Genomic DNA, 144,179 nt, shown 5'->3' on the forward strand with positions numbered 1-144,179 from the left:
TTGTCAAGGTTTCGGAAAAATTATATTCCGCTTATGATGGGCTATCCTGCAAATTCCCATTCAATTAATCTGCTGGCCCCTTGCACATGCGATGGAAAATCCACAGAGTCAACTTTACATATTTCGTTTTTTTGTTCCCTGTACAGTGAGCTGGGAAAAATGTATGGTACCCTTACTACGCAAATATAATTTTAAACATTATTTGCCAGCTTTAGTTTTTTTCCAACATTTGGAACATCCTTTTGCATGCTACAAGCTTGCATCTTTTGTATGGGCATCATTGAAAATTCAACATAACCGCGAAACAGCATAAAAAGGGAAGGGGCCAAGGGCCGTATAAAGAGAAGGAAAGTGTGAAGGGAAATTATTATACCCCCTCAAAAGCATTGGTTCCCTTTAGTTCCTTGGTTTGCAGGACATATATAGTGAGCATCTATGGATGCATGGTCTGGAATATTGCTCATATAGCATGAGATGTAACGTTACAATAAACTGTACAGGGGGCTTAGTTTTGGAAGTGTGTAAGGTAACTAGAGGTATAGAGTGGCTACAAATGGGCATCTTAGATTTATCTAATTATAAACTTTAAATATTAATGAATGTTTATCATTCTCTTTTCTGTTGCCTTTCTCTTAACTTACTATTACTTTTTTATGTGCCTAGTTTTCTCTGCCTTGCCTGATTAATATATCATAATTTGGGCTTGATTTTCATTGCACTTTATAGCTGATTTTCATAACATGATGATCTTCCGGCAGGAAACAAAATTGTAAATAAAATTGTTTGATTTGTAATGTTTTAATGTGTATAGTCATGTTTTTGCAATTTAGTATGCCTATTTATTTATTATGGTTTGATTTGTAATGTTCAGATTTATATATATACGTTGTGTTTCTTTCTCGATGGGTTATATTTGTGTTCATATATGCAAATAAGTTATCTCGATGTCTTTTGTGCTGTTCTGTGGATGTTATGGAATTCTTGTTTGGTTTATATATTTATATATAAATGTTGTATGTTGTTTTTATATGTTGGTCTTACTATAAAGTGTGATTTAGTGTGGTTTAATTTATGTGTTCTTTCAGCCCTGACAAAGTTCTATTCGGAACGAAACGCGTTGGCTGATGTCCAATTTTAACTACCACTACAATAAAGAATATTTTCTGGATACACTTGGAGCTCACTAATTCTGTTCTGGTGCACCTTCCTTCTCTTTACACATTTATCTATCTGGTTTCCCGTGGAGTGGAAGTGCGGTGATCTCAGGAAGTTGTTGCACAGACTTTCTAATCTTTTTTTCTAATCTCGGAACTGAGGTGGTAAACCATGGTCAGCCGCATTTGTTTATTCATTAACTTTTAACTATTGATGAATTACAGTAATAGAATGATGACAGTATATGGTTTTATTTATTTGATTTTAGGCATCTATATCTAGTAGGTGCTTGCAAAAAAATCTTAATGATGAGCTTTAAGATTGATGAATTACATGTTATTTGTAAGGGGCTAATGTGAGGGATATTGTACAGATGATGAGTCAAAGTTAGGGATTTTAGTTATGTTTATGCATTATTCTTAGCTCTATAAAACTTGCATGAAATGTTTTTCTTTGTTTGCTTTTATGTACTTTTATAAATTTTAATTGATGCGAAATAACGTTTTGTGACTGACTGAATAGACATGAATAAGTTCTAAAGTCATCTAATCAAGGTTTTAGGTTTAGAATAGGGATGGTTCGTAGAATAGGTTCTGAAGGAAATTTGGAAATGCAGAAAGGTGTCAGTGTACTGTAGACTCCAGTAGAAGTCTTTCAGATTTGGAATAAGTGTTTAGCACGTAGCTTGACACTTGCATGAATAAAGAAAGCAGAAAGGTGTGTACCCCTCAAAGTCTAAGGGAATCTGCTGGCTTCTAACGGTGTGAACACTAATAAAAAACAATAAAACCTCAACAACAATCACACCTCTTCCCACCCGAACATGAACCAATCCTTTCACTTCTTGTGGTATGCGTTTGCAGCATCCCTTGAATTTCTAATAACACAGAACTGGGACAGTTACTGCAACCTTGAGCATTCCCTGTTCCTGATATGTGATAAACAGGATGCTTCATCTGCTCATTAGGTCTTCCTGTTTCTTGCCAAGATTTCTCTTCTCAGGCCTTACTATCAATAAACTAAAAAATACAACAATACTACTTTACTCTTGCTAATGAAATCATTAGAAACAAGATGCACAAATGGTTCTGTCGGGTGCGTATTATCTCTTCAAATTTTTATGATTATTCAGCCAATTATTCATTGGCAAACCAATCTTATCAAGGATAAATTACAAGAAATGCAAAACCAAACCGACTAGGGTATGATACGAGATTTTTATATAAATTGCTTCATTTATAAATACCCTTTTTCCAATATATACATGGTACCAACAATACATGGTGGTGCATCATTTGTGAAAGAATTGTGACATTCGGTGCTCAGTGATATTCGTGAAAGTGGACTATATACAGTAATAAGGGAAGGGGAAGAATGGGGAATCGGCCAGTAGTACAAAGTTCTTCAGATAGTTCTGCGGACCACGCGTGTTAGTCTCAGCGCAGATAGTTCTAAAATCAACGTTTCAACCCTGGGAAAAAACTCTTAAAGTGTCATTGCGGGTCTTCATCAGGACTAGGTAAGGTGGGGGGGTTTTCAGACAGCCTCAGGGGGTGGGGCCAGCTGAGTTCCCCTGGGGCTGGCTCTAACAAGGCCACTTGTAATTCTGTGGTAGGCTAAGGGTAATCGCTCCCTTAGTTCGGTAATTCTCCAATGTCAATAGCGCTTTAATAATGCAATCCACTTGTGTGTTAAATCATCAAGGTGGAAAAAGACAGATAATCCATGGCCCATAAGTAATCTCGAAGATCCACGTTTTCTGTTACAAAATCGCTGGGGTGCCGTAATTACTCGCTGCCCCGTCCACGATCTTTGGAAATCCTGTCTGAAAACACCCCCCTTACCTAGTCCTGATGAAGACCCGCAATGACATTTTAAGAGTGCTTTCCCAGGGTTGAAACATCGACTTTAGAAATATCTGGACCAGTTTTTGGATTCTGCGCTGAGACTAACACTTGTGGTCCGCAGAACTATCTAAAGAACTTTGTACTACTGGCCGATTCCCCATTCTTCCGCTTCCCTTATCACTGTATATAGTACACTTTCACGAATATCACTGCGTACCGAATGTCACAATTCTTTCACAAATGATGCGCCACCATGTATTGTTGACAGCCATGTATATTTTGGAAAAAGGAGATTTATATAAATATCTCTTGTCATACCCTAGTTGGTTTAGTTTTGCATTTCTTGTAATTTATGCTTTGATAAAATTGGTTTGGAAATGAATAATTGGCTGAATAATCCGAAAAATTTGAAGAGATAATACGTACCCGACAGAACCATTTGTGTATCTTGTTACTACTGCCCAGCTTCTGAGGGATACTGGGTTACCCCATTGTGTCTTACCAAATGAAATCATTAGAACACACGTGTAAAACAAAGAACAGGCTAACCAAGCAAAACACATGAAAAAACATAAGGCCTTTAGTCAGGCGAAGTTTAACTAAAGATTCAACCATGCACTTCAAATACATGATTATACTTGTGCATATTTAACTCAAGAACAAATGCAAATGTAAGTAAAACCATGCATGATTACACTTCCGAATATGACTTTCAAGGTATATGCAAATGTGAATTAAATTATGAGCAAAAAGTGCATACAGAATACAGCTTCATGCTTAAACTGAACTTAATTTCATATGTTTATAAAGCTTCAGTTTCTCAATAGTTACATTTCAAACGTTCACACACATAAATCAATCAATCAATCAATCACGTCATTTGTATAGCGCACTACTCACCCGGAAGGGTCTCAAGGCGTTGGGGGAGGGGAAAGTTACTGCTCGAACAGCTAGGTCTTGAGCTGCTTCCTGAAGGCGAGATGGTCTTGGGTTCGCCGAAGGTGGGTGGGGAGGGAGTTCCACATCTTGGCTGCCAGGTAGGAGAAGGATATTCCTCCGGCGGTGGCTCTGCGGATGCGTGGTACGGTGGCGAGTGCGTGGCCGGTCGATCATAGCTGGCAGGTGGGCGTGTAGAAGGTCATGCGGTCGTTGAGGTACTTGGGGCCCAGGTCGTGGAGAGCCTTGTGTGCGTGGGTGAGGAGTCTGAACGTGATTCTCTTGCTGACGGGGAGCCAGTGCAGGTCTCTCAGGTGTCCGGTGATGTGGCTGTGTCGGAGGATGTCGAGGATGAGTCGGGCGGAGGCGTTCTGGATGCGTTGGAGTCTTTTTTGAAGTTTTGCTGTGGTTCCGGCGTAGAGGGTGTTCCCGTAGTCCAGTCGACTGGTGACGAGTGCCTGGGTGACGGTCTTCCTGGTTTCCGTGGGGATCCATCTGAAGATCTTGCGGAGCATGCGCAGGGTGTTGTAGCATGAGGATGAGACGGCGTTGACTTGTCTGGTCATTGACAGGGAGGAGTCCAGGATGAAGCCCAGGTTGCGTGCGTGGTCCGTCGGTTTGGGAGCGGTGCCCAGGGCCGGGGGCCACCAGGAGTCGTCCCAGGCGGAGGTGATGATCCCAGGATGAGGACTTTCGTCTTGTCCGAGTTCAGTTTAAGGCGGCTGTTCCTCATCCAGTCGGCGACGTTTTTCATCCCTTCGTGTAGGTTGGCTCTGGCGGTGGTGGGGTCGCTGGTGAGGGAGAGGATGAGCTGGGTGTCGTTGGCGTAGGAGATGATGTTGAGGTTGTGCTGGCGTGCGATGGCTGCGAGGGAGCTCATGTAGACGTTGAAGAGGGTTGGGCTGAGTGAAGATCCTTGTGGTACGCCGCAGATGACTTTGGTGGCCTCGGATCTGAACGGAGGGAGGCGGACTCTCTGGGTTCTTCCGGTGAGGAACGAGATGATCCATTCCAGCGCTTTTTCTCGAATTCCGATGTTGCTGAGGCGCTTCACTAGAGTTCGGTGGCAGACGGTGTCGAATGCTGCAGAGAGGTCCAGGAGGATGAGAGCCGCTGTTTCCCTGTTGTCGATCAGGGTTCTGATGTCGTCGGTGGCTGCGATCAGGGCGGTCTCGGTGCTGTGGTTGGCCCGAAACCCGGACTGCGAGGGGTCGAGGGATCCGTTCGTCTCGAGGAAGGCGGCCAGCTGTCTGTTGACGGTCTTCTCGATGACTTTGGCCGGAAAAGGAAGGAGCGAGATGGGACGGTAGTTCTTGAGGTCGGTGGGGTCCGCCGTTGGTTTCTTCAGGAGGGCGGTCAGCTCGGCGTGCTTCCAGCTCTCCGGGAAGGTGGCTGTGTGGAAGGAGGAGTTGATGGTGTCTCGGAGATGGGGTGCGATGGTGGCGTCAGCTTTGTTGAAGACGTGGTGTGGGCACGGGTCGGTTGGTGATCCGGAGTGGATGGAGTTCATCGTGCGGGTGGTGTCTTCGGTGCTGATCGGGGTCCAGTTGCAGAGGGTGGTGGTGGCGGGCGTTGGTTCGGTGGTAGGGTGCGTGGTCTGTGCGTCTAAGCTGTTGTGTATGTCAGCGATCTTGCGGTGGAAGAACGAGGCGAGTGAGTTGCAGAGGTCTTGCGAGGGAGTGATGAGGTTGTTTCCGGCGCTGGGGTTGGAGAACTCTTTGATGATGCTAAAGAGTTCCTTGCTGTCGTGGGTGTTGTTGTCCAGTCGTTCTTTGAGTGCCTTCTTCTTGGTGGCGCAGATCAGCTGATGGTGTTTACGGATGGCGTGCTTGAGGGCGGTCCTGTTGTCTGTGGTGTGGTCGAGCCGCCAGGCTTTCTCAAGGGTGCGGCAGTTCTTCTTGGATTCCTTGAGTTCGTCGGTGAACCACGGGGTTTTCTTGCTGCCGTGTCTGCTGGGAGGGTTCTTTAGTGGTGCGAGGTCATCGGCGCAGGCGGTCAGCCACTTGGTGAAGTTGCTGGCTGCTTCGTTGGGGTCCGTTGTGCTGGTGGGAGTGTTCTGGCTGAGGGAGGCGGTGAGCTGCTTGGCGGTGATCTTGCTCCAGCATCGGCGGGGGACCTGTTGCGGGTGGTGGTGGGTCGTGGTTTTTTTGAAGCTGAAGTGGACGCAGCTGTTGTCGGTCCAGTGGAGTCCGGTGGCGTGGCTGAAGGAGATGTGCTTGCTGGATGTGAAGACTGGGTTGAGCGTGTGGCTGGCGTAGTGGGTGGGGGTGTTCACTAGTTGCTTGAGTCCGAGGTTGTCCAGCAGGACGGTGGTGTTTCTGTCGTTGTTGTTCTCCAGGTGAAAGTTGAGGTCTCCTAGGAGGATGTAGTTGGCGGAGGGAAGGGCGTGTGGGCTGATGAAGTCTGTGATGTCTTCGCTGAATTGTGTGCGTGGTCCCGGTGGTCTGTAGATGAGGGTGCCGCGGAGGGTGGTCTTGGGGTCAGTGTATATCTGGAAGTGCATGTGTTCAGCGGCGGTGAAGGTATCGTCGGAGTTAGTTGAGATGCGGATGGTGTTCTTGTGTACGATGGCGATGCCTCCTCCCCTCTGGTTGACGCGGTCCTTCTGGGTGATCTTGTATCCGTCCGGGATGGCTATGGCGATGTCGGGCGCTGAGGAGGCGTTAATCCAGGTTTCGGTGAGGAAGGCGACGTCCGGTGCTGTTGTGTCGAGCAGGTCCCAGAGTTCCATGGCGTGCCTGTGGATGGAGGGGGTGTTGAGCAGGATGCACTTCAGGTGGTTTCTGCTGGTGCAGGGCTTGGCGGGGGCCGTGCAGTTCCGATAGCAGGAGAAACGGCAGGCTTGGCAGGCGAAGGGTCCGTGGGTGCGTCTCGGGGTGGCTCGGTAGCAGGCAGGGTTCCGGCCAGTGTTGAGTGCGTTGAGTGTTGCGGCGTCGTAGGTCCGTCGGGTCGTCTTGCTTCGGCGGGGGCCAGGGGTCCTGGCACTGGGCGCGGTCCAGGCGTGGACGGGCGCAGACGGGCTTACCTTTGGTGCACCTTCGGCGCTCATTCGCTGCTCCCGCTGCACGCGTCCGCTGCGCGGTCGCTCAGGGGGCGTCATAAGTAAGGAGCCGGGAGGGAGGAGCAGCTGGGTGGCGGGAGCGGGGTGGCGAATGGAGTCGCAGGGGGGCGGGGCAGCAGGGAGGCAGCGGCGGAAAATCCAAGGGTCTGCGGGCAGCGGGGATCCCAGGAGCTGCGGGCGGCGCTCGAGGGAAACTGCAGGCAGGAGGCGGCAAGGCAGGCAGGAGCGGCAGCAGAGGGTGGAGCGACCAAGCCCTCAGGAGAGATGAGCGGTCACTAAAGTTAAAGCATAAGTAAATATAGTATCACATGAAGGTACATAAGGGCATTTCTATGGCAGGTTAGGGTGGAGTCTAAATTGTGCTACTCCAATCCCCATTCTGATGGCGACGTTAGCAATCACAATATCACACATATAAATCCTTAACAGGTGAAATAAAATTGAAGCCTTGAAGTTCTCAACCACTTTTGTCTAGTGTTTTGTAGATGTTTCATGTCATCATAAAATCTACATTGAATCTCCTCAATTTCATAATCCCTTCTAGTTCTTTTCAATCCCTTTTTATGTTGTCCTTGCTTCTTTGCTTTTTTACTCTTGTATAATCTGAAGATAATGAACAGACATATCGCACAGATGGTGATGTTAATAGGAGGTCTGAATATCGAACCCACTATTCCACTTCCTAGGTTTCCAAACCATCTGACGATTGCAGAAAGTCCATTTCCAATTGCTTCTCAAGCACTTGTAGCTTCTAGTTCTCACTCTTGTCAAGGAATATAGGTACAGAATTTCTGGACCTTTAACATCTTACGGGCACTTTATTATTTTGCCAAAAAGGATGTCTAACGCAAGGCAGTTTCGCAAAACTATGGATCTCATAGCTACTATTTCAGCATCAACAGTCAATTAGGTACTTGCTACATTTGTGGCCAGTTTTTCCACTATGATGGACAAGGACAACTGTCTAATCTTGAGATAATTCAAGAATATAGCTATGAATAGAATCATTGGACCAAAAACGCCTCCCACAATTTCTGCACTACTACTACCTCGTTTCGTTCTAGTTTTCGTCTCACACACAGGATCATTCAAAAATGTTCTACATGATAAATCTTTGGGAAAACTATATCTAAATAACATGTACCATACCATCCCTTGGACAATTTGAAGTAGGCAGGAATAACAGGAACAAGATCAGAAGCCAAACTGCTAAATACTCCAAAATATGGTCTCAATCACTTCTACCCATGAATTTAGTGCTATGGGGCGATTGTTATCTACTCAAACATAATTTCCCTTTGTGTTGCCAAACTAGAAGTAGTGCTGACATAACTTGTGAGTCTCAATAGTTTGCTTCTGCTTATCCCACTATCCTTTATATCTTTCATTCCATCTTGATTTCTCCCTTACATCTTTTGATCTAGTCCTGTCTTCTGTGAAATCCAAAAATGTCTTCTCAAACTTAGGTAATGAACAGGCAAATTGTTTCTGTGAGCATACGCTACGCCCAGTTCAGTTTTTGTTGTAAGAAAACTGTTAACTGTATCCATTGTCTTAGCATAAAAATGTCTATTCCAATTCTTGAGCAAAGGAACTTCAGGAGGTACCAAATCACAGTTTGAGTAGTAATATTGAATCTAACTTAACAGAATGCTATCATAACACTATATGTAAGAGGAATATGGTTATAGGTAATTCCCTCTGCTGCTGACGCATGTAACTGTGTACAGACATAACAGTCCTTTCAATCCATAGTGTCAACGTATTCATGGAGTATTTTAAAATAGGCATTTAAAGAATAATCTCCTGTAGATTAATCTACATGCAAAGCTTTACGTTCTAGAGTTTGCAAACTATTATCTGTAGGACTCAGGGTCTTAAGGGTAACACTACGCTTTAGATCGGGTGTGGAAAATGTGGATGAAAATAATCCTTCAAGAGAACAATCAATACTACAGCAGTTTCAAACAACACTCTTACTGATATATATCTTCAGCTATTTGTGTTATCAGTTTCCGTGACTTGACTAGGATCAGACCGTTAAGCAAGGTTTACAGCAAATTAATTTTTCCTGTGCGCTGCTACGTATGAAGATGGCAAACAAAGTCTGTAAATCATGTGATGAAGTTATTTACAGTCTCCATAAATCTTCCTTATCACTTCTCTGTGTTCTTCTGAGTGTCACCCTTCCACTCCTTCAGCAGTCTCTAGCCTAGGTAAACTTCCTAATTTTTTAAAACTTGGTTCAATCAAAAATCTCCAATAAAACCAAAGTTCAAAGTTAAATTCAGAGATCATGCCAATGACAACTAAGGTCAGTCTATTCAGTGGTAGAGCAAATTCAAAACATAGTTCATCTAGGAATGCTGATTTATGAAGGTTCGCCTGTAATCTCATTGTTGTCTTTCAAATTACATACTTCCACTCATAGTTATTTGTTGCAAAGTATGTCCATTCAGGGGATGAGCACCATCAACATGACACTTTAGCTCTTTTAGATCTCCTGTGTACAGGTTCTTTACTTTTACTGTCACTCAGGACAGAATCCTAGGTATCCTCTGGGACAGTACTCAGTCCTTGTTCTGTAGATAATATTAATCTCTCTCTTTCTAGCTTTCTCGGCCAACAGTTTTCATCTGTACTCCGCATGACACAGCACTAGGCTCTTCCTCAGGATCTGTATCTAGTTCAGGTAGCAGTTCAGGCCAAAACCTCTCAAGTGTTAGTTCATCAAGACCCCCTTAGGCAGAGGATGTGCTGTCACGGAGGCTTACCCAGTCTCAGTACTCTGTACACACTCTTCTTGCCATCTCTCAGTGATGTTGTACTTAAGAGGTACTGTCACGTCATCAAGAGGACACTCCACTCAATGAGTGTTGGCTACATAAATAAAGTTGGGAAGACTGCACACTTAACAGTGTATTCATCACTAGGATGACCTGGTACGATCCAGCAACAAAGGCTTCAGACAAAATTTCCCAGAGTGTTTCTTAGTCAAGACCCAGTCACTAGGACTAAGGACATTTCACTGCTCCAGACATGGAGAGAAGGCAACAGATTCAACCTGGCGGGACAAAGAATGGACCACATCAGCTAGTCCCTTGCAATAGTCAAGCACCATGTCATCTGAAAAGTTCACAATTGCATTTGTAGGCACTGCAGGCAGTCTCATGTCTCTCCCCATGGCTATCTCATTTAGGGATAATCCTGTTTCTCTGTCAGGAACACTGCGAAGACTCATCAGCACAAGAGGAAAAGCGTCTGGCCACATCAGAGATGTCAATGCACACACTCTGGCACTCAATTCCAGAAGCCTCTGGCCAATAACTGCAATGTAATCTCTGTTTCACTTATAGCACTGCACACAACTTGTTTAGGACCCCATTATCGAAATGAGTCCCTCGGTCTGCCTCCAGCAAAGTTGTGAAACCAATCCATGGTATCAACTCTGTCAAAAACAACTTGGCTCTTGTGAGATTGCCATTTCTCCTATTCAGGTAGGACTCCACCCAACGTGAGAAGATGCTCACAATTACTAGGATATATCTCAGCCCATTGCACACAAACATTTTGATAAAGTCCATCTGCATTCAGTTCAATAGCCCTTCTCACCTTTCTGTATGACTCAATGCCACTGGAGTTCTTTTTTCTACATTCTTCTGTTGAGACACAATACATCTGTGGCACAATTCTTCAGTCCCCAATCTAAATTGTGGGTTAACCCATTGCTGCTTGAACAATCGTACCATGTCATCCCTCCCAATATGCACCGGTCCATGAAAATGCCTTGGGGATAGCATGCTGTTTGGCAGCGCTGGTCTGCCATCTACAGAACCCCAGATATCATCATCTCTCCTCACATATCCTGCTCTGATCCAAACATGCTGTTCTGCCTCTGACACTTCCTGCTGCAAACTCTTCACTTCCTCCCAAGTATCAGTTGTTGACAACAAAAGGTTATAGATGGTCTCACCTTCAGATTCATTCATTAATTTATTTGAATGTTCGTGATCCATGAGCACAGTATCATGAAATGTCATCAGCGCAATGCTTGCCCACTGTCACATAATCATCACCACTGCAGTGAGCGGAACACTTCACAACTGCAATTTAGGAAGATAGCGGTAATGCTTCTAGCAATCTCAGGACATGCTCTCCGTTGAGTATAGGTTATCCTGAAGATGCTGTAAATCCCTTCTGTGACCATAACTTTCCGAAGTCATGAACAACAACAAAGACATTCGGACTATTGGTAAGTATTGTCACTCTCAGCTGTTCAGAGACACAGCAAGCTCTAGTAAAAGCTATCAGTTAAGCCACTTCTGCAGAGAACACCACTCAAAGCCAAGAGGCTTGACTACCCTTGAGACTGTGCAGACTGGGTATGCAGCTCTCACATTTCCTTCATTGTCTCCTAAACATGACCCATCCTCAAACAAAATGTATTCATTTTCTACTAGTGGCTCATTTTGAATGTCTGGTCATGACTTGGTGCATAATTCAGTGACATCAAGACAATCATGCGCCCCCTCAACATTTTCATTCTCCGGGACAGGCATTAAGGTGGCAGGATTCAAAGTAGCACATCTCTTAAGGGTTACATTTCTGCATCCCATATAATCTGGTCATACCTTGTTTTTTTTTTTGTTTTTTTTATTCAAGTTTTATTTATTTATGATAACGGAACTCTCACGAGATCCACATAAAAAACATAGAAATATATTCAAATAAAATCATATAAAAGAAAACATACTAACTAGTACATAAAATAAAGATACACAGAGATCAGGGCATCTGAATTACCACTTAGTACAAATCCAGAAAACATTTGAAAAATTTGTATCGTTAAAAACAGAACATTTCATTGGGGGGATTGATCATAGCTGCATTAAAAGCAGAAGCGGACAAAATATTCAATTGAAAGCAAATGGGTCTTAGCCATTTCCGCCTATAAGGCATCAGTGCTGGGCAAACATAAATAACATGAAACAAATCCTGCTCCTTCATATGACATAAATCACAGACAGCTGAAGAGCCATACCATTTGGATAAGAGCAATTTCAAAGGCATTAAATCCTGTCTTATTAGAAATAGTAGACGTCTAACCAAGTGAGGAATGTTCCATAGAACATATGGTTGAGCTTTCCTCACAAGACAGGAATCGATAACTGGAGTAATACCCTTTTTCAGAATGCGAAGCTCTCTATCCAGTCTAAACCCTAGTTGCCATGAGGAAGACTTCAAGAGAGTTTTTAACTGATATGGTGACAAAAAAAATAAAACATCTTTATCTAGTTGTAAGTGACTCACAGCATATCTAATTTTTTTTATAATTAATGAATAGTCATTAAAATTCCCCAACAACTCAGTTTTTATAAGATGTCTTAGCGTGCCCGGCTCGCCCCTTGCTAGGCTGAGAACCCAGCGCACGATCCCCGCCAAACCTTGGACCCAGCTACTGCGTAAGCCGAATTCCTGTCTCAAGACAGCCGTTGAACTCGCTGTATTGACAGATACAAGGCTACGTAAATTTTTTCCTTCCGAGGAATGTAAAAAGCTCCAATTTTTTATATCAATTAGCTCTATTCCGTAGAGTAAGGAGGCAGGGACTTTTTCTCTAAATACGTCTAACAGTATTGAAAAGTGTCTCCTACCTGTAGCCTTATACAAGGATACCAAACTCTTTCCCTGGACAATAGCTTTCAGGGAATTATTAGCTATATGAGCTTTTTCGCTTAAATTACTCATAACAATTTTACCACGAAGGTATACGATTTCACTGTTTCCAATTTTTGGCCCCCTACAGTCCATGGAAAATTCGCATATTTAGTTTTCTTCCTACCCGACATACACATCACTTTGCTTTTTGCGATATTTATCAACAAAAAATGTTTTCCTGCATACTTATGTAAGGCATGCAGGCGATTATTCAATCCCTTGGGTGTTAGGTCAAGAATCAAAATATCATCAGCATACATGAGACATACAATTGGGGAACCCCCCAGGATCGGAGCTATGCCAGAGCATGCAGAGAGAGCCAGAGGTAAATCAACTATATAAAGAGAAAACAGCAGAGGAGCCAATAGGCAACCCTGCTTTAACCCATTAGACGTGTGAATAGTTCTAGATAAACCTCTTTCCCCGCCTAGCAACACTCTGCACCAAGTGTCCGAATACAGGGCACGGACTAATTTAATAAGAAAAGATGGCATTCCTAAATCGAATAGCTTTCCCCACAGCAATGTCCTATCCACTTTATCGAAAGTTGTGGAGAAATCGATGAAGGCGCCATACACATGTCCACCACGAACTTTGACATATTTCTCCGTTATAACCTGGAGTGCAGTCAAATTATCTAACGTACCGTGCTTTTGCCTAAAGCCAGTTTGTTCAAAGGGCAAAATTTCGGCCTTAGATACCCAATCGTTAATTAAAGCAAGAAGACATTTTGCGAAGACCTTGCCAATGGCATCAAGCAAAGCGATTTGACGATAGTTTGGGGGTAGGTCTCTAGCCCCTTTTTTATATAAAGGGACTAAAATGCTCCCTTTCCAGGATGGAGGGACTGTTCCGCTAATAAAGCAGGATTTAAACACAGGATAAAGAATTTTGCTCCATAATTCACTTTGTTGTTTTAAAACCGAAATAGGGACCTCGTCGGGACCCATTGCACCAGAAGAGCGCATGCTTTTGATGGCAAGTTCAATTTCCTTTTCGGACGGTGAATCATATAAACGAGAGTCTACAATGGGAGCATCATCGTCCCGTTGGGGACCATTGTTGCTGTATAAGTTCTCGATGTAATGAGCCCAAATCTGCTCATCAATGGCAATAGGCATAGGACAGGATCTAGTGCCGCAACCCTTGCCAATTAATGACCAGAATATCCTGGCATGTCCCTTATATGAGGCTTCCCGGAGTTGAATCCATAAGGAGTCCTCATTTTCTTTTTGTAATCTGGCCTTTAACCTCGATCTCCTTCTTTTTAATAGTGCTAGTTTATGATGGCCTTCCTGATTAAATGATAAGTATTGACCCCGTATCAATTTATTTATTTCAATATTTAATTGCCGAAGCGATTCGGGGAATACTAAGGATTTTTTAAAAGAGGGAATTTTCTTAGCTATTGAGGTTACTCGTTCTAAAAACTCAGCAAAACCTAATAATTCCCTTCCATCCCATTGAAACAAATTCTCAACAGTAGAAGTTAAGAGGGGCAGCAAACACACAAAAGAACGGTGAATACAATAACATTTCTCAGAACTTGCGCCAAAATTCACCGAATCAATGTCGATGTGCCAAGAATCCGCCAGAGAAGGCCTGAGAGAAACTATAAGAGTCAGCACCTTATGGTTGCTAAGTTCGGAATCCACAACTGAGAGATCCTTCATATAGGAAAAGAAGGAACAATCTGCGACTACATAATCAATAATTGAATCTCCATTTTTTGATTTATGTTTAAAAGCTGCTGGAGAATCAGAAGGGAATCTACCATTTATTATTAGGCAATCCACCTTGGAGAGACCTTCCAGAACTAGTTAACTCTTTTGTTAGATTTAATATTCGTTGGAAACAAAGCCTGAGGTATATGAAGAGATTCTTCCCTAAATTTATTTCTGAACACATCAAGGCCACAATTAGAGATATTACAATTAAAATCCCCAAGTAACAATATATAAGGAGGAGGAGAGGAATCCATGAGTTTAGTTATAAAGGAAAAAAGTGATTTTAAACCATCATTAAAACAAGAATTTGGGGGAATATAAGTATTTATTAAAACAAGCAATTTATTTGGGCAATCCTTAAACATATTTTTTAAAGTTATTGCCTGAAACAGTTTATCTGGATCAAGATGGTGGGAATAATTCCAATTAATTCTATTGGACAGTAAACATGCTATTCCGCCCTTCGCATGACCTCTCCTAGAGGGCACTGCACTACCCTCCAGAACAAAGTACCCTTTTTCCGACTTTAATTTTCCTTCCACCCACGTTTCTTGAAGACAAATTACGTCTGCTTCTAAAGAGTACAAGAAACATAATTTTTCCTGACTATCTTTGAAACCCGCAATATTCCATGAGATTATCTTCAGATCACTGTTAAAAATTTAGATGAGGTTTAGGACGAGAAGTGGATTTACTAGAGAGAACACCGGGCAACCAATTCCATTTTGCAGTATCATCCATCAAAACTTGTTTGGGAGGGGGAGGATTTTTATAAAGAACTTGCCTTTCATTTTGAGAAACACATATTTGTAATTCCTCCGATCTAACTGAGGACCAATCTGTAGTGTTCGAGTTTGTATCAGAGATTGTTGGTAAGTTAGTGGATAATTTATTCCTCCGTTCCTCTACAAAATATGGGGTAACATCAATCCCTCTGATTTGTAATTCCTCTGCCCACTGTAAAATGTGATTCAAAACCAATTTAGAATGAAATTTAACCCTTGCTGTTTTCCCTAGAGTAACATTAGGAAGAAATACCACATCCAAGTCCGAAGTTAGAATTAGTTTTAAGTTATCAATCTCATGAAAACATTTAAGAAGAACCGATCTATTTAAAATGAGATCAGTATCGAATAAAGGAAAAAAGTCTAAAAAAAGGGTATCTACATTTGTTTTATCCCTAGTTGGCACAGAGGGAGTAGGCACAATTATAGGAGAATCATGAAAAGGCCAAGCCAGAGGGTTAAGAGTAGAGGGTAAAAGATTTACAGGTAATAAAGGAACAATAGGGTGAGGGCAATTCGAGGGACATACCTTGTTAAACAGTTGTTAGTGAAGTTCTGTCTCCGGGTATGTGTCAACAAGATCTCATATGCAAAACATATGCCACTGGAGGCAAGCTATCCTGGCTGATGAGGGGTGAAACCCCGAAACCGGTCCTAGGATGCTTGTTTCCAGTACAGGGAGGACCTAGCCTGGCAGTTCGGGACGGACTGTTCCCATTGGGTGTAGGGTCAAGACTGATTTGCATATGGCTGAGCTCAAACTGGAATGTCATGGTGAGCAATAAAACAATGGATTTTGGCCCGGATCTCTGTACTGGGGTGAATGTATGACATTGTTCTGCATTCTGTCCATCAATTGATTTTTTGCATTTTTCAACCAGCTCTCAACCACATGTGGCACAGGAACACTTAGGGGATGCCCCATCACAGTACTTTCACACCCTTCTATGCTGACACCAACTGTAGCCATGGCTTTAAGGCACCCAGGCAATACTGCGGCCACAGGATCAAAAGTAGCAGAAAGGTAAGCCACAGGTAATCTCTCATTTTTGTACATTTGTGTAAGCACTGAAAGAGCGCAGCCCTCCCTTTCAGTGCAGAAAAGTGTAAAAGCTTTATTATAATCAGGCTTTCCCAGTGCAGGGGCACAACATAGACTTTCTTTCAGCTCTAGGAAGGCAATCAATCAGTCTGTATCCCATGGCATCGGATCAGAGGCATCCTTGTGTGGCAGCCTCTGTAAAAAGGCTTGGCCATTAGGGAAATGTTGAGGGGCCATTGGCAACAGCAGCTCACCCTTCCCAAAAACATCCTAACTGCTCTCTGCGTGGTTGGCGGATTCATTTTAATAATCGCTCAGAGTCTTTCCTGTGACACCTTCTTTGCTCCTTTCTCAAAATCATGTCCAAGATACACAACTTCCTTCTGACAATACGGCAACTTACTCAAGGACACTTTATGTCCATTATCAGCTAAGTGGTTCAGCAATTCAATGGTATCTTGTTTACAAGCTTCCTGTGTATCTGATGCAATCAGTAGGTTGTCTATGTACTGCAAAGGACATGAAGAGGGCCTCAAGATTCTTCTTGAGGATCTGGTTAAAGGTTAAGGGTTTCTCTGTATACCCTTGTGGGACTCGACAGAATACCAAACACAGTCCTTGACCCGAATGTGAAGCCGTACTGGTGGTCCTTTTGCAAGGGTATAGAGAAGAAGGCCTGATACAAATTGATGTCAGTGAACCACTCAGCCTCAGATGGAATTTAAAAGAAAATCACAGCTGGTTTCGCTACCATGGGAAAGAAATGATCAAGAATACACTTCGTTTTTCTCAGGTCCTATACTATGCAGTATTTACCAGTAGGTATCTGCAAGCCCATAATTGATGAAATACATGGACTCCCCATTATCGCCTTCAAAATGCCTTGTTGCATCATTGACTCAATCACTGGAGTAATCCCAGCAATTGTATCAGGGGTCAGATCATACTGTGGGATTCTTGGGTACTCAACATTAAATTTTACTTTTATGCGAACACGCGCAACACCATTGATGAGACCAATATATTTCACTGATAAGTCCCAGGCCTCAGCTTCAATGTATCCTTTATGTCCAGTGGTAAGTCTTCAGATGTCATTATGGGATAGAAATCAACATTTGGCCCTTGGCTGATCAGTTTAAAGCCTACATCTTCATCATGGGTCTGGATTTCTACTCCCTTCGAGGTGCAATAGATACTGCAATTTAACCTGCACAATAAATCATGTCCTAATAAGCTCACATGACTCAAATCACACACCACAAACTGGTCATACTCCTCAAAGGACTGTATTTTAACAGGTACAACAGGATTTGTCATTTGCTTATTTGCAACTCCTACAACTTGGGTTCTTTTTCCTGAGAAGGGGAGGTGTGGAACTTCCTCTGTTCTAAGAGTTGGTAGCACCAGTATTGACATTCTACAAATGGAGCACTCTGATCTCCCTCAGTCCGTACTCTTCCTCCCGCCTCTGGAACTGTTGCTGTGACTGATCAGAGCCCTAGCCCTCAAGAATATCAAACATAGGAAATTGCTGAAATTGGTTCTAGATTTAGAAGGAATTCTGATTTAAATGTGGGACTTGTTTTTAATTAAATCTGGGACCATTAACATTTTCCTGCAGCATTAAGGCTTGTGGAACCTGCATCACTGGAACTTGAGGCAGATTAGAATTTTGTATTCTCAGTCTCATTACATTCTGTGACTGTAAGGGATTATTACTCTGGGGCTGTGTAAACCATAAATTCTAAACCTGGTACTCATTCATCACTCTTATTGGATTAAAATGGCATTACCCATTCCAGTGCCCTAACTTATTGCAACAAGGACACAGATTCTATGTCTTCAGAGTTGCCACACCAATCCCAGTACTTGTATCAATTGGAATACCCCAGCCTCTACCTTTTTGTGGGAACCGATTTCCACCATGTATTAAAGGAACTCCCTGCAGATACACACCTTGCACAGCATCAAAATTCCCAACATACTGTTGACTCTGACTTCCTCTCTGCGCGGCTTTCATCCGTGCCATCATCAGTTTCTCCTTCAACCACTTCTGCTTCATTTCCAATTCATCAATACAATACTTTGCATATCTTAAAATCTCGTCAACCAATTTATTCTGCCAGTAGTTCAAATGCTGTTGAATCATCAAACTAATCTTGGGTCTCAATGCTGTTACAAACCGAGACAAAAAATATCCTGTGTATTTAGCTACAAGAGTCTCCATTCTACTGTGCTGCTTAAACACCTGCAACAATCTCTCATAACAGGCATGTACTGACTCTTTAGGCTCTTGGGTCGTCCGGTCAATCTTAATCAAATCAATGACTTTAGTTGGTATTCTCCCTTTCAAAAAGATCATCACATCCATATTTTTTTTTGATCACTAACAGTGATGAGGCACATGATATCAGATTTCTTTGATGTTCCTTTTCCGGCCACTCTACAGCCACTTCACCTTCTGCTCACAAATCTTTCGGTACCACAATATCAAACAATGTATTCAAATCCACCCATAAGACTTTTGACATGTTCACAAATCGCTCAACCTGCTTATACCATTCAACTGGCATTTCTCTTAACTTTGGGAAATCATTGGTGAATGACACGATCACTCCTTCTCCAAGGCATGTGGGCATAAACTCCACCAGGCACTTCCCTCAATGGAAAATTTGAAGCATTCTCTCCATCTATTAAAGATAGAGGGGGCTCTCTCTTTGCTTTCATTTGATCTCACTTTTTTGCCCATCTAACCCTCTTATCTAGCTCACTCTATTTCTGGATGCAACTAACTATTTCCTTAATTTGCGTTTTCATTTTCTGTCTTCCCATGCTTCAAATGTCAATCCCATCAAAATGAAACAATAGCTTGTCTGCAGGTACTTGGTTCAAGTTAAATCTCAATCATGTTTTTTGAGCCAATTAAGACATTTTATCATGAGCCTGTCCTGCATGTTTGGTAATATCTTCACACATGAATACAAGTTTGTTCTCTTGGTAGGTATCTAATTGGGAAAGATCAGGGGTTCCTAATATCATCTCATCCAATTCTAACTTTAGTTTGGCCACAACCATTGCTTATTCCCTCACCGGGGACTGAATTATCTCACTGCCTAATCCTGAACCTTCACTTTCTCTTGTGGAACCATTGAAAAATGTAATCCAAATATCTGGTTCTCTGGAACTAAAACCATTATGTACTCTAGAGTTATTAGATGCTATCCTTTCTCTGGTATTACTGCTGATAACACTCCGCGGTGAATTTCAAATAGACATGTCCAAATTTGGTGATCTTTGAGAGGACTCTCCTACAGTAGTAAATCCTGGGTGATTCATTGATGATGCTATGGTGGAAACATAAGGGGTATTCACCTGCATCGGGACTAAAGGATTTCTTCCCATTTTTTGGGCAACAGGAGCATTAGTTAATAATCTACTCCAGGAGGAACTGTCAAAGTACATGTTGTGCTTCCTGTTGACTCAAGTTTATACAAAGGAACTGTGGGACCGATAGTGACTGGAGTAGCAATTGCATCTGGGGCCTTGGGAACAGTGGAATTAACAGGGGCACCAATCCCTAAACTGTCTCCCATCAGGTTCTGACTTGTATTTACTCCCCTATTTACTGGTGAGGTTGCTATTCCAGAGTTTCCATTGGCAACTGCAGCATTAATTTGCTCAGTTAGGACTAGGGGTGGGCGTAAGTTGCGTAAGGGACTTACGTGGAGAGGCACGGAGATTGAACTAATCTCCGCACTCTCCGCATAGTCCGTTACGCAACGCCCGCCTCCTGCCCACAGTATTAAATAACATTAAAAAGCCTTAAATTACATTTAAAATAAATTTACCTTATCGGCAGACCATCCGTCTCCATCGCGCATTCTTATGGGAACTGTGCATGCACGGGTTATGCCCTGTGTGTGCGGAGATTTGCCTAGTTTCTCCACATACATTGCGAAAGGCGGATGGGGCAAATCTCCGCACATTCCATGGGTGGATCGGAGATGTCCGCCCACTCCTAGTTTGGACCACATTATATGGAGCTGGATGCATTGATAACAACACCTCTAAGAAATCTGCACTAGAATATCTATTATTGCCTTTGCCTATCCTCTCTGGGTTTATTGTCTTCTTCCCTTTCTTTCTTTTCTCTTTCTCAGGTTCTTTACTTGTCAATACAGGGTACAGTCTAGTTCCCTCTACAATATTAGTTCTCCACCGCTGTTGTTCTTCATCTCCTATAGCAGCATCACCTCACAGCACTGCCTTTCACACTCTTCCCTGATACTTTTTCTCTTACCTAACATGGGCTGCATACTCCCAAGTATTAACCCCTAGATTCATCAAAGTCCCGATTTGCGAGTCCTTAATAGCGATTATTAAGGAATCGCTATTAAGGAATTGCAAAACGGGATTCATGTAGGAATCGGTAAATAAATTGCGATTCCTACACAGTCCTTATTTGCGATTAGCAAATTGCTAATCGCAAATAAGGAATAACTCCCCATTCATTCCTATGGCCCTAAAGGCCCGAAATTGCGATTTCGCAATTTAAATATGGTTAATGAATTGCATTTAAGGAATCTCAAATAGAGATTCCTTAAATGTAATTCCTCGCAATTTAGCGAATTCGCAATTACCGATTTTTGCATTTGGGATGATGAATCCCAAATGCAAAAATTGCGCTCGCAAAGAGCCAGATTCTCAGAATCTGGCCCTTCGTGAGCCGATTTTTCAACGATGAATCTACCTATAAGTGCTTTAAACTGTGGGACCTAGGATGCAGGTTCATTTCGTACAATACCCTTCTCAAGTTTTCAATGACTCTCAAATTTAAATATGTCATACTGTGGAAACATCAATGCACCTTCTATTTATGTGATCTTATGCCATTGATTTAAACAAATACATGTGTAAAGGCCGACTGTTATGGTCGTTGTAATGACCAGGGTTGCCTCTTCCCTCTCTCGGACAGGTATCCTCCCATCTCCCCTAATCAGATTTTGTATAGCCTTAAAGTATTTAATTTTTCAACAATCTTGTCAAAAATCACAAGTAGAATTTCATTTCAAACCAGGACATAATTATTTACCCACAATTCTCGTTCAGTGTCAGCAACCAATAACAACCTGGCACTTTATGACATATTCAACCAAGAACAGCATAGCACTAACACCAACCATCCAAACTCTGCATGGCACACTATCACGTCCTTTTCAATCCTCACAACAGCTCACCCTCCTTTACAATTCCCCCATGAATGTTGCAACACAAGCACAACAACAATGACAAGCAAAATTCACTTACTCGTTTGTTTGTTCAACAGAGGATCTTGGAACCACCAGAGAGGCTTAGCAGCGCACCAGCCCACTACTCGCCGCACCCGCTTCGCGGGTGCCGCTTCGCTTGTGGGTGACGGGGCCACATCAACGAGGAGCATTGTTTGATTGAGGCGGTAAGGCGGCACCGGGCGTGAGGCATCAGCGGGGCTGCGAGCGTGCGGGGACTTCAATACCCAGAAGTCCCTGCAAGACCGACGGCTAGCTTTCGGTCCGCTCTCCCTGCTGGCCCGCCCCCCGCCCTCCTGAGGCTTCTTATCAGTGTTTCTGAGCCTTAACGTGTGGGACACTCACTTACTCGTTTGTTTGTTCAACAGAGGATCTTGGAACCACCAGAGAGGCTTAGCAGCGCACCAGCCCACTACTCGCCGCACCCGCTTCGCGGGTGCCGCTTCGCTTGTGGGTGACGGGGCCACATCAACGAGGAGCATTGTTTGATTGAGGCGGTAAGGCGGCACCGGGCGTGAGGCATCAGCGGGGCTGCAAGCGTGCGGGGACTTCAATACCCAGAAGTCCCTGCAAGACCGACGGCTAGCTTCCGGTCCGCTCTCCCTGCTGGCCCGCCCCCCGCCCTCCTGAGGCTTCTTATTCAGTGTTCCTGAGCCTTAACATGTGGGACACTCACTTACTCGTTTGTTTGTTCAACAGAGGATCTTGGAACCACCAGAGAGGCTTAGCAGCGCACCAGCCCACTACTCGCCGCACCCGCTTCGCGGGTGCCGCTTCGCTTGTGGGTGACGGGGCCACATCAACGAGGAGCATTGTTTGATTGAGGCGGTAAGCCGGCACCGGGCGTGAGGCATCAGCGGGGCTGCGAGCGTGCGGGGACTTCAATACCCAGAAGTCCCTGCAAGACCGACGGCTAGCTTCCGGTCCGCTCTCCCTGCTGGCCCGCCCCCCGCCCTCCTGAGGCTTCTTATCAGTGTTCCTGAGCCTTAACGTGTGGGACACTCACTTACTCGTTTGTTTGTTCAACAGAGGATCTTTGAACCACCAGAGAGGCTTAGCAGCGCACCAGCCCACTACTCGCCGCACCCGCTTCGCGGGTGCCGCTTCGCTTGTGGGTGACAGGGCCACATCAACGAGGAGCATTGTTTGATTGAGGCGGTAAGGCGGCACCGGGCGTGAGGCATCAGCGGGGCTGCGAGCGCGCGGGGACTTCAATACCCTGAAGTCCCTGCAAGACCGACGGCTAGCTTCCGGTCCGCTCTCCCTGCTGGCCCGCCCCCCGCCTATTACGCCCCTTATATCATAAGCTCAAACTCCCGCAGCGCGGGACGCAGCTCGGGGCGAAGACTGGGCAAAGACTGGGCCGTTTCAGGCCGTTCCAGACCGAACAAGACCGGACCGGGCCATTTCCCTTGGCTGTAGTTCCCACGACTCCCTAAATTACTAGTATTTGCCTAATTCTTCATCCACTTTTTTAATCATGTCTGTTCGTGAAACACGTAGTAAGACCACTAAATCTGGGAAAAAGGCTACAGGGACCCTGGACGATTTTATTACAAGGACTAGCTTATCTATTGATAATGAGATTACTAAACTACAGCATAGAGTCTCTCTGGAGTTAGAGTCCGCAAGAAGACTGCCAACTGAACTAGCACTAAGAAAGAAATCCTCACTAGGTAGTATTGCAACCTCGAAAACTCCTGAGCGCACCTCTGGCCCCGTACCAATTATCACCCTGATCGAGGTGCATCCTATTCCTGAGGACTTAGCTTCCTTCGTCAACCACGAAGTAGATCCTCCAGGGTTACCCGTGAGTGTTGCATCTGAAAATATTCCATCTTCAGATCCACTGATCGTGATCATTGAGGGGGAAAAGGGGTCAGGGGAAGCGGCCTTGAACAGAACTCAGGAGGCCACTAAGACAATTCCCAAACAAAAGCGCAAACGTAAAAATCCATCTGTGTACGCTAGAAAAAAGGCTAAGGTAGCCTCAAGCCAATGTTTTACAGGGGGGGGCTCCCAACAACCTATTCTTATTGCTACTAATGGGCCTGATCAGATGCCCCCTAATGCACAAAGTAGTATTGTCAATACAGAGGCACTTAACCCGGACTTAATGGTAGACCACTCTGCAGAGGAGGGCGAGAAAACGTCCATATCTATGGAGGCCTTACAAGGGGACAGGGAAGAGTTTTTGAAATTAGTATGGGTAACACTTAAAACACTTCTCAGGCCGTTAGAAGTCAGGCTAACGGGCATTGAAAATCAATTACTAGAGGTGGAAAAGAGTGTCATAACGTTAGCAAGCTTAAGCCTTAATGGTAGTGATATCCCCACACATGCTTTGATTATGGCCCCTGTGGCACCCTCGAACTCCAACCCATCTAGTGTACAGCATCAAAAAGAGGGAGGAGTAAAAAACATAGGCACAAATCTGACAGTAAACACTCAAATAAAACCTATTGTCACACCCTGAAACCCGCCCTTGGTTAACACTACTACTAAACCCTTGTCGAGGGGTCCTGTCCAAAGTAAAAAATCTCAGTTAGCAAATGTTGCTGTTACCCATTCTTCTGCCCTTAAGACTCCCGGCTTGCAGAAGTTCGCATCATCCACTATACCTCCTAATAACCACACCACCCTGGGCCCTAACAAACCTTTGGCTGATAGATCTTTTGCCAATAGAACCAACCTACATAATAATCAACCAGCCCATGCTTATAACAACTTCAAGGGAGGGTATATTGATCTGCCCCCTGACGCCAGTCCTTTTGTAATCGTTCTTACCGGGGTACCTGAATTGGAAAACCAGTATGAAGAGAATTTTTCATCCTTAAAAAATAAGGTGATTTACTGGTTAAATTCAAACAAACCAATTCCAAACCACATGAAAAGTAAAATTCTTATGGTTCGTAGGGTACCATGGGTCGGTCCTATAGCAAAGTCAACTCCGGGTGACTGTATAGTTGTTTCATTTGAAGAACCCCATAGTGCTGACCAGATTTGCGCATGGAAATCATATGGAGATACATCACCCATTGTAGCCAGACCCCTATCGTTTTTTTATCCCCCACCCAGGCCATTAAATTATGGGCCCAGCTGGAATACTCTTAACCAACACTACGGCTATGCGCCAAATTTGGCCAGACAGACTGACCGAAACATGTGGACTGGAATTCCCACCTTTAATAGGTTCAGCTGCCTAGATGCAGTTGACTGACTTGAGACTATGCCAAACTGTATCTCAAAGTTATGTGACACCTATTGTACATCGGGTGTTGGGCGTATTTATTCTAGTCCAGGAAATAGCATTCAGAACATGGAAAGTTATCCAGTTGTGAACCTAGCATGCCACGACATAGACGAGGGTTGCATTGTTGAAAAAACTAGTACTGCAGTAGGGGCTTTGATCACTGGTGAAGGGAACCAAATAGCCGATCCTCAGCAAGACAGAGTAGTTCTTCTGTCGCCATTAGTGTCGCCCATTGTTGATTGTGATTTTTCTGGTAGTGGGCCAACCCCAAAGTTGCTTTTCCTGTCATGGAACATTGCTGGGTTGGGCAAAAATCTGAATCCTGAATGAGCAGATTATGTCGACTCCAGTGATCTCTGCCTACTGCAGGAAACATGGGCAATGGATATCCCACACAGGATGGGATATAAAACCTTTGGCATTGAGGCAGTCCAGTCTGATAGGGGAAGGCCATCCGGGGGATTGATCATATGGCTCAAAATTACTCTAGCTATAAGGGTTGAACCCATAGATACAGGAACCCCTGATATTTTGGCTCTAAAAATTGTAGCTGCAAAAGGGGGTGAATACTATATTGTTAACGTCTACAACAGACCCATAGGTCATATCAAGGTTTCGCCCACTTTGGAAATCCTGGACTCTTTTCTGAAAAGGGTGGTTGGCGACGTCCCTGTGATATTGGGAGGTGATTTGAACTGTAACTTTGAACCGATCCTTGGGATTACCGATGTCTTTGAGGATGAAGACCAAGCTTATAATATTCCTCAGCTAGAAACTTTGAATTATGTTCAATGTACTACTTTGGCGGTCCAACTACTGAGGCTAACAGCTGACCACGGTCTCAGAGCATGTAATGGCCGCCTTCCATCCGACCTAACCAAACAACCAACGTTTGCGAAATCAAAAAGTAGGCTAGATTTAATTTTTGTCTCATTAAATATTTGGCACTATATGATTGATTTTAAAGTAGCAATAAGGGATGAGAGTGATCATTATCCTCTGGAACTTTATATTGATGCACACATGCTTAGAGACATCCCTATATCGAGTGAGATAGTTACTGATGATCTATGCGAACATGTACACATTATTAATAATAATAGATGTACTCTAAAATGGCCGCATCTTTTCACTGAAGGCAAGACCTTAGCATCAGTCTACTCACTTTTTGGTAAGATTTTCGCACCTTTAGTTGGACAACCCTTCTTAACTGACAGTTATGATCACTTTGTTGAGCTACACAAGGCTTTTTTCAAAGAACTAAGAACTTACATGTCCAAAATGCCAAGGAAGAAACAACAAAATGTACGAGCAGGTTGCCACGGGAAACTCTGGTATGATCACTCATGTAGGATGGCCAAGAGGAAGCTCCTAAATGCTATCAAAAATAAATCAAAAGAAGATGTCAGACTTGCTAGGGACGAGTACAAGCATGTCCAAAAAGTCTCGAAAAAAACATGGGAAGAGTTGATCTGGGCTGATATGTTGATTGCTGCAAAACTAAATGATAATGTTGGTTTCTGGAGGTTGGTTGCGAACGGGGGGCATGCAGGGAGAGTTGTGAAGGACACGTTCCTAGATGAATTGACATGGGTGACACATTTTACTTCTCTGTATAAACAATATGATAGTGGTGTTGAAGAGATTCCATGTTTACTTCCTCCACCTACATGTCTTGATTTCACCCTGGACGAAACAAAAAGGGCAATTAATGAATTAAAAAATAGTAAAGCTCCCGGCCCTGATAAAATACCGGGTGACCTCTATAAGCATGAAATTGAAGTCTGGGCTCCGTATATCAATCGTTTGTTTAATGCTTTGTCCAAAAACTGTAAATTCCCTGATAGCTGGCGTGCAGCAGAAGTTGTTTTAATCTTCAAAAAGGGGAATAGATCTGCTCCCTCAAACTACAGACCTATTAGCTTAATGGATACCCTGCAAAAACTCTATGCCAAACACCTGTTATTCAGGATAAATGATTGGCTGGAGGAGTCAGTAATACTTTCCAAATTTCAGGCAGGCTTTAGGTCTAAGACCAGCACCATAGATCAGGTCTTCAGATTTTGTTGTATATATTGGAAGTATGTCCACATCAGGAAAGGTCATCTGTATGTAGCTTTCCTTGACCTGAGAGCGGCATTTGATCTTGTCCCTCGCAACTTGCTCTGGAGATCCCTAAACAAAGCCGGCCTGCCAGGGAGTCTTTTGGTACAAATAATTGAATTGCACGCTAGAAATCATGCCAACATTAGATGGGGTCCAAATGGTGAACTGACGCGTGATATTCCAATTGAGCGTGGTGTCCGGCAAGGATGCATCTTGGCCCCCACCTTATTTTCTATATTTGTCAATGATGTTCCTGATCACCTGAATGCTTGTAGCAATGATTCACCTCAGCTCAACGGAGAGAGGGTGCCTGCGTTGCTCTTCGCGGATGATACCATCTTAATATCCCAAACTAAGAAGGGCCTCCAGGCACTCCTAAACTCCTTTAGCAGCTACTGTGTGATCAAAGGGCTAGAAATAAACGTTGATAAAACTAAATGCATGGCACTGAATCCTAGTAGGCCGGACAGAGGGAATTTAATCTTGAACGGTCAAACTTTAGGAACTGTGGAGAATTTTTCTTATCTGGGGGTAGTACTGGACTCAAAGTTAACATGGAAGGCCCAAATTGAAAAAAGCAAGGTGTCATATGCTCACAATGTCAAACCAATAATTAGTAAACTGAATGCTAGCACAAGTAAAAGTGTAACACCTGTACTTGAACTTTTTAAATTCAAAATCCAATCTGCCGCCCTATATGGGGCTGAGATATGGGGACCATGGGCCAGGGAGAGCTTTCAAGGCCTGGATAATAAATTCATGAGAACAATTGTAAGGGTTCCAACTAGTACACCATTAATTCCCCTCCAGCTTGATCTGAATTTTAAACGAACTGATCATCTGACCATCATAAGACCGTTAATGTTCTGGATAAGGATTTGGTCCACCCCAGAATTGCTAGATTACAGGAATGGCCTCTGCGAAGTATTGAATCTAGACTCTCTTAATTCCATTCAATGGTTTAGGCATAATAAAAAATGGCTCATAATGCTGGGCTTGTATCCATTTTGGGAAAATCCAGAGAATCTACCACCTTTTGCTAAATCCATGTTAAAGAGAGCCTACTGGTCTTATATGAATAATAGGTGTGCTCATGAAAGCAGAATTGGTACCTTAACTCAAGGTTTCTTATCCTTCAAAGATGAACCCTGTTTTGAATCCTTTTTGGACGAAATAGAGCCCCCTGTTGCTAAGACTCTCTACCTGAAATTCAGGTACGGGAATCTTATGTTGAACTCCAACATAGAACGTTGGTCAAAGAAAAAACCGGAATGTCTGAATAGCAAAAGTGGGAGATGTCCTATGTGCTTAGCTCTGTGTACGGAGAACGAGGTTCACATGTTGTTTATATGTAAAGCGTATCTGAAAGCCCGGGAAAGATGGCTAAAACCCATGTGTGTACTCCTAGGAACTAGATCTTGCCTCACAGCATATAGGATCTTAAAAACTAATACTGCCCAGTTTATTGTATTCAGTGTCAGTAGGTTCCTCTATTCAGCGTACATTGTTTGAAGGAAATTGGGTCAGATGCTTTAAGTAGGACTATTTTATAAACTTACCTTTGCTGCCAAATGATTGATGTTTTAAAGTGATTGGCGAAAATTAATTCTGCACTTCATTTTAAAATTTGTTGTTTTAAATGAACTGATATATGTATATTGATATGATCCTCTGTTTTATGCATGTATATATGTGTGTCTTTTATGGCCAATTGGCCGAAATAAAGATTTAAAAAAAAAAAAATAATAATTCATCAAATGTGTCTGCTTCACTACAGAATTAATAGTATTCAATCACTCAAGATATGCTCAAAGTACACTTTCTAGTCTACTCTGACTCACACTCGAGTGAAACCTCGACCAGCGGAGAATTACCCGGATCAGTTAGCTTCACTCCTGAGTAAAAAAGGATCCAGTACACCAACCACACCTCATTCTCACACAAAGATAAATGTCCTTATCTCAACGGTACCTCACGACAAGTACCACAAAACCTAGAGTACAATTACAACACAGTGTTTGCTACACTGATAACTTATCACTCTCCTGGGATGTTACACTATGTCAACCCTGACAACCACTTCGACTTCTTTGCATTCAGCGCTATCCCATCTGCACAACATCATTAACATCACTGCACCACACAAGACAATCTTTGCAAAACGTCGCAAGGTAGACATAAGCAACTGCAATGCGCGACCCTATTGATATTCACTCCTCCGCTGTTAAAACTCTCTTGGAACTCTGCCAATCCTCTGCCTCAAGAGATGGGCATTAAGGCCTTGGACTGAGTTTGCGCAAGACTACAGTAACTCCCTCTATCTCAATAACTAAACCATCTGACAAGCTACAATATGAGAGCATGCAGGTGCATGATTTACAATGTTTCAATCACCTTTTATGTAGATCATTTGGCTGCGCAATAAGGACCAGGATTCAGTAATTGGAGACAAGTAGTTTAATTGCTAATTAATATTCAGTCCAGTATATAAGCATATTGAGAGAATATTAAAGAAATGCAGAGTTACAGTTGGCAAACTAAAATATCACAAGAGGTTGAGTCTCAGTAGAATAAGACATTAAATAATCACGGCCACAGCAATACAAAATCTGAAAATAGGAATATATGTTACTTAAAGGAACTCAGATTTTTTCTCCTAAACATGAATTGTTTCTAAAGTCATCTAATCAAGGTTCTAAAGGGAATATTTACTAGGAAGTGGCGGAGTGCAGCGATAACCTCATTAGCTACATACAAACATAGAACAATACTCCTTTTCTCGAGTTAATGAAATCATAAGAATGCACCTGCAAACAATTAACAGGCTAACCAAGCAAAACACAGATCAAAATTAAGGCATTTAGTCAGGCTTTTAACTAAACATTTAAATGTGCACTTCAAATGCATGACTGTACCTGTGCATGTGTATCTCGAAAACAACTGCAAACTTGAGTAAAAGCTACACGATTATACTTTCAAATATGACTTTCAGAATATATATAGATATGTAACTTAAAGTATAAATGTAACCATGCATATAAAATTAATCTTCATGTTTAAACTGAACATTAGTACACACGTTTAAAAAAGCTTTAATTTCTCAAAATGACAGTGCATTAATGAATTTAAACGTTCATACACTTTTATAAAATTATGACTCAGGAAATATATTGTCACATGTAGGTGCATAAGAGCATTTCTGTGATGTTTATTGGTGGAGTCTAAAGTGCACTACTCCAGTGTCTATTTTATTATGTTAACCCTTTCTAGTTGAGAAAGCATGACACCCAAAACGGCCACTCTTAAAGTCACTCAAGATCAATAACGCATACATATTCATACACATACTTCCTCCTTTTTCCCTCATACCCTAAACCTCTTCAACTTTCTTACCCTTTTCTTTTCCCTCTTGGGTATACTCCTTTCCTCTTTACTCCTAAGGACACTTTTGCAGTGACTTGTGAAATTCTTGCCGCTGCAGCTGCCGCTGGTGGAGAAGCGTGGCTCAGTGGTTAGAGGCGGCAGACCCGAAGCTGAGATCGACCGTGGACCAGGGTTCGATTCCCCGCCTCGGCGGGTCTCGGGCTCAAAATTCCACAGACTCGACAATTCTCGCTCTGGTGCCTACTCAACTCACGGGGTCACACTCGGGCTCAAAATTCCACAGACTCAACAATTCTCAACAATTCTCGCTCTGGTGCCTACTCAACTCACGGGGTCACACTCTGCGACTCTGGGCAATAGCTTGCTTAATCTCCACTACGGCCCCTCGCGGCGGGATGCCTGGCTTTCACCTTGTGGACACCCTGCCGTGGTTTCTCACAGGGGAATATCAGGACGGGTTCCCTAAGCAAGCGCCGGGACGCTTACGGGCAGCTGTGCGCTTTACAAGTCCAGCACATTTACATAAAGGTGACATTCTATGCAAGTGATACAAATTAAGCTACTATTTTATTGGTGCTCTGCGTGAGTGCAGCATGTCTCCACCTCTTTCCATTTTATGGGTTCGACACAGTGCTACGGCTACACATGGGATTACAGTGTTGTAACTAATTTTTATTAAAAAATTTAGCTAGGAGTCCAGATAATATTTTCGCCTGCTGACTTAGATCTGAAAGGGCGCTTTTTACAACAACATAGCCGCTATTATTTCGAATGGGTGTCAGACTTTAGTCTCTCTTCTTTATTAACAGTGCCACATGGCCACTTTCTTATTTGCCATGGGCACTAATGTCAAGAAACCATGACAGAGTGAGATCAACAGACTCAGCCTGCTCACGTTAGGCGTTGTTAGGAGAGAGTATTTTTCACCAAAAACACAGGTACATTTTTCTTCACAGGAGAGACTGGCATGGTTGCTTTTGCAATTGGAAACAGAGAAGAGCCAGCCTTCTTCACCTTTCACTTACTTTATATGATTCTTTACCTCAAGGGCCCCTGCAACTGATCACTCTGTAATGGCATAATTGCCTCGAATTTGGTGTAGTGCATCTGTGAACCATTCTGCCGCGGTAAGTACATGGCCAATGCTACAGCCAGGTTGTAATAACATAGTGTCTGAGTTTGTGTGGTCGAAGAGTGCCACTTTCAATGTGAATACCTCTTTTATTTTTTTTATAAAAATGTACCAATTGTATATGTATTTTGTAGCCTTGGAAGAAGCGATATAGGACACAATCATCAGAAGAGCAAGTTCATATATATAGTGCATGCTTTTCCTTGCAAGTTATTCTAATTTGTGTTGCTGTGGCAAGTAAAGACATTGTTTCAGAAATTACTCCCTGTATCAGACCCCCAATAAAGTACAATTTTAATCTACGTGGCAGAGGAAACAGTATTCAAAAATACATTTTGGTTGTGTTCTAATCATCGTTCCACCACCATCAGTAAGGGCTAGTGGGTCCATTCGGTGAAGTAAAGCCGCCACCTTCTAGGAACATCAAGTGTAGGCAGCAAAGAATGTCATCATGGAAATATGAGCTGTAAACATGGCCCTTTTGCTGGTGGGGTAGAATGGGGCACAGAGGGAGACAAAAAATATGTCTTCGTGTAGGACAGTCGTCCGCGCACCATTCTTGCAACCAGCAAACTTGATCCTTGAAGCCAGTAAGGCATGCCTGATTTCGAACCTCGAGAAATGGACTTTAGGGGCACACAATGGACGTTGTTTTAACCCCATCTCTCACAGCTAGTGCCATTCTGAGTGCTGCTTCATGAACAGACTAGAACCCCAATCTTAGAATCTTAGCTACTAGGGGTGATTTATAAACAAAGAAAGGCAAACGAACAAACCTGGTCCCTGGGTATCACTGAAGCCAATATTTTCCTATAAAGCACAAGCACCATTGATGCCACATGCTTACTACAGCAGGCATGGGGACTCAAGGGGCAGCGTGTATGTTGTGTTTACTTTATGTACCCCATCACTAATTCATATGTTACACGGTACCTCGCAGTCATTTGTATTGATCAGAGCTAGCTCTCGCTACCGAAAAGGCTGTCGATCGGGGCATTATACTGAGCTAAGGCCCTGGAAGGCGATGTCGTTAGGGTTGGTTTTCAAACAGCAGCTCGCGCAGTTCTCCCAAGAGTACTAGTTTATCAAAGTGCTTGATATTTTCTTGGCTTGTGAAAAATAAGCAACAAATTGGTTCCCTGCCATGATTACGCTGTAGACTAATGGCTTGAAAATACAGAGCGGAGTTCAGCAGTGTGCTCTCAAATTGACACATATACACTGGGCGCACCTTCTTCCTTTGTGTGGTTCTTGGCAGTGAAATTCCTTGTCCTTTCCCTGGGGGTTTCTCGTAATAATATACTACTCATTCACTTATAAAGGATTTCCAACTTAGATTTTTGCCTTTACTTGCAATGCATTGAAGTGCTTGAATAGACTCAAGGCTCCAAGTTAAAATGGAAAGGAGTTCGAAGTCCATTCAAATGACAGTGGGGCTAGCTTAATTGATGACAATTATTTTTCATAATGTTCCCAGTATTTGGTTATTGCCTGCTTAGGTATATTGCTGTGCTATCCATTTATAGCTCTCCCTAAAGACACCTATAGCTGTCTGTCAAGACCTATTGTTACCATACACACAACACATGACATACATATACATACACATATACATGCACATATGCCTACAAAAAAGCATTGGCAACGTCAACACATATGGTTTATGAATGCAGTGCCAAGCCGGACATAAAAATTCATGTAGTGGAATGTCTGCCCTCCTCTCATCTGTGCTGTTCCCAGAGAAAAACCCCATAAATTATCTTGCGGTCTAGGACACTTTAATAGCATTACAGTATCTTGTGTGTGCACCTGAAACTTTAACCTCAAGCAGCTGGAACAATAAACAAAATGGTCACCGCTGTGTGGAGGGCAAGTGCTTTTTCTTTGGAAGAACACAATTTCTTCCCCATCAAAACATGTCCTCTCGACTTCCAAAATGTGGGCAGAGCCAAAGGCCCTCTGTAATGATGCTCACTTAAATGTCTGGCGACAGCTGCTCTGTCAAGCCAGACCATAACAAGATCTTTTGAACCACGCCCTTCAGTCATTGGCTCATTTACTCTGTTCTCCTTCATGCAATGTCTTCATGAGCTGTCCTTCGCATTTTGGCTCAGTCCAGCCATATTAGACCTGTCATCCTTAGGGTGGTCGTCCTCAAAGCTTTTCCTGCTAAATTCCTCTTTTTGCTGTATGTTTTTTTGGCTTCATGACTGTGAGCACTTTACCAATGCATACCAGTGCTATAGTGCGTGTGCTTCTTCCCTAAAGCTTGTGACATTGGTGTATACCAAATTGACATATTTAGTTTACTTGTATGTCCCTTGTAATGGTATTCCATACACAGGGCCTGTAACCTAAATACTACTAGTGGGCCTGCAGCACTGATTGTGCCACCCACACAAGTTGCCTATCCAACCTGTCTCAGGCCTGCCATTACAAGGCCTGTGTGTGCAGCTTACTGCCACATCAACTTGGTATTCAAAACCACTTTCCAATCCTTAAACTTCAGTTTTAATATACAGAGGTCACCCCTAAGGTAGGCCTTAGGTAGCCCTAAGGACAGGATGCTGTGTAAGTAAAAGGTAGGAGATGTACTTCAAAAGTTCACATGTCATGGTAGTGACAAACACCCAAATTCGTGTTTCACTACTGTTAGGCCTACTTCTCTCAAAGGCTAGCATTGGGAATTAATTATTACCCTTATAAGCTGAAATTCCTGATTAGAAAGAAGTAGCTGCATCATGTTTCATATATTTGAAAAGGTAATGATAAATCCTCTTAATTGGTAAAGTTGGATTTAACATTACTATTTTAGAAATGCCACTTTTATAAAGTGGGCATTTCTCTGCTATTACTGCTCTGTGTGCCTTGTAGCCTGTCTCCAATGCACGTCTGGGGTGGGTGACAGCTGCACTTGTGCATTCCCTCTAGACACCCACAAACATAGGAATGGAGGTGTGAAAGAGCACTCATCTGAATTCTGATTGCCCTGCCTGGGCAGGAAAAGAGGGTGGAGCTGACATTTACACCTGAATAGGCAATGTCCTGTTTCCCACACAAAGAGCTGATTACCCCCTACAGACAGTCTGGAGCCAGGGCTGGGAAGAAAGGGGGTCCTGTGCACTTCAAGGGCCTGCTTTGAAGTCACTCCCACTTCAGAGGCACCACTGGGTATAAGTAGTGGGCCGCTAACCCCACAAACACAGCACAATACTGGGCCTGTCAAGAACTCTACCAGGAGTAAATACTGCTGTACTAATAGGATTGCCACTCTGCTTGACTGCTGCTCTTGAAGAACTGCTTTGCTGTGCTGCCCTGCTGATCACTACCCTGCTACCAAAAAGGACTGGACCCGTCTCAATTGAACCCAGAGTGACTCCAAGGGCTTTCTGGCTTGTCACCTGTTCTGGCCACTTGGTAAGTATTTAGGCCTAGGCCCTTGAAAGTGAGCTTCTACTGAACTGAACCATCAAAATCGACACAGTGATGACTTTGCACTTTTCGGAACCAATGCATTGCCCTTCGGTGCCAATACAGGAGCTGATCAATGACATTGCTTCAATGGACCGCACGGCTTGAAGATGATGGAGAGCACAGCTCGATGACTGCGAAGCGCCTGCAACCTAAAAGGGTTTGTTGATGAAGCCTTCATCGCCTGTGCCGATTGGAACCGACGCATCAAGTCTTCGACGATGTCATAACCTACCTTTCGGAAATCAACAAAGAGTGTACAGAGTTCCCCACATGGGGTAAAGTAAGCAAAGGGACACCTCTCTCTCTAAGAGCGTACGTGACAGGGATGTGGTAATCCCTTTACGGAATTAAGGATGCCTCACACAATTCAAAGGTTGGACGGCTGTTGTCATCCCACCCGATGATCGTATCGTGTCATCATTGGCCTCCTGCCGCAGGCTGGCGATGCAATGCCTGTCGGGTAGCACGAAGTGCTACACTTTAGCGGAGTTCTTTTATTCCTAAGCCAATGGGTGCGTGTGTGTGAGGGGCCAAAGATAAGGTGCAGTAGTGAGCGTGAGTGAAGTTAAAAAAGGTCAATAAAGTCCATTAAGACAACTTTAATAATATGGCTCACTGCCTTATTAAAAATGGTGAAATGAGGGGTACTGAGGCGTACCAGCTAGGGAGATCTGGCCTCATTCAACTCTCAAAAATGGTGTGGTCTGGTCGACATGTTTCATGCCTCTCGGGCAATTCATCAGGACCTAAGTGCTCATAAACTAGCTCCGAATTCCCCTATTAGAAGGACTCGAGTATACGACCTGCAAGGTGTCGTGGGATCAATTCCTACGTGGATTCCCGCCCTAAGAGTGGAAAAGGAAGGAGAAAGGGGACAGTCAATGATATGTCTGTTAGTTGTATATGTTTACATGTGATAAATTCATGCAGACAGAGTTGTGGCTCAATGACCTCAACCAAGGGAAGGTGACGACCCTCGTGATAGAGAGGATAATATCCAAAATTAAAGTGGGGGGACAAGGGTTTTAAACTGTAAACCTCATATGCGGTCAATGATAAGGATGCATTAATTTGATACACATATGGAAGGTACACCTTGCTCGCTTACACGTGTGTGCTTAACAGTCAAAGGGTCATGTGTGCATTCACACAAATTAAACATTGAGAAATTACAAACTTAGAAACTTAAAAGCTATGCGCTTAAAAGCTTCAAACCGTACTGAGGGGACTGTGCTGGATATAAAGCCAGATAACTTATACTCGGACTGCTCTGACCCCCTGATATTATCCTCTCTATCACGAGCGTCGTCACCTTCCCTTGGTTGAGGTCATTGAGCCACAACTCTGTCTGCATGAATTTATCACATGTAAACATATACAACTAACAGACATATCATTGACTGTCCCCTTTTTCCTTCCTTTTCCACTCTTAGGGCGGGAATCCACGTAGGAATTGATCCCACGACACCTTGCAGGTCGTATACTCGAGTCCTTCTAATAGGGGAATTCGGAGCTAGTTTATGAGCACTTAGGTCCTGATGAATTGCCCGAGAGGCATGAAACATGTCGACCAGACCACACCATTTTTGAGGGTTGAATGAGGCCAGATCTCCCTAGCTGGTACGCCTCAGTACCCCTCATTTCACCATTTTTAATAAGGCAGTGAGCCATATTATTAAAGTTGTCTTAATGGACTTTATTGACCTTTTTTAACTTCACTCACGCTCACTACTGCACCTTATCTTTGGCCCCTCACACACACGCACCCATTGGCTTAGGAATAAAAGAACTCCGCTAAAGTGTAGCACTTCGTGCTACCCGACAGGCATTGCATCGCCAGCCTGCCGCAGGAGCAGGAGGCCAATGATGACACGATACGATCATCGGGTGGGATGACAACAGCTGTCCAACCTTTGAATTGTGTGAGGCATCCTTAATTCCGTAAAGGGATTACCACATCCCTGTCACGTACGCTCTTAGAGAGAGAGGTGTCCCTTTGCTTACTTTACCCCATGTGGGGAACTCTGTACACTCTTTGTTGATTTCCAAGTTGTAGGACATGTACATTGGACCCCGATAAAAATTGTCCACTTTCTGTTCCCCCCTTTTGTTATAATAACCTACCTTTCGCCCGTAGGAGTGAATCGCTGTTGCTTCCTCAGTCCAGCACGGACTAGTGGGAGCGAGCAGTTCCAGACTACAATTCCCATGAGTCCAGGTTCTTCTTCCTGTTTCCAGGGTAGTAGGATGGAAGGATTTCTGGCCGGAATCCTTGAAGGTGCGGCTTCGCAACGGGCTCGAGGCAGATTATTCATACCTGCTGCTTGAGCGTTTGCTGTGCTTGGAGCAGTTCCAGGAGATTCATGAAAAGGCTGCTCTCCGTTGGATAACATATTTGATGGTGCGTGGGTTGCTTACTCACATAGCTTTTTGTTCATGACTATTTACTTTGCTCACTCCAGCCTCAGCAGTTTGAGAGCAGTACTTTTTCCAAGGCTTTTTGTTTCTTTTCTCACCACTGACACCTCAAGGAGAGGTTTCTAACACCCTTTCAGACTAAGAGGAGTCTGATCTTGTAACGAACCTCAAAGAGAGGTATTTCGTTTCACAGTAAGGATTCTGTTTGCATTAACCTCAAGGGGAGGTATTTGTTTCTGTTTAAACTCGGGTGAAGTCTGTATTCTCTATAGTAAGAAGTCTGTATTGTCTACCGGAGATAATACTGTAGATTGGATCATAGTAACATTGCTTCTTTCGCCACTGCATGGGTGGGAATAACCCACTTCATGTGACTTGGTAACATGGATTATGGTGCATGGCAAGGATCAATTGAGGCTTTAATAGTATAATATTTTCTCTATTTCCATTTAACAGGGGTTGATGTCTTCTCTTCCCCTGTGATGCTGGGAATTGTATACCTTTGTGTGTGTACTGGACGTTCTTATGTAGATAATACAGGGTATAATGAGACTTATTGAGGGTTCTTGCTCATGCCCTTTTTTATGTCTTCTGTGCATTTCAGGATTAAATCTTTACAGTTCCTAACTGAAAGGATGTATTACATTGAAGCCTGCCTTTATGTTATTTACATGTATAAAGAAGTCCTTACAAACGTTTGCATTACTGTGGTGCTGGTAAAGAGAGCTAATGTGTGCATTTCTTTTCTAGGCCTCCTTCCCCACTGTTCCCTTCCTTTTCTTTACCCTCACTTGACCCGATAAAGATTCTGTGCTGTTTATTGCAGCAGAATTGAGACGATCAAGAGGTGGACTCTAACTGAGCAGCAAATCAACTTTGAGGTATTCTCTAATGACAGACAACGACACGTGCTCCATCCAAGGTACTATTTCAGTGAGACCTGTGTGAGTCCTGTAGCCAGCCTGCCCTCTATTATGGTCAGCCTGAACTTTGCATTTATCCTGGTCCAGCACAACCAAATATATGATTTTACAATGCAAACAATTACAACGCATGCCTTTACAACACAGTTTCTACATTGCAACCACTATTACATTGCATGATTTTACAACGCATGCCATTACAACGCATTGATAGAAACTACCATTATACAGCACATACCATTACAATCCAACTGTTACAACGCACAATACTTTTGGGGCAACAGTGTGGTAAGTGTTGGATAGTGTAGGGGTAAAAGTTACTGTTCGCACTCCAGTGAGTGCAACACTAGGGTAAGTGCTGGATAGTGTAGGGTTAAAAATTACCATTCCCAGTCCAGTGAGTGCAACAGTAGGGTAAGTGTTGGATAGTGTAGGGGTAAAAGTATTATCCCCATGTACCCCAAAACCCATGCCCACCCTAAACTAAAAAATCCCCATTACTTACCATATAATGAGTTGTAATGGCATGCGTTGTAATGGTTTGCGTTGTAATGGCATGCGTTGTACTGACATGAGTTGTAATGGCATGCGTTGTAATGGCATGCAATGTAAAGGCAGTTGCATTGTAATGAATGTGTTGTAATGGTTGTTTCCCGCGCAACCTCAAGTAACCCATAAACACTATTTGCTTCTAAGCACTCTTTTTTATTAAAAAAATTATAACTTTCATTTTGGCCTTGTTTAACTCATGCAAATATAATCTATTTTTCTAATCCTGTGTGGAGTATTTGTATTTATGGTTTTGCATTGTGTTATTGGGTGTGAGTGTGTGTTGCACTTATACTTTATATATTGCCTCCTTAGATAAGCCTGAGTTCTCTTTGCCAAGCTACCAGAAGGCGAGCACAGGTTATGTTTTAGGTTGTATCTCGCTTTGATGGTTCCTGTTCTTACAGGGTGCATACTCTGAAAACCAGAAACCCCAGTTCTAACAAGCCATTTCTTAAATGTTATCCACTGTAACTTCGTTACAGCAGGATTTATCCTGTGCCAGAACCAAAATCCTATTCATGGAAACTATATTTAACAGAACATATTTAAAATGAAAAGATGCAACATGGCTGTCTTATACAATAAATAAAGGCTGATGTTGAAACTTTCCACATTTGCTAGTGTGAGCATCAGTAGTTGATGTCATCAAAGGGATTGTTAAGTGTCGAAAGAAAGGGAGGAGGGGAAGTAAAAGAATCATTAAAAAAATGTCAAAATGGTTTTGCCATGTCAAAAAAGTACTTAGATACTACCTTATAGGACTTTAGACATTCTCATACAATTAACTTGATTTTATTTAGCACTAAAGCTCAAAATAAAATGTCTCTGAATACAATTTTGCTTCCACAAAACACAGAAAACAAATATGCCACATTCATGAGAAATGGATACAGACACCTGCCTATAGGAACACTGTATTGAGACAGATTGCAGCCCTCTCTGATACTGTTGGCTCTACTTATTCCCAGATTTACAAACACTTTTGGGCATATGCATTAAAATTCGGTAAAACAAGTTCTTATTTGCGAAAAATAAGGAATAGCAAATAAGGAGTCGCATTCCGCGATGCATCAACAGATTCAGTATTTAATACTGAATCGCTAAAAATCGGTAAAATATACCAAAACCACCATAGCGAGAGTCCAAAATAAAGAATAGCAAATACCGTATTAGCAAATACCGAATCGGTATTTGCGATTTCGGCATTAGCGAATTCGGAAAAAAAGGTCGCTTTGGAAGCAGGTTGATGACATCACAAACAGGAAGTCTTCCAGCCCATGCTTCATCAAGTGCCATGAGGAGCTCAGAGGAGGAGGCAGAGCACAGGAGCTGAGGAGAAAAAAACACTGATACCACAAACCAGCAATACCACTGCATTCCAGGATGGAGAAGGATGTACCCCAAAACAAAGACACACCCAGAAAGAGTAAGAGGAAGTTTTCAGACAAAGAACTTGAACTTCTGATCAAGGGGGTGATCAGCTAACATGACAGGCTGTTTGGCAAGCTGTCACTAAAGGTGCCAGAGGCGGAGAAGCGCAAGATCTGGCTGCGCATCAAGGAGAGGGTGAATGGTGTTGGAGTAACGCACCGCAGCATAGACAACCTGAAAAAGAGGTGGTATGACCTCAGAAAAAGGGCGAAGGAGAGGATTGCGGAAAGGGGGAAGGATGCAGCTGGCACAGGAGGGGGGCATCCAACGTCACACCCAACGCAGCCCTTGAGGACCTCATTGAGGGTACTATCGAGCCTGAGGCAGTTGTGGGGGTCACCCAATTAGACACCTCCGGTGTTGCGGCAGGAGAACAAGGTAAGATGCATGTCAGTGCAGATACGCAGTGTGTTGTCTACCCATGGCCATCTCCCCAGGCCAATCACAGTGCACAGGTAGTAGTGCCTATCGCATATACTCTCACCAAAGTGTTGCATCATGGGAGTTGTAGTCATGTCATCCAAGTGTGCATGTATGATCCCCAATGTTAATGAAATGAGACCAGCAGCACAGGGCCAACAGTCTGTCCAAATATGTCATTAATGTAGTTGAAAGTATGCAAAACATATACATTTAGACAAAAATATTAACAATGCACTCTTTCACACACAGATGCGTCACCCCTGGACTCCGATGACAGCGGACGCCTCATAATCTCAGAAACCCCGGCAGGGACCGATGTAAAGACTCCGCAGGGACGTCATCCCATGAAACCACAAACACCATCATCACCACCACCATCACCACCATCACCACCATCACCACCACCACCACCACCGCGGACAACACCACCACCACCACTGCGGAAAACACCACCAAGCCGCAGGGCAAGTGTTCCCTCCCTGCAGGTGATGGCGACGGAGCAGAGGCCAGCAGCCACAAATGTTCCAAGGCAGCCAACTGTCACTCCGCCAGCTCAATCACCAGCACATGCCCGAGTCCGACAGCGGGGCAGGCCCCTGGAAATACCTGCAGAGGGATCTGAAGAGCCTACACACAGCTACGGTGTGGTTGAGTCACGGATGCTGCGTGTTCAGCGCCTGCAGGGGAGAAACATGGGTGCAATTAACATCAACATGGCAAAATTGGCTAGCAAAATGGGCGCGATGACAGACGCTGTGCGTGAAATGACCACAGCCGTTGCTGAGGGTAACAGAGACATAAAACTGTGCCTACAGGAGCTCACCCGTGCCGTCATATCAGGGCAACAGAGCGAGAGCAGGAGGCATCGCCAGAACTTGCTCCGTTCCAATGCCTCCATTAGGGCCATCACAAAGCTCTGCAACAGCACATCTGTACTGTCACGGAGATCTGTGTCACTGCAGGTCGACCTGGGCCATTACTGTTGTGACGTGGCAAGGCCTTGGGCCAAGTGACCACTGCAGTGGAGCATCTGCAGTCTGGGACTTTGAGTGCCTGCAGTTTGGGAGTGGAGGAGGGGAGTGAGGCTGCATCAAGCGTCAGCAGCGTCTCTGTGCCAGAGGCCAGCGATAGGAGGCACAGCTCACGCAGCTCCACAGCCACTGACATACATCGTGGTGATGTGGAAGAGTCACGCGACAGGAGGCTGGGGGTACGTGGGAGGCGCAAATAGCCATGTTCCATAGGGTCCTTGGCCATGGTGATGGAGCCATGGGCCACCTATATTACTTCAAGATGCTCCCGTGATGACAATGGATATGTATCCTTACCTATGTTTTGACTCTGCATCATGTAGACGTATCATTAATATTCACCTGACGTGTGCTCATGTGCATTAAATATTTGCACCCCAGATTATGTTGTGATGGCTCATTCTTACCTGTCTCTGAAGTGATGTTGTGTGATGTATGTCCGCCTCCTTTGACCTTCAGCTGTGTTAGGCATGTGTGCCTGTTGGTGTTGGGGGGGTTTGCTGTGCATGAAAGTAGTAATCTGTGTCCACCTCTATTGGTATCCCCCTTCTTGTGGCAATGTTGTGCAGCATGGCACACACCGCTATTATCCGGCAGCAGGTCACCGGGTCATACTGCAAGGCACCTCCTGTCTTGTGTAGGATCTGTAAGTGACTCTTGAGGATGCCAAAGGTTCGCTCTACTACATTCCTGGTACTGATATGTGCTGCGTTGTAGCGCTGCTCCTGAGGTGTTGCTGGGTTGAGGTAGGGACTGAGTAGATATTCACGCAAGGCGTAGGCGCTGTCAACTGCAGGGTGGGTAGCAAAGGGTTAGCGGCATGAATTCAATTACATATGTGAGGATGGAGATAATGATGAGGCATAAGTATGTACCTAGTAGGTGTCCCTCTCCAAATTCACCGTTGAGCAGACCCCTGTGAATGCCACTGTGTCGGAATATGTATGCGTTGTGTGTGCTACCAGGAAATTGTGCTACAATGTCCGTTTTGATGTGCTTGACATTGCACACGACCTGCACGTTAATGGAGTGATAGGACTTCCAGTTGCGGAATATGTATTCGTTGGCTGAGAGGGGAAAGATGGGGACATGCGTGCAGTCAATGCATCCTATTACATGGGGAAATTGTGCCACCAGGTAGAAGTCGTGTTTGGTGCGGTTCAACTGCTGTGGAGTTGTGGGGAAGGTGATGTGGGTATGAATCATTGTCAGCATGGCATCTAGGAATTTGCGGAAGAAGCATGAAAGTGCGCTTTGCCACACGCCTCCGGCAACTGCTACAACCCCTTGGAAACTTCCAGACGCAGCAGGTGCAGGCTGCATAGGACCAGGACGTGGGCAGGGATGGCGTTGGTCCTACGGGTATGGTGCTGCAGTAGTGGTTCCAGGTCAGCAATGAGGAGCATGATCATTGCCTGATTCAGTCTGTACTTGTCATAGATTAGTTCCTCCGTCTGGTCTAGCAATGTGATGCGCATCCTGAAATCCTCTCCTGGATCCTCCTCCTGCGCTGTGCAGCAGCATTGATTCTCATCCTCCTAGCAAGCACGTAGAGGGCAGCCATTTTGTAAGACATACGGGGTCTCCAGAGGCATATTTGAAGGGTTTCTGATTGTGTCCACCTGTCTGGAATTTTTTTTTTTCTCCCACCAACTTTACCTCCTGGTTGAGATTTCCCTTATTTTGCTCATGCTAAGTAGCGATTTGGTTCATTTTCGTTATTTGCGATTTTTGGTGCATATCGTAGCGACTTTTTAATAGCAATTCAGTATTTCCGGGGGGTGATTTCATTCTCGGTATTACTGATTCGCTAATTTGCGATTCGGTAATTTAACATGGGGGTTATTTTGCGATTCTTTATTTTTTTCGGATTTGGGGTTGATGCATTGGGATTTCAGGTTTTGTGTTCTGTAACGGCCTGTTTTACTGATTCGCTATTTTACAGGGAGCTATTTTGTTTGATGCATCTGCCAGTTTGTGTCGATTTTGCATTACTTTGTATTGCAAACCCAATCCATAGTATTGAGTTGGTATTAACAATCCAGTGCATCTCGCTGTTTGCATTGGATTGTAACCCAAAGTAAGGCAATGCAGCACAATACACATCCTTTTATTACTTTGCATCAAGGAGGCATTCCATGGGTGGGGCATGGCTGTTGATGTGCGTCCACCCATGGGGTCTGATGCAAGTTCATATCTACAAAATCTTGTAGACAAGGGTTTGCGCCAAACTCCTGTGTTTCTCTAAGGTTGGCGTACCAAGAGGAATATTTTTATTCCTAACTCTTTTGCTTCTTTACATTTGTGCTGCACTCCACTGCGCACACACAAAGAGCAAATTGCCCTTCAGCATAGTGTTTATGCTGGGACGGACCCCTTCCCTCACAAAAGCTATACTAAACACAATGTAGACACACTTGCACTATGGTGCAAGAGTGCCTGCTTTGGCGCATGCAGCAAAAAGTGTGACAGCAGAGAGAGAGAGCAGAAGAGCGCCACATACACTGTTCTAATCTGTCCATTTTAGGCAACATAGGGCAGCAACTTGACAAGCAAATCTATGCCCTAGTATTTTCAGAGAGTCTTCAGTGATTGCAGACTTTAGCAACTGTCAACGAGTATAACAATTACAAAAAGGCACAACGTTCAATCTTCTGTGCACCCGAAGTTTACTCACTCATTAGGGTGCAATGCCTTTCTGTTGAAAGAGCCACTACTGATAGAGTGCGCAGGTCACCCGACTCTTATTTTACCAAATATACACTACTGGGCCCATAACATGTTTATCACTGTATTTCATAAATCAGGTAACCTACACACCACTATCAGTAATTCGAGTTTCCTTTCTATTCATTTCCGTGTACCTGACTTACCAATCCTCGAGAACAGGTACCTAAGATCACAATGGATCAGGAGCTAGCTGTAAGATTAAAGCAGAAAAAACGCCAATACCATGTACATTTATATTTTGTTTATACTTTTGTAATAACCACAAACACAAGAAGTTTTCAAAGCTTTATCTAGTCATCAAATTCATCATATGCCATGAGAATGAAATTCACACAGATCAAAACATCTATAACTAAAATCAGGAAAATAGTGTAACTATGAATCAAAGTAAGGATCATCTAGTACTCGACAAAATATAAAGGAAATGGAGAAAAAGGGAACACGCTAATTGTGTCTAACAGACTTTTACCACGTTACTAAAGGGTGGGTAAGAACAAGAGAACATTCTACTAAATGCTAATTTGAATATACTAAACGATTTAGAAGGAACAATACTTTTCAAGATGCATTTGTTTTCTAAAAGGGAGGGTAACAGTGGAACATACTAGAAATGCAAACAGTTCAGTGTTTGAGTAAAAGTAGGGAGAAGATAAGGAACATGCTAGAATAATACTTTTTGTGAGAGTCAAATGTCAGAGATAAATCACATAGGCAAGTTTGCTTTATTTAGAGAATCGGAAAGAGAAAAGAATTTAGAAAGACAAACACCCACATTTATTATATTTACCTAGGACAGAATGAAGACTAACCCTGGCCACGGGTCAGTTGGGAAAGGCGGGAAAGGACCCTCAAAGACTTAGGATGCCAGTAGGCGAGCAGGTACAGCTCATGGACAATCAGGACAGGATCACCCCAGGATTTGGATCAGGACTGGGCTCACCAAAGGGTACGACCAACACCTGCAGCTTCGGATGCAACGCCTGCGCTATGCCCTCTCTGCAAGGAATCTGCCAATAACCCTGATTGGGTTTTCGAATCTCCGAGCAAAGTGCTTCGCCAGCACTTAAGGTTTCTCCACCCCAGACTGAGTTTGTGGAAATTACGGACAGAGTGCTCCGCAGCTCTCTGTATCAATCACCTATAGAGTTCGTAGGGTCAGTGACAGGTCAGCTATTCGGACAAGTCGGACAATTTCTCTAGCTAAACCTAGGCTAGTTATACTGTTTTCGGGTCAGTGTACCACCCACCAATGTTGCAAGTGAAAGGATCCCAACTTCGGATTGGACAAGAGAGGTGGTTAGGTCATGACACCACCTATAATTTTAACTTTCCCATACTAAATATTCAATTTTCGAACCCACCCCTTACATTCCAGTTCCCATGGCATAGAAATTCAGAACACAATAGAGCATACAAAAATTATCGCAACATGTAGAGAGTTCAGGTACAAGTCGAAGTCTTCTCCTGGGGCATGGGTCATTTTCCCAGGAGCATCTTAGCTTCGGCAGCCAGCTGGCAGATTTCCACTGCTGTATGATTCGCTTCTCCTTCATCACGTGATTAGTACCACACAGGCTTCAAAGATGGAGTGGCACACCGCTCCCAGGCCCACAAAGATCGATACATGAAAAAGTAAGCGAAAACAATTTAGAAACACAGAAAAATTGAATACACTGTATACCATGATTGGCTATACTACACCCCTTACTTTATAATATCTATAGCATTAGGAGTTAAGCAGAACGAAATAGCTGTGCTGAAGCAGCAGTGCAAGCGAAGAGCATGTGAGAAACAAAGCAGCCATCTTAGCTGTACTGCGCATGAGCGAAAAGTTCCCTCCAGAACTGCGAGTGCGTCACATCACATGGGTATGACCGACGCATGTGCAGACTAGAATCCCGCATAGCAGCGACCATCTTAGATGCAAGCGTAGTTAGGATTAGTAAACACATAGGCAAGCATCACTGGGACACCCCCGTGTAGTGTAAAAGTGCAATATTAATAAAACAAAACAGGTTGATTATAATGTTACATTATTCGAGGTTCATGAGTACAAGCAAGTCGCATAACGTGTGAATCCTTGCTCCATCAATCCCCCCTGTGATGATATTTACTATCATCACTATTAATGGCACCAGATGCCAACTTTCTCTTTCACATTTCACCCATTTCAATTTCTACAAACTTTTTGTTGAGCCTTTTTTCTGTATCCTTATTAGGATGGTAATTCTTCATTTTTTTATAGATCTGATTATTCAGCTCTTCCAATTCAAGCTCATCAACATTCCATTTCACTCCTCTCTTATTCACAGCATACTTCTTTTTGCATTTTTGACATTTACAACAAATTATTATTATTAACACAATTAAACTTATTCCTGCTATTGGTATCAGTATTTTACTCACAAGATGTTTACCTATGTTAGAAAACCAACTACCTACAGAGAAGAGACCATCAGTTAGTCTCTTCCAGGCACTGTCAACCTCCAGTGGTTTGAGCTCTTTTTCCAAATTAGTTATGTTTCTTACATATTTCTTAATTTCAACACTCTTATCAGGAATGTAAGTGCAGCAATGTTGCGCTATCAACATTCTATAGACTCCACCCTCTTTTGCCAATAAGGTATCAAGAGCAAGTCTATTTTGTAAAACCATTGATCTGATCGCAACCATTTCAGTATTGACCAGTAGGAAACCAGCAGCAGTGTCAGTAGATAACCGATCCACCACTGTAGACAATTTGCAAATTCGGTGTGTATTCAGAACCACTCCCACTCCTGGTATCAATGCACTAAATATATCACCAATAATTTCTCCTACACTTTCTCTTCTACTACGTACTAAACCATTAGTATTTTCATTGCTTCCAGCGGCGTCATTCACATGGTATATTTTCGGGAAGACAATGCCAAAATAGCAGCTTCCATACCAGTGATCCGGCAATTTGAAATAAGCCTTGTTTCCACATATATAATAAATTCTGGGAAACACAGGTTTTGACCCATTTTTGAAACCCCAACCTCCAATTACCTTGTAATTGTGTTCGCATTCACTGTAACCAATGAATATATTATTATAATAACTGGTCTTTTCTCTATGAAGACATAGTTTCCCCTTTCTTTCGAAATCCAGTAACAGTGCAGAATTTTCTTCACCATTTGAGGTGCTTTCCATGTTTTCTGCCCATTTAGGAGTTTTCTGTCTTTTATCATTTGCCTTTCTTTGGAAACTTTCCCTTCTTTTCTCTGCCATATTTAGAAACATTTTTTCTTGTTCATGTAATGAACAGGTTAAGTTATCTCTGTGTGCTTCACCTAAATCTATAGTACCTATTGTCAGAAAGTATTCTCCCATATAACGTGTCACATCACTCTTGGTATATACAATATTCAGATTTCCACGTATAGGAAGTTCAGAAAATATTACGTCAGAGTAAGAATAATAATTCTGTAAAGTTCCTCTATAAAATAAGCTTGCTAAAATACTACAGGAAATTCCATAGGTTAGGGGTAAATGGTGATAGGTCACAACTTCAGCTACAGAAGTGGGTAGCTTCATACAGACATAACAGTCTTCTATTTCCATGGCTTCTACATAGTGTACTAATAGGTTTGCAAATACATTTATATGTGTTCTTTTTTTGATTCTGTGATAATGTAGTTCTCCTTCATCTGATGCATCTACTTCCATTTTTGTCTGTCTAAGACTAGATGTTTTCTCGCGTCTTTCTACACTTCGTGATGTCTCTTCTGTCGGCAGAACTTCTGAGTCTTTTGTCACTAGTTTAGTAGGGTACAAGTTAGAGTTTTTACTTATCATAAACGGTATTGAAATTGTTAATCCTATCCATAATATCAGTACTATTGCTACACTACACAGACATATTTTACAGCATGTTTTACAGCAATTCTGTCTAGGTCTTCCATTCACATTTGAAACAGACATTGTGGCTTAAAAGAAGGTTTCTAACCCCTCTTTGTAACTTTACACAAGTGGTTTACGCAGGTTAACTTTCAGGTTGGGTCTTCTTCTTCGGAACCCTGATCAGCAATCAGTTCTCCATCACTCTCGTCACTTATCTCGAGGTCTTCAAATTCCTCTAGCACTAGGTAAGTCCATTCGGGACTCCGATATTTTTCGTTTTGTCTTTTTAGTCTGTTACTTCTTCTTTTAGGCTTGGCTCCAGCCTTTTCTTTTTCACTGGAGGCCCTTTTCCTGTCTTCTAGCTTTTCATCTACAGTCTTCAATCTTAGTTTCAGTCTTTTTATGAACCTCGGTTCACTTTTCTTCTTTTTAAATCTTTTAACTGGCACTGTAATCTGGCTTTCCTCATGTGCTCTTTTATTTTCGTTCAGTTGTGGCACATTTATTTCAACGTTTCCTTCTTCCCTTCCTGTATGACTAGTCCCAGGGCTTACTTCAGTTTCTTCCGCCTGGTTTCTAAGGTGGCCTGGTTCAGGTGTATGTTGATTTTGACTTTCGTTCGTTTCAAATTCTGTTTCCTGAACACATTCGTCTATTTCTATCTGATCCTGTTCATGCACTTCAAACCCTTGATTTTCTTCCGCATGAACTTCCGCCCTAATTTCTAACTGTCCCTTTTCAGTCTCTGGAGTTCTTGGAGGTGTGTAGATAACCTGCCCTGTCCCTATCTGACCTTCCTCCTCACCAGATTTGACATGGATTTCGATTATCTGATTATCTCCTCCTAGTCCTGTCTCGTCCTCACTATCCCACTCTCTATCTAAGTAGGTGTATCTTCTGGTTCCTATTGGATCAAGAGTCAGATCATCTGCTGGGATCCACTTGTCTTGACTGGTGCTTGGTTGTTCGTCATCAGCTATTTCAGGACCAACGTCTGGAGACCCTTCAGCCGCACAACCTTCAGCCTCAGTTGCTTCTTCTTCTGTCACTCTCTTGGTATGACTGGCATGGATCCACTTTGGCACACCTGCACACTTCACCGCAGTTGTGGTGACAAGAATTACTTGTCTCAGTTTTCCCCACTTCGGTGGTAGGCAACTCGACCGGGTGTGTTTCTTAAGAACAACCCAATCACCTGGGTTCAGATTATGGACTGGAGTTGTTGGCCTGGCGACGGCGTCTTCCCCAATCTGGTGACAGATAGAACGCACTTGGTCACCCAGCTGCTTGCAGTATTCTAGTACCAAATCATCAGAAATACTTAGCAGTTTGTGTCCTGGTACCCATGCCTGCCGCATCACTCTTCCCATTAGTATCTCATGGGGACTCAGGCCTGTTTTTTGGTCTGGAATGCTTCCCAGTCCCATACAGACAAGGGGTAAAGCGTCTATCCAATTCAATCCAGTAGAGTTACACATTTTTCCCAGTCTTGACTTTATAGTGTCATTCAGCTGTTCTACTACTCCAGAAGCCTCTGGATGATATGCACAGTGCAGTTTTTGGGTAATTTTAAATGCTTCACAGAGCTGAGTTATTACGTCATTGGCAAAATGCCCACCTCTGTCTGAATCAATTGTGACCGGGAAACCGAACCTAGGTATCAGTTCCCTTAGTAACAATTTGGCTACAGTAATGGCATCATTTTTCTTAGCTGGGTAAGCTTCCACCCATCTTGAGAATAGGCAGACTATGACAAGGACGTACTTCATTCCTTTACAACGGGGTAGCTGTATAAAGTCAACTTGTAGTCTGATAAAAGGACCCTCTGCCTTTCCAAATGTACTTGGTAACACTACTGTTTTCTTCCCAGGATTAAACTGCTGACAAGCTAAGCACCTCTGGCAAAGAGCCTCCGCAATGTTCCTGAACTTCAAATTGTACCATGCCTGTTTGAAAACACGAACCATCGCATCTCTCCCTATGTGTGTGTCTCCATGTATCAGTCTAGCCATAGGAGCAATCATGCTGTCTGGTAACACAGGCATACCATCACTACCAACAATGACACCATCTCTGTTCCTTAGTTGACAACCAGATTTCTCCCATCTTTCCTTTTCTTCTGGTTCTGCGGCCTGTTGTCACCCTTTCAGTTCCTCCCAAGTTAATACATCCTCAAACACCATAAGTTGGCAGCTGTTTCCGACTCCCCCCAAATTGATATTCAATGACATTTTATATCGTGCACAATATTTAGCTACTTGGTCAGCATATCTGTTACCAGCTGTAACATCGTCATTGCCAGATTTGTGAGCAGCACACTTGACCACTGCCAATTCTTTTGGTAACTGGATTGCTTCCAGTAGGTTCTGTACCACTTTTCCATTTCTGATAGGGGTACCCGAGGAAGTCATGAATTCTCTTTGCAGCCACAATTGGCTGAAGTCATGCACAACCCCGTAACCATACTGACTATCAATGTATATGGTTACTCTTTTGTTTTTCCCATTTTTACAAGCTCTTGTCAATGCAACCAATTCGGCTACTTGTGCAGACTTTACTCCAAATAGGTAGGATGCTTCTATTGTTTTTTCTAGAGTGACTACAGCATAGGCAGCACTTAGACCTCCATCCTCATGTCTTAAACATGAGCCATCTACAAACAATTCACTGTCTTCTATGGGCAAAGCCGTTTCCTTGATATCTGGGCGTGGTTTTGTGCTAAATTCAGTCAGATCAATGCAATTATGCTCAACCTCTTCTTTGACTTCTGCAGCCAGTGTATCTGGTAATAGAGTTGCTGGATTCAGTATATTACATCTAGTGATAGTTACATTTGCTGCACCCACTAAAATTCTTTCATACTTATCAGCCGACTAGGTGTGAGGTACTGAGTCTTGGTCCGGGTCAGTAGGATTACTACTGCATGTGGAACATACACAGTTACTGGATGTCCCATGACAATAGATTCACTTTGTTCAAGACTCATGCAAGTTGCAGCTACTGCTTTCAGACATCCAGGCAATCCAGCAGCCACTGGATCTAAGGTAGCAGAAAAATATGCCACCGGACGTCTAGTTAGACCATGAATTTGTGTCAGGACTGAGAGTGCACAATTGTCACGTGTGTCACAAATCAGGGCAAAGTCTTTTGAATAGTCAGGCATTCCCAATGCAGGAGCTGAGCATAGACAGTTTCGTAATTTCACAAAAGATGTCATGCTTTCATCATCCCACTCGACTGGATCCTTAGCTCCTTTCTTGGTCATTTTTATTAATGGTTTTGCTAGGACTGCAAATCCCACAATCCACTGTCTACAGTATCCTACTACTCCCAGGAACATTCTGATTTCTTTCTGAGTATGTGGTAATTCCATGTCTCGAATTATCCTAATTCTTTCTGAAGTAACTTTCTGGATAACTTTTTCTATCTGGTGCCCCAGATATTTCACAGAGTTTTTACAGAACTGTAATTTGTCTGGCGATACCTTATGCCCTCCTTTACCTAAATGATTCAACAATGCAAGTTCAAGCCAGGCCCTATTATATCTAAAGGGTGGTTTGACAAAGACTGCACTAGAGCCCTAAAATCTTTGAAGAAAGCTTTACATTCTACTCCAAAGTCACCTCTGAAGATACGTCAGGCTAGATCTCGATACCGCCTTGCTATAAAGAGTAGGAAAAAATTCCTGAAGGCGGAAGCTTGGCGGACTCTGCTGTTAACTTGTGAAAGCCGCGATTCCTCAGCATTCTGGAAATTTGTAAATGCCCCACTTCCGTGGGTCACAATGCCTGAGAGGAGGTTAGACCTGGCAATCGATGGAGACACATGGGCTGCTTACTTCCAACAGCTGTATAGCAAATCAAGTTCTTCCAATACTTCTCCATCGGATCCTACTCCTTCTTCCAATAGCACCATAATGGGTTTGAGAAAGGGCTCCTCTAACATCGTTTTTTCATGTGAGGAGGTTACGCTCGCTATAAGAGAGAGCCCTCCTGGGAAGGCCCCCGGCCCAGATGCCATCCCAGTGGATGTCTTCAAGGCCGAAATAGACTTCTGGGCCCCGTTATTAACCTCTGCCTTGAACTCTGCAAATGCTTATGGTCAAATTCCAACTTGGGCAGAGGCCATTGTGGTACCCATATACAAAAAAGGAGATAGGCACGTACCCTCTTGTTACCGGCCTATCTCCTTGCTTGATGCGTTAATGAAGGTTGCGGGACACATCATCCTAAAACGCATTCACAACTGGACAGAGGAGGCAGATGTACTTTCCAGACTTCAATATGGCTTTCGAACTGGTAGGGGTACAGTCGAACAGAGCTTGAACTTATACTTTTTAATGTCAAAATACGTGGAGGCAAAAAAGGGTAATCTTTTTGTAACCTTTATAGATTTTAGCTCAGCGTTCGACTGCGTGGACCATGACCAGCTATGGAGTGTCCTTGAGCACTTGGGGATGAATTTATCCATTCTCAATTTCATCATTAACTTGTATAGAGATGCGGGGGTCAGGGTGCGGTACGGACAGAGGGGGGAGTGCTCTCCAAGATTCACTATTGCTAGAGGGGTGAGGCAGGGGTGCATATTAGCCCCCCTGCTTTTCTCTCTCTACATAAACGCCGTTGGTGACCATCTGCAAAGCATTGAATGTGACTATACGAAGGTGGGGGGTCACGCCGTCCCAATCCTGTTGTATGCCGACGATGCGGCTATACTGTCTCAAACAAGATTGGGGCTGCAAAGGGCAGTCACCAAATTCACACACTTTATGCGTGAAAGGGGCCTGAAAGTGAACATTGGTAAGACGTTCTCCTTGGCTTGTAGTAAGGGAACAAAGAAAATCCCATGTCCAATATTTATTGAAGGACAAAAAATAGACACAGTTGAACATTTTCCATACTTGGGCATTTATTTTCACCGGAAGGTGACGTGGCAGTCTGCCGTTAAAGGAAGGACACTCGCCTTTACTAGAGCAATCGGGGTGCTCCAAGACTTTGCTAGCAAAATAGGGGGGAGACCAGTCAAGCAGCTTATTACCATCTATAAAGCAAAATGTGTCTCAACGGCAATCTACGGGGCTGGTCTCTGGGGGATTGATATTATATCACCCATTCAGAAAGTTGAAAATCAATTCCTAAGGTATTTATTAGGGATGCCGAAGACAACATCTACCTATATGATCCACATAGAGCTGGGGCTACCGTTCATTTCAGATGTAATTAAAACTGAGCCCCTTCTCTTGTGGCATAAGATCTGGACCACCACAGAGACAGCATTTAACCGAGAAATAATTGTGGACAACCAAAAGTTGGAGGGGGCAAAATATACAAAATGATTGTCATATTTTAAAAGTGTTTGCTGTGAAATTGGCCGTTCAGAGTTTTTCACTGATCCTCTGACCTTGGAGCACATCACAAGGAAAGCTCTGAGAAAGCTCCTAATGGATCATCTAGAAGCAAAGAGGTGGTCTACTCAAAAACTTAAGAAAACTATTCTGGACTTCCAAAGGATTACCATGATCCAGGGGCTACAATTATATCTTTCTATTGACATTACTTGTTTCTCAAGAATGCTCCTTTCCAGACTTAGACTGGGCTCTTTTTTTCGGCTAAGAACCTTTCCTTCCTGCAATGACTGGTCCCGAAATTTGCCCCCCTGCCCATGTGATGACATTTCCCCTCAATCCAATATCCATTCCACACTGTTTTGTAAATACTATGTAGCCCCTAGAAAATCCTTATTGAGACCATTACTGAAGAATTGGGGCCTGAGGTCTTGTAAAGATGCTTTTGACCGATTACAACAGCTGGAGGATAGGGATGTGATATCTATCATGGAAAAGTTTTTGAAATTGCTGCTAAAATTTAGGAACTCGATAGGATAGGATATACAAATTTGCGTTTTTATCTATGTTTCTCTTAACCTTTTAAACACTGTTTTTATGAAATACGTTTTTATCTCCTGTTTTTTGAGCTTATGTTTCTTTTTCTGGGCTTAGACTTGTCTTCTTTTTACAAATTAATCAATGTAATGTATGCTTTCATGATATCCTTGTGATAATCAAATAAAGCTTATTTTGATTTGATTTGATTTAAGTGTGAGGTACTGAGTCTTGGTCCGGTTCAGTAGGATTACTCCTGCATGTGGGACATACACAGTTACCGGATGTCCCATGACAATGGATTCACTCTGTTCAAGACTCAGGCACGTTGCAGCTACTGCTTTCAGACATCCAGGCAATCCAGCAGCCACTGGATCTAAGGTAGCAGAAAAATATGCCACCGGACGTCTAGTTAGACCATGAATTTGTGTCAGGACTGAGAGTGCACAATTGTCTCGTGTGTCACAAATCAGGGCAAAGTCTTTTGAATAGTCAGGCATTCCCAATGCAGGAGCTGAGCATAGACAGTTTTGTAATTTCACAAAAGATGTCATGCTTTCATCATCCCAATCGACTGGATCCTTAGCTCCTTTCTTGGTCATTTTTATTAATGGTTTTGCTAGGACTGCAAATCCTACAATCCACTGTCTACAGTATCCTACTACTCCCAGGAACATTCTGATTTCTTTCTGAGTATGTGGTAATTCCATGTCTCGAATTATCCTAATTCTTTCTGAAGTAACTTTCTGGATAACTTTTTCTATCTGGTGCCCCAGATATTTCACAGAGTTTTTACAGAACTGTAATTTGTCTGGCGATACCTTATGCCCTCCTTTACCTAAATGATTCAACAATGCAAGTTCAAGCCAGGCCCTATTATATCTAAAGGGTGGTTTGACAAAGACTGCAGTAGAGCCCTAAAATCTTTGAAGAAAGCTTTACATTCTACTCCAAAGTCACCTCTGGAGATACGTCAGGCTAGATCTCAATACCGCCTTGCTATAAAGAGTAGGAAGAAATTCCTGAAGGCGGAAGCTTGGCGGACTCTGCTGTTAACTTGTGAAAGCCGCGATTCCTCAGCATTCTGGAAATTTGTAAATGCCCCACTTCCGTGGGTCACAATGCCTGAGAGGAGGTTAGACCTGGCAATCGATGGAGACACATGGGCTGCTCACTTCCAACAGCTGTATAGCAAATCAAGTTCTTCCAATACTTCTCCATCGGATCCTACTCCTTCTTCCAATAGCACCATAATGGGTTTGAGAAAGGGCTCCTCTAACATCGTTTTTTTATGTGAGGAGGTTACGCTCGCTAAAGGAGAGAGCCCTCCTGGGAAGGCCCCCGGCCCAGATGCCATCCCAGTGGATGTCTTCAAGGCCGAAATAGACTTCTGGGCCCCGTTATTAACCTCTGCCTTGAACTCTGCAAATGCTTATGGTCAAATTCCAACTTGGGCAGAGGCCATTGTGGTACCCATATACAAAAAAGGAGATAGGCACGTACCCTCTTGTTACCGGCCTATCTCCTTGCTTGATGCGTTAATGAAGGTTGCGGGACACATCATCCTAAAACGCATTCACAACTGGACAGAGGAGGCAGATGTACTTTCCAGACTTCAATATGGCTTTTGAACTGGTAGGGGTACAGTCGAACAGAGCTTGAACTTATACTTTTTAATGTCAAAATACGTGGAGGCAAAAAAGGGTAATCTTTTTGTAACCTTTATAGATTTGAGCTCAGCGTTCGACTGCGTGGACCATGACCAGCTATGGAGTGTCCTTGAGCACTTGGGGATGAATTTATCCATTCTCAATTTCATCATTAACTTGTATAGAGATGCGGGGGCCAGGGTGCGGTACGGACAGAGGGGGGGTGCTCTCCAAGATTCACTATTGCTAGAGGGGTGAGGCAGGGGTGCATATTAGCCCCCCTGCTTTACTCTCTCTACATAAACGCCGTTGGTGACCATCTGCAAAGCATTGAATGTGACTATCCGAAGGTGGGGGGTCACGCCGTCCGAATCCTGTTGTATGCCGACGATGCGGCTATACTGTCTCAAACAAGATTGGGGCTGCAAAGGGCAGTCACCAAATTCACACACTTTATGCATGAAAGGGGCCTGAAAGTGAATATTGGTAAGACGTTCTCCTTGGCTTGTAGTAAGGGAACAAAGAAAATCCCATGTCCAATATTTATTGAAGGACAAAAAATAGACACAGTTGAACATTTTCCATACTTGGGCATTTATTTTCACAGGAAGGTGACCTGGCAGTCTGCAGTTAAAGCAAGGACACTCGCTTTTACTAGAGCGATCGGGGCGCTCCGAGACTTTGCTAGCAAAATAGGGGGGAGACCAGTCAAGCAGCTTATTACCATCTATAAAGCAAAATGTGTCTCAACGGCAATCTACGGGGCTGGTCTCTGGGGGATTGATATTATATCACCCATTCAGAAAGTTGAAAATCAATTCCTAAGGTATTTATTAGGGATGCCGAAGACAACATCTACCTATATGATCCACATAGAGCTGGGGCTACCGTTCATTTCAGATGTAATTAAAACTGAGCCCCTTCTCTTGTGGCATAAGATCTGGACCACCACAGAGACAGCATTTAACCGAGAAATAATAGTGGACAACCAAAAGTTGGAGGGGGCAAAATATGCAAAATGGTTGTCATATGTTAAAAGTGTTTGCTGTGAAATTGGCCATTCAGAGTTTTTCACTGATCCTCTGACCTTGGAGCACATCACAAGGAAAGCTCTGAGAAAGCTCCTAATGGATCATCTAGAAGCAAAGAGGTGGTCTACTCAAAAACTTAAGAAAACTATTCTGGACTTCCAAAGGATTACCATGATCCAGGGGCTACAATTATATCTTTCTATTGACATTACTTGTTTCTCAAGAATGCTCCTTTCCAGACTTAGACTGGGCTCTTTTTTTCGGCTAATAACCTTTCCTTCCTGCAATGACTGGTCCCGAAATTTGCCCCCCTGCCCATGTGATGACATTTCCCCTCAATCCAATATCCATTCCACACTGTTTTGTAAATACTATGTAGCCCCTAGAAAATCCTTATTGAGACCATTACTGAAGAATTGGGGCCTGAGGTCTTGTATAGATGCTTTTGACCGATTACAACAGCTGGAGGATAGGGATATGATATCTATCATGAAAAAGTTTTTGAAATTGCTGCTAAAATGTAGGAACTCGATAGGATAGGATATACAAATTTGCGTTTTTATCTATGTTTCTCTTAACCTTTTAAACACTGTTTTTATGAAATACGTTTTTATCTCCTGTTTTTTGAGCTTATGTTTCTTTTTCTGGGCTTAGACTTGTCTTCTTTTTACAAATTAATCAATGTAATGTATGCTTTCATGATATCCTTGTGATAATCAAATAAAGCTTATTTTGATTTGATTTGATTTAGGTGTGAGGTACTGAGTCTTGGTCCGGGTCAGTAGGATTACTACTGCATGTGGGACATACACAGTTACCGGATGTCCCATGACAATGGATTCACTCTGTTCAAGACTCAGGCAAGTTGCAGCTACTGCTTTCAGACATCCAGGCAATCCAGCAGCCACTGGATCTAAGGTAGCAGAAAAATATGCCACCGGACGTCTAGTTAGACCATGAATTTGTGTCAGGACTGAGAGTGCACAATTGTCTCGTGTGTCACAAATCAGGGCAAAGTCTTTTGAATAGTCAGGCATTCCCAATGCAGGAGCTGAGCATAGACAGTTTCGTAATTTCACAAAAGACGTCATGCTTTCATCATCCCACTCGACTGGATCCTTAGCTCCTTTCTTGGTCATTTTTATTGATGGTTTTGCTAGGACTGCAAATCCCACAATCCACTGTCTACAGTATCCTACTACTCCCAGGAACATTCTGATTTATTTCTGAGTATGTGGTAATTCCATGTCTCAAATTATCCTAATTCTTTCTGAAGTAACTTTCCGGATAACTTTTTCTATCTGGTGCCCCAGATATTTCACAGAGTTTTTACAGAACTGTAATTTGTCTGGCGATACCTTATGCCCTCCTTTACCTAAATTATTCAACAATGCAATGGTATCAGTAACACAGTGGTTCCGACTCTTAGACGCCACCAAGAGGTCGTCTATGTATGGGACCAAAACTGATTCTCCAGGTAAAACTAATGATTCAAGGCATCTTTTCAAAATCTGATTGAAAATAGAAGGACTTTCTGTCTACCCTTGAGGAACACGATTCCAGACATAGACATGACTGTCAAATTCAAATGAGAAAAGAAATTTGCTGTCTGGATGCAATGGGATGGAAAAGAATGCGTGACATAAGTCAATGACGGTAAACCATCCAGCATTCCAGGGAATTTGGTACAAAATCACTGCAGGGTTTGGCACAATAGGACAACAAGGAACAACAATCTTGTTTACCTTGCGCAGGTCTTGCACTACCCTGTACTTCCCACTAGGCTTTTTGATTCCAATTATGGGCAAATTACAAGGACTGCTCATTACTTCTTGTATGATGCTTGCTTCTAGCAATCTTTTTATTTCAATTGCAACTCCAGCTTTCACTTCTGCACTCATTTTATACTGCTTGGTATTTGGGTAAACTGCATTTAATTTTATGGCTATTTGAATCGGGTCTACATTTGCCATCAATCCTACATCCTTTCCAGTGAAATCCCACACCTCTGGTATCACTGTCTGTTGGAGCTCTTCAGGTAAGTCTTGTATTGTCAATTTGTTAATTTCTGAGTCAGGCCTTAGTAACATTAATTTATACAGTCCGTCTTCATCTGGGGTCTGAATTTCAACGCCTTTTGGTGTGCAAAAGATGGTACAGTTCATTTTGCACAGCAAATCACATCCCAATAAGGTCACAGGACTAGAATCACAGACGACAAATCTGTGCATCTCTTTAAAATTCCCTATTGAAATCTCCATTGGTTCAGTTACTGGGGTACTAATTATCTGATTTGACACACCCACTACTTGGATAGCTTCTCCCGAGAGGGGTAGGTTTGGAACGTCTGCTGTTCTCACAGTAGAACAGGTAGCACCAGTGTCCAACAGGAAGGTGACGTCATTTCCTTCAACCTTTCCTTCAATGTATGGCCCTGTCTGGTCTACTGGTAAGGAGGCGCAAATCATGCACTCCTCGTCCTCCCCCCTCAGGCCCCGTCAGTAAGGGTCATCACAGAGAAATGTATCATTTAGTAGGAATTGTGAAGTTGCTGCATTTCTATCCTCCCTTCCTTCCCATACCTCGACCTCCTCATTCTGCTGAGCTTTGCTCCTATAATTAGGTCTTGGTGCACAAGGCAACTGAGTCTGTTTTACCTGTTGCTGAGTCTTTCGTGGCCCCTCTTTATGCACCTGTGGATTTAAATCATTAATTTGTACATTACCATTCTGTAGCATTGGACACTCGTCTCTCCAGTGCCCTATCTGACTGCACCCGTAGCAGGGGAATTTCTTCCTGGCTTCCTCTCGACTAATTTTTACTCGGGGTTTCCCTCCTCCCCCAGAGCTTGTGTTCGGGGTATTATTATTCATGTTACCTAACTACTTTTCTTGCTGTTCTGCCAATTTCACTTGAGCCCACATGACCTTTTCCTTTAATGCCTTTCGTTTGTTTTCCATCTCATCTTCGCAATACTTGGCGTACTTCAGGACCTCATCTATGGGTTTTCCCTGCCAACAGATTTCATTATCTCTAATCCACTGTGAGATTTCAGGTCTCAATCCCAACACGAATCGATAAAGGAAATGGGTCATATCCTTCATCTCAATGTTATCGATTCCACTGTAGGTTTTGAATACCTGTAACAGTCGTTCATAATAGGAGTGAACAGTTTCATCACGATTTTGGGTAGTTCTATCTATGCGGGTCCAATCAGTTTCTTTGGCTGGCACTTTCCCTTTTAAATACAGTATTACTTTGTCATACTGTCTCATCACCTCCGGGGAGGGATCTCCAGTTCTTGAGTCTCTTTCGTACTCCTCACTGGGCCAATCAACTGCAACCTTACATTCTGTCCATAAATCTACAGGAACTACAATGTCGAAGAATCCATCTAGGTCCTTCAAAAGACACTTTTGAACTTTTACAAATCTTTCAACCTGTCTATACCATTCTACAGGCTTCTCTCGTAATTTCCGGAAATCATTCGTAAATGACACAATGTCTTATTGGGACCATGGAACATGTACATATTTCCCACCTGGTACTTCTCTCATGGGATACAAAGTCTATGTCTTATCGACTTCTTTTAGAACATATTCAGGAGTCCTTTGTCTGGCCTTACTGTCTTCCTTTTCCTTTGAAGAGAATGGTAAAAAATAAGGAGTGCGCAGGCAATTTTCACTTTGTTCCTTTTCCTTTGCCCATCTGGCTTTCCATTTTTCTAAATCTCCCCATTTCTGTATTAGATTCAGCAATTCTCTTATCTGTACCTTTTTCCCTGACACATTCATGTTTTCTAGATCCTTATCACAAAATTCTGCTCTGTAAGGTTTTTGTAATACTTTGGATTTGCTAACATCTATTCCCATATTAGCTGCGGTGTCCATCAGTTTCTCATGGAACACTGTGGTGTTTCGGGTAAGGCTTTTGCAAATAAACAGCAACTCTTCCTCACTAAAGGTATTCAATCTGTCTAATCCCACATTTCCGGCCATTAGTTCTTCCACCTCTATTCTTAGCTTGTAAATATCTAATGGTTTTGGCTGAGGAGTTTGCTTTTCCAATTCTCGAGTCCATCGATCTAGTGCTTCCGGAGTCACTACTGTGGCGCTTCGGGTACCTGAAGCTGTTTCTATCAGGATTTCCTTTGCACTAGTCTGAGTTCTCGTCCGTGGTACACTGCTTTCCGGTTCCCTTACGGCCAGATCCATCAGGGCGATCACAGATTCACATTCACTTGCCTGATCATCCACTATGAGAGGCTCCTTTCTGGGCTGCGCTACAGCTGGTATAGTAACTGGAGTCTTTGTACTAGTCTGTCTATCCCCATAAAGAGGAACAACTGGACCAATATTTACTGGAATTGTCAGAGCTTCAGGACTGGGATTTATCTGAGCTATTGTCTGAATGAGTTCATTTTGCTGTTTGATTAAGGCTTCCTTTTCTCGTTCATATAAGACCCTTTCAATTGATGTGTCATGTAATACTTGTGGAACTAAAGGAGGATACAGACTCGGGGCAGTTGGGGCTGTCATACCTGATCTCTCATCACCGAATGGCCTATAATTTGGGACAGTTGTATCAGGCCTACAAAATCCATCTTTACTATTATGCCTATTACCTAGACCTGCTGTATCTATTTCACTGGCCCTTCTACTTCTAGGACGTCTGAAGAATGGGTTTTTCGAGCTCAAAGACCTTGAATCCTCATCATATGGGGGTGGATTTTTCATAAATAAATCCTCCAGGTATTCATCTTCCGAATCACCCACAGCCATTAAGTGTCGGGTTTTCTCTGTCCTTTTTTTCTCCTACATGCTCGTCTATAGGAAGTACTGGAAATAGTCCCTCGACCATCATATTCTGTCTCCACTGTTTCATTTTTTTCTCTTTGGTCTCTTTCTGCATTTTTGGGTACCATTTACTTACTCCCTTATCCATTCTGGGTCTGTCTCGCTCTAAGGCCTCAATTTCCCATTCTTCTAAAGCCTCATATTGCGTCAATCTTGGTCTGCGATGTAAGTCATTCATTTGGGTCCTTAAATTAAACAGAATTCTACTATTAAAGGTACCATCTAGGGGAAATGCCAAGATTCCATCTTCTTGGGTATATTTTACCCAATTTTCCAACCATACACAAGTATGACAACCTTTATCAAACATCATAAATGATGCGGGCGTATTAGGTGGTGGAATGATTACACCTTCTCTAGTTTTGATGGGCTTATCTTTCTTGAAATAATTCTTGACTTTGTCTGCGAAAGTCATTTTCCTCTTGCTTCCATACATATTGTAAGGTCTGCCTCTTATCATCTGATCCTTGCGAAAACCTAAATCTTGTGGATCAGGTAAGAATTCGGGATACCACATATACTTCGTAACCAGAATCTCCGTGTTTAACTATGTCTTTTGTTTACAAATCCTCTTCCAATGCTAGCGGGCTTTTAACTTTTTCAACAACCAATCAACACTGTGATTGCAAATATTCTCAACCAATGGGTGCGCGGCCTTTTCTCGAGACGCAGTCTCACGCTCCAGCACTCACCCTTCCCTTACAAATACCAGCTCTGTTACACACCCGCTGTTCAAACCAATACCAGCGCGGCACGGAGTGACGTCAGCACAGCTCCGCGACCGACTCCCTCCTTCACAAGGTAACGGAAACTTTGAATTTTTCTTAAAGTGCAAGTGCTCAGTTTAGTTTACAACGTATAACATTTGCCACTGTACTTGAGTGTCTAAAAGGAAAGATTTGTTTTACTGCAAGTAAACCTCTTCTGTCTACTTTTCATACACTACGGATAGACCCTTCTGCCTACCCTTCACACAAGCATTAGAGAACCCGTTATTTCTTTGACTCATCCACTCTTTCCGGGATATATACTAAGTCTAAAGTTTCACCAGTGAACTCCTTTGCTATCACTCTAGCTCCGATGAACCTACTACTCCTTCCTCGTGTGACCCTTACTAGGTAATATCACAACTGAAGTTTCATTAGCGAACTTGTTGCTCTCAGTTATGAAAACCCTAATAAGCGCTTCCAGTTCTGCCTAACCATGCACTAATCTTCCTCACAGTAAGTGACCTCTCTGCCAAGTGGATTCTCCTCACCACCCGCTATTCTGCCCCCGGGGATTTTCCAGACAACATATAACAATCACTAACAAATGGTTAATACCAAAACATCATATAGCAGCATTTCAAAAAAAACATTTTAAACATTTCATAACATTTCAAACCAGTATTTTTGCAGTCGATCAATCGATTCTCAAACAAAAAAATATTTTTAGCAGCACATTTTAATTTTTCACGGTTTATCAACAAATAACCTATCTACCTATCTCAACTAGTCCTAACCATAGCTCTGCTACCAGAAAATTACTGATAGAGCGCGCAGGTCACCCAACTCTTATTTTACCAAATATACACTACTGGGCCCATAACGTGTTTATCACTGTATTTCATAAATCAGGTAACCTATACACCGTTATCAGTAATTCGAGTTTCCTTTCTATTTATTTCCGTGTACCTGACTTACCAATCCTCGAGAACAGGTACCTAAGATCACAATGGATCAGGAGCTAGCTGTAAGATTAAAGCAGAAAAAACACCAATACCATGTACATTTATATTTTGTTTATACTTTTGTAATAACCACAAACACAAGAAGTTTTCAAAGCTTTATCTAGTCATCAAATTCATCATATGCCATGAGAATGAAATTCACACAGATCAAAACATCTATAACTAAAATCAGGAAAATAGTGTAACTATGAATCAAAGTAAGGATCATCTAGTACTCGGCAAAATATAAAGGAAATGGAGAAAAAGGGAACACGCTAATTGTGTCTAACAGACTTTTACCACGTTACTAAAGGGTGGGTAAGAACAAGAGAACATTCTACTAAATGCTAATTTGAATATACTAAACGATTTAGAAGAAACAATACTTTTCAAGATGCATTTGTTTTCTAAAAGGGAGGGTAACAGTGGAACATACTAGATATGCAAACAGTTCAGTGTTTGAGTAAAGGTAGGGAGAAGATAAGGAACATGCTAGAATAATACTTTTCGTGAGAGTCAAATGTCAGAGATAAATCACATAGGCAAGTTTGCTTTATTTAGAAAATCAGAAAGAGAAAAGAATTTAGATAGACAAACACCCACATTTATTATATTTACCTAGGACAGAATGAAGACTAACCCTGGCCACGGGTCAGTTGGGAAAGGCGGGAAAGGACCCTCAAGGACTTAGGATGCCAGTAGGCGAGCAGGTACAGCTCATGGACAATCAGGACAGGATCACCCCAGGATTTGGATCAGGACTGGGCTCACCAAAGGGTACGACCAACACCTGCAGCTTTGGATGCAACGCCTGCGCTATGCCCTCTCTGCAAGGAATCTGCCAATAACCCAGTTTGGGTTTTCGAATCTCCCAGCAAAGTGCTTTGCCAGCGCTTAAGGTTTCTCCACCCCAGACTGAGTTTGTGGAAATTACGGACAGAGTGCTCCGCAGCTCTCTGTATCAATCACCTATAGAGTTCGTAGGGTCAGTGACATGTCAGCTATTCGGACAAGTCGGACAATTTCTCTAGCTAAACCAAGGCTAGTTATACTGTTTTCGGGTCAGTGTACCACCCACCAATGTTGCAAGTGAAAGGATCCCCAACTTCGGATTGGACAAGAGAGGTGGTTAGGTCATGACACCACCTATAATTTTAACTTTCCCATACTAAATATTCAATTTTCGAACCCACCCCTTACATTCCAGTTCCCATGGCATAGAAATTCAGAACACAGTAGAGCATACAAAAATTATCGCAACATGTAGCGAGTTCAGGTACAAGTCGAAGTCTTCTCCTGGGGCATGGGTCATTTTCCCAGGAGCATCTTAGCTTCGGCAGCCAGATGGCGGATTTCCACTGCTGTTTGACTCGCTTCTCCTTCATCACGTGATTAGTACCACACGGGCTTCAAAGATGGAGTGGCGCACCGCTCCCAGGCCCACAAAGATCGATACATGAAAAGTAAGAGAAACCAATTTAGAAACACAGAAAAATTGAATACACTGTATACCATGATTGGCTATACTACACCCCTTACTTTATAATATCTATAGCATTAGGAGTTAAGCAGAACGAAATAGCTGTGCTGAAGCAGCAGTGCAAGCGAAGAGCATGTGAGAAACAAAGCAGCCATCTTAGCTGTACTGCGCATGAGCGAAAAGTTCCCTCCAGAACTGCGAGTGCGTCACATCACATGGGTATGACCGACGCATGCGCAGACTAGAATCCCGCATAGCAGCGACCATCTTAGATGCAAGCGTAGTTAGGATTAGTAAACACATAGGCAAGCGTCACTGGGACACCCCCGTGTAGTGTAAAAGTGCAATATTAATAAAACAAAACAGGTTGATTATAATGTTACATTATTCGAGGTTCATGAGTACAAGCAAGTCGCGTAACGTGCAAATCCTTGCTCCATCACTACCACGAAAAGCATCTTGTAATTAAGATGATACAGAATAGGATCATTTTCATTTGAAACTATTGTGTTTATGTGCCCAGTGTAAAATCAAAGTAACCTGATAGATCATATCCGGCATAAATGATATTAGACTTTCTGTAAATATTTTATTAGCAATAGTTTGTGAACAGTAGCGGTCGGCAGTAGGTGTTTCTGCAGGGCGGTGACGTGGGCAGGGGGAGGGGCAGGGTGGGGGGTAGTAATGTATGGATTACGGAATTTTACAGGTAAGTAAACATTTAAATAAATAAAACGAATTTCGTTGCGTGCACTGCAACACCAAATGTGATGTAGTGCGCGCAACGAAATTCATTTTATTTATTTATATGTTTACTTACCTGTAAAATTCCGTAATCCATACATTACTACCCCCACCCTGCCCCTCCCCCTGCCCACGTCACAGCCCTGCAGAAACACCTACTGCGAACCGCTACTGTTTGTGAATAATACAAGCCAAACACCCGTTTCTATTTTGTCTTGAAAACCTTTAATTGTGATATCCCTTGTTGACTGATGTGTTTTCATTTTTCTTGTTTCCTTTCTCACATTGCTAAAGACGACGTCACCAATTATATCATACTCCTTATAAAACACAGGTTTGCCCTCATGGGCAGAAGACCTGCCTCCCGCAAAAATCATGGACAAAAGTAGGAAATAGTCTACTCAGCATTGTTCTTTAGGAACCCTTTGATATAAACATTCTGTAACCATGGAATCAATTATCTCTAGAGAAAATCCATATAAGGTATCAAAATAGAGAATAGCAAATTGATCTTCATCTACAATAGATGGATAACCCCCAACACATTTCTTTTAAATTCTGAATTCTGTATTTTTATGTTATCAAAATAGAGAAGTTCATTGCATCTGGCATCTTTCTCTGTCTATAAGCTATTGGCTTAAACTTGTAGCATTGTGAAACTCTCGCACCCCAAGATCACTCTTTGCTGGAGTACGAATATTGGGCCCAATCATGCAAATATTTTCAACCGTAAACATGTTTACATCCAAAAACACCAATTGTAGCTGCTGAATAAAACATTTTGATCTGACCATCATTGATACCTGGCAAGAATTCACAAAAGTATTCCCAATTTATTAGGTGGATTTTTTCACTAGCAGTGTGAAAATATGTGCAGTACTTAATCAAATGTGAATGGGTGAACCAATAGCACCTTGGGAACGAAGTCTATGATGATGCATGGCCTTGGGGAGGTGAGGCGTTGGTGCGGTGGCTGGATGCCTGGCTGCCAGGGGGGAGGCGAGGCAAGGTGTTGTGTCCGTGTGGAGGCGACGTGTCGAGTCCAGGACAGGGGAAGTCAGTTGATTCGGCGGTGAGGAGTCGGTTCCGGTGACGATGCAAAGTCGGTAAGTTTGTAAACTCACCCCTGGCGGCTATTGGCACCCGCGATAACAGGATGCAGGCGCTGGCGATGACAGAGTCGGTGCGAGTGCTGCTGTTGGGAAATGCTGATAATTGCAGGCGTTGAAGGGCATTGAAGCTGCGGTGCAGCTGGGTTGTGCATAATGCACTTCATGAGCCATGCCCCTGCCTCAGTGCAGGTGGTCGGAGAAAGGTTTTATTACTTCTCTTAGGTTTCTTCTAGCTCCCAGCAGCAGGAACAACCTCCAGAGGATTACAACTGGAATAGGCACATCCTAGCAGGTCAGACCTCTCAGCAATAGAGTTCAGGGGAGCTGGGGTAATGTTTTTGTGTCCCTGAGACTTCAGAACAGACAGCCAGCACACACAGGGCCTTGGAGATTCTTCTTAAAGCAAGATTCTCAGCAACGTTCCAGTCTTGGTCCTTTTCTTGCAGAAACAGCAACTGCGGGCCAACCCCACACAGCATACAGCAAAAGGGGCAGTGCTCCTCCTCACAGCTCTCCAGCTCTTCTCCTTGGTAAAGGTTTCTTTGAGTCCAGAAGTGATCTAAAGTTCTGCTTTATAAGGTCCATCACATATACCCCGTTTTGTCTTTGTACTCTTTGTGCAAACTGGTCTCTAAGGCCAGTCCAAACCATTGCTGTCCTGAATGGTGCAGAATGACCACAGGAGGTGGAGACAGCATTGTGCCACAGAGACAGGCCCTCTTCATGTGCAAGGAAAACTCCTCCCACTACTCTAAATGGAGCCCAGGCCCATTTAGCTCAACTCTGAGTCATCCAAGAAGGGCCAGACACAACTCAACCGCCCCCACGGCTGTCTACAGTGAATACACACCCCCAGCCCCTGTCACTCCAAAAACAGACAGTCAATCCACAAACAGACAGAGGCACACAGAATGGTTAAATACGGAGATCATTACTTTAAAAAAAATCTTTTCTAAAAGATGTGTTATTAAATTCTGAGTTCAGAAACCCTAAATTGTCTTTCTCTATCAGGTCCCAATGGGAATTTATACTTGTAAGATGCAGTGGCAGCCAGCATGATTCATGGGTGGCTGGGTGGGGGTGAATGCGGGGGGAGGTGAAGGTGGGCATGGGGAAAGCACAAGGTTTATGAAAATTCTTTATTACACACTTACCTTGCTGCCGATGCTGGGTCCCACGTCTTTGGCTCTTGTTACAGCTCTCCTTGTGGGACAGGAAGCCAGAAATAGCCAGGCTCACCTGAACAATCACAATGCTGCAATGCAGCGTTGTGATTGTTGAGCACTCAGTCTCCCCTGACCAATCACAACACTGCATTGTAGCGTTGTGATTGGTTTTGAGAGTCCTCATTCGATGCTCAGCCAGGGAATTGGGGTCTTGGCTTGTTCTCCACGCAGGCTCTAATGCGACCTGCATGGAAAACGGGGAAAGTGCGCATGACTGGTTTGGGTGGCCCGAAAGAGCAGACCAAACAGTCATTACTCACTTAGGAGTGGGCAAATCACTCATTCCCTGCTGTGCTCTGCGAGCAGAGCAGCCCAGCCCACCCACCTGCCCTTAAAGGAAACACATTATGATAATAACTTAAACTTATCACCATTTTATATTTCCTATCCTTTCCACTGCACAAAGGCAGTGGGGCAATGCTCCTCTGCCATAGCAGAGGAGCCGCCCCTGGTAAGATGTTACAAAGTACCTCCCATTCTATCCTATAGGACCAATAGCTTTTCAATAGTGAAAAACGAAATTGCCAGTGTTTCACTATCAGGACAAGTTACACTCACCAGTACATGTGCTTTATTTCACATACACTGCACCCTGCTCAGGGGGTACATTGGACCTACCATAGGGGTGCCTAACATGTAAGAAAAGGGGTGGTTAGGGCCTGGCAAGTGGGTGCACTTGCCAGGTCGACATGGCAGTTTGAAACTATACGCAGACACTTCAGTGGCAGGTCTGAGATAGCTTTTCAGGGCTACTCATGTGGGTAGCACAATCTGTGCTGGCGGCCCCCTAGTAGCATTTGAAGTACAGGCCCTGGCACACTCAGTGCACTTCACTAGGGACTTACCAGTAAATCAAATATGCCAATCAGGGAGAACTAATTGTAATAACAATTTACACAGTGAGCACTTTGACACTGATCAGCAGTGCCAAAGTGCCCAAAGCATCTAAGCCAGCACAGCATAAAAAAATACAGGAAGGAGAGGCAAAATGTCAGGAGAACCACGCCAAAGATGCCAGGTCTAACACCTGGCACCACCTAAGAAAAGTACAAATAGATATAAGAAAAAATGACCATATAACTTTGAACACTGTAGACAGCTATTATTATCCCATTGTAAAAATATTGCATAAAAAACCAAGAAAGTACTAAAACTCACAGATTTATACATTACATGTGTCCATACACATGACGTTGTACAAATGTAACAAATTGTAAATTTTCAAGTAGCTATATATATTGCACTCATTTACAAATCATATTGCATTAATGTAAAAGTAAGATTCACATACATAGCCACAACATAACCAAATACATAAATTGTTAATGGATTAAAAAAACATGGACTCACCACACATCTAATACTACTCTAAACACCCTCAGAAAGACACAACATAACTCATTAAATATCTTAAACCCACACATACACAAATAACAACTGTAGCTGGTGTCCGGCTAAAATATGTCTCACATTATAAAGGGAAGAGGGGAGAGGCAAAGGCTTGGGCTCTATTTATGCACTCCCAGTAGTAAAGTATGTCAGGTGTGTATTTATTTTCTTTAATGGATGTCTGTTTCCATATTGTTTTCAAAGTGTATTTCTAAATAGTGTAGGTGGAGGTGTCCACCTAAGCAATGCGGAAATATATTTGGGCAATTTAGTCCTGAAGTCCTGAAGTAGCCCTTAAAATTCCCATTATTGTTTTAAGTTTGTATTTTGAGGTGCATGAGTCCCTGCCGTCTCATGTAGGGTGTGGACACACACTCCTACTACTACTAGGCATACATCTCCACCCAGACTTGCTGTATTGCATTTAGATAGAGATTTAGACCTAGGCATAGCCAAAAATATGTGTACTTAAATAGGCACATGTAGATTTAGTTTTGTGATTCAGGCATGGAATGTTTAGGGCCACTATAGGAACATGCCAACCTTTAATTTCAACATGTTTTACTTTTAAATACCGAGAACCCCGTCTTGTGGGTTCTCCAGGAGCTGTGAAAAAACAAGTTTCAATGAATGAAAAAATGCTGCTATATATTAGAGGCCAGAAGGTCTGAAATGGACTATTGGGTGGCTATAGCATGCCACCATGAGCAGTGAGTAACCAACTACAATGCAATTGGGCAGTCTGGACCAGATAATACCGCATTTTCACTACTCATCTGTAGACCACCCAAACCGTCCTGAGGCCTGCAAGGCCAAACATTATCTATAGCTCTCAGCAGTTTATCATTTATTTTCCAGGGAAGGCCAACATGCATCCCTCTTTGTTAACCATTTGGGATGGTCACTGGTCCGAACAAGTGCCCAATCTTCAGCCCAGAAGTGCTTCTTTTCCAGTTTGCCTGTGGTAGGACCAATGCCCAAGGCCACTTTTGCATGCATCCACTTGCTCCTTGTGCCCTTGTCTGGGGGAGCAGGGATAGCACAAAGACATCTCCCATTCTTGGAATTAATCAGTGTGTGGGAGAACGAAACAGGAGCCGCCCCTCCCACCACTGGCAAAGAGAAGGATACAGTGTGTGCCTGGGATTGTGAGGGCTGGGGGCTCAATCGTGGCCCCAAGTATTCAAGCCCATTGCTGTCTCATGTTGATTGGGACACCCACTGGAGTAATTGTTCCATCAGGTGTCTATTAAAAAAAGGGTAACGCTTAAGTGCCCCAGGCTGTTTCTTTAGCAGTGCAATGGCTGACTCAAATAAAAAGTCTCCGGGAAAGTTGGCCTCAGAGTGCATTGGGTCAATAATTTGAATATCTTTAGCGATTTCCCCAGAAGGCGGGAGCACTACAAAGTGTTCCTTTTTCACAGGAGGACCACCAGGAAATGTGTTGTACCCCCTAGGTGAGTCTCTCACTTGCTGTGTCTCTGGGTTGCCTAAGTTTGGCGTAATATATGACTCCGGAAGAAGACTGCACTGAATTTTAAGCAAACTTGGGAGCTTGAACTTTTGTCTTTAGGTCCCGGGGAGAAGGTGAATGGGATTTTGTTTGTAGGTTCTGTAAGTGCAACTATAGTAAATGTAGGAGACACGTCCTGGCATGGAAATGTTTGTATATTAACAACTCTATGGTTATGTACTCTTTGACAGTAAATAATTGCATATGATTCCTTACTTAAATGAAAGAAAGAGCCATCATTACAGTGTTTCAATATTGATTTGTGTTCTGTCTGAGTTTATCTTTTGTATTTGGGTATTCAGACAAAATATCTAAAAAAAAAATATCGCCATGCCAAATATCGCGTCCAAAATATTGTGAACTAGTAATATTGTCAGCAAGAACATTGTTGCCAGAATATCAAATTTAAAGTAAGTAATATCGTTTGCAAAAATATAGTTTTTTATATATAATTTTTTTATTATTATGTATTTTATTATATATTTTAAATGTATATGATGTAAATTCTTTGTATAATTGAATGTTTTTAAATATATTTTTTCACATCACTCCCATTTTCAACAGCCTCTTACCCACAGACTCTATCATTAAGAGCGGCACAGAGCACCTAATACAATGTCTTTGCTTTCTACTATATGAACAGATGCTTTACAGGAGTAAACATATCTTTGCAAAAGAAGACAGAGTTTATTGGAAAATTAAAATTGGACAACGCCAATATTTATGTAAACGTGGATCATTAACTTTACAACTCGTTTCACAGGCTAAATATTTGAATGGAAATTCAAACTTGATTAGCATCTCATATTTTGTGAACTGGTTCAAGGAGGGCCAATATGTTCATTGGACTTTAGGCAAGTGATGAAGCAAGCTGCATCATTTTGGGATCTCTGTAGCTTCGGTAGAATCAAGGTGGATGAGCCCAGGTAGTTGTTGTATGTGCTGTGGTCATTCAATAAGCTGGTCAGTGTCAAGTAACAATAATATGGAACTGTTTCAGAGCTGTTCTACTGACAACTATAGAGTCACTGAAGAATGAATGTGTCTTTATACTTCAAAGGTGCAAAGAGTTAGGATGAGCCCCTCAGAATGACCTTGGACTTGAGCAGGAGACTTTTTTTCAGATTTCCATAGGGGAATTTTAATTGTAATCAATGGATCAGGTTCCATACCAAAGTCAGTCAGATGCCCATTTTTCCTGGGACATGAGAAGAATCACACGCACCACTGTGGTAGCTTTGGGGATCATTGGCATGCAAGATATACTCAAGATTAGAATTTATTGTAGCTGACCTGAGGTTCAACAGGGGGCCATTTTGAGAAGGTGTATTATGGTGCCATGATTTAGCATATAAGGGAAATCCTCTGAAAAAGGAGGGGATTCATTATTTTAAAAACAGACACTTAATGCTTGGCTATCATAGCAGAGCGCGCGCTTGTGTGTGAAGTTTGAAGCTTTTAATTCTTTTATGAATTTAACACATCAGATGCTGCAATAGGGATGAGCTTGGTGAAAGCCACGAACCCCAATATGGCACAGTGCAGTCCCAAACTGCACCACATGTTTTGCTGGTAAATTAAATTATTCACACATTCCACTAGTGCAGCACCGTTTTCTGTTTGAGTGGATCTCCTCACATGGGTGGGTTGTGTGTACAGGCACATTCCCACACTGGATACAGTTTGAAATACACTCCTGTAAGGGACAGAAATAAGTCTGTATTCTTGGGGAGAATGCGGGGAGGCAGACCATCACCTCTACACTGGTGGGTTGTGAAAGAAGGAGGGTCTTGATGAGAAAGCAAACATGAAGTTTTTCAAGTGCAATATGCTACAGCTGTAAGTAACTAAAACTACTTCTAGAATTACAGGTCAAACCTATGGAAAACAGATATTTACACAGACCATAATCTTGGGTTTATTAATTTTTCTCTCTGGGACCTTTGTGAATTGGGCCCTTAGCCTTTCAAAAGATAAAGGTAGAGGAACATATTTTGACACAGATTTTGATTTGAGCAGTGGAATCAGTATTCTATATCTGCTTTTGATATAAACAACGATTTCAGAAAGAATGGCATGCGTGAAGACTTAAACTTGCTTTAAAATATGCACTTGTTAACACACAGGGGCATATTACCAAGGGCATTATCGCCGCATTAGCGGGACTTTTTCCCGCTAATGCGGCGATCATTTTATCGCCCGATTACCAAGCTGTCGCTAACACCAGTTAGCGACAGCTTGTAGGCGATAGCGGCATTTAGGGGCCCACTTTGCATGTCAGCGATAATTATCGCTAATGACATGCAAAGTGGGTGTGCCAAGATGTTAGCGACTGAAAACAGCCGCAAACATCTCTAACTCCTATTAACAACTTTTGGAAATATTTGCGCTAAGCGCGAATATCTCCAAAAGCTAACGCCTGCTAAAAACAGTTCTTAGCCATGTTATCTAATGGAAGGTGGATAACATGGCTAAGAGCATTGTCACGATAATGCATGAATATCGCTGATTTTTCAGCGATATTCATGCATTTCGCAGGATTTTTACCGCTTTTGAGATAAACCTTGATAATATCAAGGTATCTCAAGCGGTAAAAATCCTCGGTGCTCGGTGATATTTTTTTCCCGCTAACCAAGCAATGGCGATAATTATCACTATTGCTTGGTACAATTCACATCGTGTTTACCATTGACGAAAGGTTCTTTTAAAAGTGTCTGGCAATATTCTACAAAAGCCTTCCAAGAAAGCAGATAATGTATGTACCAACGGTAAATGCACATGTTGTAAATACACTGAAAAATGAAGCAAAACATCCACAAATCAAACAGGATAACATATTATGCATTGTAGAAAGTCATTAATTAGAAATAAAAAAAGACGGAAGAGGAATGATAAAAACGCCTGTAGACGCTTTTCTAATTACACTGCTAAAATATGCTTTCTTGCCCTATCTCACGTACATTGGCATTAGGAAAGCTTTTCTTAACGTATAGAACCCGTGTGTGAACTCCCAGGCAATTCCCTAAATCCATCTATGCTCCTGGAGCAATAGTACTAAATTGTACCGCATTTCCTTCTTCAGTCGTGAAGGCTCAATCGCATGGCAGGGAGCGACGCTTTTTAGCATGCTGCAGTGCATATTAATAACAATACCTGTGAATGTGGCTCGATGGCTCATTGATTTCTCGTTTTTATCTGTTTTCATTCCTAGAGCACATAGCCACCTTTTTTTGGGCATTTTCATGATTTAAAAACTATTGCAAACCCCAAGTTCTTCTTACTATTGTTATTAACAGCACATGTTGTACTATAGCCAGGGCCACTGGAGTTATGCAAATTTTCGGCAATTACGTTTTCCGTATAATTATGGATTTTCCGCATTTGCCACATAATCCATCATCTGCTGCATAATCTACAGGTTACTGTAATTTGGTATTAAACTGATACTAATGCGGTAAAAAAAATGTGCCCAGACAGAGGCACGTGTGCAAAATTTACAAAATAATAAAGTAATACTATCACAAAATGTGCCGCATTATGTCTCATAATGTGCCTTTCTGGCAAAATAATGTTGCCAACCCTGCCACATAATTTCGTCCTCCCCTGCAGCATAATTTCAGAGATTCCTTATTATATTGTAGAAATTATATAGGACCTCGGACACATACGAAGTAGATAAGTCATCCTAATCACATCAGGTTCCTGTACTCCCTTTTAGGAATGCAAGTTTGATAGGATTTTGGTTGTAATAAGGTTCATATGGGAGTTGTTGAGTGAGGTGCATGAAGTTCAGAGATGTGCTCTTTAAAATCGTGTGAAGAAGTGTTATCCGCATCTAAACCTAAACTGTTGCAAAGAAAGCACGAGAATAGAAGGAGTAGTGCAGGCAGATATATACCTCTTTATAGGTGTGATCAATATCAACTTTTGTGAGTTGGAAGCGCCTGGTTTGTAACACTCTGCAGAATTCAAGGTGACTGGATTATACTTATTGTAGACGATATAGCGTGTGTATATTAGTCGTCTGAACCGAAACAAAACTTATGTTTAAATGATTATGTTTCCATTTTATAAGGTGCCTGGCTACTCCATCCGGAGTGTCCCCACGCTAGGGGTTGATGCACTCAAGACCCCTGGAGCAAGACATTTCTGGTCCACCCTTGCCTGAAAAGCCAAGTTTTGAGATTTTTGCGAAAAGCTAGTCCTAGCCTTACTGTCTTTAAGTCGAGTGGAAGAGTGTTACACAGTTTGGAAACCAGGAAACTGAAGGAATGGCCATTCTACCGAGCCTCTTTCACGCTTAGAACTGTTGTAAGTGCCGCTTCAGATGAAATTAGACTTCTTCTTGGGCAATAGGCCTTGATCATCGAGTGCAAATAGCGGGAGCCTTTTTCCTTCAGAATTTAGTGGCAGAAACACAGGTCTTTAAATTACACTCTCTTCCTCATCAGTAGCCACTGAAGCTTCTCAAGACCTTGGCTAGTAAAGTGTTGCCCAGGGATGTTCAATAGCAGATGTGCAGCAGCATTCTGCGCTCTTTGAAGTTTTCTTAATCTTGCTTTAGTGTCTCCCAAATACAGCACATTACTGTAGTCTAGTCTTGATGACATCAAGGCCTGGACTACTGTTTTCTTGGCAGCCTCCAGGGGAAGACCTTAGAACTTCTGAAGCATTTTTAAAATGCCAAAGCAGGTGCCAGCGAGACAGGATATCTTACTGTCAAAGGCGAGGTTAGAGTCAAACCAAATACCAAGATTCTTCACTTTCTGTTTGGGGTCCGGGACTGGTCCCAGTACATCAGCCCACTGCTGTGGAGCAGTGTGGCTCAAATGGTTAGAGCGGCAGACCCTGGTGCAGAGGTCTTGTCCGGGACCAGGGTTCAATACCCGCCTCGGCGGGTCTTGGGCTCAATTTCTTCGGACCTGAAATTCTTGCCTCGGTGCCTATTCTAATCATGGGTCCCACTCTGCAACTCTGGGCAATAGCTTTCTTAATCTCCACACGGCCCCAACAGCGCTGGGATGCCTAGCTTCACCTTGGGGGTGCCCAGGAGTGGACATTCCACAGGGAAAAACCAGGAAGGGTTCCTAAGCGGTATATGGACAGCGCCGGGACACCTCAGTTGGAGGTAGCTGTGCACTTTACAAATGGCATTTACATTTACATGCTGTGGACTAGATAGAGGGCTGTTTCCCCAACACCAGCACCTCTGTGTTCTCTGCAATCAGCTTGAGGCAGCTATGATCCATCCACTCAGCCAAGCCGACCAAGTAAGATTTAAAACGATCAGCTGGGTGGCCCCCATCCAGCATAAAAGTAATGACTAGCTGGGTGTCATCTGCATATGACAACATTTTAAAGACAAACTGCTCGAATATATCAGCTATTGGGTACATCTAGAGACTGAACAGTGTTGAGCTCAATGCTGAGCTATGGCCATGTGGCACCCCCTGCTGCAATGGAAAGACCTCGGATGAGAAGGGCTGTTGTACTACCTGTAAGGTCCAGTTTTGACCAAAGGAGGCCAGCTATCTCAAGGCTGTAACTCTGATACTATATGACTGCAGTCATTCAAGCAGAAGGCCGTGGGATATGATGTCAAATGTTGCGCTTAAGTGCTGCATTATCAGAGTTGCGGTATTACCTTTGTCAGCAATGAATCAGAGGCTGACAGCAAGGCAGATGGTAAAGATCCTCATCACACTAATCCCAATACCCCTTTTATAACGCCACCCTATAACGCTCATCCCAACCAGGGTAGGGGTCTAAGACCCAGATCAGTTAGGCACTCACCACAAACTGGGGTATCTGATCAGCAAAAAAGGGAAAACATCAGTCCTGCACGCTCAAGCATTACATGTATGCTATTAAACACAAGGTCTCAGTGAAGCATTACTCAGAGTTTTCTGATCTAGTACAAGCACAACATGCAGGCATGGTGTTTGTAACTGAAACATGGGTAGAATTAGGCTCCTGGCCTGAAATTGTCGCAGCTCCACCCCCCCGGCTATGCAGTCTATCAGCTAGATAAGCAAACAAAAAAGAAAGGTGGGCCGGCTGTGTTTTATCAAAATCAATTTAAAACAACCTTTGAACCATTAACATCTCCTGGCTCTGAAGCTCTAGCATTTCTGGTACAACCGCACAACACTCAGCTTTTTAAGGGTATGCTCATTTATGGCCCACAGGACCAAGATGTGGCTTTGTTAATCAGCTTAGCATGACCCTCGAAACTTATATTCTTGATGCTAATTTTTCGGTGTTAGGTGATTTTAATTTCCATCTGGAAAATTAGGCCGATTCAGACTCCATAAAGTTGATCGATACAATGAATGCACTTGAACCATTCCTAATTACTAGAGGTCTGACGCATAGGGCAGAGCATATGCTAGATAGAATTTTCTCCAACCATCCATCTATTAATGTACTACCATCTCTCCCTCTTACCTGGTCTGATCACTGGGCAGTAAACTGGCAGATAAAGATTCAGAGAACCTCTGTGCAAAGACATCTAACGTACCAGATTTCAACGAGAGCCTGGCATCAAGTACAGGCTGGAAAGAGAATGAGAGCGACTCCACACCCAAGAGAAGGGGTACCACAGGTAAATAAAAAGCAAATTTCTCCTGGGAACAAATTTACACTATGCTGAGATCAGTAATAATAATTGGTCTTCACTCAACCACATTCATTCACAGCAGCTATAGTATCGCCGAAAGCAACATCAAGAAGATTCATCCAGGGCCCCTCTAGTCAAATATGTAGAACAATACTCAAAAACAACTGATATGCAAAAGTAAACAAATTTTAATACACTCAATATAGTTTACACAGTAATTAAAATATCGTTAGTGAACACATTTATACAAATACAATGAAAAATTAATAATTAAAAAACACCTATGAGTTGACAATATAAAAGATAACAGATATAAGAGAACAAAAAACAGTGTATAATCATAAGTACATCATTGATTAGTTACTCCATATAGAATTCATTATGGTAATATCATATGGGTGTCCACAAATCATTTCATCTATTCGCCACCCTATCAGATTCTTGGATGTAACACCATATAGTACGTCAACGCGTTTTGATGGCCCTTTTGTGATTGTAAGACACCTTCTTCAGGACAAGGTTTATAAACTGTTCTCTTTCAATTAACAAAACACCAGGTAATCCTCGCGATGTCACTTGGGCCGATCAGGAAACAATTATTTCACACTTTAAATATTTGTTTGAGCGGGGCTCCTTAGGGCTCCAAACGCTACTGGATCTTGACACGATCAATACCAGGTGATTGGTCCTCCATTTGAAAAGTTTTAAAAGTAAGCGGGGCTCCTTAGGGCTCTAAAGCGCTTCTTAAAACTGGTGCAATAGCTTGGGGGATATGTATCCTCCCACGTAGCTTAGCCGATGTATAAGAGAAACCCACGTCTTCCCTTTTGACGGTGGTAAAAACAGGTGTTTCTTTATCAAAAATGCAGAAACTTTTAGCGCATAAATGGGCAGCTCGCCTGTATCAATCCTCAATCTCATCCACTTTCTACATGTGTGATGATAGAAGGGGTAGATCTACGAGTCGGGTGACAGCGCCCATCCGAATGTCTTGTCCAAAGGCTTGTACAGGCTGCCGAACTGAAAGACACCCTCACGACTATCCCCTGGCAACCAATTGACAACCTGGAGCAGAGTGTTGAAAACTTCTTGCTCTGGCTGAACTCTGCTCCAGACATTTTAGCTCCAGTCAGACTAAAAACTATGGTTAAGAAAGTCTCCCAGCCATGGTACAACAAAACCCTTAGGACATCAAGGCAGGAGTACCGCAGGCAAGAACAGAAATGGAGAAAAAATTATGAGACTGAAGAGAAAACTATCTATAAAAATAAGTTAGTAGAACATAAAAAATGCTTTTTAGCCGCAGAAAGCTCCTACTATTCGGAAAAAAATTAAACCAGCCTGCTGCGCTAACAAAACCCTATTCAAAGTCATAAAAAAGGCTGGTGAGACCAGCTAACCGTAACATTGCCATAACAAATCAAAAATTTTGTGATGCTCTGGCCGACTTTTTTCAAGAAAAAGTATCCAACATCTTCAATAAACTAACCTCGCGTAGGACAGCCATACATACGGATGGATAATCTCTAAACCTCACATTGGCCAAATTCTCTACCTTTAAGCTTCCCTTGGAAGAACAACTCAATAAATTAATTCCAGTCATTAAATCTGGATCTCTACAAGACCCCTGCCCACCATAAATATTGCACATGATTCTAGCACAAGTGGCACAACATATGGGGCAAATCTTCAATAATATGTTTGCAAGAGTAGTCTTCCCTATGCCATGGAAGTGTGCTTCTGTTTTGCCTTTGCTGAAAAATGACAACATTATTGCCATGGATAAAACAAACTTTAACCCTATCTCTAGACTTCCTCTCGCTGCAAAGCTAGTGGAGAAGGTTAATACATGAACAACTAGCAGAGTAGATAGAAGAAAACTATCTATTTGATGACACACAACATGGGTTCAGAAAACTGAATCCGCTTTGGTGTTCACCACCGAACACATCTGTGAAACACTAGACAAGGGAAGAACGGCAGCTTTAATTTTGCTTGATCTCTCTGCTGCGTTTTGACACGGTCAACCATGAGATTCTGATTGACCGTCTGCGGAGCCTGGGGATAGAGGATACATCAGTAGAACTCCTCCAATCCTTTTTATTTATTTATTTGCTTCTATAGCGCAGGACTCGACCCCCTGAGTGGTATCTCCGCGCTTCGCATGCTGTAGGTAAGAAAGTAGGGTCTTGGGTGCTGAATCGTTTAGGTGTCTAAGCTTTCCTAAAGAGGTGGGTTTTTAGTGCCTTCCTGAAGGAGAGAAGATTGGTGTTATGGCACATGTCTAAGGGGAGTTTATTCCAGAGGGAAGGTCCTACATAAGAGAGGGCACGGCCACCTTGCCTTGCCTTTTTTATGAATGGAATTTTTAGTAGGAATTGGCTGTTGGAGCGCAGAAGGCTTTCCGATTTGTGGGTTTGAAATAGCTGAGTCAGGTAATGAGGACCTGATCCAAAGAGACTTTTGTGGATGATACAGCAAATTTTAAATTTGACTCGCTGGCGTACAGGCAGCCAGTGAAGGTGTTCCAGAAGGGGCCTAGATGGAGTTCTTGAAGGAGCATTGAGAACCAGTCTGGCCGCAGTGTTTTGGGCCACTTGGAGTCGGTTGATTACATGTTCATTTGCTGAAATGAGGATGCCATTGCAGTAATCCAACCAACTTATTACAAGCGCCTGGACTAAGGTCTTTCTGTAGCAATCTGATAGGTAGGGGAAAACCCTTCTCAGAAGACCAATTGTCCGAAAACAGGATCCAGTCACTACATTCACATGGTCTTTTAGGACCAGGTTCTGATCTAATCTGACTCCCAGGTTCTTAACTGATTGTTTTGGACTTGGAATAGGTCCCAATTCCAGAGGCCACCAGTCTGGTGACCACAGAAGATTTGCGTTCCCAAACAGCATGACTTCTGTCTTGCCCACGTTACACTGGAGGCAATTAGAAGCCATCCAGTGTGATACCGCTCTCATACCCTCAGCAAAGGAGTTCTTAATTTCTGGGGTTAAGGTCTGAAAGGGGAACAAGAGCTGGGTGTCGTCCGCATACGACACAGGGGTGAACCCATACTATCTCACAATGTCAGCAAGGGGGGCCACATACACATTAAATAATGTGGGGCTTAGGCATGAGCCCTGCGGAACCCCCTTGGTGAGCTCCCTAGAGATGGAGTGATAGGAGCCCAGGCTGACGATTTGTGAGCGGCCTGTGAGAAAGCTCTCCAGCCAGGACAGAGCTACGCCTTCGATTCCCACCTGCTGCAACCGGCCGAGGAGAATCTCATGAGACACGGTGTCGAAGGCTGCAGACAGGTCTAACAGCACCAGAATCATGGAGCCTCCTCTATCCTGTGTCATTTTGATGTTGTCTGACATGGAGAGGAGTGCAGATGCGGTGCTGTAGTTGGGTCTGAACCCTGATTGAGAATGGTCCAGGCCACCTGTAGCCTCAACAAACTGTGATACATGAGTGTTTACATGTTTTTCGGCCAGTTTGCTTAAGAATGGTAGTAGGGAGATAGGGCGCATGTTGGATATTTCTGACCAAGGCAAGGCCGTGTTTTTACGGATGGGATTTACTACCACCTTTTTCCAGTCTTGGGGGACTCGTCCCTCTTTGAGAGATAAATTGATGATCGTCTGTATCATGGGAGACAGAAGATTGCTTATTAAGGCCGTTGTTTTTGCTGGAATGAGATCTAATGGGGAGCTGGTTTTAATGCTACTGATTAAGGATAGGATTTCTGTTTGACTGGCTTCAGGGAACTCAGTTAGCTTAGGTTGAGTATTGTCAGAGGGCCTCAAAGTATTTTTAGTGTTAGTCCCAGAGTTTTTAGCCATTGTGATCTTTTGATAGATGGTGTCAATTTTTTCCTCAAAGAAGAGGGAAATATCATTGCATAAGGGTTTGGGTAAATTCATCAGGACTCTCACAAGCCAAGGGCTTTACAAAGGTCTGTAAGATCCTGAACAGCTCTATGGAGGAGTTCCCTGCTTCTGCTAGCTGTGATGTTAGGCTGTTCTTTTTGGCTAGCCTAATGTTTTTATAGTAGGAGCTTAGAGCTTCTGAGTGATTTTTCCGGCTCTCTTCCGTGTGTGTCTTTCTCCATACCTTTTCTAATTTCCTACAGCCTTTTAGCCAATAGACAACAAAGTGTGGCGCTTGGCAATTTTACATCCATGCCTTTCTCGCAGCCCTGTGGAGTCCCTCAGGGCTCAGCCTTAAGCCCAACACTGTTCAACATTTCTGTGACACAGTTGGCAACACATCAAGAAATCGGGCTTCTCCTTAACATCTTATGTAGATGACACTCAAATTGTGGTGTCAATAGCAAAATCTGACAATAACTCAGGTTCTGTTTTCAGGACCTGCTTGAGCAATGTAAGCAATTAGATGGACAACAACTGTCTTAAATTAAATGCCACTAAAACTGAGGTCATTATTTTCGGCAGTAATCCCTTCTGGACGCCGGATTGGTGGCTGCCAGAGCTGGGCCTCCTTCCTGAACCAACTAACAAATAAAAAATCTTGGTTTCCTGTATTTCAAAGAGATGAAGCTGAAAGATCAAGTGAGTGAAATTACATCCGCTTCATTTTGCTGCTTGTAAAAAAGATTGAAAAATTCCTGCTACCTGAGCTTTTGAAAACAGTAGTCATCACACTAGTACTTTCTAGAATTGACTACTGTAATAGCTTTTATCTCAATCTTGCCATAGGTCCTCTGAAAAGGCTTCAGACCCTGCACAATGCAACTGCACGCTTTCTTTAAAAAACTCCTCAATATGAATCAGCCAGGGGTGAAATCTGGAAACTCCACTGGCTACCAGTCAGACAACGTGTCAGGTTTAAGGCTCTTTGCCTGGCATACAAATCATTGCATGGACTGGGGCCAGTCCATTTCAAGGAGAAGCTCAAATAGTATATCCCAGGGAGGATGCTTTGCTCAGGCTCTGCTATGAACCTGACAATCCCCCTTTTAAGAGGACCACCTAGGGAAGGAAGAGCATTTTCAGGACTACAGCTGTCCACTGGAACGGCCTACCACTGACACTAGAAGCACCCTCTCTGTATTTGCTTTCAGAAAGGCCCTGAAAACCTGGTACTTCTCCAAGGACTAAGAGATATTAGGGTATTGGCAAGAACTCCCATCAGCTTTGCAGTTATAATGCATTCTATAACGCCAAGACGCCCTAGGGCTAGAGTTTGCGCTTTATAAATTACAAATCAAATCATATCCTGTGCTGTACTGGGGCCAAAAGCCAGATTGAGTTTCATGCAAGAGGGCCTTAGACTCAATATATTTCATCAACTGATGGTTAATAAATGTTTCCACTATTTTAGAAAAAAGCGGGAGCAGAGAAATAGGTCTAACATTTTCTGGTTTGATTGGATTAAGCGTGGGTTCTTTCAAGAGAGAGACAACAGTGGCATGATTCCACTTCAAAGCGATCTCACCTGTCATAAAAAACAAGCTAATCATGTCACAAGGCCCCGGAAGAATAGCCTCCATACCCCTTGCCAATATCTTGGGAGAGGCGGGATCCGTTGGTGCCCCTAATTTTAATTTAGGTACAACAACTCTCAGATCGGTTAGGGACAGGGTCTTGATCCTCACAAAGCCCTCACTCAAATCATAGGGAGTGAACCAGGAATCCAATCAAGCAGTTTTTTTGAATTCCTGAGGAAAATGCCATACATTTTTGCCACTTTAACAGAGAAGAATTGGGCAATCCGGTTACAGTTTTCTACTGAGGGGATGGTGGTTGCTGAAACCTGCACCAGAGAGGATAGAGACTTATCTATGTAGAAAATTTCCCTTGAGGAGTTCTGAGCCTGCTCAATTTTCTGAGCATAGAACTGGCTTGTGATATTTTGACCTGTTTGTGATATTCCTTCAGAGCCTTGAGGTAGTTACCTTTGTCAATAGTAATTCTTGTGCCACCGACGCTCAAGCCTTTTGCTAACTTTTTTATGTGCTAGCAGTTCTCCATTAAACCATTCAGCTGAAGGTTTAGAATGGTTGACAGAACAGGTCGACAAAGGTGCAATACTCTCCAGTGCCTCATTGAACCAGTTGTCAAATTGAGCATTATCTATGTTAGTGCAAGAATAGGGCGGGTAGTCGTCAAGGCTTCCATAAATAAGGCTAGGGTGACCTTAGCCCACTTTTGCGTTAGAATCTGCCATCCTCTAGGTAAAGATAGTGGAGGAGAAGGCATCATGATCGAAAAAGGAAGAATAAAATGGTCTGACCAAATCATTGGCAGAGGGGAGGCCATACTAACACAAGGGGAGTTGCCAAAAGTGGGATCCAAGGCATGTCCAAGCCTATGCGTCGGAACATGTACCAATTGGGTAAGTTGAAGAGTTTCTAAATCATCCAAGAGTGATGAAGCTATACTACACTTGGTATCCTCAAAATGTAGAGTGAAGACTCCCACGATTATAAAATTCAAGTGTTGTACTCCAAAAGTGGGTGCGATATCTGCTGAGGCCATTATAAACTGAGCAGCTAAACCAGGCAGGCGATCAATCAAAAACCGCCAGCCAAGGTACAGTTGTTAGAGAAGGTTAAAGTAAAAAATGCAGCCTCCTCCCCTTTGGAACTGTATATCCAGCCTTGCTAAAGTATAATGCTGAGGGATTGCCAACAGAATATCAGGGGCTGAGTCGGCTGTGAACCAAGTTGGCTTTTCAGTGGAAGGGAAGGTTGTGAGTGTGGCCAATCTAGAGGGAAGACGTTTAGTTTGGTGCTAGCTAAACATCTGCATTGAAGGAATAGTGGTGCATTGCAAAGAATGGATTGATGTGAAATGCACATAACTTTTAAGCCAATATATCTGCCACATGCAGCTAGTGTAATGATTGAATGCCTGGAAAAATGTGAGTGTGAATATTTGTATGAAGGCTGTCTTACAACAGAGTTCTGAATTCTCTTTAGTGTGGGAATCAGGTGGGGGAGTTTTCTTCATGTGCACAGTGAACATCATGACCATAAGATAAAAACGTTTAAAGTATTCTCTCTAGCTTAAATCTTCTCTGCCCTTGACCGGTGGGCTGGGCTGAGGAACCGAAAGCACCTCTGGTAAAAATGCTCAAATTAGCCCTGTATCTTTCATCGCCTCATGCATTCTCTCTATTTCCTTATACCCATTCTCTCTCCCCTTCTCTCCTCTCTATCTTCTGCCTCTCTTATTGCTTCCTCTCTACCTTCCCCTCCCCTCACTCTCTTTTGCTCTCTCTTGAAACCTCTGTGCTTGCTGCTATTAAACTCTGGAGAAAGTTGAAGAGGCAACAGGTGTAGCCCTGGGCTTTCAAAACCAGCCTCAAAGGGGTACAGCCCTCCGGGGAAATGCCCAGTGAAATAAAATGCCTGTGCAGCCCTGCTTGACAGGGCTACATCACACTGCTTCCAGTTGATCATGTGAATCTTCCTAATTCTCCACAAAGAACTGTGCCAACTCCTTAGCACATTGCAGTCACAATCCCATATATTTATTTTTGAATTCTCCCCAGTCACCTGCAATTTCACCTTGTTCTGCTCCAATGAGAGCCAGAAAACCCAAAAATACTAGTTGGCCCGTCTATACTCCCCTAAATTGCCATTCTCACTATCTATTCCACCACCAGAAAACTCCTTAGTCTCCTCTTTTTGCCTCATTTTACCTTAAACCCTACCCTCCAATATTCAACTAGCTATGCCTCCCAAGTGGACTCCTTTTCAATTAAGTGAACAGGGTTCTTTGTCTGTGTATGTTCTTCCCCTCACTAACGATTTCAACGTCTCTGCATCTAAGGTATCATTCCCCCTGCTGCAAAGGCCCATGTCTTCAAGTTTATCACTTCTGTCCATGTTACAAATGCGATTCCTGGTTGGCTGAGGTGTGCACCCAGGCCAGGCAGGAACCACCACTCTAGTCAGGGTAAGCTAGATACACAATAAAATAACCTGTGCTCTCCTTGTGGTAACTTGGTGCAGAGCAGTCAGGCGTATCTACAAAGGCAATGTGTAGATATCTGTGCAACACACTCACACAGTAACACAATGAAATAAACACCAAAAGACTATACAACCCCCCCAAGCCAGAGTAGTCTAATCAATACATTGATTGACGTCCCTGCTTATAATAATAATCCACTTTTGTAAAGCGCACATTCACCCGTAAGGGTCTCTAGGCGCTGGGGGCCATTGGGAAGATTAAGCAAGCTATTGCCCAGAGTCACATGGTGCTGGGGTAATCCTCCGCCAGTTCTGGGGATCAAACCGTGATCCCCAGATTCCGGAGTCAGTCGCCCTAGCCGCGGCGCCACGCCTCTTCTCTTAGGGAGATAGAACTTGGACAATGGCCCAGATGGATCCCTCTGTCTATGCAGTCAGGGGGCACTGATCTAACTTATGGGGAACCCTTCTCCATGCCTGTGGACCTCATCTGTGCAGCACCGAACTTTAACTTGCTCACAGATGCATCCCAGCAGGCAGACAGAATCATCAAGGTCAACAGAGTGGTGGGGCCCATTCCCACCCTTGGGACTGACTTCTGTCTCCAACCCAAGGAACACTTTGTTCACAGGGCCAGCAACCACAGTGTTTACTGACTGCTGTCAGTGCCAGGAGCCAGGCCACAGGCCATTCAGGGCTCTTTGAAGTTTCTCAGAGTGGGGGGCAGTAGCCGCAGGTGTCTTTCATCGTTTCTCCTCTCTCCATCCCACAAGGACAGAGGTGATATCCTGAACCTGATCCTTCCACCCAGGGTCTGTACCCTCAGGCTAAACCTGTGCCTAGCAAGCCAGATCATCCGGGGAGAATCACTCCCCCACCAGGGGAATGCATTCTACATGTGTTGTACAAGAGTCTGCCTGGCGTAGGTCCCAGCCCTCTGTCCCTGTGACAGTGCATGGCACCCCCAAGGCCAGAAGTGACCTCACCAGAGTCAGCCATGGGGTGCTCTAATCTAAGAGCTGGCAAACCTTGATCCTCTGACACTCCCACAGTGGACTGTTTCCACCTTTTTCCACTCTATCTGGGCTTCTGCACTCAGTGGAGTGGTACTGCCAGAAACCAGAATTGGTATGGCTCTTGTGGCAACCTAGCTTGAACGTTCTCCTGGCACTGTGGTGCCTCCCTAAGTTGGAAACAACCATTACAATACAGTCATTACATCCCACTACCTTTACAATGCAGTCATTACAATGCAACATCCTTTACATCGCATGCCACTACAACACAGTCATTACAACATATTTCACTACAACGCATGCCATTTCAACGCATGACATTACAACGCATTATAAGGTAAGTAATGGGAAATAGTAATTTTTACCCTTACACTATCCAACACTCACCCTACTGTTGCACTCACTGGAGTGGGAATAGTAATTTTTACCCCTACACTTTCCAACACTTACCGTACTGTTGCGCTCACTGGAGTGGGAATAGTCATTTTTACCCCTACACTATCCAACACTTACGCTACTTTTGCCCTAAAAGTATTATGCATTGTAATGGTATGCGTTGTAATAGAATGCATTGTAATGGAATGCGTTGTAAGTGTAGTCTAAAAGATGTGTTGTGATGGGATCACTGAAATAATATCGAGGGACAAAATATCGACTTGCCAAAATATCGTGGACAAAATATCGACAGTCAAAATATCGAGTTTGTATCTACAAACAGGTAAGTACAAAAATATCGAGTACAAAATATCGTTAACAATAATAGAGATTTAAAAAATATCGACTTTATTAAAAACAGTGTTAAATTAAATTAATATTACATTTTAATTACTAAAATATACTTAAAAATACTTAAATTAAATTATAATAATTAAATAATAAATGAAAATAATAAAAATAATTTTTTACAATCTTATTTGTTGACCCTGAACCCTAAAATATACCCCTTTACCCAAAAACCCAAAACTGACCCTGAACCCTAAAAATACCCCTTTACCCAAAAACTAAAAACTGACCCTGAACCCTAAAAATGGCCCTTTACCCAAAAACTGAAAACTGACCCTGAACCCTAAAAATGCCCCTTTACCCAAAAACTGAAAACTGACCTTGAACCCTAAAAATGCCCCTTTACCCAAAAACTGAAAACTGACCCTGAACCCTAAAAATGCCCCTTTAACCAAAAACTAAAAACTGACCCTGAACCCTAAAAATGCCCCTTTACCCAAAAACTGAAAACTGACCCTGAACCCTAAAAATGCCCCTTTACCCAAAAACTAAAAACTGACCCTGAACCCTAAAAATACCCCTTTACCCTAAAACTTAAAACTGACCCAAAACCCTAAAAATACCCCTTTACCCAAGAACTGAAAACTGACCCTGAACCCTAAACATACCCCTTTACCCAAAATGTATCAATATTATTTAATTACCAAATAATTATTAATTAACAATAACAATAAAGTAAATATATTAACACATTAGCTGTAATTATTTTAATAATTAATATTATTTTTTCACAATTAATTACTTAACAATAACACAAAATTATATATATTAAAATGTACTCTAATTAATGTAATTAACTAATTACAATTAATTAATTACCAATAAATTACTAATACAAAATATGTACAAAATTATATTAATTAATTAACTAATTATTATTAATTAATTATCAATTAATTATTAATTATAAATATTTACAAACATATATTAATTAATTAATTATTATTAAATTACTTCCCACCCTATTCCCCTATAAACCCACAACCCGCTACAGAATTACATTACGCAATTATTAAAAAAACTAAATTCATTTAATAAAATATTTTATAACATTAATACACACTTTTCACACATATTATTACATAAAAATACACTATAAAATATTATATATTATTAAAAATTCGATATTTTTGCTATCTATATTTTATACAGTCGATATTACTTCACTTACCTGAAAAACGATATTTTTGTAGTCGATATTATGTCCAGTCGATATTTTGTCCAGTCTATATTTAAAACTCGATATTATGTCCAGTCGATATTTTGGAGTCGATATTTTGTCTGTGCACCGTTGTGATGGCATGCGTTGTAAAATCATGCGTTGTAAAGGACGTTGTGATGAAAAAACTGCATTGTAAAGGCAAGCATTGTAAAAGTTTGCTATGTAATGTGTCCCATTCCCCTAAGTGGATGGGCTCTTGGTACAGACTAGGCTCCCCTGCTGGTGCTTTTCTCTGGGAACTATCTAAGCTCTGAGTCTGGGAATAGGGCACCCTGGATCTCTGTCCACACCACCTCTCTTTCTACTCTGAGAAGAGACATGGGACCCTTTACCACTTCCTACTATATTGGGACCTGTCTGTGTTACTGTAAATCTCCACCACCTGCGGTTGGGAGGAACCTGAGCCAATGCCTTAGGATCACTATCCCATGCCTTTTTAGACACTCTTGTACTCACCCAGAGGTCTGCCTCCTTTGCAAGGTCCCTGGGGTCAGAGAACTCACACTCAATCAGGTTTTGACGTAGACCTGGAAAACAATAACTGAACATGTGCTCTCTGGCAATCAGATTGTACAGTCCTTCAGAAGTGTCTACCCTTCACCCAACCATTCAGTGCTCTGCAAAAGTACCCACAAAATCCTCCCAGGGCTGGTGAGACAGTTTCTGACTGCCCAGGAATCTCAACCTACACTCCTCTGGGGAGAATTCCTACTTCTTATCCAGGGCCTCCTTCAGGAGGTATAGCTTAACCTGCCACCCTCTTCTAGAGACCATTGGGCATCCTTCTGACCACCAGGAATCTGACTCCATATGCCAGAACCCCACTCCTCCTCAGCGATCCTTTTTATTTTTAGAGCTGCATCAAATGCCTGAAACCATTGGTGTATGTCATCGCCCTCCTAGAATGAGGCACCAAATCGCTGGGTATATGGACTGTTTCTTTATCACTGGACATGGTAGTTTTGCTGCCACCAATATTGTTGTTGGACCCTATCTGGAGAGGGCTCTGATTTCCAGCTCCTTGAGAATCAGTTCATGAGACCACAAGATCTTTTTCTCCTCCAAGGCTCTCTCAGTGTCAGCTTTTATCTCCTCTGCGCCCAGCCGGCCAGCTGCAGCCTTAGGTCCCTATGAGCCTGTCAGTCCAAGAGCTTCTCAGAGCTTTTCAGAGTACAGGGTTTGGGATGAGACACTGCTCACAACATAGGATACAGTAGGGAGCTCCCTCTCTGTGGGCTCCCTTTTCTTCTAGTGCCTTTGCCCAGTCATCTTTCTCTTCCTCCTTATCATTCTCAGGACCACTGACCTCTTAGGGCCCAGATTCTGAGGCCAGGTACAATCAAGGTTCAACATTCTCAAGAATGCTGGAGTAGACCTCTTCAGACTCCTGGTGGTGCAAATTGCATCCTGGGACGTTCTCCCAGGCTCTAAGGGTGAAATTGTACTCAAACTTTGGTTCACCCTTTGAGATTCTCAATCCCCTCTCTCAGCACAACCTCCACAGCTCTCCATAGGCTCTGAGGACTATCTGTAGGTCTGATGTGGAAGCTTTCCTCCCCACATTCAGCCATCTCTCCTTGCAGAACTCCCTCAGCTTACTGTGTGGTATGCTATACAGTTGAGATCCATGGATATCCTGGCAAGGTATCACTAGTGCAACTACAAAAAGAGTCCCAACCTGATGAAGGTGAAGCAGGAGTCAACATTAGCAAAATTATCAATTGAGAGAAAAAGGAGAAAAATAAAAACTTGTAATGGTCTTTGTTTAGAGTTGTAGTTAACAATGAGTTACTATATGGTATTGCACAAACACAAGTCCTATCCTCACTGCTGATCACCAATGCTAGACATGCGATTCCTGGTTGGCTGAGGTATGCACCCAGGCCAGGCAGGACGCATCACTCTAGTCAGGGTAAGCTAGATACACAATAAAATAACCCGTGCTCACCCTCTGGTAAATAGATGAAGAGTAGTCAGGCTTATCTACAAAGTTAATGTGTAAAGTATTTGTTCAACACACTCACACAGTAAACAATGAAAACACCAAAAAAAGACCCCAGAAAGGTTTAGAAAAATAGAGAGTATTGATCTGATTAAAACAAGACCAAAATAAAAAAAATCCAGCAGAAGAAGTGGAGATATGATTTTTTAAAGATGAACTAAAAAGTCACCAGCGGTCGAAAGGTTACTTGGAGTCATGAGGGACCCTGCACAAATGTATTCCATAGTTTGACCTTAATGTGACTGGCTAGATTTGTCCTAACTGTAGAATGTGCCCAGTTTATAAAATGCAGTAGAAAAACATATGTGTTAATGTAAATCCTAAATATGCTTAAATAGCTTGCAAACATTATAGTTTGTAGAAAAAGTGCAAGAATAGCTTAACCTTGTCCTTGAGCAGAAAAGATTGCTTAAAACTCTAAACTGTTTCAGTTAACACTGAAAGGAATGTTGTCTTTTGTTTTGTGAAATAATGAAGACACTTCACATAAATTACAGTTATACCTCTGAACTTGACCTCTTCTTTTTGCATACTTTCCTCACTGATATAGTTCTTTAGTCACATTTTGTTTGGATTAAAAGCTGCTAGAAGCTTTATTTTACTTGCTAAGGAAAGCAGGAAATACATTATTACAAAATGCATTGCGCATGATATGACCTTTTCCTTTAGCATTTTTATATTTCTAATTATTGAATTTCCTGCATAATAATATCTTTTCTTGAAATTAGGCAACATTTCTACACAGATTATTGTTTAGTAAAAATACATTTTGCTTTATTAGCAAATGTGAAATCATTGAACACAAAGACAAATGTAAAATGTATACAACAAACTTTTAGAAAAGGGTCGGTTCGGTTAGTGCTCGTTCTGTCAGTCCTATGGTTTTTCATGTGTTTATAATAGTTGAGAGTGGGGATAACATTCCGTATTAGTCTTTAAACTTTTCCTGAGACCCTTTTCTAAAAGTTTGTTGTATACTGTTTGTGAGCAGCCGAGGCTGCGGGTCTATTTTTATCTCTCCTCTCCAGTGTTAGAGTTGATGGTTGAGCTCTGTTTATCATACATTTTTTGCATTCTACCATGGATCAATTTACTGGTTTATCCTTTAATGACAATGTGTTACAATCATTTTTGACAACTAATCACAGCATTCTCGACACTATACAAAACACGACTGTCAATACACAAGATGACTGGCACACTCTACTAAACTTAAAAAAAACACATTCACATACATTTATCCACGGCGCGAAATATGACAGAATATCTCTGTGGTAACTGTGGCCCAGCAGGCCTTATTGTTACCAACGCCCCTAGGCTTTTCCTGACTGATAAAGCATTCCTTAAAGACTGGTCACTAATCGCGTGGCTCTGTACATGCGATTGGCTCATTTTAATCATTAGCACCGCCAAGCGTGTGGCTGATACTATTTTGATTGAGATCCAAACGCTTGAAGGTCAAATAAAAACCATGATCTCTGGTACTCTATTTAAGAGAAATCTTGATGAAACAAATATATCTAACAAGGAACATAAAGATTCAATTCTCCTGACCAAAATCGAGAAGGTCAAGAAAGATCTGGCCTGCTTCTCGCTTGAAAAGGTGTATCCGTACCCTAGTGAGAAATATACACCTCCGGAGTTCAACAAAAATTGCAAGCGTTATGGCTCGAATTATTCATCATCTGGCTCAGATGATTACTCAAGTGACTCTGACTCTTCAAACTCCAGTGCACACCAGAATAGAGGCAGAGTACAACAAACTAGATTCAACAGGAGGCGAGTCTCACAATGTCCACATCAACAACAAGTACCTTGGTGGCCCCCAGTGCCATGGGGTTATCAATATCCACAATTTCAACTCACAATGCCCCAGTTCCAAACACAACCACAATTCTTTGGTAACCTGCCTTTTTTAGGGCAGGGCTGTGGGCGCAACAGACGCAGGAGAAGAGGACAACTACCTCAGGTACATTGGGACTCAGTGCAGTCTCCACCAAACATACGCAGCAAGAAGGGCCCTCAGCAAGCAGGGACCAGCACAGACAAAACAATCTAGTAGTAAACATGAGGTCACGGATCCTCATTCCAGATGAACAAACAGTTCTCAACAGAGGTCTTGTCTTTGTCCCTACAAATACAGGTGATCCGTTTCAGATGAGAAGCGAATTAGCTAAGTTTTTTAGAAAAATTTGTCTGCACTTCTTTAAATCTAAAGGAGCAGAAACAGGAGAGATTTTGTTGGACTCTTCATCAATCGACACTGGATTTAAACTACCATCTACTTTTAATCCACCTAAACATTTGATACCTGACCAAGTTCTGACTTTTGAAAAAGCAGTGACTCGAGACATCATGACACTTTGAGCCACAAAAAACAAGTCTTATCAGAATTTACCTTCAGCTGAGAAACAAGCTTTACAAGCATTAGCAAATGAGGCCACGATAACAATCAAACCCGCAGATAAAGGCGGTGCGATTGTGGTCCTGGATACGGAAATGTACTGTGCAGAATGCCAAAGACAACTGAATGATCTTATCACCCTCTTGGGTTAGACCCAACTCCTAGACTCAAAAAGGAAATAACAGATCTCATAGAAGAAGCCAAAACAGAAGTATGGGTAAAACCCCAAGAAGTTTTTTTGATCACGAGACATCCGGTGATGCCTTATTTTTATGTGTTACCAAAAATCCATAAGACCCAGAGACCACTACCTGGTCGTACCATTATATCTGGGATAGGGTTTTTGTTAGAACACTTGTTGACCTTCGTGGATCATTTTTTGAGAACACTTGTGAAAGAAATGCCGATCTATCTACAGGACCCAAAGGATGTTTTGAGATTACTCCCAGAAGTTAGATGCAACATCGAAACAGACCTTCTTGGTTCCTTTGATGTTGAACCCCTGTACACCTCTATCCCCCAGGAGGAAACTCTTGATGCAAAACGGGGCCTTCTGGACGAATGAGATTTGGACACCATCACTCCGGTACACTTTAATATTGAGTGTGCCAGACCAGCTATGACCGAAAAAAAATTCAAATTTGGAGACGCCATTTATCTTTAAGTATCTGGAACATCTATGGGGAGCATTTTTGCGGAGAGTATGGCTAATCTATATGTCTATCTCTTTGAGAAAGAACACATATTGGGCCACAGTAATGCATTCTGGGATCGGATTTTACTGTAGAAAAGATATATAGACAACATCTTTGTTGTCTGGCGGGGAACAGCGGCCACAATCTTGGACTTCCATGCCTGGCTGAATACACATAACAACTTTTTGAAATTTACAGTTGACTACAGTAAGGAAAGTCTGCCTTTCCTGGACATTCGGATATTTCCATCTCAAAGTGAACTAGGCAGTGAATTTTACAAAAAGCCAATGGCTAGGAACTCTTTACTGACATTTGAAAGTCATCATCCAAAGACGCTACGCGAAAATCTACCAGTCGAACAGTTTCTCTGCATTAGTGGAAACTGTTCAGAGAAAGTACATTTTCAACATCATGAGAAGCTCTTGTCTAAAAAACTGGAAGATAGACATTACCCAATACACCTGGTGAAAAAAGCTTGGAAGAGAGCTTCTAATAACGATAAAGATGCTCTTCTTGAACCTCCAGTACAGAAACCACCAATGACAAGGTACACTTTTGAATGGTGTACAGAAAAGTGTAAGCAAACATTGGCGGATTCTGAATGTAGGGCAAGACGAAATTCCTCCCCCACTTTTTTTGTCAAGAGGGGACCAAATCTTTGGGATAGTCTAGTACATACTAGACCCAAGACCAAACCTCCTGCATCAATGGGCACACTGTGGGATATACCAGCTGTATAAGGGCACTTCCCATGCAGGTCATGCACAGCTTGCCCTCGAACACAGACTAAAGCAGTTGATATTGGTACTGATAGACCTTCGGTTCTTATAAAACATACCAATTGTAACACCGAAAAAGTAATCTACTTGATAACATGTCCATGTTCGCTCCGTTATGTAGGGAAGACTACACAGAAAGTCAAACTACGGCTAAACGAACATAAGAGCACTTTCAGGTGTAACAAACAGGCAACCAAGTTGACTAATCACTTCCCTACACATAAACACAAAGCAGAAGAACTGAGATGGACGGTTCTGGACTAACCATTTATTCCATAACATGTAGGTGATGTCTCTAGGTTCCTGTTTGTTAGGGAACAAAAATGGATTTTCAAGCTTAAGAGTGATGTACAGGGGCTGAATGACGAAATACTCTTGGTTAATTTGCAATCACTCACATGGCATTCGCTGATATCTCTGTGGAGCCTTACTTATGAAATGCCCTGCCAGGGAAGTCTTTTGCCTCATCATGAATCATAACAGATGTTAATTTACACCCGCAAATAAATCCAAATAAGGTCCAGTAACACATCACTGTTCCTTAGAGATAGGGCACCGAGGTAGTACTTGTCTTTAAAATCTAGTCATGAAGGAGGCATCGTAGCATGACAACTGCTCTGTTAGAAACATTTAGACGTATCTCATCGAAATCGTCTGCAAGATCTGTGCCAAAAATAAGATCGCTATTTATGTGCGATGGTTACATCCCGAATGAGGACAAGTTTATAAGATTAACACAACCCCTCTGTACATATTATAACACTATAGTAACCTACATCTTATAATCTCCAGAATAATATTGATATTCAAATGAGGAGCTGACTATAAAAAGGGCGTTACGACAATTCTAACTACATTTCCCATGATCTATGTGGGTCTTTCTGGTTCCATGCAATAGATGATGAAACATGATGAAAATGAGTATACACCTTCCCTAGAAGTCGGGCGTACTTCTGCAGTCCGCGGTCTGAAGTGCGACGTGATGGTTTTCACTGCAACTCCCATGATTTATTCGTGTTTGTGTAGCAGATGATGAAACATGACGTAAAATATCCTCGTAGAAACCACACTTCCCAGCAATCACACAGATTTTTTGTAGTCTGCTGTCTGATACAATTTGCAAGACATAATCTTCAAGCGCCAGGGACTCGAACACGCCAGCAGTGGATCTCCTTCCTGCCTTATTTATACCTGAGATCTCTGTCTGCCGGTTACCTCCCATTCCAGCTCGTGTCCGGCCCTGGGTACTGATGGTCAGGTAAGGTCCTGTTCCTACATTTATGACAGGGGTGACTTTCAAGAATAGAGCGCTTCGTGTATTTAACTGCGCTACAAAAGATTTTCTTTCTCCCTTACAACTTCTATCTATTAGACTTTACCTTCAGCAGGTTACTTCACGCTAGATGCTATATAGACTTATAAGTTGGTGCAAAGGTTAATCATACGTATGCCACCAGCTTTAATGTTATGGGTTTTAATCACTAACTCATGTTTATTAATACCCACGCACGATATGCTAGCAAGATTTGTTTTGACGGCATCACAGAGGTGTTTGGCGGAATAATGTTTCAAAACCAGTCGCCTCTCCACTAATTTGTTGCCAGAATCCTTATTACCAACAGACACACATTAGCATATTGGGCGACTTTTATCTGTTGGGTAAATGTACATGTTTCCTCAGGGGATTTGCTTTTAATGCAGCTATGGACACACATCTATGCTGACAATACTTCAGATGGGTAGACATCTTCAAAGCAAACTGGTCTTTGAATGTGATTTTCATTCTTTTACCTCACATACAGAGCAGTGCCTCACATCCTGAGCTGATGCCAGGTGAGGTGAGAAGTGCACCCGCATAACGACGGGTAATCAATCTAAGATCTATTTCAACTTAATTAGATGTACACCTATTGGTATACGATACATATGAGAGTATCTGGTGATGTAACAATGATATCACATATTGAGCACTTATTAACAGCATTAGTTTAGTATTGAATGGACCACTTGTTTGTTAGGAGCACTTTTAAGAATTATTTTTCTGTTACAGGATTGTGTCCAATATTCCTGTGACAGTTGCCCAAATTTTGGAACCACGGGTGAATGTAGGTTGTGTTGTACCAACCACTCAATTGAGACTGTACCTGTATTGTTTGCACTTTTCACATTATTTGCATTAGCGATACTACATCTAGGTCCTGATGAAAGCCTTGATCAGATTTGATCAGTAGCCTGAAACATGTAGACCTTTATCCTTTTGGACTAATGCAGTTATTTGGTTCAAACTGCATACGCACTGTTCTTTATAGTTGATACCAGGACAGCGCTTTTTAAACTTGCTTGTGTCCTGGTAGCGAATTTTAAATCACGTTTATTTTTGTTTACTCGCACGCATTGCAACCATCACCATTAAACATCTCATGCTCCACTTCTAAGGGATCATAGCAGATTCCATCTTAGATTATCTCAAAACATCCACAAGCTCCCCTCTGAGAAGGGCTTAGTAGTATATCGGGTTGGTTACCTGTACCACTCTACCAAACTAATTCTTATATTTTACTCAATCGTTTATAGACTCCGTTACATTTATTCCAAGCTAAACGTCTTCCCTCTGCAGATTGTTGGCATTATAAAATGCAACCTGGTACGTTACAACATATGCTTTTTCATTGTCCCTTAGTTTTTGAATGTTTGCCTGTAGTTTGGCATATTATAAAAAATATTTTAAAAATTCATGTTGATGTTTCCTACCAAGGGGCCTATTCTGATGTCGGACGGACCTAAGTCTGTCCGACATCGGGCAGGAGCTGTAACTGAGCGACCTGCTGTCGTCGGTTACAGCCCTGCTAGAACGATGCGACCGAAAAGGGTTCGGTCGCATTCGTATACCTTACAATGCAAGCATGCTTGCAATGTAGAAAGCAGGGGTGCAGTTCATCCTGCACCCTGTGGCCGGCACCCCAAGGTGCTGGCCACAGGGTGCAGGGATCAATGGGCCTCCATCCGTCGGCCTCACACCCATGGGGGCCCTGCTGGGGACCCCAAGAGACAGCTTTCAACTGCATTTTGGTGCCAGACAGACCGGCATGAAGAGACAGTGAAAAGCTCCCATCGTACTCCCTCGGTCGCACAGAGGTGACCGGGGGAGTACTGGAGGATTTCCGGATTGCAGACGCGCTCTCCGAGCCTGTCTTCAGCAATCCGGAAATCCGAGTCGGATTCCTCCCCGACAGAGCCCCTTGGAATGCCTCGGTCGGGAAGGAATCCGGCCGGCACTGACCGATCTGATGGGAAGGGCTCCGAACATGGTTCAGAGCCCTTCCGGCCGAAATTGGGATCGGCCCCCAAATGTTAATATGCAAATCTGCTATTTTATCACAGAACTTAAATGATTTAGAAGGTAAACTTTTCAATTTCCTAATTTCATCAGCATTGAAATCCATTACTTATTGTTGAAAATATATTTCTATATTATCTGTTAATGCCTGGTGGTCCTGGATTATTTTTACAAGAAGATGTGCTCAGTTATCCATGAATGGGATTATTCATAATTCTATCACTTATCAATCTTATTGGTTACCTGTTGATGTATATTTATCCTCTTGATGGTGTACTGATAGCTTAACTTTCAATTATATTACAATTAGATTGTACTAGTTATAAGATATAGTAGCATTCGTTTTGTATATCTGTTCCATCCTTCTTTCCATCTTTTATGTTTCATATGAATATGTAACATCTCCATGCCTACTGTAATTTCTTAATGAATTTGGTATTTTTTTACTTGTATTTAGGTATTTTCGCTATATAGTATTATTTTCTGTATTTTCTTTGTTTATTGTCTATATACAAAATGCAATAAAATATTTTGAACTTAAATAAAACATCTCATGCTCCACTTCTAAGGGATCATAGCAGATTCCATCTTAGATTATCTCAAAACATCCTCGAGCTCCCTTCCCCCCTCTGAGAAGTTTGCAACCCTTGGTTGCACTAGGGATTGCAACCAAGAGGAGATCCCAGATGATGAAGCATGCCACCTTGGTGGGTGATGGAACTCTGTCCTCTTTAATAGGACTCCCCTAATAAAGAAGGGCTATTCCTTTACTATTTCTGTTAGTGCTCGTTCTGTCAGACCTATGGTTTTTCTTGTGTTCATAAAATTTTTAAATGTGCCATGGAAAGTTCAAATATGAAGATAAGCCTGCGTGCCTATCCCCACCAGGGATAGGTGCAAATTATTCAGCCTTTGTAAATCTTTCTTGGATTTTTCAAGCAAAGGCTCGAGATTATCCCTAATGATACAATCCAGATCGGGAGTGATAGCAACTCTCAAGTAACTCGCACTTGTAACAACCCGTGGATCCTGCAAGGATAGCTAATTATTTACCAGAATTACTTTTTTGTCCCTATTTAGAGAATAGCCCGAAATATGTCCGAATTTCACAGCTTCTTTCTTGATTTCAGCAATTGCTATAGCAGGTTCAGGCGTGGCTAAGGCAATGTCATCAGCGTAGGCAAGCGTTTTGTTATCCCAGCCGTTATATATCATAGGGGAAATCTTCACATTAGACTCAAGCCTATGGATAAAAGGGTCTATATAGAGGGTGAACAATAATGGGGAGCAGGGGCAGCCCTGCCTGGTCCCTCTTGAAATCGCAAAACACTCCGAAAGTTCCCCTGCACCAAACACCCTAGCTTCCAGATTAAAATATAGCGCCTTAAGTGCTTGTCGGGATTCAGGCCATATATTTACTTTTTTAAGCACAGTCCACAGGTAGTCCCAGGAGACCCTATCAAAAGCCTCCTCAGCATCTAGCAAGATCAAAGCCATAGGGTCTCCGCTACCTGGGCAGCATCAAACAATGTGCCTCTCCCCGGTATAAACCCATGTTGCCGCCCGGTTAATACCTTGATGATGATAGGAGACAAACAGGAGGCTAAGATCTTAAAAAATATTTTAGAGTCCCCATTAATTAGCATAATCTGTCTCTAGGACACAAGCTCCCTTTCAGGTTTGTTCTTTTATGGGAAAACTACAATCTTTACTTGCGACCATGAAGGAAGAGGTTTATTACCTTTGAATACATGCGTAAACAATCCCATTAGACAGTCCCTAAGTTCCAGTGCAAATACTCTGTATAATTCCACAGGAATTCACCAGCCGCCTTCCCTGTCACCAAAGATGAGATAGCAGTTAAAATATCTTCCCCCTGGGGCACATTCTAAGCCTGCCTGCTCTTCTTCTTCAAATCTAGGGACTACAGTCAGATCTTCATAGTCGTAGATGTCATCGTGCTCTCCCTTCCCAGTGTCCAGATACAGCGTCTGATAGAATCATTTTAAAAGCTGATCTTATACCTACTGGGTCAGAAATCATGCCCTAAACTGGATACCTTATCTCCTTAACTTCGGTATGACCACTCTTTTGTCTAGTCCTTATAGCAAGTGTGTGACCGACTAGTTCTCCATATTCATAGGCTTGTTCTCTACGAGCTAAAAAATGTAGCTTCTGCCTTGGCTATCTCAATGTCATTTATAGCTGCTTTAGCAATCATAACCCCCATCTGTGCCTCTTGGCTGTCACCCCCCTGATGTGTAGCAGCTATTCATGACTTTTCTTCCAGAGCTACTGTGGCAGATAACTCCCGCATTTTTTACTTTTCCTTCTTTACCCTAGTTAGCGTAACCTGCAGGGTTTCGCTCTGAATCTCTATTTTCAATGTATCCCAGACGACTTCCAGGGAAGTACTACCAAGGTTTTCTCTAAGTAATGTTGCTATCCAAATCCTCATGTGGGTAAGATACTCATTATTAACTAGTAATGCCCGCTCGAAGCTCCAATTACTGCCTTTTTTTGGGGCCCACCCTTCTTAATTACTAAAACTAAAGGGTTATGATCAGACATGATCCGGGGGTAAATTTCAATGTCGAACTCTTGAATTATAGAGTGTGAGACAAAGAAAAAATCCAGACAAGCATGTGACTGGTGGAGAGAGGAAAAGAAGGTAAAGCTGTGTTTGGTTGGTCTCCTAATCTGCCACACATCCATCATGGTGTGGTCTTTACTGAGAATTTTAAGAGACTGAAATACCTTGGGTTTCCTGCCACAGTATTTATACTGCTCCTCACAAGACCAGCTATTGGGTAATTTGATGTTTAAGTCTCCCCAAAAAACAATAGGAGACATCCAAGACACCCATTCATTAGTCAGCCAATCATAGAGCCCTGCATCATCAAGAATTGGACCACTTATGGAACACAACGTAAAAGTACAAGCATTTGACCGAAATTCTAAAATAACCCATCTCCACAATCGATCGGTGCAACCATGCGTAAAGTACTGAATCAAATCCATTTTAGCCAAAATTGTAACCTCACAGATCCAAGTAGTTTGACGCTTACCTACAACCAATTTAAAGCCCAGAGTGTCCAACAAGGGCAGCTGTGCTCCCTCTAAATGGGTCTCTTAAAGACCTTTTATATCTGCCTCCAGAGCTTGCAACTCCAGGGATACATTTGATCTCTTTTTCTTATTGTTGTTAAGGCCACAAATATTCACTGAGGCAATTCTTAATTTACTCATTGCCCCAGTTTCCTAAATATCCTTCAAAATATCTTATTTAACATCTGACACTAGTCCCCCACGAATGTCTTCCTCTCCTTAGATCCATCACCTCCTCTTGCAATTTTTTGTTCCCATTTGTCCTCCAGTGCAGCACCCTCCCAATCCTACCACCTGTGCCCCCTCCTGATATCCCTCCCCTCCTCCCCCCACCAAATGAGCAATCAGGAAGAGAGTGGCCTGAATGATGGTGCCTGTGGAAGTATGCATCCCCAGTCGCTCCCACCCCTTGATCCCCCAATAGGAAAAATATCAGACTGAACATCCCATACCAACCAATATGGATTAGGACTAAACTAACCATTGAGCCCCATTAGCATTTCCAACCAGCTGAGATTTTACAACCTAATGTTAGTTAGAAGAAAGAGGGGAAGCAGCCACTAAACCTTACATGCACTACACTTTGACTGCTTTCCTCCCATTAATTTCTTTCAGATACTCCTGAGCTGCAATCTCAGAGGTAAAACTATGTATATGTCCTTTGTAGATCACTTTCAGGCAGGCAGGATTTTGAAGATGAACATCCTCTCCCAATTGCTGGAAAGGATTGAACAGCTGCCACATCTGGCGTTGCCTCTCTACTGTGGCATGGGCAAAGTCTGGCCTTACAAAAAAAGAGATAACCTCAAAGTCCTTCTTTGCATTGGGATGTGTATGGTCAAAGATTTCTTGGAGCAGCTGGAAGTTCCCGAAGTAGATCAGGATCGCCCTTAACGAGAGACATGATGTAAGCTCTTTTTATTGGAGCCTTCAGCTCTCTAGGGTACTTCTAGGCCTCTCAGGTTGTTGCACCTCTGCCTATTTTCATTATCTTCGAGCTTCCAGAGGACATCGGCCATCTTTGCTGCCTGTGATGATTTCTGCAGTTTTAAAGCCTTGACTTTGGATTCCAGATGTTCAGTCCGTTCCTCAACCATTGTCATTCTGCCAGCGATATCTGAGCAAGTTTTATTGATTTTTTTTAGTGGCCCTATGCAGTTTTTTCATGGCAAGCCTTGCCCGATGACTGAAGCTCCTGACTTCTTCCTGGACCTGCTTTATAGTTTGGAGAATTGTCGCCAGAGATCCCTCCACAGTAGAAGGTTGCAGGTGCATTCCACATGCTTTAGTAATGCATTCTTTGGAAGATCTTTCAGGTTCCTCTCCTGGGAAAACCAATTGTGTTGCAGAATAGTCCCAATGGAGATTACCCATGGAACTGTCCCCACTACAGCCTTTAGAGGCTTCACCACCAGCTCCCTTTTTTTATTCCTCTTTTTGTTCTCCCGAGAGGCCCTCCCAGACAATTTATGTTGGGTTCCGCAAGCGACGTCTTCCAACACATCTCTGTAGGAAAAATCTGAAACTGGCCTGTTAGTTAAAGAAGATGATGACTCCTCCATATTAGAGAGATCTGAATCATCCGTTAATGAGGAAATTTGTCCCCAGCTTCAGGAGACTTAGCAGTGCCTGTTAGAGGCAACTCATTTGCAACCCTCCCCAGCTCTCATACCACTTCCAAAGTAAACCCGGCAGCATCTTCAGTGAGAATCTCTTGATGAGCAGCTGTGATGGACTCGATCATACATTGATCCTCCACATACCCATCACTCAGTTGTATCTGTTTCCCCCAGTTGTGACCCTGACCCTCATTGTTGCTCTCTTCATTGGAACCATCCCCAGTGGTGCTTTCCGGGGCAACCAGGATTAGAGCTGCATCTGCTAATGCCCCTTCCCTTGACATGGAGGTGATTTGGGGATCATCGTTTCGGGATAGTGTCTTGCTCTAAGGTGGGTTGGGGTTATACTGTGCCGTTGTATTGTTCTGTTGCTCCAAAGTGGGGGCATCTGCCTTTCCCTCAACCTATATATAAGCCAAATTCACCCCTTGCCCTTTACTTGATCTTTGGTCCATAGGAGGGGCTTTGCTGCTGCTGGAAAATAAATTAGAGATCAGGGGATGGGACCCTTTTACATCTCCAGATGCACAAGCTTTCCCCAGTCGAGTCCTAGCCCCGCTTCCCAAAGCGCTGAGTTTGGGATTTCCCTTTTCTGAAGCCCCCTCCTGGTTTCTCTCTCTCCTCGCCCCCTTACCACAGTCCACCGAGGAGAGAGGGAGTCCGCCTGCTGAGATAGCAACTGGGCCAGTTTTTCGAGTCCCGTGGTCGGGCATTCCATGTGGTTTAATGGATCTGAAGCAGCTCCAGAGCAGAGAGAGCTAAGCGCGCACACAGCCACAGAAGAGTTAAAGGTGCTGCTGCCCGGCACCTGAGACCTCCGTTTAATCCGCAAAACAGCTCCTGGTGTGGCGCGACTTAGCCATTCATGAAAGTAAAGACCGGACAACATACTCCGACAGGGCTCTCCTTCTTTTTTCCGCACTGGGGGATTCAAGATCGGGAGCGACACGAGCCCGCTTCCTACACAGGAGCTATCTTACTCCATGTACATTTCATGAATGCATTATTTTAATGTGACCTCCTCTAAACATATTTTTTATTATTAAATCTGTCATTTGATTGATATTTGACTAATGATTAAAGAATCTGCATTGACTCAGCTTTAATTGAGATTTGTTTGTGGTGATGAAATAACTCTTTTGATCATAATAAGGTGGGAAATATCCATCATCCGAGAGTAGAAATTGGCACTGGAACTAGTCCTGATTCTCTGAGTGATGATAATTAAAAGGTTGCACCATATTTATTGAAATTTGACCCAACTCTGCGCTACCAAACCCATAAACCCAAATTAATACAATGGTCCCAGACAAGCTGAATTAATGTAGAAGTCCACAACAGAGATTGACTCTATACTATTTTCAGCTTTAAAAAAATCCCTAACTTCACTTCATGTCCTGTGTTTAACCTTGTGTGGCATCCTCCTCTTATATGCACTACAATTGATGACTCACTGCTTACTACAGATCGCAGTACAAGTTCCCAGTTTCATTTTATTAATCCACCATGCTATCTCATGGAGAAAATTCCATAGTACATTTTCAATAAATTCAGCTTTTCATCAAGATTTCTTACCAACTGATTGTCCCAAGACCACCTGTCCCAAGAAAATCTTCCAATCTCTCCAAGCTAAGAGCTTTTGGTCACCTTACACATCACCACTCCTTAGACCTAGGGGGAAATGGCCCATCCTCCAACCTTTAAGAAGAACCTCAGAAATCAGTTTCTTCATATTAAAGGATGCCCTTGCAGGACTCTGGTAAATTCCCAATGTCAGTGGACATCAATGTTGGGTGAATAGGGCCTCTTATCAGTCTATTATTATGCCCCATTTATCACCAGCTTCCATCATCTACTAGTTTTGTGGAAACACCTGGCAGATGTAGATCCTGCGGTATTATTGACTCTCTCAAGTCCATCATTTTGCATGGCTTCCCATCTTTTCTAACTTGTAAAGCTCCTGTTTTAATCTTCTGGGTAGAGCAGCTCAGCCAAATGGCTCCTCAGAGTATGTGAAAATCATTTTGGTTATTGAATTGACATATTTGACAAGTCAGCTGTAGAAATGTGCTCAAACCATACAGGTTGTTGAAATGTTAAATAATATAGATAGACAAGTAGTACATCATTCACGGTTAATATCTGGGGACAACCTCTCACATGGGCTAGTAGGGAGCAATGTAACACTGCAGACATGACCTCAGTTTGTGAATGAAATGGAACTTGTGTTTAAAATTAAAGTACTGAACTGAACACAGGGTAAATCAGCTGTCAGTATTCCTTGTAAACACTAGGCACAGCTGCTAATAGTTTGACTTGAACAAGTGCAACTAGGCATAAATGTTATGCTATATTTCTAACTTTTGTTTAGCATGGAATAGGAACTCCAGTCTTGTAGCATTTAACTAATTATTGGAAATAAATGCCACTAGTCAACATGGAATTGAATGTTGTTAGGCATTTTTCTATGTTATTCTTTTTCTGTCTCAAGAAGACAAACTCATTTAGTTAGTACCTTTAATTACCTGCCACTCCTGGGATCATGCAGCTCAAAAATGATTAGTTCTCTTCACATTATCCTTGCTTAGGATGTATGTTTCACTCCCACTGATGAACAGCTCTCCAGAACAAAATATGCCCTGAACTCTAATTCCAGTAATGGTCAACAACCATCTGTTGAAGACACCTAGCTGCTGGTCAAGGCCATGTTCAGACTAGTGTTAGTGACTTTGTCTCAACAACCCACTATTAAAGACATTTTGAGACCTTTCAAAGTCCAGCTTCCACAATGAGCATAATGAGCATACTGTTTGTATGTTTTCCCAGCTATCGGCCAAAAGGGGGGCAGGAACATTAGCTTCTTTTAAAGCGCAATGGTCTTACTCACACTAGGAGCTCTCTTCCTGGGAGGAGGAAAGCAGGGGTATGTACAAAGGATGTGTTTGACTTTAATCCTAGAGTGGCAAGAGAAGACTAGCTTTGGACTGAGGTAGGCAAGGGAAAGAGGAAATCTTAGACACAGCTTCATTTCTACATCTTCCAAACTGGAGATCAAAGCCATGTCTCATCGGGTTTCACTTGAAACCAGATAGTGGATAATAGTGCTATTAAAGGAAATAGGAAAATGTGTAGGAATTCAGACATTCATTTAGGAAATCTGTGGCTCACTGCTAGGTTGATGATATAATCCACTTCTCACATTTCTCTCAAGTCTGACTTCTGGTTGGAGCTCAGAAGACATTAGAAGACGGCCTGCATGGAAAAATTTCTGTCTGCCTACTGAATGACTGATGAGTGTGACTCTTACTTCTTCTCGAATCTCTGACTCTGAAAAGCTACTGTCAGGGTTAAAGAAGCCTGCCTCTTATTAATCCACAAGGTGTTTTTTCTTGGAATAAATATATTCAGAGAACAGAGCCTGGGGCAACTGATTGGAAGATTTGCAATACTATTGGGAACTTGGCAATTGGCTTTGGCCCTCAAAAATATGGTAAAGCATTTTTTTGCTGAAGCTGTTGTCCAAGTCAACTTCATTTGGAGCACCAGAACCAAACCTGGCTGATGTTTACTTCAAATTATGAAAGTTTGGAGTTACGAATTTTAGGGGGCTTTTCTGTTACTATTTTGCTGCTTTAATTAGTAGGTAGTAAACAAACACAGTGGTCCCTAAGAAATCAATATAACAAATGCTAATTTAATTACAACAAATTAAGTGCAATAAAGCAAAATGATGACGTAGTGGGTGCCTGTGACAAAGTTTTTGTTCCTATCATACCTGATGCACACAGGAAACAACATTTACAACGCAGTCATTACATCGCACTATACTTACAATGCAGTCATTACATCGCAGCATCCTTTACAATGCATGTCGCTACAACACAGGCATTGCAACGCATACCATTACAACGCATGACACTACATCGCATGTCACTACAACGCAGGCATTACAACACATACCATTACAATGCATACCATTACAACGCATAGTACCCCTACACTATTCAAAACTTACCCTACTGTTGCACCCCCTGGAGATAGAATAGTAATTTCTAACCCCTACACTATCCAACACTTACTCTACTGTTGCACCCCCTGGAGTTAGAATAGTAATTTTAACCCTACACTATCCAACACTTACCCTACTGTTGCAACCCCTGGAGTTAGAATAGTAATTTTTACCCCTATACTAGCCAATACTTACCTTAAATGCAAAGTAATGGTATGCGTTGTAATGGTATGCATTATAAAGGTCGTTTTTTAAAATGTGATGTAGTGTCATGCGATGTAATGGAATCCGTTGCAGTGGATGTTGTGATGAAATCTGCATTGTAAGTGCATGGGTTGTAAATGTATGCATTGTTCATAATGGTCTAGCACACTTTTCTAGCCTGTCAGTAGATAGGGTAGTTGAATTGTTGCTACAAACCAAATTTGGCTCCCCATTAGATCTCTGCCTGCCGCACATCCTGCACACTATCCCAGAGGAAATCAGCACTCGGCTAGCCCCGGTATTAAATCTTGCCGTATCCTCTGGTATCTACCCCACTCAGTGGAAGAAGGCCTGTATCCGTCCACTGTTGAAAAAAGTAACGTTGGACCCTACTGGTGTAAAGAGCTACATGCCTATCTCTTGTCTGCCCGTCCCGGCCAAGATCTTAGAGAAGGCTATGAATATTGAACTTACCTCTTTCCTAGAAACTAATGGCCTCCTTGATATTACTCAACATGGTTTCCATTCAAAGCATTCCACGGAGACGGCTCTCCTTATGGCAACTGAAGTGGTCCGCAGGGTAATGGATGCGGGTGGAAGAGCTATTCTTGTGTTGCTCGACCTAACCGCAGCATTTGACATGGTAAACCATGTGGTCCTAATCAAAAGGTTTAAGGAAATCGACATTACCGGCACAGCACTTAATCTGCTCACCTCTTTTCTTATCAGGAGAGAACAAGCGATCGTCTGGGATGGTTTTAAGTCAGCTGACTTTACTCTCCCAGGTGGAGTCCCGCAGGGTTCGGCCTTGTCCCTACCTGCTTCAATATCTATGTCACCCCACTGGCAAAACTGATGCTCACTTTCGGACTCACACTGGTGTCATATGCAGATGACACACAGTTGATTGTGTCCATACAAGAGTCCGTGGCGGAAACTGAAGGGAATTTCTCCAATTGTATATCAACCTTGATGACATGGATGAGTACCAATTTCCTAAAGCTTAACGCAGATAAGACCCAGGTGCTGGAGTTCGGGCGAAAGGAGTCTATCTGGAACCAGCTGTGGTGGCCCCTAACAGCAGGTGTCTGTCCTTTGCCGGTTAGCAAGGCAAAAAAAACTGGGTTTCATTTTTGACAAAGCTCTATCCTGGGCATCTCAGATTAACAAAGTGGTGTCGGCATGTTTTTTCACCCTGAAGGGCCTGAAGAAAATCTTGCCATTTATCCCGTTCGATCCCAGGAAGACGGTGATAATAGCATTAATACTGTCAAGAATTGACTACTGCAATGCACTGTACCTTGGAGCGAATACTGGCCAACTGGCCAAACTTCAGTCGATCCAAACCGCGGCAGCCAGAGTCCTGCTACATCTGCCCAAACACCATCCCACGTCGAATGCAATTGTGCAGCTTCACTGGCTTCCAGTTAGGAGTCGTGTGGACTTCAAAGTTCTCTGCTTGGTACACAAGGCACTGTTCGGAGGTGGTGCAGATGCAATGAGGCCCCTTTTCACCTTCTACGTACCTACCCGCTCTCTGCGATCTGCCTCCGTGGGTCTGGTCAATACTTTCAAGCTCAAAAGGGCAAGATGGTGCGGCAAGCGCTTTCTCATCTAGCCGCCAAGCTGTGGAACACGTTACGTATACATCTTAGGCTGATACCCAACCATCAGGTTTTTCGTAAGCACATCAAGACCTGGCTTTTTGGACGTCTGTTGTAATCTCGTTATTGTTACTCACACTACACAGCGCCAAGAAGCCTTGGCATTAGTGCGCTCTAGAAATACCCACTCAGTCAGTCAGTCAGTAAAGTCATACATTCATGCACACATGTGATAAAAGGTCATCATGTGCTTATCATATTAACAAGAACAGCACGGCCCGTTTAGTAAAATACAAAAGTGTTACATATGGTTCACAAAATAGGCAACAATGTTTCGATCCGATTGGCTATTTAGGATCATCATCAGGGCTCATGAGTATATAGAGACCAAGAAAAGTAAGAGCTAACTACTTAAAGGAACTCACAAAGACAACAATATGTTGCTAATGAGTCCTTTAGGCTGTAGGACCCAAGGACCATGATGAAAGGAATTATGTGTTCTCAAGGTAGAGAAGAGTCCAACCAAGTGGATCTGTATGAAAAATAAGGTGGGGAGTCAGCTCCAAGTGACTGCAGACAAACCAGGTCAAGAAACGCTATCCAAATCAGCTGAGCACGAAGATACCTGCTTGATCGCAGGACACATTTTAATAATATGTCATCTCAGGAAGTGATCAATGCTTGTTTCCCCAAGGATATTTGTTGTAGAGCCCTTACTATTGCTTCTGCCTCAAACCATTTCCGTAGGCTGGCAATGTTAGTGCCACCCTAGAAGTCTCTTAGCCAGTAATAAATCAAGCTAAACAAATCTGTATTCTAACCTCTTTTTCTTACATGTGGGCATTACACCCTAGCTGCAAGACCGCCGGTCTGAAAAGATTCAAGAAAACTGCCAAGGATGATACCTGATTTGTCCGCTCTCTCCTGTATTCAGACCAATTGGTAGTTTGCTAACAGTAGATTACAACTATGAAGCTGGGAAAGTCAACTGAATTGTTCTATTGTTTCTGTCCTCAGAACTTTACCTCACATATCTTACATTTATTTAATATTGAGATTTTTCAACTATTTAGGTTCATACTTTAACAATATTCCACATATGCTATATAGCAAAAATTGAACATAAAGGCATCTTAACCATTAAGGAGAACATACATCCACTCAAACAGTGAGACAAAGGGAGTGAGAAGAAGAAAGAAGATCTTTCCCACTAAACTTTAGCTTTAAACATACAGTACAAGTGTGACATTTTCTGATAGTGACTATGACATGCGACACGTGGACGGATGTTAATCTGATGTTTTGTTGTCAAGTATGCACAATGTAGGCAATTAAATTGAATGAGCCTAAATGTAGCATTTCTTGAGACTCCAGCTGTATCTTTCCAGTACCTCATCCAATTTAGCCTCTGTTAACTCATTGCCTAAGTCTTCTGCCATTTCTCTTTGAGTGTGCCTAATCTTACCTTGGTAGAATACCTCAGTGGTGGGTATTATAATATGATACTTTTTCTACAGTTACCCATACAAAGTATAATGTTTACTGCCTAATCTACTGGAGGTTCGGGGTGCTCTGAGTCCAAGTCAATTTAGCTGTTCTGACTTAAAATCAAATGTAATGAATTGGCTCTTTGTTACTGCATAGAGCCATACCAATCCCCCAGAAGGCATTGCAAACTTCATTAAGGGGGAGCAGAGTAGTGAAGCACCCGTCTTGCTGCAAAACCATGAAGCAGTCTAGATCTGGGGTTTTCTGCATAGGCAGTTACCCTCCTGCGTCAGCCATCGTGTTCTGTATTATGCTATAATCATTTTGTTTCTCTGGTATATGGTGTTGGGACATTTGGCAAAACCCAAGATATATGCGTTGGACAATATTATAAATCTTATCAGCTTTATTAAATTACTGATGTCAGGCGCTGAATATCTATAGATGTGAATGATGTGAATGATACAACATCCCTTCTTTGATCCTACATATCCATTGTGGGGATGAACTAGGGCCACTGAAAGGAATAAATAATGTGTGGTACAGAGTTGGGGTGGAGGGAATCTGCGGAGACCAACTTTACATAAGATGAAGTATGACACTCTTTGAGGGGGTGGTTGAGTAATCCATTATCAAAGGTCAATAAATTGCATGTTTATAATAAGATGCATCCTGGATTTGTCAAGCCAGGAGTTGTGATCAAGTTAAACAAAAAATCTAGAGGACAGCAAGATGAGGGGGAGGAATAAATGTCATGATTATGAAAGGAACTGCACACCGTGGAGAGGTACATCAAGCTAAACACAAAAGAAGTGCATGAGCACTTTATAGAAATGGTTTGAAATGTATTTCTACTGGAGGTGATAGGAAATATCGAGAAGGTTGCATTTCAGAGGGGTTATAAATTAATACAACCCACCACTTCTAAATGTCTCTGTTCCTGGGAAGCCTGTCATACTTTCTTCAGATGTTAACTGCACAGGTTCTGAGCAAATTCTAGAAATGTGAAATTGTTCAGTTGGGGTGAACTGATACAAAGCAATTACAGATATCATGATATGCATTGTTATTGTTGTATGAAACAGAAACTGTACACCACTGCATTTGGACCTGCATAAAGACATGAAATCCGACTCCTTGGGTGCTGTGTATTTTATTTTGCAGCAATTTCTTGGTTCTCCTGCAAACTTGATGGGAAGAAACCTTTGAGTAAAAGTATCTAGCTCCTGGTGATTTTGTGCTGGTTACCATGATTTGGTGTAAATACCTTCAGTAGATTTTGAGCAATAAAGGTTCAGAATGTATGTGTTTTTCAGGCCACTGAGGATCTGCAGACATGGCAGTTCACAATAAAATAATGTATTGGCTGCCACAACATGAACAAAGATGTGGCAGACATAATAAAACTTGGGGAATACGTCCCCTTTCCTGTAAAATCAATAAAATAGAATAGTTAGGAGACTGGGTAAGAAGGATACCCTGCCTTCCTAGGATTGATGAGGGTGTTCCAGAGGACCCCCACCCCTCAAACCTGATATTTTATTTTGGCAAGACTGTGTATTTGTGAAGGATCCATAGATTTGTAGTCCCATTAAAAAAAAGGTAACCTCCCTTTATAGGGTGCAAGGTATAGTTACCCGAGTTAACTATAATTGGTGCATTTCAGGGATTTTGTTAGAAAAAAATAGTATGTTTTAACTCCCATTTCCACCTAAGCATAACAACCCTTTTAACTTTGTTTTTTTTCCATTGAATTTCTATGTTTTTTAACATAAATGTAAGATGACCATTGCCGTGTGCGCTGTGGAGTTAGACTCAGGCCTGCCCATTGGCAATGCCCTGTGCCCAACTTCCAGCGGATACCCAACACTGCGCTGCCGTGCACAGCTGACTATTTCATGTAACATTATAAAGGGTGTCATTGTAAGTAAGGGAGACCTATAGGCCTTACTCTAAAAATGAGGGGGAGATAGAGGGACAGAAAAGGTTCCCCCTCCCACCAATAATTAAAAAAGAAAAAGGAGCCAATCAGCTTGCTACGAAATACCTCTCCACAAGGTGAAGAAAACACACTTGTTTTCTTATATACCCTTATCCACTAGGGTTGCCCCCTGGTGGCACATCATCAGGTGCTTCCCTTTCCGCTGCAGAACAGAGCTTGCTGCGATGTATGAATTACGTGAATTACGCAGGGGCACTTACATATATATTTATTTGGTGTAACATGAAGATGAATTAGGAGTGGAGGGATGTACATTATGTGAAAATAAAACCTTAAAAATACCTGCCTTGTAGTTGAATTATTATTTATTCAGACCTCTAGTCAGTATGAGTAAAATGGGAAAGAAAGGAGTGGATAAACATGCATCTGCCAAGTTGCAGAAGCTGCAGGGCTGCTGCAACCCCAGCCAGCTCCTCAGGTACCACCCTAAGTGGGGTCCCAGTGCTCACAGGGGGCACCCACAACATGGCCATCTTTTGGGAGCTCGAGGGAGCCCCAAGCCCCCAATGGCCCCTGTTGGCTCCTCAGTCAACACCCTTCCTGGGTGCAGCAGGAGTCTGCGCATTGCGTTGCTCCTACCCAGGCAGTTGTAGCTATTTTCTCTGCTCCTGCTGGGCAGGAGCAAAGTTGTGTTCCCAGCTCAGGAGAATGCAGGCAGGGAAATTAAATGTATCTCTCTCTAGGCAGGGTACAGCAGTGACTCATAGCATGGTATCCCCAGGGGCTTGTCTGCCAAATGTCCCCTCCTCCCCAAAAAAACACCAGCATTGGGAATGGGGTCCGCAGGGCCTCTCTGAGGCCTAGGGAGGGGTGACCACATGCCTCCTCCACTAAATATAAAAATAGCCCTAGAGTAGAGATTTGGTACCCAGGTCACTTTAAAGGCTAAGGAAGGAGGTCACATGCCCCCCACAAACAAATAATATTGCTGACCCCCCCGGGCCACGCCCACCCTGCACAAGGCCACCCTTTTTTGTTCTGGTCCGTGGATCCACCGATACGTGTACCATGAAAAAAAAACTAAGATTTGGGCCACTGACGGTTTTTTCACTGTAACCCTCCCATGAGGCCTAGCGGGAAAGACTATCCTAGCATGCCATCCTATATTTTTTTGACATGATTACCTAAAATAGTTGCTGCTAAATCTTTGTTGATGTGGTGGCAGCCAATCATATCTTTTGATCTTTTGGATCCACTTATGTTCCTCATCTGTATATATATATATATATATATATATATATATATATATATATATATATATATATATATATATATATATATATATATATATATATATATATATATGACAACCAAGTCCTTGAAAAGCACGAAGTAGGGCAAAACTCCACCCGGCACTTTGAAACCAGGAACTAACCGCATCAAAAGGTAAATTCTTAAAGTGCAATTTTATTTTCCTCCAACATGACGCGTTTCAACCAGGTTGCCCCGGCCTTGATCACATGACATGCTTAGAGAACCCACGCCCTTAAATACCACATGGCTACATTGAAATTGCTCCCAACAGTTCATAGAGATAGAGAACGGACTTTACAAATAAAGTGCTGAATAAATAACACACAAAATTATTTGCGTTCGTTATTACAATATCGAATCCGGGGCTAGTGCCCATATTAACAATAATAGCAGCAAGTATCTTTCTCATACCTTTTTTTTAGATTTCTTCGGGGGAGAAAAAGAGCCAACATAAAAGGACACCCAAATGTGATGACTAAGTACAGAAAATAATTCCAATACTTGTCCAAAATTTCAAGTTAAAATCAAATAGGCGGATGCGAAAATAAAGCAAAGCAGCAAACCACGATGTCCAAAACTTCAAGTAATTTCAAGTAATATTATATATATATATTCAGCTCCTTTAGAACATCAGCCAGCTGCACTCGAGAACGGGTGCACATCGGACGGGGTGCTCCCGTCTTTCGTAGTACTGCTCCAGACTTCTCCAGGTATTAGTACAAGTTAAGGAAGACAGCCCTCGCAGGGGTGTTTCCGATCAGTTTTTTATTTTTACGATACGAAAACTGGGCATAGTCTTCCTTAACTGGTACTAATACCTGGAGGAGTCTGGAGCAGTAATATATATATATATAAAAAATGAGGTATTTGAATGTATTTACTTCCGCATTTCTTGGTGAATTTGAATGTGAATAGTCTGTCTTTTATTGCTGTATAGACTTGACACAGCTGCTGACAATAGCACTAGCACTTTAAAAGGGCGTTTTATCCAACGCAACGCGTCATGTGATCAAGGTCCGGGTAGGACCGAAACGCGTCATGGCAGCTTTGATGCAAGATGTTTGAAGAATAAAAAATTGGCACAAAGAACTCTCTGGGTCCGCGTGTTCATCTGCTTGCTGAAAAGCTGTTTTTGATGAAGTACAATAATATATATATATATATATATATATATATATACATATTCACTGAAAAATCCATAGGTTTCACACATGTTATAGTTAGCTGGACATTCCACTCATAACAAACCATTGAAATTCCCCCGATATCGTTAGTTCAGCAAACTATAACTCGCGCGCCCGCAATGCACTGCTGATGACGTCACATATTACATCACTCATGACATGGTCAGTGACATCATTCATGACATCACTGATGACCTCTCTGCAATGCAGCTCCCTGGCGCGTTTGCAGGGGGGAACTAATTCCCCTTGCATACTGGGGTTCCCTGGGGGCCAACTAGCCTACCAGGAACCTCCAGTATGCGCCAGGGGGCTGCGTTGCAGAAAGGGGTTCTGAGGCCATGCCCCTTTTTTCACCTCTCTGCAACGCAGCCCCCTGGCCCATACTGGAGGCTCCTGGTGGGCTAGTTGGCCCCCATGGACCCCCAGTATGCAAGGGGAATTAGTTCCCCCTCTGCAAACGCGCCAGGGGGCGCGTTTTCAGAGAGGTGCAGGGAGGGGGCGTGGCCTTCTCCCAATCCCATTTTTTTATTTACTTCTAAGAAGGGGGGCTGTGTAACCCCCCTTTTTCTTTATTTTTTTGGCCCTTGGGACCTCATTCCCCAGGGCCTGCCCCCAAATATTTTTTTTATTTGTTGTTAAATCGGGAAGGGGACCACATGGCCCCCCTCCCAAGGCCATACTCTGCCCCGGGGACCCCATCCCCCGGGGCATGGGCATTTTTTAATTTTATTTTTTAATTAGGAGGGAGGCTGCTTTGCCCCCCTCCTGTGGCCACTTTTGGCCCCGGGGATCCGATCCCCCAGGGCCGGCCTTTTTTTGGGGGGAGGGGGGCCACGTGGCACTCCTCCCGGGGTCTGGCCCTCCTCGTTGGGGGCCGTGGGGGAGTCTCGAAGACCCCCAATGGTCCCTGCCGGCTCCCCGCATCCAGCGGGAGCTGGCATTGCTTTTCTGCTTGGGGAGCAGCTAACATGCTGCTCCCCAGGCAGAAAAGCAATCCGCTTTGATTTTTGGAGTGTTGACAGCCAATTAGCATAAACCTCGTGCTCGGGAGGATACAGGTACTGTACTTTGTCTCTAGATATATCTATGATTTTACTTTTTGATTTTTTTTAGGAACTACTGAACGGATTTGCACCATTTAACAAAAAGCACAATCTACGAACCAAACTCTAACTTTTTGCGAAATTTGGTGTAATTCCGTTCAGCAGTTCGGGCTGTAGCCGTGTCTAATGGTTCCTAAGGAAAATTGTATGGGGAAAACAAGTTTTGCGACCCACCTTTTTTCTAGGCCCCAGCTTCACGAATCACCCCATAACTTTCAGGGAAGGAGCGGAGCGGATCGCCCCATCTTCTTTGAGAATTTCGAGAAGATTTATCAACCGGCGCCAAAATTATTCCATATTGAATGTTGCGGATTTCCTATGGAAACTAGGTCCTAGGTCCTAACTATAACTACCTACTGGTGACCGCCAGTAGGTAATATATATATACTGGTGAACGCCAGTAGGATATATATATATATATATATATATATATATATATATATATATATATATATATATATATATATTACCTACTGGCGGTCGCCAGTAGGTATTCCAAATAGAATGTTGCAAATTTCCTATGGAAACTAGGTCCTAACTATATATTCTATTGGAAATCCGCAACATTCTATTTGGAATAACTTTGGCGTTGATTGAGGAATTTGCGTGCAATTTTCCAAAATGTTGGCCAGCTCAGTTCTGCTCCTTCCTTTAAAGTTTTGGGGGGATTCGTCAAGCGGGGGCTGAGAAAAAAGGGGGTCCCAAAACGTGTTTTCCCCATGTTAATTTCCATAGGACGTTTAGACACGGCTACAGCCCGAACCACTGAACGGAATTACACCAAACTTGGCAAAATTGTTGGGACTGGTACGCAGAAGTGCCTTTTGTTTAAATGGTGTAAATCCCTCCAGTAGTTCCTGAGAAAATCAAGAGAAAAAATATATATATCTATAGCAGCTTACTGTGAGCTTACTGTACTCTGTACCATTCCGAGCACGAGTTGCATGCTGATTGGCTGCCAATGTCTGTCAACACTCCAAACCAGAAAGTGTTGGCAGCCATCTTGTGCCTCGGTAGACTGAGGCACAGGAAAGCAGAAAAACAAAGGTACAAAACACGCAAAGAGAGCAGGGTAGAAGCACCCTGACCCCCTAGGCCTGCTCAGGGGGTCCCACAAGGACCCCCCAGGCCCAAAAAATATATGCATATTTTTTTAGAAATCACGGGGTACGCGTACATGATAGCACCTCATTAAAAAGCATTGCAGTTAATAGAAGGTTTTAAGACTTTAGTTACATTATAAATCATTTGTTGATGGTACCATACTCATTTTAGGAATTGTGGTGTGTTCTAAGGTGATTTTACCATGTGAAAAAGCCTTCTGCTGGGATATCATGAATCATGTTTGAAAGAAAACTATTATCTAATGCTTTTCCCAAAGTGGTTTGGAAGGGGATCTATAAGCTAAACTGAAAGCATATTTTCAGCCCAAGTATAGCCCAATGACAGAATGTTTAAAGAACAACTAGAGCATTAACAGTCTTACTTATGACAAAAGTATGGCCCACCAGAAGCCACCTTGATTGAAATGAAGTGGTAAGTCTGAAAACATTTAATTTAAAAAGGAACAAAATGAAGGGGTTAATTTTGCCATAGAAAATATTAGTGCTTCAGAAAGAAAAATTAGGGCACATTTTGAGTGACTTCTCAAATCATCTATTTTATTAAAAAAATTCTGACATGCAGATTGAAACATGCACTTTGAATACCAACAGCAGACTTCCCTGTTGAGCAGTAGCTTTACTACAGTGATCTAATAAGCAATTAGAGTGATAACATTCAGAATTTATGGTAAATGTGTGACACATCTGAATGCCTTCTTGATGGAACCAAAGTAAACAAGCATTGAAAATGCAATAGATCTCGCCCTTGTTTAAGTTAAAGCCATTCTGTTTGTAATGAGGTGGCTTTTTAGCTTTGCTTTCATTAGTGTTTTTCAAACTTTCATGTAAATAACATGCATATGTATGCATATATTTATATGTATGCATGCATTTATATTTGTATTTATATAGATATGCAGATTATATATGTTTATATATATATACACACATACATATATATAAATGCATATGCATATATATGCATATATATGTGTATATGTGTGCGTGTAGAGAGAGGTAGAGAGGTAGAGGTAGAGAGATAGAGACTAGTAGAGAGAGGTAGAGAGGTAGAGAGTAGAGAGTGAGTAGTAGAGAGTAGTAGAGTGAGTAGTAGAGAGTAGTAGAGAGTGAGTAGTAGAGAGTAGTAGAGAGTAAGTAGTAGAGTGAGTAGTCGAGAGCAGTAGAGAGTGAGTAGTAGAGAGTAGTAAAGAGTGAGTAGAAGAGAGTAGCAGAGAGTGAGTAGTAGAGAGTGAGTAGTAGAGAGTAGTAGAGAGTGAGTAGTAGAGAGTGAGTAGCAGAGAGAGAGAATAGTAGAGAGTAGTAGAGAGTGAGTAGTAGAGTGAGTAGTAGAGAGCAGTAGAGAGAGAGAGTAGTAGAGGGTGAGTAGTACAGTGAGTAGTAGAGAGTGAGTAGTAGAGAGTAGTAGAGAGAGAGTAGTAGAGAGTGAGTAGTAGAGAGTAGTAGAGAGTGAGTAGTAGAGTGATTAGTCGAGAGTGAGTAGTAGAGAGAGAGTAGTAGAGAGTGAGTAGTAGAGAAGAGTAGAGAGTGAGAAGTAGAGAGTGAGTAGTAGAGAGAGAGTAGTAGAGAGTAGTAGAGAGTGAGTAGTAAAGAGTGAGTAGTAAAGAGTGAGTAGTAGAGAGAGAGTAGTAGAGAGTGAGTAGTAGAGAGTAGTAGCGAGTGAGAAGTAGAGAGTAGTAGAGAGTGAGTAGTAGAGAGTAGTAGAGAGTGAGTAGTAGAGACTAGTAGATAGTGAGTAGTAGGGAGTGAGTAGTAGAGAGAGAGTAGTAGAGAGTACTAGAGTAGTAGAGAATGAGTGGTAGAGAGTGAGTATTAGAGAGTAGTGGAGTAGTAGAGAGTGAGTAGTAGAGAGTAGTGGAGAATATTCCAAAGTTTGGCACAGCACCACTTGCACAACAAGTCCAATCAAATTATATCACTTAGAGTCCTTATTGAAGCACTGAATCTTGGTGTATATTCAAATGCTTTTATTTTCCTTAAGTTTATGTACCAGAGCCAGCCGACGCGTTTCGTTCTGTACAACAGAACTTCTTCAAGGCGTTCTTATTTCCTTCAAGATATGTCGGTATCCTGTTGTCATATAACTAGATATTTCTTCCAAATGTTAGACGAGACGTAAGTACATTCTTATTCAAAGTGACTATCAATTTTACCCACACAATTCGGGCAGACTTCAGTAATTTATAGCATCCTCAAAGTCAGTCTTTCAAAAATTCCAAAGTATAGGACATGATAATCCAAATCCAAATGTTTCTCAAGGAAAGTCATTTTCAATTGTTCAGAATATCGGCGTTTGGGCAGATATGACCCACGGACATGGTTTATGACTTTTCTTGAGAAACATTTGGATTTGGATTATCATGTCCTATACTTTAGAATTTTTGAAAGACTGACTTTGAGGATGCTATAAATTACTCAAGTCCATGGATGCTGCTGGGAACTCCCCCAGCAACACCCATTGCACACCCCTTTAACGCAGGACACTGCGTTAAAGGGACTGATATTTATCAGGCAGGATTACGCCACAAAAAGTGGCTTATTCCTGCCTGATAAATATCACTCAGTCTTCTGCGCCACCGGAACGTCACAAAACGTGCATCATTCATAACATGGTCAGTGACATCACTGATGGCATCATTGATGACATCTCAAATGACATCACTGATGACATAACTGATGACATCATCCATGTGACAATCAAATACACCTCATCACACACTAGTATAATCTTTCATCACTCACTGTAAAATAGAATGTGCCATATTTGAAACCATTGACACACCAATGGAAATTTCTAAACACCCACTCAGTTATTCATAGAACTATACACACATCTAATCACTTACCTATAGATTCAGTGTTATATGCAGTGAATAATCAACAGAACACTATCAAATATACTTATACGCCTATTTCAACATTACACACCAGCACACATTGTATTCACTTATAAAGACATCCTTATGACTTATGCAAACAATTGATTATACTTACATTTACTCACCTACACACTTATACAAACACCACTTCATCTATTTATATAGATAGCAACTCACACTTAGTGTGTTATAAAATCACTATTACAAGTATACAGTTATCCATATAGTGACTCATACAATCACTAAGTCTTAGGCACACTTAATTAGATATAACTGTCACATACACTGCCTTTTTTTTCAAGTTAATGGAGATGTACCATTTCAGAGAAATATTTCATCACCACCACACCCATAAACATATGCACTCACTGAAACAACTGTTATAACATGTAGTCTTAACCTCACATACCTACTGAATGAACTATTCACAAATGTTTTGGCAATCACTCCCCCCCCCCACCACCAAACCACATAGACATTCATTTACCCATATAAATACTCAGTTAGGAAACCAATAACAAACATACTCTTTAACATAGCAATTAAGATAAAGCAATAAAGACTTTCACACAGTTTAGTAACTACACATTATATATAGTGAGACTCTACAAATTAGTCAAGGAAACAATCAATGACACTGTTACTAAATCCACCATCCACACATTTATATGTATATATTCACTCATTCATCAATGCAAAGTAGTGTATTTATAATACATATTTAAATATCAAAGCAAACCACATTCACTGGATGATTTCATCAGTGATGTCACTGACCATGTCATGAATGATGTAATATGTGACATCATCAGCAGTGGATTGCGGGTGCGCAAGTTATAGTGAGTACAACTAACTATAACGGGGGAAGTTCAATGGTTTTGTATGAGTAAAATGTCCAGCTAACTATAATACATATATATATTTATATATACGTGTGCGGACCTTCGCGTGTAAGAGCTGCATGCTGATTGGCTGCCAATGTCTGTCAACACTCCAAAACAGAAATTGTTGGCAGCCATCTTGTGCCACGGTAGACTGAGACAGAAAAAAGCAGAAAAACAAACGTGTAGAACTCAAAAAGGGGGCAGGGTAGGAGCACCCTGACCCCCTAGGCCTGCTCAGGGGGTCCCACTAGGGCCCCCCCAGGCAAAAAAATAAAGATTTTTTTTTCGAAAAATCGCGGGGTGCGCGTACCGTGCGCGCACGGGTCCGCGTACGTATGCGTACGGTACGCGGACGGTGTGCGTACCTTTCCGAGAAAGCTGCATGCTTATTGGCTGTCAACACTCCAAACCAGGAAGTGTTGGCAGCCATCTTGTGCTCCTTAGACTGAGGCACAAGAAAGCAGAAAAACAAACATGTGGAACACAAAAAGGGGGCAGGGTAGAAACACCCTGACCCCCTATGCCTGTTAAGGTGGTCCCACAAAGACCCCCAAGGCCAATTTCTTTTTTTTTTTTAAACCCAGTATTTAAAAAAAAAATTACCCCCATGGGGGACCAAATCGCGGGAGCATAGTGATAAAGAAGTGTGGGGGGTGCCCTGATAAAGAAGTGTGGGGGTGCCCAATCCCCCCCACACTGCCCCGGGGACCACCACCCTCCGGGGCAAAGCAACACAGCCCCCTGGCGCATACTGGAGGCTCCTGGTGGGCTAGTTGACCCCCAGGGACCCCCAGTATGCAAGGGGAATTAGTTCCCCCTCTTCAAACATGCAAGGGGCTGCGTTGCAGAGAGGTGTAAAAAGTGTGTGGCCTCATTAAACCTCTCTGCAATGCAGCCTCCTGGCGTATACTGGAGGCTCCTGGTGGGCTAGTTGGCCCCCAGGGACCCCCAGTATGCAAGGGGATTAGTTCCCCCTCTGCAAACACACCAGGGGGCTGCGTTGCAGAAGGTGTAACAAGGGGCATAGCCTCATTTCACCTCTGTGCAATGCAGCCCCCTGGCGCATACTGGAGGTTTCAGGTGTGCTAGTTGGCCCCCAGGGGCCCCCAGTGTGCAAGGGGAATTAGTTCCCCCTCTTCAAACATGCACGGGGCTGCGTTGCAGAGAGGCGTAAAAAAGGGTGTGGCCTCATTACACCATTCTGCAATGCAGCCCCCTGGCGCATACTGCAGGTTCAAGGTGGGCCAGTTGGCCCCCAGGGACCCCCAGTATGCAAGGGGAATTAGTTCCCCCTCTGCAAACACGCCCGGGGGCTGCGTTGCAGAGAGGTGTAAAAAGGGGCGTGGCTTCATTACACCTCTCTGCAATGCAGTTCCCTGGCGCATACTGGAGATTCCTGGTGGGCTTTCAGGTCTTATATAGTTATCAATTAGCATTAAAACAACCTTTGAAATTCACTGAAAAAAACATAGGTTTCAGGCCTTATATAGTTAGGAATTAGCATTTAAAAAACCTTGCAAATTCACTGAAAAAAAACATAGGTTTCAGGCCTTATATAGTTAGGAATTAGCATTTAAAAAACCTTTGAAATTCACTGAAAAAACCATAGGTTTCAGGCCTTTTATAGTTAGGAATTAGCATTTAAAAAACCTTTAAAATTCACTCAAAAAACTATAAGTTTTAGGGGTATTATAGTTAGCTGGACATTTCACTCATACAAAACCGTTGAAATTGCTCCTATATAGTTAGTTGTACTAACTATATTTCGCACACCCGCAATCCACTGCTGATGATGTCACATATTACATAATTCATGACATGGTCAGTGACATCACTGATGACATCTCAAATGACATCACTGATGACATCACTGATGACATCATCCACGTGACAATCACATACACCTTTTCATACACTAGTAAAATCTTTCATCACTCTTTGTAAAATACAGAGTATCATATTTGAATCCATTGTCACAGCAATATAAGTATCTAAAAACCCACTCAGTGATTCATAGATGTATACACACATCTCATCACTTACCTGTAGATTCACTCATACATGCTGTCAATGAACAATAGAACACTATCAAAAATACTTATACACCTATATCGACATTACACACCAGCACACATCCTATTCACGTATGAAGTCATCCTACTTACTTATGCAAACAATGGATCATACTTACATATTTACTTAGCTACACACTTATAGAAACACAACTTCATCTATTCATTTAGATAGTAAGTCATACTTAGTGAATTATAAAATCTTTATTACAAGTATACAGTTATCCATACAATCACTCACACAATCATTGAGTCTTATGTATACTTATTTATATACAACAACTGACACATACACTGCCTTTTATTTTTCTAGTTTGTTGGACATGCACCATTGAGAAATATATTTGCTCATCACCACACCCATAAAGATATTCACTCACCCAAACAACTGTTAGAACATGTAGTTTTAACTTCATATATCTAGTGAATCAAGTATTCACACATATTTGGGCAGTCACACCCCCCCACCGAACCACACACACATTCACTCTCCCATACAAATACTCAGTTAACTAATCAATAACTAAAATAGACTTTCACATAGCTAGTTACCAACTGGAGAACCAGTTTACACAACAGCTGACAAAGTGATACAGATATTCACACAGTTTAGTCACTATCCATTATATTTAGTGAGACACTATAAATTGGTCAAGTAAACAGTCAATTACACTGCTACTAAATCCTCCATCCAAATATTTATATTTATATATCCACTCATTCTTCAATGCAAATTGCTATATATATAATGCATATTTAAATAACGAAGCAAACCACATTCACTGGATGATGTCATCAGTGATGTCATCAGTGATGTCATTTGAGATGCCATCAGTGATGTCACTGACCATGTCATGAATGAAGTAATATGTGACATCATCAGCAGTGGATTGCGGGTGCGCGAAATATAGTTAGTACAACTAACTATATAGGAGCAATTTCAATGGCTTTGTATGAGGGAAATGTCCAGCTAACTATTACACCCCTAAAACTTATAGTTTTTTGAGTGAATTTTAAAGGTTTTTTAAATGCGGATTCCTAACTATATAAGGCCTAAAACCTATGGTTTTTTCAGTGAATATATATATATATATATTACCTACTGGCGGTCGCCAGTAGGTAGTTATAGTTAGGACCTAGTTTCCTAGGAAATCCACAACATTCTATTTGGAATAACTTTGGCGCCGGTGGACGAATCTTCGTGAATTTCTCCAAGATATGGCCTGCTCGGTTCCGCTCCTTCCCTGAAAGTTTGGAGGTGATTTGTCAAGTGGGGGCCGAGAAAAAAGGGGGGTCCCAAAAAGTGTTTTCCCCATGCAATTTTACATAGGGACCTTCAGCCAGGGGTACAGCCCGAACGGATGAACTTAATTACACGAAATTTGGCAGAGAGGTATAGTTCGGTTTGCAGATTGTGCTTTTTGTTAAATGGTGTAAATCCGTTCAGTAGTTTGTAAGTAAAATCATAGCGATATCTAGAGACAGAGTTCAGCAAGGGTACAGAAATCTGTTCAATTACGAGCGCGCGCTGCTTGCTGATTGGCTGTCAACTGCCTGTTAACATTCGAAACCAGGAAGTGTTGGCGGCCATCTTGTGCCTCAGTAGAACCGAGTCACAAGAAAACAGTAAAACATAGTTGCGAAGTAAGGGAAGGGGACAGGCTAGAAGCATTCTGACCCTCTAGGCTTGCTCAGAGGGTCGTACATGGATGTTTAGGCTCTGAAAAATCGCGGTATACGCGTACGGAAATCTGTGGAATTACGAGCACGATCTGCATGCTGATTGGCTGTCAACTGTCTGTCAGCACTCCAAACCAGGAAGTGTTGGCAGCCATCTTGTTCATCGCTAGAACCGAGTCACAAGAAAACGGTAAAACAAAGTTGAGAAATAAGGAAAGGGGGCAGGGTAGAAACATTCTGACCTAATAGGCTTGCTCAGGGGGTCGTTTAATATATATATATATAATATATGTTTAATATATATATATATATATATATATATATTTTTTTTTTTTTTCTTTTTAAAGAAAAATCGCGGCATACGCGTACAGAAATCCGTACAATTACGAGCACGAGCTGCATGCTGATTGGTTGTCAACAGTCTGTCAGCACTCCAAACCAGGAAGTGTTGGCAGCCTTCGTTTATTTTGAAATATGCGGGGGGTCACGGGTCTCCTACATTCTTCGGGGACCGCCACCTTCCTGGGGCAGTAATATTTAAAATAGGGGGGTCTGTGATGGTACGGATTTCCCAGCTCTGGTGACTTCCACTTCTCTGGACTTTTTAATGTTTGGAGGTGGTCGCGCGGCCTCCTTACTGGAACTCTTGATGGCCCTGGGGACCATCATTTTCCAGGGCCGGCTATTGCAGTGTCTCGGGGTGCCTATCCCTGGGAAACTGCTGATTGCTATGGTAGGGCGGGAGCACCGCGGCTCCCACTTTAGCACAGCAAACCGGTTTACTATTTGAAAGAGAGAGCAAGTTAATCTGCTGTCTCTTTCAAGTAGGAAAGCAGATTGCTTTTCGTTAGAGAGAGCAGCATGTAAGCTGTTCTCTCTGAGAAAGCAATGCCGGCCCTCGAAAGATGCGGGGCGCCAGCCGGGACCGTGGGGGCATTGGCGTTTTCTTCACGGTCCCCAATGTTATTTTTTGAGTCCCGGGGATGGGGTCCCTTTGCAGCTCCTTAAACATTTGTTCATATAACTTTTGCAAAATCTTTTTTTGTGTTGGGGAACAGAGTATTACTCCAGTGACTTTGTCATTCATGTATCTTTTTACTTTTTCTTTATTTGAATTCCACTTTATTTACAGTATGTTTCTACCTTTCTTCAGAATGAGTTCCACAGCGCAGCGTCCGTTGCAGTGTTCTTAGCCTTTTTGTTCTTTTGGTGACTTATCAGTTTGTGTTCAAGATTCGGTGACCTAAGGGGTTTGGTAATATTTCAGGGTATTCTATCAATGCTGAAAAAACTGAAATAATGGAATGGAATCAGCTGATTAGCTCGATGGGTGAAAAAGAATAAAATGAGGTACTTGGGAATCCATCTGGTCAACAAGATTGAAGAAATTCCCAAAACTAATCTAGAAAGGGTCATGAAAGACACAATCGCTCTATTACAACACTGGTCCTCTCTATGTCAGGGCTCCACAAACCTTCAATTCTTGTCTCTATGTCGACTTGCACAGGAACAGATGATGCTTGCTTTCCAACTCCCTCTCTCCAATCAGTCGGAGTCAGAGTGAAATCATAACTCCAAGCAATCAGAAAAAGGGAAGGGGAAAAGTGGAGAAAATAACCATAAAAAAGAAAAGGCACAGAAGAGACTGGTCCAGATCCCTCGATACTTCAATGAATCCTCTTCTGACTTTTAATCAGCCTATCAAAGATTCCTGTGAATACTAAAACACATACAAATATTTAGTCCTAACATCAAGGCTCTGCTTAACTGTCTTCTTTTAGCGACTACTCTTACATACCCAAGGGACTGTGTTGACCTGTTGCTCTTCTTAGTACTGATGTGGTTCCCTTTTACCCGGGGCTGCCTATTGGTGTTCCAATCACACTAGAACAAATAATTCCAATTAATTATTCCACTCTTCTACTCTTTTGGAGTACTATGTTTTAAGTCTATTAACCTACCCTTCTATGCAACTCCATGTCTTTTATTCGTTTTTTCTTGTGTTAGTATCTGGCTTGTGTGAACCTCATCTGCAAAACAGTAGATTAATTAATTCCCTGCTCACTCTCTCTTTTGCCTGTTATCTCTCTTAATCTCTTTTGACCTACCAGTACTGTATTCTGTTATCTTCATTAAGGGATTCTGTTAACTTGTCTTTGTTCTTCTTTTTTAGGATTGCAGACTTCCTGCTTGAGTGATAAGTCTCACTATTTTCAGGTAAGCGTTTATTTCTTCCTTCTAACAAATAATTAACAAACTAAATTTAAAGCTAACTATTTAACTTTTCACTGGAATACTTATTTCGGTTTTGCCTCTGTGCCATTAGCACGAACTCAAATGTCTCTGCTTTGTCTTCTCATTCAGAAAAATAAACACAGTCTGTAATCATCTCGCAATAAATCAGCTGAACAGTCACGAATTAATTAGTCACTTAGCTCCGTGTTTACGCTGCTCTTCTAGGACGTGAATGCTGCTGGAACAGTTCCTGAGGCGATGAAATGCTGTCTATGACGAAGGCATCAAAGAGTCTTTTCTGTCAACTGTAACGTTTTTCTAAAGTGGCAATTACCTTCAGGAATTATTAAACGGTATCTCACTAGAAATATATTTACATATTCTACAGACTCTGAACTCTGAATAACGCTTTTGAAAACGTTTCTACTCTGACGGAATTTTCTCTGACTGACTCGGGCAGAATACTCGGTGAAGTGCGCAGCTCAGATAGAGCTCGTGCCTCACCTGAACTCCGCTCTGGAATGCTCAGAGAAACTAGACTGGCAACTAGGCTGGCAATTGTCCTGCTTATTCGCCATCTTGGAATTCCGTGAATTCCATGCCCTGGACCAGGAAGGAGTCGAACTCCAGTTCAGTTTCTTTGCCCTGAGATACCTTGCTGACCCTTTATTAGGAAGGATCCTGACAGTACCCCCCACCAAGGAAGGCCCTCCCGGTCTGGGTTTGGTTGGGTTTCGCTGATGAAAAAGTCTCACTAACCTAGGTGCATGTACATCTGACTCTAACTCCCAAGAGCGTTCCTCTGGCCCATAACCCTTCCAATCCACTAAGTAGTACAGTTTTCCCTTCACTATTTTTGAATCTAAAATGTCCTTTACTTCAAATTCCACACCTGCTTCCAACTGAACAGGTGGTGGAGCACTCTCTCGTCTTAATCCTGGTACTGCCTTTTTTAACAAAGAAACATGGAAGACTGGGTGAACCTTGAGTTTTGTAGGTAGTGTCAATTTATAGGTTACTGGATTAATTTGTGCTTCAATAGGATAAGGACCAATGAATCGAGGCTGGAACTTTCGATTTCCCTTCAAACGCAAGTTCTTGGTGTTTAACCAAACCTCATCTCCTATTTCTAGATGTGGGGAATCCCTCCTCTTTCTATCTGCATATTTTTTGTACTTATTCTTTGCCTGTTCTAAATTTTCAGATGCAGAATTATGTACCTGACTCAAATGGGTCACCAAATCCTGAACTGCTGGAACTGGAAGTGAAACATCCAGCATGGTAACATTTGGATGTTTGCCATAATTCAAATAAAACGGGGAATAACCTGTGGACACATTTGTGGCGTTGTTATGAGCGAACTCAGCAGCCCACAAATAGTCCAGCCACTCCCCACCCTGTTTTAAGGTGAATAATCGCAAGTACTGTTCCACTTCCTGATTTACTCGTTCCATTTGTCCATCCGTTTCCGGGTGGAAACTAGTGGAAAAACGCGTCTCCACTCCTAGTGCCTTCATGAAGACTCTCCAGAAATGAGACACAAATTGGGTTCCACGATCTGATATAATAACCTTAGGAATCCCATGTAGCCGCACCACCTGTGCACTAAAATGAGTTGCTAGCTGTTTTGCCGTTGGAATCCCTTTCATGGCCACAAAATGTGTCATTTTGGTGTATGTATCAACTACCACTAAAATGGTATTGAAACCTTGACAGGAAGGAAGATCTGTTATTAAGTCTAAGGTGATTGTATGCCAAGGATATGGAGGAGTAGGTAAGGGTTGTAACAAACCTTTTGGTGCCTGTCGTTCTGACTTCCCCTGCGCACATATCTCACAAGTTTTCACATATTGCTCTATGTCTTTGTTCATTTGTGGCCACCAGTAACTTCTTTTCACTAAGTCCATCGTCTTCAATTCTCCCTTGTGACCAGCCAACAAATGATCATGACATTCCTTCATGACTTGGTTCTGCAGTGTAGACGTTGGCAAATACAAGGCTCCTGAGTGATAAGGTAGACCATCTAGTATCTCTCTGTCCTCTTCCTGTTGAGTCCACTCCAACATCTTCGCTGGTGTCAAGGCTCGAGATATCTGTTCCTTCACACTCTGAGTTTCAACTACGCCTATGATTTTGGTATCAGGGATAATGGCTTGTGTCTTAATTTGATCTTTTTCTTCTCCTGTTCCCATACGGGACAAAGCGTCCGCCTTGCCATTCTGTGCTCCAGGCCTGTATGTGATGACAAAATCGTAGTCAGCAAAGTATAATGACCAACGAAGCTGTCTCGGGGTTAGAGTTCTGGCTGACTTTAGAAATTTTAGGTTTCGATGGTCCGTGTAAACTGTTACAACGTGGTGAGCACCCATCAAATAATGTCTCCATTCCTTGAAGGCGTCCTTTATTGCCAACAGCTCCTTTTCAGTAATTGTGTAATTGATTTCTGCTGGTGACAGCTTTCTTGAACGATAGGCAACCGGATGTAGTTGACCTGTCTGCTTATTTCTCTGAGAAAGTACTCCACCCACCGCCAAATCTGAGGCATCTGTCTCCACATAAAAGGGTTCTGATGGGTCTGCATGAAGAAGAATTGGGGCTGACGTGAATTCTTTTTTCAATGCCTTGAACGCTGTCTCAGCTTCTCCAGTCCACTGAAATCTAACTCCCTTCCTCAATAGTCGTGTGAGAGGCAGAATTCGTCGAGAAAATTCACTGATAAATCTTCGATAAAAATTGGCGAAGCCAATAAATGCTTGTACTTCTTTCACACTGGTTGGAGACTTCCACTCCAAGACGGCCTGAACCTTTCGTTGATCCATGAGTACTCCTGCTGGCGAGATCACGAACCCCAAGAATTCCACTTCTGTGACATCAAAAGCACATTTCTCCAACTTGACAAACAGCTTATTTTCTCTCAGTTTCTGTAAAATTCTTCTCACTTGATCCTGATGTTCCTGTGTGTTGACGGAGTAGATCAATATATCATCTATGTACACGATTGCACATTGGTCTATAAATTCACTAAGGACATCGTTGATAAAATGCTGGAACGCAGCTGGGGCATTGCACAGCCCATAGGGCATCACTTGGTATTCAAATAATCCAAAGCGAGTTCTAAAGGCAGTTTTCCATTCATCGCCGGCCCTTACTCGGATGAGGTGATAGGCCCCCCTCAGGTCCAATTTGGAAAATATCTGGGCTCCTTTCACCTGGTCCAACAAGACTGAGATGAGGGGTAGTGGGTATCTATTTTTCTTTGTTATCCGATTGATTGCGCGGTAGTCTATGCAGGTTCTTAACTCGCCCTCTTCCTTCTTTGGCACGAAAAACAAAGGCGAGGATACTGGGGATTGGGAGGGGCGAATGAATCCGTTAGCCAAGTACTTGTTGATGTATTCTTTTAAATGATTATGCTCCTTCTCAGTTAAGGCATAAACCCGGCTACAAGGCATATTTGCTCCCGGTTCAAAGTCTATTTTACAATCGTATACTCTATGGGGTGGTAGTTGTTCTGCTTCCTGCTCATCAAACACATCTTCAAATTCTTGATATTGCGATGGTATGGACTGTGTATTGATTACACACACTACTGCATTCGCTGAACACAAGGCTTGAGCTGGATTTTCTTGATCTTTTTTCTTTTGGTTTCCCAAGCAATGATTCTTGCAATAGTCCGAAGTCATTTCTATAGTTCTTGCTGCCCAATCGATGGTCGGATTATGCTCTGTGAGCCAAGGTAGTCCTAGGATTAACTGGAATTGAGGAGCGTCTATTAGATTAAACTGAATTTCTTCTTGATGTCCATCTTCTCTTATCAACTGCACTAATTCGGTATGGCTAACTATGGGCCCAGAAGATAGGTTTGTTCCATCGATGGCTCGAACTGGTTCACTCTTATCCTTGAGGATTGCCTTCAATCCTATTTTGGCAGCAAACTTTTGATCGCAAAAGTTCCCCGTTGCCCCTGAATCCACCATTACCGTCACTCCCTCCTTAACCTCCTGACGGAATTTGATCGTCATGGATAATACAAGATGTGGAGAAGATGATTGCAGAGTATTGGCCAGTTGATGTTCTTGTGGAGTTGAATCTTGACTCGCATCCACCTGTACAACTCCTTCTACAGGTGGTGCAACTAGTTTTCCTTCGGCTTGTATGATCCTTTGGGTTTCTTTGAGCAATTCCTCACAAAATGTCCGCCTGAACCACAATACATACACAAATTACTGGTTCGTCTCTTCTCTTTTTCTTCTTTAGTAAGCGGACCCCTTATTGCCCCTATCTGCATTGGTTCTTGACTGCTGGACCCTTCTGCAACTCTTCCTACGTCAGTCCTTGCCCTGTCAAAACGAGGCACTGTACTTCGAAACTCTCGCTTCCTTTCTCCTCGTCTTTCACCTTGCCGGAAATCCAATTCTAGGACCAAGTCTATGAGTGCTGATATTTCCGTGGGTCGGTTGGGAATTTGCGCCAGCCCATCTTTTAATTCATCCCGGAGACCACGATAAAAAATTGCTGTCCTTTTACTTTCCGGCCAATCTGTTTCCATTATCAACTTATTAAAATGGGCCAAGTACGCCACCAAATCTCTATTTCCCTGCTTTAATTCCAGTAGTTCATTATCTACTGCTTGAGAGATTCGTCTTCGATCAAAAATGCGCAAGAATTCCTTTTTAAATTCATCGTAATTCTGCAGGAGAGGGTCATCTCGAGTCACGATGGGCATTGACCAGGCGGCTGCATCTCCACTCAAATATGACAAGATAAATGCCACTTTGGATTGTGCGTCAGGGAAGACAGAAGGACGGCACATGAAATGCAGAGAGCATTGTGTGATAAACACTTGTGCCTTCTGTGGGTCCCCACTAAATCTCTCTGGTGCAGCTAAGGGAATGACTGGGGACAAAGAGTGTATCACCTGTGTTGTTAACCTATTGACTTCCCCTGCCGAGGTAGTGGGATTTTCTCTATTCCCTACAGGTGGATTTCTTATCCTCTGCGCTAACTCAGCTGTTTCCTTTCTGGCATTTATCACCTCCTGCCTCAAACCCCGATTCTCTTCCTTTACTGTCACTAACTCTTTTTGGATGGCATCTAATACCGCCCCTAAGGTCTGCAAATTAACCCCCTCAACCATTCTGTTCGGGTGCAAATTTACAACGTGGGCACTTCACTCTGTCAGGGCTCCACAAACCTTCAATTCTTGTCTCTATGTCGACTTGCACAGGAACAGATGATGCTTGCTTTCCAACTCCCTCTCTCCAATCAGTCGGAGTCAGAGTGAAATCATAACTCCAAGCAATCAGAAAAAGGGAAGGGGAAAAGTGGAGAAAATAACCATAAAAAAGAAAAGGCACAGAAGAGACTGGTCCAGATCCCTCGATACTTCAATGAATCCTCTTCTGACTTTTAATCAGCCTATCAAAGATTCCTGTGAATACTAAAACACATACAAATATTTAGTCCTAACATCAAGGCTCTGCTTAACTGTCTTCTTTTAGCGACTACTCTTACATACCCAAGGGACTGTGTTGACCTGTTGCTCTTCTTAGTACTGATGTGGTTCCCTTTTACCCGGGGCTGCCTATTGGTGTTCCAATCACACTAGAACAAATAATTCCAATTAATTATTCCACTCTTCTACTCTTTTGGAGTACTATGTTTTAAGTCTATTAACCTACCCTTCTATGCAACTCCATGTCTTTTATTCGTTTTTTCTTGTGTTAGTATCTGGCTTGTGTGAACCTCATCTGCAAAACAGTAGATTAATTAATTCCCTGCTCACTCTCTCTTTTGCCTGTTATCTCTCTTAATCTCTTTTGACCTACCAGTACTGTATTCTGTTATCTTCATTAAGGGATTCTGTTAACTTGTCTTTGTTCTTCTTTTTTAGGATTGCAGACTTCCTGCTTGAGTGATAAGTCTCACTATTTTCAGGTAAGCGTTTATTTCTTCCTTCTAACAAATAATTAACAAACTAAATTTAAAGCTAACTATTTAACTTTTCACTGGAATACTTATTTCGGTTTTGCCTCTGTGCCATTAGCACGAACTCAAATGTCTCTGCTTTGTCTTCTCATTCAGAAAAATAAACACAGTCTGTAATCATCTCGCAATAAATCAGCTGAACAGTCACGAATTAATTAGTCACTTAGCTCCGTGTTTACGCTGCTCTTCTAGGACGTGAATGCTGCTGGAACAGTTCCTGAGGCGATGAAATGCTGTCTATGACGAAGGCATCAAAGAGTCTTTTCTGTCAACTGTAACGTTTTTCTAAAGTGGCAATTACCTTCAGGAATTATTAAACGGTATCTCACTAGAAATATATTTACATATTCTACAGACTCTGAACTCTGAATAACGCTTTTGAAAACGTTTCTACTCTGACGGAATTTTCTCTGACTGACTCGGGCAGAATACTCGGTGAAGTGCGCAGCTCAGATAGAGCTCGTGCCTCACCTGAACTCCGCTCTGGAATGCTCAGAGAAACTAGACTGGCAACTAGGCTGGCAATTGTCCTGCTTATTCGCCATCTTGGAATTCCGTGAATTCCATGCCCTGGACCAGGAAGGAGTCGAACTCCAGTTCAGTTTCTTTGCCCTGAGATACCTTGCTGACCCTTTATTAGGAAGGATCCTGACACTCTACCTTTAAATATCTACGGGAGAGTGAACCTCTTGAAGATGATAGTCCTTCCTAAAATTACTTTTTTATTTAATGCTATCCCATTATCTTTTCCAGTACCTTTAATCAAAAAACACCAAGGAAAATTGGGTTCATTTATTTGGAATGCCAAAGGCCCTCGAATAGCGTGGAAAAAATTAAGAAGAGGTCTCAAGACAGGAGGGCTAGCCTTCCCTGACCTACTGTTGTATTGCCACGCTTTTCATTTTAAGCATTTTAGAACCATGGCGGGCCGTTTGGACCAATCATCGATGGGTTTGCTATTCTCTGCCTTGTTAAAAGATGTTCCTCAGGGATTAAGTTTCTTCCTTTATAAGTTTGGGGACCCAAAATTCTTTAAAAAAGTGAGGTTGAAGATCTTGAGGTCAGCTTTTAAAAATTGGGTATTTGTAAGGAACAAACTAAATATTTCTTATTATGCGCCGCAGGCATCCATATGGGACTCACCAGGCCTTCCAGCCTGTCTAAATGATCATTTATCTTTACCATTGAAGCAGGCAGGGTTGGAGAGTTGGGGAGACTTGCAGGGAGATGGCCAACTTTTAAGTTGGGATATATTGTCGAATCTAACTAGGGGATCTCTGACGCGGTTTAAATATTATCAACTATCAGGTTGGTGGGCAACGAGACCTGTGACACCCGGAGATAACAACCCCCCTAACCCCAAATTTGATGAGGTAACTAGAAGGGGTAAGTGGAAGAGTCAAATATCTTTTTGGTATTCGGCAATGTTAGAGGGTGAGGATGTTACGGAGGCTGAAATCAGCAAATTGTGGTGCAACGCTTTTACCCCGGCCAGCGGGTCCTTCATGGATTTCTGGCACGACTCTTTCAGGGTGTTAAACGCTGTAATCAAGCCGTCAGCACTGAAAAGAAATCATATATACACTATGTACAGGGTTTATATAACTCCTAAAAAACTGGCAACATTTTCAAATATAGACTACAACTGCCCAAGGTGTGGCCTTCTGAAGGCAGATAATGTACATATGTTCGTATATTGCCCTGAATTGGTGGAATATTGGAGCAAGATAAGGGAATTCCTAGAAGAAGTCCTCTTAATGTCTATATCAGTCCCAAGGTTTAGAGTAATGTCTGGGCTTGTCACGAACTATCAGGTGAATGATCTTCCCACAAAATTTGTATTCTACATTATCCTGTTAGCAAGGCGTGATATCTGCAGGTCGTGGAAAGATCCAACTCCCCCCACCTTTGCTAACTGCCTGAGGCAGATTATGATAACTAGCAAATCAGATGTGGCATGTGATCCCAGAAGTGAGACGAATGTTTGGGCGGCCTTGGCGGCATGGCAATCTCGATGATTGGTATTCCAATGATTTGTCTGGAGCCCTGCTGGTTCCCCGATCTCCTAAGTAGCATGGGGCGCCCAAAGATCGGCGAAAAAAGGAGTATGGAGGGGAAGGTAGTGGCTACTTGAGGGTACGGGCAAACCAACTTGCATCTGGCCGAAATCAACAAGGGCCGGTACAGAATGACCATTGGTGCATGGAGGAGCCAGTTTCCCATCAAGAGTTCCATCTGTGATATATGAGGATTACCAAGAAATTTAATAAAAAAAGAAAAAAAAAAAAGATTCGGTGACCTATTTGTGTTGCTTTCCTTTGTGTATCTTTTATGCAGCCTTTTTTGTGTATGTTCTTTTGTATCTAACTTTATTTATTCAGTGCTTCATCCAGTGTTCTAAATATAGGAGTACATCTGTAGACATGTAGTTTACTCCTTTCCTTTGCCTCCCTCAACCCTAATTGAGAACGTAATGGGGTGAGTCAAACTAAGGCAGTGCTGTCGTCATTGTTTTAAGTTTGCAAAACAGTAGGTAGCATAAATAAATAAATAAAGCACTTTGCACAATGCAGAGTGACACTGTATTTATTGTATTTAATTTTTGAATATTTTGAAAATAATATACACTCATGTACAAAATATTGTTGGTTTAATTGTAGGATATTTCATATGAATCACTACATATGCTGATATTACAGTGATGATAAAATTAAGTGTTTATGTTTTTGTACAAGGACCTACATCATAAGAAATTCAGTTTGGAAAATCAACAAAATTTGAAAGACGGTTTCAACATTAGTAACAGTGTCATAGAAGAGCTAAACATACTTGTTATAAGTAGGGAGAATGAAGAGGAAGATATAAATGCTGTAGCTATCAGCTGTGATTTTCTAAACTAAACTTTAGATGCTGATTTTGTGGAAGCATTAGATGACATCGAGTAGGATCATATAAATTTGTGTAATCAAGAAATAGAAGTAAATCATCCCAAGCATAGTCAGCAGAGCTTAGCGTAAGGAACTATGTACGAGTTTCTAAGTTCCTTAGCCTACATTTTAGTTCTCCATGATGACAGTACCAGTATTCATTACTACAACGCTGACATGCCATGAGATTAATGAGGTGAGATTCCAAAATATTATCTTTCTGCTATACTTTATGCATACATTTGTTTGCTGAAACATTTTGCAGATGTACACCTGTTTTCAACATATTGTTTTCTGCATAAGAAGTACAGACAAATCACTCTGAAACAAAAAGATGGAACAAATATGGAATACATTATTGAAATCTTGGATTTTCTGCATATAATATTGATATCCGGTATTCAGATGCAGGAATCTGCACAGGTTGGTCATCATATCGTCCTCTTTTTCGTGTGGGAAGGAACCTAAGGGAAAGAACGATCGTCCAAACTTTTTTCGCATACAGTAATGGGACATCCCTTTGCTTCTTTTATTTGGAATCATTCTATAGTATTTCCCATCAGTTCTTTAGAATGAAGTGGATGAATACAGTTATGTTCGAAGATTTCTCCAGTTATGGAAACACCAGTTTTTCAATTTGTCCAGATGGAAAGTCAGTATCTTCTACAGTTATTTATTCTTTTCCCACATACACAATTTTGTAATATTTTTTTTATAGCAGATAGAACAGAACGTTGCCTTTTTCACTTTCTTAATATCTACTAATTCTTGCCATATTTTCTTACTCTTAGTAGAAACGCAAAAGAATAACTAAATGTTCATCCTGTACATTTTCTACACCAATTGTCTGTGTTTTAAGTAAATCAAGATTGTATTGAATGTTTTCTGTAGTGCTAGCGCTCTTGGTATCTAGTTGTGAACTGTACTGAGCGGAGAATTGATTGAAGGCACTTTTAAGCACACATAGTGAAGCGAAATTTACATTGAAAGCTGAAATAAAGTTGTGAACCCCGCTGTCTGTAATGTAGATCGAAGGTACTAATTGATACAAATATTGATGAATGCTATTTTGTACAGTTAACAGAATCTGAGGACACAGTACAATTGTCTCTACGTTAAGGAAAGCAAGGGTAGATCCAATGGTGTCTTTAATGTGGAAGGAAAGCTGAATTGAAAATGTGAATCCGGCTGTCCGCAGTGTACATTTAATGGTGGACTGTATCATCTGTAATCACGATTGAAATGAAAGATAGAACATGTATGGAATGCATTGTCAAAATATGTATGTTTCAGGGACATAATAGTTCAAATTGTGACCTGTGTTGTCTGTAGTTTAGACTGTCATTCAGTGTTCTTTTGGACTTGCCAGACGAATTTTGTTATTGTACTAAAGCTATAACTGATATAAAAGAAGTTCATGATATTCAAGAATAATTGATAACCCTAGCCAAGTAAGGTAGCAAGTGTGCAAATTTTAAACTGCGTTTGGGTGGGGTAGAAGCTACATCAAAAAGGCTCGATAAAGGGCCTCGAGTTTGAATTAGAATATGAAATTGAATTATAGTTGATATCCACAGCGAAGAAAGGCAGCAAGTATGTTTGTGTATGTGTGGATGATATGTTGATTGAGTGGAAGATGAATAAGGTGAAAAATAAGAAATGCTGAAGATGTGCAAGCTACCCATTTCCTTTTAAGGGAAGTGGGTGTTTGGTTTTCCAGTCCATTACACCGACAGGGAGTCGGATTCTGCAGTGGGATCCTGAGAAATGGGTACCACATATAAGGAGGCAAGCTAGTGCAGAAAGTACACACACTGTATGCAAGAAAGGACGCAAGTGTGCAAATTACCCACTGCTATTCATGGGTAGTAGTTAACAAAAAGGGTCAATGAAGGGCCTGTAGTTTGAATTTCAATTTCAAGAAGAATAATTGATAACGCTAGCGAAGAAAGGCTGCAAATGTAGAAACTTCTACAACAAAAAGGGTTAATAAAGGGCCTTGACTTTGAATCAGAATATGAAATTGAACAATAATTGATAATCCCAGTTAAGAAAGGCAGTAAGTGTTCACTTTTAGTACAATAAATACATTAGTAGATAGTGCTCAAAGCTTTTTTATTTTTCAACAATACATTTATTTTATTAATATCTCATAATTTAACAGACATTCCAATGCAACTTCATCAGATTTGTCATTCAGATCAATTTCCTCGTCAGCAGTTTCTGATTTAATTTGTACTACAATTTCAACATAATTTAAAACTGTGCAGTATCTATATGAAAAAGGCTTCGGACAGGGTAGTAGCTACAACAAAAAGGCTCAATAAAGGGCCTGCACTTTGAATAAGAATATGAAATAGAAGAATAGTTGTTAACCATAGCAAAGAAAGGCAGCAAGTAGGTGTGTGTACATGTAGATGATGATGATGTGTTGATTGAGTGGTAGATGAATAATGTAAAAAATATGAAAGTGTCCAAATTACATACCGCTATTCACGGGTAGTAGTTAGCAAGAAGGCTCAATAATGGGCCTGTACTTTGAATTACAATAACATACAGAAGATTCGATAACCATAGACTATACTGGCTATTTTTTTAATATTGTTAGACTTTTAAGCTTTTGTTTATACATGAACGGTAGGAAGTGCGCAAGTTACCCACTGCCATTCACGAGTAATAGTTACCAAGAAGGCTCAGTAAAAGGCCTGCACTGAATTTGTGTTACAAGAAGGATAATTGATAACCCCAGCCAAGAAAGGCAGCAAGAGTTCAAATTTCCTACTGCCTTCGGCCGGGGTAGTTGATAGAATAAAAAGCGCTTGAAACTTGTACTGCAGTTTGAATAGGAATATGAAATTGAACAATAGTTCATAACCCCTGCGAAGAAATGCAGCAAGTGTACAAATTTCCCACAGCCTTCTGCCAGTGCAGTATCTATATGAAAAAGTCTTGATAAAGGGCTTTGACTTTGAATCAGAATACGAAATTAAACAATAATTGATAATCCCAGTCAAGAAAGGCAGTAAGTGTCTAAATTTATCACTGCCTTTGGCCAGGTTAGTAGGTACAACAAAAAGGCTCAATAAAGGGCCACAAGTTTGAATCAGAATATGAAATTCAAGAGTAATTGAAACCCCAGCCAAGAAAGGCAGCAAGTGTGCACATTTTCAACTTCCTTTGGACGGGGTATTGTTCACAACAAAAAAGCTTGATGAATGTCTAATAACTAATGTTGAGGACAGCGCTGCTTCTGTTTCTTGTTTTTGATGAGGTTGATATAGTGTTTGCATAACACAAAAGGTAATCACAATAAATGCATAGAAATTTAAGTTTACGAAACTCAAGATCAATATGCAAGTATGGACTGTTTGCTAAAGATGGTGTTGCAGATGTTGATGTGCTTGGTTTAGCAGCAAGTGGTTGTCCTGCAATCTCTGTGTTGCAGCTCAAGCAAAATTATCGGGGTGCAAGTAGTTTATGTCTTTTGTACCATATTTGATGTGCCAAAAGAGTTTTTTTTGGATTGATCACACCTTGAAAGAGTTGTTTGGCAAATTTTATAGGTTACTATTGGTTGGTGTGTTTCAGTTAGTGTGTGTTTGGACTTTGCTTGAATGTTTAAGGGACGCATTAAGGATTCCATAATACAGAAATACTTTGTACTTAGTGACTCTACAATTCTATTTTTTGAAGAACGGTTGAATTCTACATCCACCTCTAGGACTATTGGGAAGGTAGTATTTCAAAGTGTTTGACAGGTTACACTAAATGATTCTATGTAGCTAAAGAAAAGTTAGGTTATGTATGGGAATGCTCTCATACAAAACTCAGCAGTCAGCATTCAGGATTGTAAAGGCTTACCATAGGAGTGACTGATGAGTTTACATATGTCAGTTTACAAAAGAGAAAACAAGTACAATTGTTTTACATTAGAGATATACAGACCTGAAACACTATGCATGCAAAGTCATGATGAAATCTTTTTTGAAGGTTTGGAAGAAAGCAGTGAAAGGGTGTTTAGAAGCAATACTGTCCAGCATAAAAAGTGCATAAGTATTTGGACACTCCTGCAGTTTAGACTTGTGTCCAAATAATCTTAAAAAGTAATGTTGAGACATACTTTTTTTCACCTGTTACGATTTGCACAATGGTTTTAGAGTTGGAGCAGACTTCGTCTAACATTCCTACTTAATTTTCTTTTTGAAATTGAGTAATTATTTTGTTTATCTGTTGAAATATAAATTTCAATCTTCCTCTTTGAAGGTGAAAAAGCACCACCGCTCCTCTACACATTATCGTTGTCTAAGGAGTAGTGGTAATTCCACTATCACCAAGGTAGATCTCTGACAATAGAATGAATTATATTTTTATACCACTATTTCATAGTCCTAATCCAAAAGGTGTGTTTAGACTCAACAAAATGAATACATTTTTTTCATATACAGGCAGAAAAAGGCAAGTACGATTTACATTTGCTTTTGTGAATTGAAGGTTCCGTCATCTGCTGCATTCGAAACATTGGGCCTTTTGAGAAGAAAGTGAAAAGTACGTTGTAATTAATATTGCATTGTTTAAAGGTGAATAGCTTTTTTAAATAAAAACTTTATATGTATTTACATGGTAAACATAGTTCCAGGGTCAGAATGGTCTTTTGAGTCTGTGCAAACCCACTAACTTCCATGTTTTATACGTTTTTAAGAACTCTTCTCTAATCTTTTGTTATAGTGAAGAATGTTGGAAATTTCTTCCCGACAATGGCAGACATCAACCTTCTTCCTGAGTTGGGAAAAAAGGTGTTGGAGGAAAAGTGAATTTGTAAACATTCAGATTTTCGAATGAGCAAATCTACACATGCAAATTTGCTCATGTTAAAATGTAGTTCACAAATATTTTCTAGGAGTACTATTTCTTGTCCTACTTGTGTACATTTTTGGGAATTCACAAAAGCTGTATAGCTGCACTTAATGCTAGGACATATTCCATGGGTGCACTTTTTAGGCTTTCTTGAATAATTGGGCCCCTAATTTGGTCTGGCATTAACCGTGACCTTTTGCTTTTATTACATCTCTCTCTCTCTCTCTGTTCCCTCCACTCTCATGCACTCTGCTCTCTCTCCTGTCTCTCTCTCTCTCTCTCTCTGCCTTTGTATCGGATGGCTTCACTGTGAGTTACAGCATTATGGTGTTTCATAAGGAGCATATCAGCACACAAAGTAGTTTTTTTCAGTGCCAGTAACTACTGTGGAAGTTTGTGCTTTTTAAAAACAAAAATATTTTTTCCTTTTGCCAATGTTTGTTATAATAGTGAGGGCGCAGCAGCTTACATGCCAATAACGTTTTACAAACACGATGCCAAAACGAGTCACACAATGACAAAAGTAAAAAGGTGACCATCAATTTCAGACCTACTGTGTTTGCCAATGCTTGTTGAATTTTGTTTCCCATAATCTTATTGAAAGTAGTTACAGAGATTTTCCATAATGAATATTTTTGGGAAATACTAGCATGGATGAACACGTTATTAAATGATGCTGCAAAAAAATGATAACAGAAATTTTATAGTTGTTTAGCTAAATGTTTTTTTTCCTGCTTTCTCTTTTTAATGAACATTTTATTTTGAGAGCAAAGTATTATCAAACTTGCTTTTAAGCTTCTGCAATTATTTGCATCAAATCGCAGAGTATTCTGGGAGCAGTATACATAGCCTCATAGTGCTAAACTTTGGAAGTGTGTGTACACTTTTTTTACTACAGAAACTATCAGTAGTGCAGTCTGAGTTTACAACATTTATTTGGAAGAGTCACTCTAACTAATAATAATAACTGCATCAATGTTGTAGAAGTTTGAAGGTCTTTAACATATGGACACAAATATTAACTCGCCAGTAGACATTTCTGATAAGCATTTGTGGTTCAGGCGTGTTTCAGAGCTGCACACTTTTGTATACTGGAGCCACTGACAGTAGTGCACTCAGAGGTTACAACATTTACTTAAAGTGCACACCCGAGTAATAAATGCATTCAATTAATGAACCATAAATACAGGTTTGAACAGTATTAACATGTGGGCAAACAAATTACGTTAACTACAGACAGTGCCCTTCTCTGACCCATTATGTGGTACTGCTAACTGTCAGCCATAGGGTTAGTGCTGTGGGAGTTGGGCCTACTTGTGCCAAGGACACAATAAACATGAAAACTTGTTGCCCTTGACCTCAAACAATATGTGCTGTGCATCGGGCTATAGGAATTACACATCCTTGATGGTGCATAGTCAGCTTTCAAATATAGTGCACGTAACTCAGAAAAGATTCTTACCATAAAGTTTTCTGTATAAGTTGCTGAAGCTTTTTGGTTGCAGATACCACAATACTTTTCAATAAACTATAAATGTAAAAAGATGTATATTAGGGAATCAAAATAGCAATGCTAACCATTGAAAAGATAGTTTGCAAAATAAATGTTATCCTTGAAAACCCTCTTTGGTATTTACTAGTATTTTAAAGAAGTTGGATCAAGCAAAAAAAACGGTCTCAAACGGGCAGATTCTCAGAATCTTTCCATTTGTGACTGGTATTTCTGCATTTGGGATGCATCATCCCAAATGCAAAAAACGCAATTAAGGAATCTCTAAATTGAGATTCCTTAAATTGCGATTGCATTTAAGCAGCCATGGCTCGTGCAGGGCATTACGCCAGGCGGTGACGTCAGGCAGAGGGGGGGCAGGGTGGGGGTTGTAAAATGCGGGATATGGACGATGTCAGGTAAGTACCAAAAAAAAAAAAACGAATTTCGTTACCCGCGCTGCATCGCCAAATGTGGTGCAGCGCGGGCAACAATTTTTTTTTTTTCGGTACTTACCTGACATTGTCCATATCCCGCATTTTACAACCTCCCTCCTCTGCATGATGTCACCGCCCGGCGTAACGCCCTGCATGAGCCATGGGTGCTGATGTCACCGTCCTGCGTAACGTCCTGCACGAGCCGGGGCTGCCAATTGCATTCGTTTAGACTTACAAAAATTCGAAAACTAATACAGGCTTGGGAGTGTCACATGACGCAGTAATAAATATCAAAACTAATGGGAGAATTAGGAGGGAGCAAATACGATGAACCAGAAAGCATATATTCCAGAACAGAAAAATGAAGCAAAGCAGAGCTGGGAGGGCGACGTGATGGATTAACACCTTAGCTGCGTGTAAACATTCCTCCCCAGTGCTGCGCTGTCCATTGGAACCAGTGCTGAATGGACGTCCAATGGTCGTGCGCAGCACTGGGGAGGTAGCGCTGCTGACGACCATTGGCCGTCAGCAGCACTTAAGGGGTTAAAAAAAAAAATAATATTATGAACGCACAATGTATAAGAATACAGGCTAAAGCACGTGACAGTTAAAAAATCCGAAACCGAAATTTATGTACGCAGAATTTATAAAAATACAGGTCTGGAGGACTTCGTGACACAGAAGGAAACATTCGCGCAATAACTCACTGTCCACAACTTCTTGGTTAGCAAGAAAGGCCATTTTATTAAGACAGGTGCAAATTAACTTCTAATCAAACATCTCGCAATTCATTATTTAATAAACCAAAAATTCCTTCAACTTATCTTAGCATCCTTATGAAAGATGAACCCCCCACCAAGTTAACCCAAACAAACCCAGGAGCAACTGACTCTTGTTGATACCCCCCCCCTCCTTTCCTTTAACTGCCCTTTGAGGATGGACCAATCCGCTCCAGGCTGCCCACCCCCCAGAAAAAGCGCCTACCAACTAAAATTGCACCTAGACCTGTCTTAGCGTGGCAACCAGGAATAAACAGCTTCGGCAGTACCCAAAGCACAATAAAACAACAAACAAACAGGACCTGAAAGAGAAAGATGGAGGGTGGGTGGGGCAAAAATAACCTTCGCCACCCGTCACCCCCGGCACAGTTCCATTTCCCGCCCTTTCGACCCTTATTTATCCCTTTTTCCTACTGCTCCAACTAGCTAATCACCCCCCCTTGCACCTGTGGCCAGTTCCCTTGCGTGAACCAACCCAGGGGAGAGACTGGCTCGCGCAAGGCTCCCCCTGGGTCCCCCCCTCCTACTATGTACATAGAAAATCATTGAGGGATAGAAGGGGCAGATGATGCACAAAAGAATACCATCATGAACATACAATAAAAAGAACACATTGTAAAGCACGTGACACACTTCAAAAATAGGATACAAAAATTCATGGAAGCTCAATTTATAAAAAAGGGCGTGGGAGTGCTCCGTAAGACAGAAGGAAATATTAGGATCAACAAAGGAAGATCAATAAGAATGAAGGCCTGGGACCAGGGCTAGACTGGGAACCAAAACCAGGCTTGGCAAAGTGCTCAGCCGCTGGGAGGAGGGGAGTTGGGGTGGGGTGCGACCGAGCTGTTTGCCGGGGCCGGTTTTCGTCTGATTTTGTTACAGGGCCGATTTTGCAGCTATGCTGCAAAAACGGCCCTGTAACAAAATCGGCCCCTAGGGGCCCAAAACCGGCCCCCACCCGTGCGTCGCGCCGGGGGATTGATGGGGCCCGCAATAGCCAGTCCGGGCCTGCCTGGGACGGCCTTGTGACGCAGAAAAAAAAATATAGTCATGGACGCACAATTAATAACGATAGAGGCCTAAGCACGTGGCGTAGTACAGAAATACGACACTGAAATTTATGGATGCATAATTTATAAAATTAGAGGTGTATAGGAGCTTGTTACGCAGATAGAAACTTTTATACTATGTGCATATAATTTTAAACCATTAAGGGGTAGGAGAGCCATATGATGGAGAAAAAAATAGCATCATGCACATACAATTTACAGTGGAGTCTGATGTTGTGACGGTTTCTCTTACCTTTGCTTCTGTCATCTTTTGTCGTGTCTTCAAAGGTTGCAGTTTCGCTGGGTCAGGGGTGTTTTGGGTGCGGGCGCAACAGCCCCCGCGCCTATAGTATTGTGGCTGGGCGACAGCAGTAGTGATACCACGTCGAGTTTCAGGAGTCCTCTTCCGCTCGAGCTGTGAGTTTGTAGTAAAATCGATGATGACACTCTGTCTGTCACTGCAGCACAAGCAGGCAAAAGAGAGCGTGCTCACGTCAGTGTTCGGATTATATGGGAACCGCGGGGGCTGAGCAAACCAAGCC

Source organism: Lissotriton vulgaris, chromosome 10 (assembly GCF_964263255.1).
Source record: "Lissotriton vulgaris chromosome 10, aLisVul1.2, whole genome shotgun sequence".
In the NCBI taxonomy this organism is placed as follows: domain Eukaryota; kingdom Metazoa; phylum Chordata; class Amphibia; order Caudata; family Salamandridae; genus Lissotriton; species Lissotriton vulgaris.